Source organism: Salarias fasciatus, chromosome 1, assembly GCF_902148845.1.
Source record: "Salarias fasciatus chromosome 1, fSalaFa1.1, whole genome shotgun sequence".
Classification (NCBI taxonomy): domain Eukaryota; kingdom Metazoa; phylum Chordata; class Actinopteri; order Blenniiformes; family Blenniidae; genus Salarias; species Salarias fasciatus.
This window is the reverse complement of record NC_043745.1, coordinates 15,531,363-15,653,258: the sequence shown is the minus strand read 5'-3', so window position 1 is coordinate 15,653,258 and position 121,896 is coordinate 15,531,363. Positions and strand designations below refer to the sequence as shown.

Below are 121,896 nucleotides of genomic sequence, written 5' to 3'. Positions count from 1 at the left end.
GAAGGGAGATTCGAGTCCGTTAACTGCTTTATTGAGTGTTACAAATTCACTGAAATTTTACGTTTGGGCTTCCCCCCCCCCCCTTGTGCTTTTAGAGTATTAAAGATAACATTTGGATATATTGGTCACCAAAAAGATATTGTGGCACATTTCAATGCTGTGGAGTAATTGAAGTGTTCTGTATGTTTGTGTTTTATTTTTCCTTGCCTCAACCTAAATAAAATAAAAAGTCACTACAATAAGGACAAGTGATACCATATGATATAAAAGATATTTATCTGGCCTCAATAAAACTATTTTTTGTATTCACTGAAAATAAAGCATTTCAATGTAAAGAACATTTCTTTCTTGTGGTTATTACTGATGTTCCTAATTCACTTATAAAGTCATCACACGCCTGTTCTCCATGCACTCACTTTCAAAAGTATTTGGATATTGTGCTAAATTAATGAGACAAAAGATGTAGTGACCCATCCGTGTTTCTAGGGAACAAAAGCACGTGAACATGTGACTGGCAGGTGTGTCATGTTACCTCGCTTATTCAAATAATACAAAGTGCTGAATGTTGAGGACCAGAGTCAGATTCAGGTTTCGCATGAGCAAACTGTGCATTTAGTTACAGTGCAACCAACATGAACACCAGAGAGCTACATGGGTGAACAATCCATGTGCAAACACTGACCAAGACAATACAACTTTTTCAAAAGTCCAGAAGAAAGAAGATCACTGGTGTGCTAAAGTAATCGATCAAGGAAAGCATCATCAGCGTCTGCTGTTTTGAAAAGCTTTTAGATCGTCCTTTGTTTCAAATTGGCACCTGAAAATGAAAATACAGTGAAAGCAGAACACTATGTGCATCTGTAAAGAAAATGTTTAAAATGGAGCATAATATACAAATACTTTCTATGAAATGCAAGTTCTTCTCTTGCTTCATCTATAAATCCATCTGTTCAGATTCTGTACCTCTCCAGCCAAGTGTCGTGTGACTCCAGAGCAAATCCCAGCTGACCTTCGCTGAGGACAGAGAACCCCCGACAGCTCACCAATCATCGCATGGCAAGCACAGACTGACAATCTGACATCTGCGGGTGATTTAGGGCACACCATGTCTTTGAACTGTGGGAGGAAACTGGAGTACCCGAAAAAAAAGCCTCATATGCACAGGGAGAACATGCAAACTCTACACAGATACGTCCCTCAACTCAAAGTGATGACCCTCTCTATCAGCTGACAAAACTAACCACTATACAACCAGAACATTATTTAAACAGCATGTTTTAGATGACTAGGAGCATTTAGTGTAAACAAATACAAATGTAAATAGACTGATCACACAAGTGATTAAAAACAAGCTAAATTGACCACATGAATTATGAACAACTGGATTCGAAAAGCTATTTGCATCCACAGGCTGAGCTCAACTACAGCAGAGGATGTTCAAGTCATGTCCTTTTCATGCAAACGTAAATGAATAATGAAATATACAATGCTGAGTTTCTACTGGTATTTGGCCATGTTGTCCTCCAGACATCCATTCACATAAATCCTTAAGATTTGTATTATTTCTTGAAACTGGACATTGAGCTCAGCATAACGTTTGAACACTTTTCTGACGAAATAAATATGAAATACAGTATTGTCTGTGTCAGTCAGTCACATCGGTGATGTGTGAGCAGCAGCAGCACTGACAGGATGGAGTATTCCTACCTGCTCTCTGCTCCCATTCAACAACAGGAGAGGTGGGCTCTGGTTGCTAAGTGCCTCTGTCAGTTTACTGTTGGGACAAGGTGGTATTTCTGAGTCAGCACTAAACCTGAAGCTATATTGAGTCCAAGCAATGAACTGAGACCTGTGCTAAATCTGTCTGACACTAAAATTTGAGGAGGCAACGTCAATTACTGTGGCGCAGCTGCTCCCGCACTGCTTTTAAACCTCAAATCCGTTTTCTCACATTTTCTCATAAATTTTGCTTTTAATCATTCAACTGAATACTCTTAATCAAGCAACAGACATTTTGATTTTGGAAATGTATTATTAGTAGTTTTAATGTTGTAGTTTTTTGTTTTCTTTCTTTCTTTTTTTTGGTTTTCTGTTTTTGCTTGTACAGTGGACCTGACTTGTAATGAGAAACTTGGCTGCACTTGGCTGCGGAGACCACTGCATCAACCCTGACTAAAAGGACGAGGGCATTGAATTTAATGTGAACAAGCAGCTGATAGGGGACAGCTCATCCATTATTTTTATGTCCTAAATCTAATTATAATAAAAGTCAGAAAGCAGCTTCAGTTACTGGCGATGGCAGCATGATACATGGCAAGTCTACAGGTTTCATCCCCTAAGACAGTTGTAATCAATATACAGTTACCCTCACTGACTTTGTGGCGCCACAGTTACAAACAGTGTCCTGATTTTTTTTTGTTCCATTTACATTTTAAATTTTCACTCTTTCTGTTTAACAAAAGGTCATCCTCAGGTTTTCTGTTTAACTCTACAGATGGAAAATGACACACCAATGTCAGACTCACGTGTACACAGCAGCTACACACACTCATCACACTGATATTTTTTGCATGACCTCACATAGGAAGCCATTACCATTAGCTTGAGAGCCAGAGATAAAAGATTACAAGGGGGGGAATCACCTTCATTATTCCTCCCAAATACTTTCAATCACTGAGTAGGAAGTGAAAAATCCCAGTCTAGACATTAGCAGTGAAATCATCCCTGTGCTCCCATTTATGTCTGCGATCTCCTCTCTCAGCTGTCTCAACACATGGAGGGTGAGCTGCTCAAACAGCGACGTCTGGTATTCATGCTCCGAACTGACTGAACTGCAGAAACAATCTGGATTATCAGAAACTAACCGTATCGTGCAGCAAGAATGAAGACTTATGGCAATTTATGATATCCTCTGACAGTACATCACGGATACATACATGGCCATCAATGAAATCAGTGAAATGAACATTCAGAGTTCTTTCAACTTCCCATGTGTCTGTGGGATGATTGTTACTGGGGCACATTCTTCCCTTTATGATGGGAACTGAGAATACTGGTGGTTATTTTGGTTTTTGCTTATTTTTCTGCCGTCTCTCCTCATGTTTGAACTTTTTCCCAACACAAAGACAAAAATTCAGCATTATACGTAATAAAATATAACCATTGTGGCTAACGATGAAGAGAAAGGCGATACAGTAATTATAAATAATTGATCAGTCACATAAACACAAAAATAAGATTGAAGGGTTTTTGACGCTTTATGAGGCACTCAACAAAATACTTGAAAGTGAAACATTTGAAACAGTTTTAAATAAAAAAAAAGTAAAAAATTAACACGATGATGTAACATTATGAATACACAAGCTATGTGTACAACAGTTTCAGACTTACAGAGAGTGCTAAAGTTGCATGATTTATATATTTAAAATGTGTCTCAATGTGATATATTTCGCACTGGATTTCTATAAAAACCTTTTTGACACATTTTACACACCATTTAGAACTACTCCAATATATTTCCTCTCCTGTCACTTGTTTTGTGGTTGTGATTAGGTGCCACAGTTTTTCAAATGCTGTGACTTGGAGCAAGGGTGTTTTTCTCTTTCCAAGGCAACAGGGCAAAACAGAACCTCCTGTCAATTTATGGAGTTTAAAGCAGAAGTGTTTTACTTTTAATACTTACACAGATCCAAATAATCCTACATAAGCAGAACATATGTCCATTTATTAATAGAGTGTTCATTACTTGATTTTGTCTTGTTTTGTATGATTAAATCAAAACAACCCAACTTAGTCAGTGTTTTGGGGGAAAAAAATCATAATTCAGAGTCAAATTTATAGACTCAATCAAGAAAATCATTCATTGTTGGACAGGTACAGTGTGGTGATGTATGCCACTCTGTCCGTACGGGGTGCTAGGGTGACACGGATTGCGCCATGAGCCTCTCTGATCCCTGTATATGACAGGCATGCCTGGCTGGCTGCTGAACAGTCCACACAACACATGGCAGGATGACAACACAGTGACAGCTGACGGCCCTAAAAAAAAGCTTCACAGGAAGGATGTCAGGCCAGACCACCAAAGAAATAACACACAGGGGAGAGAAATAACTACGCATGGGACAGTTTATTGCAACGAGCCGCTTCATGAAATCTAACCCTTGCAAAGTCTTACCACCAACACTTGGAATATTTTGTTGGATTATCCGCAGCGTCTGCACCAAATGAACAAGTCTTCCATCCATCAAGCTCAACTGCTCATCAAGGCTTGCAGCATTAGATGAAATGAAGTGGTCTTTATAAGCTTGCTCATTTTGGTTGTTTGCTTTAATTGTGTGGATGTTGAAAGGATCCACACGACTGAGATCCTTTTTTATTAATCTTACAATGGAAGGAATGGCGGGTCATCTTAATGGAAACAAGGCAAGCGTTTCTTTGCCAAGTCAGAAGCCGGAGCAAAGGATCGAATCCAGCAGGTGCTGTTTTATTGCAGTCAGGCAGGGCCTTAAACATGCGCTGGAGAAACCTCAAGGAACTCTGGATGGACTAAAGAAAGATAAAAAGTCATCTTCTTTAGAGAGGAAGAGAAAAGAACTGCATGTATTTTCAGACAGCCTGAAAACAGTGCCCTTACAGAGTTTCACTCAAAAGCTGCACACTCAGTAACTTATTACTAGTCTTTAATTCAAGCAATCATCTTCACTGAATTCACTGATGTGTGGTTTATTCTGGTATGTTGCAGAAGAATGGATTACTGTGGTCAACAGTAAAGTATTATTACCCAACCATGACCCATTCTTGACTACATGTTGTGTGTGACAGCTGCGACTGAGCCTGCGGCCCTGTGAACTGTCACAGAGGAGCAATGAGGGGGCTGTTGAAATGCCAAAGCTTCTGTATCTTGCACAGCTCACACCACTGAATCCACGGTCACCCATCTGAGATACAACACTCTGGCATGTATTAGCTGAGAGAGGAGCTGGACAAGCTTGATGATATAACTCCACAGAGAGCAAAGCCTATCTGATTGCTGCTCGGATGTACAACTATGCTGTGAGGGAGCCGCTGAAATGATCCCTGGAAGACAAACAAGCCATGCTGGCTAATGTGACACCACTCAGAGGGGAAAAAAACTTTCACACTGGCTTATCCTGTCACATATATGTATTATGTGTGAATAGTTTTAATGCACAAGATGGTGTAATGATTATTAATTACCAAATGTGACAATCAATGGTCTCAATAAAGTTGAAAAGAACAATTGTATGACTGAAATCCATTGAAAAAGTGCTGAAAGATGCAAACAGAACAGGCCAACTGTGGCTCGAAAGCTCAACGGATGCCTTGTTTACCATTCGGTCAAAATAAGCCTGATTTTACGGATTATCTGATAAGTGGGTCATTACTATAACATGCTTGTCCCAAATAACCCCCCTCAAAGAGCTACTACAACTGAGTCTTGACACTTTACATCCACTTGGAGGGTGTCAGAAATAGGAGTGGACCTCTTGGTGAGAGGTGGGAGTGTCGCCCACACCCCACACTGACGCCCACACCCCATGTATAGTCATAGAAACTGTCAAATGTCTCAGAGCAACGAATCAGTGAAGAGACTCATAAAAAATGAGGTCCCACGTTGGCAAACAGCTGCATTTGTTTCCAAAAAAGTATTGGGTATCCAGTAACTGCTCTGCCAAAATACATATTTGACTCACTACGCAGTGAGCGAGCTCGCACTCCAGCTTGGCGCCCCGTGTGGTTCAGACGCTCCGGTCCTTTCATCCAGTTTCTTTTGTTTTTGGTTTGCGTGGAGACCCCCCGACACTAAGCAGCCATGGATGCCATCAAGAAGAAGATGCAGATGCTTAAGCTCGACAAGGAGAACGCCTTGGACAGAGCTGAGCAGGCCGAGTCAGACAAGAAAGCAGCCGAAGACAGAAGCAAACAGGTCGGCTTTTACTGTGAGGCGCGCTCCGGTGCTTTTACGCACAGGCGCCGCTGGCACGGTGCGCACGGTGCGCACAGCGCCCGGCCACTGAGGATCAATATGTAGGATGTTATATGATTCAATCAGCTTTAGAATACCTTGTAATTTTAAAATGAAGATGTTTATATTTTGGTCATATCTAGACCGCACTGAGTGATGACATTTTGCTTGATTGGACTTTTATGTTTAGCGTTAAATAACGCACTGTACATTAGTTAAAATATGATATTAAGAATAATACTGCATTTAAAGAAAAATGGCCAAACAGTAAATGTGGTTTATAAAGAGGCAAAGTAAACGGTCATTAAAATGTGATTTCTCCGTTTTCCCTAATAGAATGAAATGCTGATTGATGCGGATGAGTTATTGATCATTATTTCCAAACCAATGACTTTGTTCTCATTTGTCTGTGCGCCAGCTTGAGGATGACCTGGTAGCACTGCAGAAGAAACTGAAGGCAACTGAGGATGAGTTGGACAAGTACTCTGAAGCCCTGAAGGATGCCCAGGAGAAACTGGAGCTCGCTGAGAAGAAAGCCACAGACGTGAGTTGGGGCTGAGAGAGAGCTGAAGCCAAGCACTCACTGTCCTAATGATTTGACCTTGAAACACCCCTTTGCCCTCTCAGGAAACTAAGGCCTTGGCAGGCCTCATGGGTTCACTCTTATGCTCAGGTTATAGAATAAATCAAAGTCTTAGTCTGTCTAAAACGAACATATAGATAAGTTAATAATAGCTCATGTGCTCTATATGGCCATGTCACTGCTTACTGGCTTACCGGTACATTCCAAGGCCGTTTGGACGAAACTTCAGGGCAAGTGTCTGGTTTCACTCGGACGTTTTACAGGCATATTTTGGCCTGTAAAATTCTTGACAGATTTGCAGTCATGCTGGTTTCAGTTGGCGCTTGGTTGTTATGCCCATCTGTGATGAAATGACCAGTTTATTGGCGTGGTTTCAAGTTACAGCAATTAGGACTAATTGATTACGTCACGATTGAAACAACGACGTCAGCAGCGTCAACAAGTAACAAGTGAAGCAACACTGGAACAAAGTTCGTTTCTGACAATATTTCATTGGGTTGAACTTGAACTGACCTTAACTTAAATACGTTGACTGATGAGGTCAACTCCTAGATGTGTTTAATATGTATACAATGACAGATTTAAATTTAAAAACAATGCATTAAAACATAGTGTTCAACAGTGTAAAAATTAACAAGCAAGTATATTAATTAGTAACACTCAATTCAATCACTTTCAAATGCAAGCATTTAAACACATGATTCCTTTGTAAAAAAAAAAAAAATTCTTGCTTCAAGTACTACTTTACTATTCTCAAATATTTGTATTGTAAATTTGAGCTTAAGACAATAGATGTATAGAGTACTAAAACTTGGTAGACAAAATGTCTGTCACAATTGTTCTCAATTACAAATAAATAAGTACCTTTTTTTAAAAATTAAAAAAACACTACATTAACAGCACAATCTACACTTCATTGTCATTATTCATACTATTTGTCACTTATGAACTCAATTTATTTGTTTTGTTAAAAATAGACATTTTATTCAATGTACATACTGTAGCTATATAAAATCAGCACAACTCATTGCACAATCTCGAGGCAAACAATAGAGCAACTGTGGATAAAAATTCTTTTGTCTTGAAAAAATAAACAAAGTTACTGGCCACAAAAATGCAGGCCAAATGATTTGAATGTGGTTTTTGGTGTACTTGTACAGCAATTTATGATTTTTACAAAGGAGATTGTCTGGTGTAACTTGTACACATTATATGAGGAAAGTATACATGCTTAAAAAAATACACCTGCAAGTACATATAAAAGGACAAGTACAAGAGTTACCATTTATTTACCTTAATGTATTTGCAGTTATTTTCACAAATAAGCTTGTTGCAAAGAAGACAGTTGCATTACCGTCAGTCACCACACTTCAGGTTAGATGGCTTTCATAAGTTGCTTTAGTAACACTCACTGATGATAATGTGTAAATGATGTCGATATAAATCATTCGTGAATCCGTGTTTGATGCTTTGAGATGTGATTTTGATAGGATTGGCTCAAGTTAACCGAAGGGGATGCGCCTCAAATATCTCAACCGAGATTTAGCAATACGGTGGCCAGAAAGTCCGAACAATGGGCGTGAAAACAATGTTAAAGAGCATAATAAAGAATCACGATTTACGTATATACTTTAGTGGGTATATTAGAGGCTAATAGTTTAAAATGAGTTACTTCCGGGGTTGGTGGCACGTCCCAATCCTCATCGGGCTTGATTAAAGGCGGAGGGGGGCAGGGATCAAACGAGCCGCATCCTCCAGAGTGTGAGTCCGCGCGGAGGTGTACTGCTCGGGGCGAAGAGGAAACTAGCTCAGCTCGGGCAAACAGCGCAACAATGGCCGGTGGGAGCTCCTTGGAAGCAGTCAAAAAGAAAATCAAGTCGCTGCAGGAGCAGGCCGACGCGGCGGAGGACCGGGCAGCGTTACTACAGCGGGAACTGAACCAGGAGAGGAGCGCGAGAGAAACAGTAAGCCGCTAATGACTTAAGGCAATTAGTGCCAAGGCTGCCGACGGCATTAGGCGTAAATCTGGTCAAAAAGCGTGGCCGCTAGGCCCAGACAGCGAGGGGTTATTACGCCCATATGCAGCCGGCTGTCGGTCTGAAGTCAGCGTCCTGTAGGATGTGAGGGGAAGATGGGTGGATAAACGGCCACCACCCGGTTCGTCCTGAATAAACTGCCCTGTTAGTAGCCCAACACTACAGCAGCACAAGTCGTCTCCGAGAAAAACCTGCACCATCTGCCTCCGTCTGGGCTCCTCCATGCTACACTGTAGCCGCATCTCACAGCTAATTCTGTCTTGGGACAGTATAACTTCATCAAAATGTGGCGGGGGTTTGTAGTTTTAATTGGAAGCGGGGGATGGGAGGACATTCATTTCTGTATCACTTCTTGCCAGTGCATTGCTAACATGTGTCAACACAAGAGGAAACGCCATCGCAGTGCACAATGCATCCTGCATTTCCCCTCCCAGACTGGCTCCTGACCCAGCCCAAGATCTCCCCTGGGAGCAGGGGCTGCTGGGTGGGGAGCTCCACTCAGCAGCACACGTTGTCTCTGTCCTCACTGAGGGGCTTGGTCTGACCCAGTCTGTGGTGTTGTGTTCTCCTAGGCCGAGGGTGATGTCGCTTCCCTGAACAGACGCATCCAGCTGGTTGAGGAGGAGTTGGACCGTGCTCAGGAGCGTCTGGCCACAGCTCTGACCAAGCTGGAGGAGGCTGAGAAGGCTGCTGATGAGAGTGAGAGGTGGGCATCTTGTGATCCCGAGAAGCTTTGTGGGACACAGAGGGGAGACCAGCTCGAACCCTCACAGATGATGTGGTTGTGTTCAAGCTCCACATCATCCATCTCATCTGCACAGTCATATAAACATACACTCGGAGTAGATCAGGTTTTCCACACCTTCACCGCCACATTCTTCCCAGTAACATTGTATTATTCAGGCAAATACGATTCTTTTTTTTAATGGCTCCACCTGCTTTTTGTGTAAGTTTGGTTTTCCAGCTTGTTAAACAGATTAGATTTTTATGACACATGCACGTGGTCAACCATTAACATCCTGTAGCTCAGTGCTGCCCCCAATGGTTGGAAGTTATGTTTCACCACTTTTACAGAAGTGCACTGAGTCGTTTTTCTTCAAATTCAAAGGATACCTGTGAACCACTCATACGTTTTTAAGTTTAGGAGGTGAAGCGTGACAACTTACTGGGTATATGCCACACTTTTGTGGCTTTAGTAAATTGCTTTATGAAGCCCCCAGTGGGAAAATGAAAACTAATTCTAAAGTTCAGATTTTTTTAATACATTCAGTGAATGCACAGTGAAGGCACAATGAAAACACATGTATAATCACAATAGCAAAACAGAATCTGATCTGTGCACTAGCTAAATGTTAGTGGATAATTATAATGGAATGTAATGCTTTTTCCCATGTCATCAATGTTATTTCTGAGAATTTTCACTTTAGCTAATGGAGATTTGTAAAACAATGATTCAGCCCGTTCTGCATATGTCCCAAAGTCAATCAATCCCAACCCTTCCATTGTTTTTGGAGTGATGCATTAACCTTAAACACATGGTTAATCTGGTGGCTGAACAGATCTCAATACTTCCTTTTGCTGTTTTGTAGTGTACAGTAACTTTTGAGGAGGTGAGGCTGAAGTGAAAAGGAGACACAGGATCAGATGGGAAGGGGACCATCTATTTTTTTTTTTTTTTTTGCATGCTAAATTAAGGCAAATCTGTAAAGTTGCAACAAAAAAAATTTTTTTTTAATAATTTTTGACAAAAAAATCTTCCCAAGTATCTTTTTTTGATCAGTTATGAGTTTTGGGGGTTATTTTTGCTAATAGTGGAAAATGAACCAGCATAAAGTCATCTTGACTGGAACATTTCACTCCCAGAAGACCCCTGTTTGTAAACTTCCCAGTCATCTGGTGCTGTCCCTGAATTTCAAAGTGTAGCCGTCAACATGATACATCTGCAGGAAGTGTGAGCTTTGTGTCGGTAATCTTTTAATCAGGGTTTAATTTTCAGAGCTGACAAGAAACCTGCTGCCGAGGTCTTGTCGGTCATACCCGCGGGAATGATTCAGACTTTACTTACACCTACCTGGCGTGCTGTTCTCCTTCCTCAGAGGCATGAAGGTCATTGAGAACAGGGCGATGAAGGACGAGGAGAAGATGGAGCTGCAGGAGATCCAGTTGAAGGAGGCCAAACACATTGCAGAGGAGGCCGACCGCAAATACGAGGAGGCGAGTTTCTCAGCTGTTCTCTGAACTTTGAGCGGAGCATTTTTCCCATTCTTTCACTTGACGCATGGAGCAGCTGGCATCTCCGGCTATTTTCTGAGTGATGTATATTTTTGTACCAAGTCGTAAATTATGACTTCAATTGCAGTAGGTGAACCTCAGGGCAGAGTCTGAATGGTTACGGCGCTGCTGAACGTCTGTGTTGTGACTTCAGGTGGCCCGTAAGCTGGTGATCATTGAGAGTGATTTGGAACGTACAGAGGAGCGTGCTGAGCTGTCTGAGAGGTAGGAACTCCTCTCTTTTCAGAGTTTACTTCAGTGGCTCTTTGTTCTTTCAACCAATTCGATTTTCTTTTTTTTTTTTTACCTGTTCAACATTTAAAATAACTCAACAGCAAATGCTCTGAGCTTGAGGAGGAGCTGAAAACCGTTCAGAACAACCTGAAGTCTCTGGAGGCTCAGGCAGAGAAGGTAGGATGGCTAACGAAGAATTGTATTTAACTCTGACATGCTTGACCCTTTGTGCTGTCCTGAGTCTAACTGTGACCTTTGAATGTGACCACAGTACTCACAGAAGGAGGACAAGTACGAGGAGGAGATCAAGGTCCTGACAGACAAGCTGAAGGAGGTGAGATGTCTTGACTGGCAGCCTGCATTAAATTTTTATTGATTGTTTTGTAAAGCCTCTCTTGGAACTCATTAGTTGAAGTAAATGTGCTGACTTTAGTTGATTGTTGCACTTTGGTTTGCATCTAAACCTCTTAATAACATTTGCTAATGTCTGATCACGTTTTCCCTCTCAGGCTGAGACCCGTGCTGAGTTCGCTGAGAGATCAGTCGCCAAGCTTGAGAAGACGATTGACGATCTTGAGGGTAAGAATCCTTTTCTTGATTTTCCACAAAATAGAATTTTTTTTTGTTTTTCCATTTAATGAACGATTCAGTGTGAAATCTCTTCCTTGGATACCCGGAGTCTCTGGATTGTTCAGTTTTCTCACCGGTGCAATCGTCAAGGACGAAAGAAATGCTGCAGTGTAGCCATGAGTGCAGCGTGTGGCCATTGAAATGGTCAGCAGGTTCTTAATCGTGCTCAAGCCAAATATTTGCACTGTCAGTCGTCTACCAGGGAGATAAAAACAAAGCAGTGAAGTACAGGGGGCCGGCGTGATATTATTCATGTTGGCAGCAGCACTTCTCACCACGGTGCAGTTTGGCATTCTGTTGTAGTGACTGTTGAAGGCCAGCAGCCCCTCACGGAGTCACGCAACATGTGAAGCAGTTTCTCGGTGACTCCTCAGGAATCTGACACAATATCAGCAGCTGTTCATGCACCTCCCTCCTATTTCTGTCCTGCCTTTTATTTCATCCCCTCTTTGTGTTATTCATTGTGACTTTTCATTCTGACTTTTTTTTTTCTTTTCTCATTTTCAAATCCTTCGCTGCACCTTGATAATAATTCACACACAATAGATGAGCTGTATGCCCAGAAACTGAAGTACAAGGCCATCAGCGAGGAGCTGGACCACGCCCTCAACGACATGACTTCCATGTAATTCACCACAGGCTTGTTTTTGCTGTGTGCTTTTCTCCCCTAACCGCTGTGACAATCAGTCGTAGCTCCCTCTGCTGGCATGTCTGAGTGCCGTGATTGTAACTTTATACTTGATTTTTAGATCTTAAAGGCTTGGCTAGCATGGATTTAACTGCAGTTGTTTGTCTGAAAGCTAAATTCAAATCTCAGATTGATAACCGAGTGGTAGTTACAGCTTCTCCTACTTTTCCCCATCACCCTCCTAGTGTTTCCAGTTCCGCATCCCTTTGCCTCTGCTTGTCATTCATCTTTCCTTCTTTCATTTGTTTCTTCCTCCAACACCCTTCTTCTTCTTTCATTCACAGCTAAGTTTGTACGCCCTTCACTCCAGAAGCTGGTTGAGCGCCATCATTTCTCTCCTGTGCAGCGTGGCCCGACTTTCTGTCTCCTATGTTTCTGCGTTTCTTTACTGCCCCTGCCTCTGGGCCACCACTGCCAGTACCCATATGTTCATCTCTCGCACAGATCATTGAGCCATATTGCTTTGTGTAAAATAAACATTCTTCCATCTGTGTCAGCCCTTTCCCTCTTTTCTGTTGCAATGTTTCTTTGCTTCCATTGTCCATCTTTTTTTCTTTTTTTTTTTGGTATTTGTCTTTATGTTTTAATTTATTGTTAAGTAGCTTTTGAATAAACTATAAATCTCCCCTAGTGTTCCTTTTTCTGTTTGAGAGGACTGGTATTTTTAGATCATAGGTAGTCCTCTCAGGTTTTTACTTGAGTGACCGATGGCAGTCGCCATGACAGGTTGCCTGCAGGATTTTTTTTTTCCCCCGGTTAAAGCTTCCAAATTGAGCAGGACTGAATGTCAGCAGTTGAATAAATCTGGTTTTAGTTAAAACACTGTAGCCACAGTTTTTTGAAAGTATCCGTACAGAGATGAACAAGTGAATCAGTTAAAGGTGCAAACAGACTTCATGTAGAGTTTCACATTGCAAAGCAACTTTGTTTCAAAGCCCAACTCTTGTACCAGCAGTTTATTAAAAAACAAGTTTGAGTAACTGTTACAGAAGAAGTGCAGTTAAAATGTTGATTTCAGCTTGAAAATAGAAACCTTTCAAGCCTGGACCATGAAAGGAACATCATGGTAAGAGAGGTCTTTGGGATATAGGTGTAGTCATTTCTGTCAACAGGCTTTGCTCTCTCAATAATCTATTGGATTCATTATCAAGTCCAGACTCAACATTTTGGTAGACTTGACTGACCAGGAAAGAAGATCAAGACTGTTTGAGATGTTTTGGAAATGTGAAATTGTTTCTTCTTCTAAAACGCATCCAAACTCCTGTTGTAAATTCAAAGTGTCACTAACTCTTTTGTCTTCTGTACTAACCTGCCTTCTGTCTCTCTTCTCTTTTTTTCCTCTGACCTGCTTTCTGATTGTCAAGACCATCTATACAAGCAGCTTGAGAAAAACCGGCTTCTGACCAATGAGCTGAGAGTAGCCTTAAACGAGGCGTAAACTGGAATGAGTTCTCATATGCTTTACTTTCCCTGAAAGTCAAATGTCTTTAAAAAAAAAAAAGTTAAAACAAGTGTCTGCAACAGCTACATAAGACAACAGTGCTTTTAACAGAAGGACACACAAATGATTTTGATGATATGCATGCTCCGACAAATTGTTAAAGGTGGGTGTTCAGACAAACTCAGGTTTAAAGGATGGATTTGGTATTTTCTGTTATCTTCAGGGCTGTAGCACATGAATCCAGCTGTAGTCTTCATTGCGCCGCTGGTCATGATTCTTGAAGCCCTCAGTTTTAGGTATGGGAGAAAATCAATTGTCCAAATTTACTTCATATTCCTTGAACTTGGTTCAGGTTTTCAATTATTTTTTAGAAAATGGAAAATCATACAAACAGCAGTTTTGATCGTGGTGCAGATTTGTATTCAGAATCAGTTTCTGTCCGTAGCATTTTCATATGTTGTCAGATTTGTGCTGCACTGAAGTTTGACTTGTTTAATCGTCTCAGTCTCCACCTCTTAACCCTCATGGATCCTGCAAGCCTTAGACACAGAACACTGAAATCACTCGAGTCGTATTAGTAGCACCGGAGAGCAGTTCATCATGCGGCGTCCTGCAGCAGGGACGCGGTGCTGAGCGCTGGAGGTATTTTAACACGTGCCTGTAGAGGGACACGCTGTCTGGAACCTGTCTGTGCTGCATGACGTGTCAAAATTAAACAGATGGTTTTCATGTTGTAGACCAAATACTGGATGTATTTATGGAGGAATATAATTGTAATGAAGTCATTTATATGCATACACACAACCTAAAACTTTTTGCAGAGCTACAAAAGGTGCTGGAATTTGAAAAAAATTGTGAGCTTCATTCAAATTCATTGTAAACGCTACGAGCCTTTCTTTGCTCCTCGACTCAGCTTGTGCAGTTCTGACTACAGCCCTGTTTATAGCTTGAGTGTGACATTTGCAATGTACTCTCAAATATGTATCATAGTGGGATTGGGTTGGATGGAATTGGGACAATATATTCTATAACTTGGGGATTTTTGTTTAAGGCTTTTTACTAACGGAACCTATTTAACTCGTGTGGTTTGTAACATTCAGCGCTTGTCTCACTGTTCTGCACTAAAGCTCTGTCTGTTTATACTCTGTACACTTCAGCGCTGCTCGTTGTTTTTGGGTTTCTAACTGACGCAATGCTGTGTCAACAGATAAATTCACGCGTGCAAAAGAAGAGAGCCTGAGAGTAAAGCAGCTGTTGGATCAAACTCTAATGGAGATGGTTAACATTTGATCCGCCCCTGCTCCCATCCCGTCCATTCCTCAAACACCTTGTTGTCTGGAAGACTTGAGCTCCGCCTCAGATGGAAGGAGAACGAGCTTCTGTGAGCCACAGCTCCACTGCACTGTTCATGTTCAACGGTTACTGTACATCTTCAATAGTTGGTTTGGGAATTTGCACATTTTGGGGTAAAATTACTGCACATGTTCCATCATGAAAGAAGCCATAATTTAAGCCAAGGTTCTGTATAAGGGACTTTTATCGTGTGTATTTTTGTAAAGTCGTTTGTCAGTTTCTCTGCATTGTAAGCATTTATCCAGTGTCGGTGTTCAATCTCTTCCCGTTAAGCAAGGAAGGGATTCTTAGCACAGTTGTGAATGTACTTTGAGCTGAGAAATGCTTCTGCGCTGTTCTCGTGTTTCCAACCTTCATGTAAACGTTTTTTTGAATTTTTTTTTTTCTCCTCACATTTTATCTTGGAACTGTAAAACTCAAAAATAAATAGTTGAATCAAAACAGTTGTTTTTGAAAATGTTTCAAGTGTTGTTCGTGGTGAGGGAGAAATGTGGAGAGATGTTCAGCTATAGACAGAAGAAACTGTTCTTGTGGTTGAGAATAGAGATGGTCACCACAGCAGTGAGTTGCTGCTATGCAGCGACTTCTGTTGAAAGCATCATATAGATTTGACCCACGCCAAGAAGTCTCCCAATTTGTTTTGTATGCAAACTATTTAACATTATTCTCTGTTTGATGTATTATAGTTCATTCCGCACACCCTGGCCTGCAAATGGTGCAATAGCTCAATTCCTGGCCATTTTTTAAGGCAGTAGCATTAAATTATACATAACTTATGGTCTCTTAATCATAAGGTGGAGCTGCATTTTGAACATAAATTTTAGAGGTTCCAATAATAATGCAATTTTTTTCCTTCATCTCAAACTTTCAGGGCGACTATGCAGTAAAAGTTGAGACAAATATAAAGGTGGTGTTGCTTTTGCAGTTTGCAGTCGAACTTAAAAAAAAAAAATCACTAAAGCTGTCTGATGGTTATTGGCTTTCAGATCACTTCGTCTTTTGGCTACGAACTTCAGGGGTGACTGCAGTAAATGTGTCTCCATCACACCCGTCCTCCTCTACTGTTAACCAGCTCCATGTCCATGACTTGTGTCTGACCACTTCTTTATATTAAATGTGTGTGTCATTGCTCTGTGATTTTAAAATCACAGGGGTTTTAAACCATCTGTATAAAAGTACAGCTGCAACTCCTCCACCAGAGTACGTAGATGGTGTGGGCATATGATTGGCCTGACTCCAGACCATCTTTGATTCGAGGTCTGCCACTCACATCCAACTCATATATTTACATCCCTGTCTGGTGTTATTTCCTGCCTCTGCAGCACCATGACTCCATGTGGACTAAGTGGTAGTTTATAGCAATAATTCTCATTATTGATAGTTACATTGTCTTTACTAATTTCAGATCAACATGTTTATACAATTTTAATCCCATCTCCTAGTGGATGGCATATGTGTGATTATGGCTGTAAAATTGATACAAATGCGCACACATTGACACTTCAGATATTCATATCAGACTTTGAGATGTGCTCAGATGATGATTGCTATGACAAATAAGACTATTGTTTGCAGTTTTATCATTTTAATGTCTATAGTTAGGGGAATAAAAAGATTTACTTTTCTCTGATTACATACATGGTGATAAGGGGTTAGTAACATTGTCACTGATACCAGCTATGGTTTCTCAAAGCATCTTCCCAATCCACCTCCTTGTTTATTTTTGTGTCTTTTAATAAAATCTGAATTTACTGACAATGCTCTTTCTGAACAAGAAGGGAGATATTTACTAAATGTACCCAGAATCAGAAGCAGCGTTTAGTTATTGCACTTGTCACCTGTGGAACAAACTCCCTGAACACCTAAGGACTGCTGACACACACTTCTCTCAAATCAGACCTTAAAACACTATAATTTGCTCACCCCTTCCATTAAACAGGTCGGTACAGACAGGCGGTGCTTGTGTTTGCAGTGAGTCCTCCGCTCCGCAGGGGGCAGTGTGGCGCTCCGCCCGGTCTGACGCAGAGGTGAAGGTTCGTGGCTGTGCAGCAGTGTTGAAGCGTCCCGGATACAGGGAGACAAATATGAGTGAAAATGAAGATATTCCGGTTCTTGATCAGGACAGCAAAGCAGCGTATGTACTCAGTAATGTCGCAGAAGTGGTTGAGCGGATTTTGACCTTCATCCCGACCAAGTCACTTCTCCGGATCGCGAGGTAAGCAGAAGTGTGCGTGTCTGTGTGTGTGTATGTGAAGTTGGCTAACATTCATGGCCGCTGTCCAGTGGAAGTGAAACTGTTTCAGAGACTTCTTTCTGGTCACGGGACGGATAGAAACCGGCATAGAAACTCCCAGCATGTCAGCTTCCGTACAGATCTAAGGCGTGTTGCTTTCCAGTGTTCGTATTTCAGATAAACTTCCACCCTGAGAAGCTAGCTGCTGCTCAGGTTTGCATTATGTTCTGCGGAAACTGAGTGTGCGTGTGTGTGTGTGTGTGTGCGCGCGCGGTGTTTCTCCGCAGTGTGTGCAGACTATGGAGGAACTGCGCCCGCAGGGTGCTCCGGACCCAGCAGCAGCTGACCTGGGCCTCGGCCAGTGGTCCGTCCAGCGGTTCGTCCAGCTCAGATGTCCATGTCCTCTGCGATGCCCTGGTGGAGGAAGTGGAGGTAAAACTAGCAACCCCACGCTCAGGCTTCAGCGGCGTGTTGGAAGTGTGTCAGGGTAAAGAGTCTTGGCACACATTAAAGGATGAGGTCATAACAATATAAGCGCAGCTGGGAATATTTAGTCCTTTAAGTGCAGTCTTGGATAGAACACCAACATTTATTTACATATTTAAGCCTAATTCCTTGTGTGTTTTTTTGACAGGGTGTTTGTTCCAGACATGTCAAAACCAGGATATGAAATACAACCCCCCCCCCAAAAAAAAACCCAAAATAAAATGGTATAAAAGCCTAATATGTTGTTATAAAATGTCAAATGGCGTTTGTGTTAACAACTGTTAACACCAGCAATTCTAAATAGTTTTAGGGTTTATGTGAGACTGTTGCTCCCTGGACACTGTTGAAGGCGGACGCCTGATCATCACCATGTCTCATATGTGTATAAACTCATGTCTTCCTCGCCCTGGCGTTTGATAAGTTGCGTTCCAGTGTACCTCACCCCTCTCTTCGCTCTCACTGTCTTTGTGAGAATAAAATGTGTTAATGTGTTCTCATGTGGGCGCATTTTCTGCAGACGGCAAGCCCCTCTGTTCAGTTTGTGATTTGAAGCTTCAGTAGAATGACAAAGACCATTGGTGTTAAAGCTTTCTTTATTTTTCCAAAGTTGTAAGCAGTATTTTCATTTCAGTGCTCACTATCTAGATATAATACTTAATCCCACAGATGTTCCATTTTCAAGGCCATAATCTAACACAGACCTTTTTTACCACAACTATTTATGAGAATAACTTTGTCAGTCAATTGAGTTTCTTGAAATAAATATGCATGTAATTCATATTTTCCATCTTAATAGTAAGTTATACATACTAATGTCATATTCAGTAATTGATATTGGGTTTAAATGTGGTTAAGTTTTCCTTGGATCCTCATTTGTGATCTGGGAAACTGTTTCATTCCTGTCATGTCACGTGGTTTAATTGACAATCAGAGGAGTGTGAGTCTTTTGCAACATGTGCCTCATGAGCCTCTCTTTGCCTGACCAAGAAAACATAAGTCACCTGCCTGAGGAATGATTCCAAAATACAAGAAAGTATCCAAAGAGGACACGCTATTGTTGAGAAGACTTATTTTTAACTATATTACCATTATTATAACTATGTACTGTGCTTTTGTTTAAAAACTTGGGTTAACATGTTCGCTCTGCCTCTGATTCATTACAGAAAGTGTTTCTCCTGCCGAAGACCGTTTTGGCGATGGTAGACAGTGAGACCTTTAACGGACAAGCTTTTCACTACTTACAGAACAAAGGTTGGTATTACAGTACTTAAAGCAGCCAAGGGCACTTATTATTATTAGAGCACCATTAATCCTGTTGTTCTTTTTTGCTTAATTGTTACCTGCATGTTATCAGAAGCCTTGTGCTGCATGTATGCTTGTACGAGAAGCAGTGGGTCGCCTGCTGGGCTGAAGTGAATGTAATTGAATCCAATATTTATATTGCATGGAAATATCTTGGATAGGGTTTCCAAAATATGATTTGATTGCTGTTCCAGTTTATAGACTGATTATAAAGTCTCCTTTAGTTGGAGTTAAAGGGTAACATCACATGACATCCATGTTACCCATTTGATCAGTACCTGCCTGTTATTTTAAGTTATTTTTTTAAATTTGGCTTTAATACAGGAAGACCAGAAAAATAATGAACTTGTTGAAATGATAGACATGGGCTGAACTTTGGCAGTGTTAGGTTCTCTTATCTTTAATAATAACTGTCATAAACAGTTATTTTCCGTCTGGGGATTGTATCACACGTACAGTATACAGAAACTGTGTCAAGCTGATATTTATCAGAGTTACATTTGTGCCGATATTTCTAGTTACGTAGCCTATCAGTGGTTCCTGGTTTTATCAGCGATTGGGAGTCTGTTGCTGTTTTCTGCTGTGTCATGATGCACCAGACTGACTCCAAGATTATCAGTCTGTTGCTCTTTGCTCTTTTTGCTGCCAGAAATACTGATTTCAGACCCTTTAATTAATTTTTTCCAAATAGTTTTCAGAAAATAAAAAATAATTGTGAATGATGTCTGTTTGTATTGTTCAGTAAAAGAGAATCCTAACATTTGGAAAAGGTGAAAGCTGTTGACCGTAGTTGACTTAAATGACCTTTTTCAATAACATGTTCCTTTTTTTTCTCTGAAGCAAAAAGGAATCGCCACAGTTTCGACTCGGCTGAAAATCTGAACCGGCTTTTTCCCAAAGGATGTGACATCGTGGGCATCACCACCCCCGGCATAGTCTGTAAGTGCCTCTTTTTTTTAAAATGGTGCGCTATGGAAATTTTTCTCAAACGTTCTTTCAAGACACATGGGTACAAAGGCGTGGTCTTGTCCTGTTGACGTACTGCAGTGTTTTGAAAGTGAAAACTGGAAGAGAAATGGCTCACCTTTCAGCCGAGAGAGTCCTACATTAATCCCAGTTGCTGATTCCTCGCTGGAAAGCGCCGCTGGTGGCGGGCATCTCTCTGCCTCTCCTCTGATAGATTGCCCAGTCAGCCTGGTGCTGCGCTCCCAATTTCTCCATATAATCACAACCCTCAGGAGCAGCGACTCTCCATCAGCGATGTTCTCTCTCCTCCGGATGATGACTTATCAGGCTCCCATCGTCTGTCAGCCTTAATGGCAGCCTCGGCTGTTTGTGATAACACTCACAATTTGTGATATTGCAGCTGAAGGTCACCGCAAGGTCATCATATACATCTAATCCAGCTAAATTAAATCTTTAATAGGATCAGGTGGAGGCTGCAGTTATAGATTGTAATAGATTTTCTAAATAGCCTGGAGGGCCACCAGTCATTTAGGTAAGAAGGCATGGGGGCTGTAATTACATCATAAAGTATTTTTTTTTAATCTTCATATCATATCTGTAACACTAATTTATCGGGATGAACGTCATATTTTTCCTTTTTCAAACACAACAGCCACAGTTTTTCCCTGGTTATTTTATGGATTCTAATGTTACATGCAAATCAAACATTTGTAATTTTTATAGTTCGTAATTTAAAGTAACTTGTATTTATGGCTTCACGTCCATCTGGTAAAAGACCTCTGATGATGTGGATTCATTATTTAATTTGTGTCTGTCATTATTATTTTGCATCTTATTATTCATTTATGAATAATGTTATTGTATGGTTCAACAAATTAAAATCTGTCTTCAGAACAGTAAAAATCACCACATTGTTGTGGTGAGCCGTACAATAAACTTCTTTACTGGCCACTAGAGGGCGACTCTTCCAAACTTTATCTACTCATCCACTTCCTGTAGGGGGCTGGAGTCCATATCAGCTGGCAGGTAGACAGGCAGGGTGCTCCCTGGACAGGTTACCTCTCCAAACACTCAAATAGGAACAATTACACATTCAGGGACAGTTTAAAGTTAACCTAACAAGCTATGCATGCGCAGGGGGAAGAGGACCACTCTGAACTGAATACGCTGAATTTACCACAGAGTTGTAAATATTCTGATTGGAATTGCTGAGATAAGGTCTGATCTGGCCTGCAATGTGTTTGTTTCAGTGACAGGTGAACCCCTTCACTTGTAATCTGAGATGTTTTTGCATAACAACTGCTGTGTTATATATTGTGCTTCCAGTATAACATGCAGTTTTTAAAGAGGGTTTTATGATTGTCTTTTTTTTTTTGCACAGTGACCCCCAGTGGCTGCTGCTCCGGCGCTCCTCGGGAGTTCCAGGAGGGTGAGGCCGGCTTTGCAGTCATGTTCCCCAACACTGAGGGCGTCCACATCAAGCCCTTCCACTTCTGTAAGAGGACCATCTCCCCCTCGGCACTCAAAGAAGCAGGTCAGTAAAGCGCCACGGAAGTTCTTTTAACTCGTTCTCCAAAGTGTTTTTAGGCTTTTCATTCGATGTACTTTCATTACAGGACTGGTCGACAACCCCGAGCTGCGTGTGGTGCTTCTGTTTGTCTATGAGGCTTTTAAATCCGGAGGAGCAAACTTCCTCACGCAGGTTCTTGAACCGCTGGCCAAGAGCAAAGCTCTGATAGCTGGAGGACTGGTGGATGCGGTCTTCTCTCCTTCCAGACACTGGTAAGAGTTCACATCCTGCAGTAGAACAAAGACTGTTCATAGGCAGACTGTGGATGAACTGAAGGCTCCTTGGAGCAAACATTCTTGAAATAGTAAATCGGTTTGTTTGATATAAAAATTCTGTTTTCCATCGTCAGCCACTCTGTGCTCCACACACTCCTGCAAGCTGGGAAATGCACGGGAAAATTAAGCCAAACATTTTTAATTGGTTACAGAAGTGTGACTTTTATTGGCTTGGAAGACAGTTTTTTGGCACAGATCAATAAAGCCATAAACACAAGATACAAATTTGTGGAATTAAAAAAAAAGGAAATAATTTCCTTCCTACCATGTTGACTCATTTTCACATATTTTAGCATGCATATTCATAACTGCAACTCTTTGTGTTTGTATTTACAAATGACAGTGGCCTCAGTTCTGACCTGCTTCATGCTGTAATTGTCTATTTACACACAAGATCGACCAGCTTGTCTCACATCTGTTCAATGAGTGATTCAATACTGTCAAAACATTTAATATAGAGCTACCAGATATTTAAGTTTTCTAGGATAAGGGCTAAAAAACTATCTCACGCTGTAAAATTTGAATAAACGCCAGTGTTGTAGTCTCCTCTGTGGCTAAATTGCTCCCAAAATTCCCACCACGACCTCATGTGAACTAAGTTTGTTAAATAAATGGACGCACATCCAACTGATGGACTCTTAAAGGGATACTTCAACATTTTGGCAAATTGGCCCATTTAGCGCAATTCCTTAGTCATTTCAAACAGCATACTTACTTTTTTTGTGAGGGCGAGCTGTTGTTTATTCAGAGGCGAGTCAGGGAAGGATTTCGGGACGGACACAATGGAAGAGGATGGTATTTTTGTTCCCCCTCGTCAAACTCATCAAATACACAATCCAACAACCCCAAAACACTTTGGTGGACACGCTATAATCCACACATTCACTACGCTGTGGAACACCAACAAATAATATTGTAGCATTACGACACTGAAGCAAATACTGGGAACTACTTTTTCTTTTGAAATCACTACGCCCAGACGCCGTGTTTAGTAAGTTGTTCCGTCTTAGCAATCTTCGCATAAACAACTCAATCTCGTAATTTTGCATTAATATTTCACAGCGTAGTGAATGTGCGGACTATAACGTGTCCACCAAAGTGTTTTGGGGTTGTTGGATTGTGTATTTGATGAGTTTGATGAGGGGGAACAACAATACCGTTCACCTCCATTGTGTCCGTCCCGAAAACCTTCCTCAACTCACCTCTGGATAAACAACAGCTCCCCTCACAAAAAAAGTAAGTATGCTGTTTGAAATGACTAAGGAATTGCGCTAAATGGGCCAATTTGCCAAAATGTTGAAGTATCGCTTTAAGTATTAAGTGTTAAATATCATTGGTGATCATAGTTTCAGAGCTAAATTCTCAAAATAATCCAACGGTTCCAGATGCTCACTCTTTCCATCATCTCACTGTGCAGCTGTAGCCCCGGGGCGTACGGCGTGTTCGGCCTCGCCCTGAGCGGTCCGAAAGTGCAAGGGGCGTCCGTTCTCTTGGACCAAGACGTCAGCAATGCCACGGCAGCCGAGGCCGCCATCAGACGGCTGAAGGCTGCTAAGATTCCCGAGAAGAACACCCTGGGCTTCATGTTCGCCTGTGTGGGGAGAGGCCTGAACTACTACAACAACCAGCGCAACGTGGAGGCAGACGCCTTTCACAAGGTGTTCCCCAACACGCCGCTCCTCGGCCTGTTCGGCAACGGCGAGATCGGCTGCGACCGGATCATCAAGGACGACTACACGCTGTGCGACACTGACACGGACAGCCTGCAGCACGAGTACACCACCGTCATGACCCTGGTCCATCTAGGATGACTCTCCTGCAGGAACCAGCAGACGGCCCACCATGTCCTGGTTCACAGCAGAAACGGACTTCGTGAGAGTTACTGACTTTACAGCTCAGAATATTGCAGCATAGCAACGTTTCCACCTTTTGGAGCAGGAAAAATGATCCATTCCACCATCAGCGGAATGGCAATATTTGGGAAGTGGCATCCTTTGGAGAACACAGCTTCGTGGTTAACATTCAGGTTTAATGAGCCTCTCTTGTAACGTAAATCTGTATATATCTCTTTACCAAATGTGACAAACATTTACGGCATATCTTTCCCTCTGACACCAACCTCAAGGGTGAGTGAAAGTCAGCTATTGTTACAGGTGATCCAGTAGAGGCACTTTGTTTCATTTACGTCAAAGGAGCGTTTTTCTTCCACAGAATCAAGGACTTCTTGCTTTGGAATGCTCTTCCTTCCTATGTAGATTTTACTCTTTTACATATTTGTCTTACAATGGAAAACTTTAAACAATGTTTAGTCCTGCAAATTAAGGAGAGAAGTGTTCAGTGTGAGCTTATTATGTCTATTTCTTTATTGTTTTGGCTCAATGACACATATTTACTACCTATTTCCAGCTGGTAATGGCTCGTCTCCTCTTACCGTGAAAAAGAAGACCAAATGGCTGCCTCGTTGATCGCTGGTCATTGTTGAATTTCCTTTTCCGTAGTTTCATATCCAATGTTGTGCAAGTAACATATTACTTGCACAACATTGTACAAGTAATATATTACTTGTACAACACTGCTTATCTCGTCTGCGTTTTTACAACTTTAAGAAGCAGATTTGGTTTACAATATTTGGAAAAAACATCTAAAATTTCAGGAAAAAGTCATTTAAATTTGAAGTTTTCACTGTTGTTTGTTATAGAAGCTCTAGAATATTTGAAAATGTTCCTAGTTGCACGTTTGAAAAACCTTTCAGAATTTTAACCTCTGAAATGTCATTGAATGCAACACATTTCCCATTGAGATATGTTATTTCAAGTTCCCTGCCCTCTGATATCCTTATTCCTAGATATCCTGATGACACGATGGTGCAATTTCTGGTATATGTTTGTATGTGTGTGTCTGTTGTTCAGTTAATTGCAACTATATGTTGAAAAATGCTGATATTTTTTTCAGCTTTTCTGCAACAAAAATTTGTAGCAAGAATTGATATTTTTACGAATGCCTAGAAAATAGAATTCTTCTGCCAATAGTATTTCCTTCTTTGTATCGTAAAAAATAGTCTGCTCTGAATGGTTTTCTGAAGAAAACCATTCAATGTATTTTAAGTCGGTTGAGCTTTCTTTCTGAACAAATTTATTTTGGTGTCGATGCACTTTTCTACATGTGCCAAATCATATCTCTTCTGCTCATCTAAATAAATGACAAACATTCAATATTCATGTCTGATTTTTCATGTTCCGTTCATATCCTTTCTGTACCTTCTCCTGGAAGACCCAGACAAATGTTTCCAACATTGTGCAGCAGGAATACTAAAGATGGCCTTCCTGGACCCTGTCCATCAAGAGTCCAGCAGCAGAAACTGGCTCTTGAACGTGTGAAGCTCCCTCACTGGGATATGAAAGGCTGAGAGGTACAGATCGGATGTAGTTGGTTTCCTCTCCATGCTTTAAACTCTGGAGCTCCTTGATAAATGATGGTCTCTTCTCCGCTTGGGCTCTAAACAACCTACAGTGTAAATACTGTACAACAAGACTGTGGAATGCACTGGTCTGCCAATCCCATGATGCACTACGGTGTGATGCCAGGTGTTAACTTTAGATATTTTTCATTGGGTTGTTGTGAATATATTTGAAACGGTTACATTTTTCTTCAATAGAAACCATAGAAGGAATCACGGCTGCTGCTCTTATCTCATTTGCAAACATTGCACAGGTACCAAGTTTCATACACACTCTCAACTCAACTCAACTTTATAAAACACTTTCAAGCAACCATTATGGCAACAAAGTGTTGCACATGGGCAAGAAAACCTAAAAACATACATTCCAAACTGCTTATGCAAGAGAAAAAAAAAGTCCACACTCTGAAAATCCTTTGCATTTGTGCACATTTAATGCACATGCAATGTAGGAATGGACATGCACATGCAGGTAATGCTAAGCAGCACTAGTGAGTCTAGGTTCTGCAAAGGATTGCAAAGTGAATGTAATTGGAACATTATTGTGATGTTTATTGTGCGTGTATTCATGAAATTTTGTTGTAATTACTTTTTTGGGATTGTGAATAGACTTGAAATGTAAAAAATTGTGGAAACTGTGACATCGCTTCAGTTGTACGCAATAACAAGTAAAAGCACTGTTGCGAGAAATTTCTTCAATCAGAAGTACAACCTACTCTAAAATACCCAAATCTGTTTCCAATACAATTTATTTATCGAATTTTTACATTTCCTGGACAATTATGCATCTAAATTGAGAGTATGGCATTTTTTTTTAGCAAAAAAAAAAAAAAAAAAAGATCAAGAAATATATTCATACTACGAAAAAAAATGAATAGCAACAAACATACAGATAAAAAAAAGTTTGAATGTTTATTTAAACTGTGGATGTTTTCAGCATCACCTCATTAGAAGTTTGAAAAAAAATTACATGCTTGAAAATGTATTTTGTTATTAGTTTCTGGTATTGAAACACTGGGGAAGTCATGATATGATAGATTTGATATATGATATGATAATAATAAACTGACAGCTGACCCCATGTTGCCTGAACACGTGATTTCACGCAGCTTCTGTTTTGAAATGGACCGTGACACACCGTAGTGCGCAGTGTAAAGGCGCACCGTGAATCACTGCGGGGGGGGGCTAACCTGGCCGCCTTATCTTCCAGGTGGGAGATGCCCTGACCGCAGTACTTGAAGTTATTAGCGCACACCCTGAAATCTGCACCTCAGCCTATAGAATCTCCAGCAGCCCACGTACAGGCGTGTTTGAATAAAGGAAGACGCGTTTCACATTGATTGATGTGCGCTTTAACCATCGACTGGCTAATCCTGATGAATGACAATCGGTTAAGCCAATTGCTGCGGAGGCAATTTATATTCCCATAGAATCTTTATTTTGGGAAACCATAAAGAACGCTCATGACACGGAGAGGGACGACCAACCAGGCGTAAAGCTCATGAAATCATCTGTGGCGATAATCCGCTCTCAAATTGGCCTCAATCGGGAGCTGAGAAAATTTACGCGCAGGCTATCCATCCTTCTTTCTTTCTCACGCGCGCGCGTACACACACACACACACACACACACACACACACACACACACACACACACACACACACACACACACACACGCACACACACGCACGCACGCACGCACGCACGCACACACACACACGCGTCCTCCCCACTGCCAACATTTTTAGACTGCTATGTCGTGACCGGAGCGATGCAAATGTCACACGATTCATTGGCTACTGTCAGTCTCCGGTGCGAAAACGTCAATGTTTTGGTGGCCTTTGGATGAAATCCGCGTTGTGTTGTCCGGCTGCTGGCGCGCGCGGGGCTCGCGAGTAGAGACCCGCGACCGGAGGCTTCGTGTGGCTCGCTTCAGCACCTGGACAGCTCCCCTCGCAGGGTTCCCCGCTGCGCTCGACGGGGAAACCCTCAGCCGGAGAGCGCAACCTGGATCCGGATCCGGATCGGCCCTCCACGGTCTCATCCAGGAGCGGAGGTGGTGGCGGGGGGGGGGGAGGAGAGCTCTTGAAGGGCCGTTATTTCATCGCTCCGACAAGACTTGAGAGCTAACAATGATCTTGCCGGCTGACGATGCTTCTTGCATTTGAGCTCCAGCCCCTCTTTTGGTTTTGCACTGAAATCCGAAGCGCGCGGCTGGGAGCGGCAGAAGCTACAGGCTCAGCGGCAGCGGCAGCGGCGGCGGTGGTGGTGGTAGTGTTGGTGTTGGTGTTGGTGCTTATCCAACGCAAAAGTGCTAAGGATAGCTGCAGCCTACACACACTGCGAGCCCGCTGCTGCTTCACTCACTCTGATCACCGCCGAGGGAGACATCACTATCAGCGCCGGGGCAGCGGGACGCGCAATTACCCGTCAACGATGTAAATCTCGCACAGGTAGGTCCTCCGCTGCACATAAATAATTCACTTATGCACGGGAGCTTTCCGTGTCGTTGTGCACTCAGCTGTGATTCACTTTCAACTAAATCAGTGCATTTTTATTATCGCAGGTGCTATTATTACTCTCACGGCAGCAGCGTGGGAAGTCTGACAGGCGCTCCGCTCGGCGGAGTCTAAAATGTTAGGAGGCTGAAGGCAGATCGACCCTTTAGGGCCGAAGGAGAAGTTTTAGATGTGACAAAGTGAGGGCTGCAACAGTCTTTTGGTACATACACAGAGTTTAGGATTTAGAGCAATCTGACAAGTTTTTCAGGACGTCAATAAGGTTGATAAGCTACAGTAAAATCGTCACACTTAAATTAGTAAGTTGTTTATTTCTAAAGAAATGCCATTCTTTCTTTGCCCATCTTCACATTGTGGTGGGAGATATATTGATCATACACTTGAGACTTAAATTAACACATTCCTAAAACAGTATTTACATGCAGTTCATCTGGTGAATGTGTTTATTTCTGCTGCTGTAACACCGAGGCTACTTTCTAAGTTCTACACTGTGTTGTTGACAGGTCAGGCATGAACGCAGCTTCTCTCAGGTGGGAAGCTGAACTGCAGCACTAAAACAGACAGAAGTGAGTGGAAACCTTGTGACTGCCACATCTCTTCCCTCTCCATCATCCAGCACCATGGCTAATGCTGAGTAAGTACAGATTACAATACCTACTTATATTGCACATACACTGTAAAAAAAAAAACAAAAACCCTGAATATCTGTTTTCTTAAAAAAAAAAAATGGTGCTAAAGCTATATGTCTTGAATATCAGCATCATCTTTTTGGAGTCAACTTATTTTTCCTGCTTTTTCTCATCTCAACTTTTCTGTTTACCCAGTTTTCTCTCTGTCACCGTTTCCCCGATTTCTATGTTGCCATTTCCACAATAATGATCTTGATTCCCTGAGACACTGCTCCCGTTGAGGTGTCTCTGACCCTCATGGCTCTGAATGCACCGACACATGCAGAGATGCAGATTGGCGAAAACACACCTGCACAATGCTGATTATAGAACATTTATTGTACTGTGCAAACACACAGATCACTACATCCATCAGCATCCAATTACCACAAAAACAAAATCACTTTATTTTTTTACTGTTTCACATGGCTATTCAAATTAAGAGCTTTTTCAAAAAACATTTTTAAACAAACCAGCTCCACCTCCAGCTTTCCTTTTTTTAATCACCACTCTCCAATCTGTGTTCTGAGAACAGCTGATGCATTTCTGTGGGAACATGCTGCAGCCTGTGTGTGTGTGTGTACATTTGTGAGTGTGTGTGACACAGTAAGAGGTAAAGAGGAACACTGAAAATCTGTCAACTCGGGATCACGCTTGCGTAGAGTGACTCTGTAATTTGCCTCGGCTAAACTAGCTACCTCGATAAATGGCTCAGACTCAGCGCTCCATTTGTGCTTTAATGGAAGGAAACAGTTCTGTTTTTGGTCCCATTAAATCAAGTAGTGTATGAAGTGAAATGCACATTTAATTCAGATGGTTCATTTGAAAAGAGTCGTGAGCGGTGAGATAGATTTGGTTTCTGTGTTTCAGTTACAGAACTGTTTATTTGTTGGTCTTTAGGTAATGGGTAGAACTGACTGAGAACTTCAAGTAAGAATAGTCGTCACTAAAAGTAATCATTCTGCAGAACGTATAGATGTAACTCTGGGTCATTAGATTTGTCACGGCTGCATGTCACAATCAGAACAATTTCTCTAAAGTTCACGTCTGTTGTTTCCTTCAGGTGGTCCTGTGTCCCACTTCTAACAACAGAGAAAAATAATCCGAAGTGTAGCACGATTATTCATGACAGATGAAGAAAGAGAAACAGTTATTGTTTGGAACTTTTTGCTCATCTTTGCTTGAGATCCCATCTGGACATTGTTCTTTCATAAAAGGGTCCAAAAGGATTCAGATCACTTCTGTAACAATAAGTATTGCATTATGTTGAGACTGATCAGAAAAGCAGCTTAATATATAAATGTAACAAACAGATCCAGTTGCAAACAGCATCAATAAGCAGAAACAGAGCTGTACTCTAATAACATGTGCAGTATGTTTTTCTGAAAGGAGTCTTTTCATTCAGAGACTTTCTTCGACATATGAAAGCACAACAGACTCTGACATACTGCAACATACTCTGATCTATTTCACTCATGTTTTGGCTCCTACAATGTTATTTTTAATAGAATGTCAGTATTTCATCCCCTGCCTGATGCCCGCCTGATATTTTTGGATTAAAATAAAAATATACTCATTTTAAAAAAATTCAAGCAAAAAATAATTCAAAATGTTTTCAGATGTTGGGTCTGATATTTTCATATCACATTACGTATAAAGTTTAGTATCGCATGTTTTTAAATGTGGTGTAATGAGGAACAATTCATTTCAAAATTAAACAAGTTGTCTCAAAGATAAGTACTGAACAAAAAGAAAAAGCAAATGCTAACAAGGAGGACAACAGAAGTTATAAACATTATTTAAAAAATCAGTTAGTAGAGCATATTAAGAATGAGGTAGAATGTTCAAACAAGTTTCCATTATTTGCTACCTTGTGCCAACCAAAACAATGCTTTTTTTCTCCACTCGAGTGAAATTTTAATGTTACTCTGAAAAAATGCTCTGTGCAAAGTAAAACATCTTTCACATGTTGTTCACAAATGATTCAGAGGAAACAAGATGTAGCTGTTTAAAAGTCAATTTGTCAAGACTTCAGAAATCCTTATGTCATGTTAATTATGTCTTCCAGCACCCATTCTCCCTTTAGTCTCTGCACAAATTAAAATAACCTATTATTGGACTACAGACAATATGTGGAAGTGTCCATGCACCTCTTCATTATGAAGACGACGTCAGCTGTCTCAGTCCTGCCCCACAAGGGTCTCTGTGTCTCCTGTGTCTTCTGCTGCTTGTATCTGTAAAGGTCAGATAAAAGGCTGGTCACGCCAGGGCCAGAACAGTCCATTGTGCAGACTGCCAATTCATCATAGGTTAATCTGCAATTTTAGTAATGAGCTAATGTCTCCAGCAGACTTAATTAATATCCACCGGCTTGAAAATATGCAAGTTTCTCCAAAAGTTGAATTGACTTCTCATGAAAATTGCCTGAGACCGTTTCTGAATTCAGAAGGAGATGCCACAGCATCAACATTACGCCAAAAACTGGGCTTCCTGACACAAACCAAGCAGTGGATGCTGGTGTAGCTGCTTAACGTGGTCAACTGACAGGTTTCCTCTCTGTCTCTCTGCTTTTATATCTCAAATCCATAATATCTGGTGAATAAGTCATTAACTGGATTGAATTATGTGTGAATTGTGTGTTGTCCTCTTGACACATTTCTTACATATCGTGATTGCACGCTGGATCAAGCGTTATGTAATACTATGAAGTTTTGAACCAGTTAACACTCAGATGGGAGGATGGATCTCTAACTCTAATGCACGATGACGTCCAGCTCCTCCAAAGTCCTCCTCAGCAGCTGCAGGGAGCACTGAACATCTGCTTTGTCTTCAGTTTTCTGGCCAGGCTGGGGCGTGGTTTTGATCCTCGGGCTTCGTGCTCAGACAACACGTGTCTGTTGAACTCGCTGCCTGGTGGAGTCTTAAAAAGAGTGAAGTGTAGTCCTGGATGAGATGTGGATGGATGCAAATAACTTTTCAGAAAGCATCTTTATGAAGATTCTGAGGGGTGGTGAGGCAGTGTAACACAACAGATGCATATGTTCACACACACACTTTGTCAGATTGTTTTTTACTTATATTAATTATGTTCTCCTTCAGTTAGATTTAGTAGCTTTTAATTTGTAGAAGATCCTTTAAAGGTCAGAGTGAACTGAGGGTGAACTGCAGGCGGGGCGGCATGACAATGTAAACAGTGTTTTACTGGAGTTTTAAGGCGCCCCTCTTGTTTTTTTGCACCATTACGATGACTCATACATTTAGCTCTACTATATTGTTTCTTGTGTTTTTTGTGAATAAAATATAAAGCAAGCAGCTCAGAACGAAAAAAAAAACAATACTGTGTTCAACTGAAATACAGCAACGGTTCTGTATTAAATATGTGTATTTAAGGCATGTTTCTCAGACAATAGAATGAAATGAATGTACAGCAAACAAATGCAGATACAAAGCAGGGACAAATAAATTCAGTGGATACAAACATGCAGATCAAACCATTTAAATATTAGTTTTAATTGTCTGCTTACTTAATACTTTATAGATCACATTATTTGAATTTTACTTGAGTTGAAGGGAAATTAAACCCTCAACCATCTATTGTCATTATTATTATTATTATTATTATTATTATTATTATTATTATTATTATTATTATTATTATTATTATTATTGTTGTTGTTGTTGTTGTTGTTGTTGTTGCATGAGTGAGCCCAATCCCTGTAAACCCTGTATATCAACTTTAAAGTCTAATAACCAAACACTCTATCAGTGCTGTTACAATAGGCTTAATCATATCAAATGCAGAGTAGATCTTAATTTCATAATGTAAGTTACAATTATTGTTTGTGAGCAGTGTGAAATAAAACTTTAAACCAGATTTTTTAAACCAATTATTCCTTTCTAAGCTACTTTTACTTATCGAACCTCACAGGCAAGATTCATCCCTTTTTAAGTCTTGAAGTTGGGCTCTCTCTGGGTGAAGTTTGCATGTTCTCCCATTGGACTTCCTTAGGTTTTTTTTTTTTGTCATTATTATTATTTTCATGGCTCTGCTTTGGTCTGCGGGGTTTTGAGGCACCCGCAGAAGAGCTAGTGGAAGTTGCCGGGGACAGAGACACCTGTGCTTCTTTAGCCTTCATGCTGTGTCCAGCTGCCTCACATGGATTGAGTAGAGCAGAAGTTGGCTGGATGGAGGGAAGAACGTTTGCTTTGAGCTAAACTGTAACATCTGCATTCACACTCCGAGTGACACCAATATAGCACTAACTATGTCCATTAATATCCCAACTAACAAACACAAATTACTTCCAGTTTCTGTCTTTGCAGGAGGTCAGAAGGTTTTTTTCTGAAACTCTTTTGTCTGAGAAAAAAAAAAAAAGCCTCCTGGCCCGCAGTTACTTAACATGACCTTCCGTTTTGGTCAGACAACATCCCTTGAGCAACTTTTGTCACATAATGACCTTTCCTACCGTGCCCACAACACTACAGTCCACTATTTAATTTTATCTGCCACCCTGAGGGAAACCTGCTCTGCTGAATATCACTTCTTTTCTGAGGGTGCTCTTCTGCACTCACTCTCTAGTCAGTATTTCCACAAAATAAGGTTCTCAGAGTTGTGCAAGATCCACTTTTTGTATGGTAAGAATATCACCGGATGTTTACAAAAGGCTGTCATTTCTTGTACATAGTTTGGGTTAAAACAAAATTTCCTTTTGAATTATATTTCTAAATAAACAATGATGGGATGTTAAATAAAAAAAAAGTTTGTAATATTTAGCAGTGAGATTAAAGTTTATGAAATTCAACACAATGACTAACAGATCATTCTATTTGTATTTTTTTTTTTTATTTTTATGAGGTTTTTGGGGTTGAATTTCACCACATTGACTGTATTTTTACACTTCCATGTGCAATCATAGAAAACATGTTAAAATTTGACATACACTGTATTAGTTTGTACGTTTGCAGATGCTTTTGCATGTGTGTCTGAGTGTGCTTGTTTATGCACTCATTGGTTGATTGACTGATAGACTGATTGATTGATTGAGCTGAATATTTTGCCTCTCTGTTAGCGGGATGCACCGTAAAATACCACCGATGTTTGAAAATGCAGAATGAAGCCCTCTCAGCGTCAGATCAGGAAAAGCTGTGAGCAGGGTATAACTCCGCAGTCTGGGTCAGCACCTTCTCCTCCCTGATATCTTGACGGTCAGCCAGCCAGCCAGCCAGCGCACCAGGCACATCATTGCGAGCGGTGGGCCGGTGGGCCCCGGACAGCTTGAGCCTGTCATGAGCGGTTACGTGTTGGGTCCTGATTGTTTGGGAACGGAGCCAAACCTGCTGCTGTGCTGTGGATGAGAGGTGGTATGGACGAGATGGTGTCTGTAGGAGAAGTGTGAAGAAAACAGCCTCTATCAGGCCTACACACTCTGGCATAATGCTGCATTTCCAGCACCTCCGAGTGGGAAACACTTGGTTTCCAAGTGAGATAAGTCTGCACGCAATTGTTAGAGCCACACCGTGACGGTCTCCAGTACAACAGTGCGCCCCTCCATCCTGAGACACATTCGCTGGAGTGGGAGACGCTGCGCCACACGGCATCGTCAGTGTGAAATAAATCTGCAACAGTAATCAAACATTCTCTGTCTTTTTTGAAGAGTTGTTGAAGGAAACCATATGTGAGACTCATTCTAGGCTTTTTTCAGTTCAAACCCGACTAACAGACTTTCTTCCATTGCACATTCTTCGTTCATCATTATTTCATTCTATCCTGTTATATTTGCCCAAATGGTTGTGTTATACATCTTTTTTTATTGAACTCATAACATTTTCAACGGACAGGAAAAGAGTTTTTATGTAGCCTATCTAATATCCATGTCCTTCAGTCGTACTATATATATATTGCATTATTGTATATGAGTCAACAGCTTCTCTGCCTTTGTTGACTTCCTTTTTGACTCTGTAGAATATACCAAGGGAAATAATCCCATCAAATCTGGATGAAGGCTGCAGCTCTGAGGATACTGCAATAATAATAAAAATCATAAGGTTTTGTTTTTTTTCAATTTAATGAAAACTTTTTTCCTATACATGCTGACTGAAGAGATCACCGCAATAAACCGAGTGTTGATTTACTCATCAAGTCTGTGATTTGTAATTGATACTTTATTTTAATTTACATTTTATTTTGACCAATTTTCCAGCCACTGTAACCGTACTGTTTCATCTGATTCCCCTTAGGCTGGGAAATAACATGCAGATTTGTATTAATATGAAGTTTAATGGTTTGATCTGTGTGAGGAGAAAAAAAAAAATCATGTTTTAGTCCCAAAGGAAAACAGGGACATTCATCACTTTCACTTCATCTTAAGCAACTCATGCCCCGTCTCATAGCTTTTTTTCGAGTCACAGGTGGTTTGTGCTTTTTAAAATTGTCAGCTATTTTGTTCTGATCTTTCATTTTGATAATACATTTGTTTACAATATTTTTCTGAGTTGCTGCACATTATTCTTTTTTCAATCATTTACCAAATGGTTACAATAACATTGTGAAATAGTTCTATATATCATGTCTTCATCAGATTTCTATTGAACATTTGTGCAAATCGGAAACAGCTCGGCAATCCAAGGTATACATTACACTTTGTCTACATGTTACTAGTTCATCTCCACTGTTTTATAGCCGCATCTATTTTGTTTAAAAAAAAACCCCAACTTTTTTATGATGCTGCATCTTCCTCTCTGGAATGTAACTAAGCTGCTGTCAACAGCGAAACTGTTTGTGAATATATTTTATACATGGTTCCTTCGGGATTTAGTATCTATTGTGTTCCTGACCACTCCGGTTTAAGGTCACAAGGAGTGAGGTGAAGATCATCAGATCAACCTTGGTGGCCACACACACACACACACACACACACACACACACACACACACACACACACACACACACACACACACACACACACACACACACACACACACACACAGCTCTCATTCGGAGTGATGATGACGATGCCCTCCAACAGCTCAGGTCAGGTCACAAGATTACATCAAAGGTTTTTCAGCATTGACATTATCACTGTATATTTTAGAAAGCCAAGGTTGTGGGCTGCGAGGTCACACCGTGTGTGTGTGTGTGTGTGTGTGTGTGTGTGTGTGTGTGTGTGTGTGTGTTGTGTGTGTGTGTGTGTGTGTGTGTGTGTGTGTGTGTGTGCGTGCATGCATGTGTGGCGTTATCTGTAATCTCTGTGTGTCCTGTTTACCTGCCTGTCCTTTCCTTAAGGTAGGCTTGTGCCTCGTCTGTCAGATTGCGTGTCTCTCCTTTGTTTTTGTTTTAGGTCACTCCGCTCTGTCTGTCACGGCCGTTTGAAGATGACTGTAGCAAAAAAAAAAAAAGAAGGATCTTTATTTAGCAAATGGCTGCTGGGAATACCCTTGGTTTTCTTGCTCCACACCATCATTACGATAATCACTTGGGTTGGTTTTCTTTGGTAACTGAACCATCGATACATAACAGACACTCTCTGAAAAGACTGGTTTCTCCTCTGGCATGTTGTGTTTGATTATTTTGCCAAAATGTGAGCAAAGGGTCCCTGTACTTTATTATCACTTCTACTGTCTGATCAATAACTCTGATTTCCCTTTTTTTTAAAAAAAATTCTGTCCATTATCACCCCCTGCAACGCTTTTCCTTCTACCTTTCTTTATTTAAGTCTTTCCGTTTTTTTTGTTGATACGTCAGCTCTACTTTCCATTTTTAGTGCTTTTGTGTCTTTGTACTCTTCCGTTCCTCATTCTTTTGTCTTCTTGGGCTTCTCTCTCAAGCCCTCCCTCCCTGTCCGTCTTGTGTAACCCCTGACACTCGACCCCTCCCCGCTTCATCCCACCCTCCCGGTCCACCTTTCCCCGGCTTGGCTTGACGTTTGGAAGGAGAGTGGGGATCCGCTCAGCTGACAAAAGGAAAGGCAATGACGTCACAGCAGACATGATACACCAGCATCTGCTCTGGTCTAAAAATACACACCACAGGGCACACGCAGTCAGTCTGCAGCTGCACTCAGCATTTGTTTCCACCTCCGTGCTCGACTGAGATGGCCCAGCTTTTTACACAACTGGGGCTTGTGGGCACGCCGGGCTCCGTGCTGCTGGAATACAACTGAGTGGCCATGATGTGTCTGCAGCGGGGGACTCTAGGAGGGGAGAGGATGTGGGCTTTCTGAAGCAAACACAATCTCAATCAAAGTTTTTTTTTTTTTAATAATAAGACATAATATAGCCTTTCATAATGCCAGTACTGTGCAAACATTTCCCGATTGAGATGGTTTATTATTTATTTATTTCCTTGAAACATTCGGGGCAGTTTTCCGTAAATGGGTCAAACTCACCATTATATATCTCAGTGCACTGCTCTAATACCTGCTTTCCATAACATTTACCCCTCTGTTACAGTTTTCTGAGGTCATCGACGACAAATGTGTAAACTTTGAAACAACAGCAATAATCACAGTCCGTCAGAGGGCAAACTCAGACAGGCGACCACAAACACTCACATTCACACCCAGCAAACATTTACAACATAAAATAACTCAAATTGCATGTTTTTAGGAGAAAGTTGTGGTAACCGCAGCACAGGTTGAAGATGCAAACCCAAACTTGAGCTGTGGAGCCAATGATGTGAAGATGTGTTTGCGAAGTAGGTTGTTAGCTGTGGATTGCACATGGAGGCGTTAGTGAATGATTGATCGCCCCTCTGTTAGTCTCCTCATTTCATCCGCAGGAGGCTGGAGTTGACTCCATCTCCCCGCTCAATCTCATGTGAGTGAATGTGATCGTAAGCTTGCTTTGGTTTCAAAGACAGTGATGCAGAACTTTGCCCTGATTGTCAGAAAATATCTGAACCAGTCACACCGCTGGCAAAGTCCCTTTGAGCAAGGCAGCGTGCAGAATCCTCTGGTCCTCAGCAGCGAGTGCTGCGCCGCTCCCTGGTGCTGAGTGGGTGTTTGTGTGCGAGCCTCTCTGACCCTGTGTTTACTCCCCGAGGCCATCACTGTAAATAAGAATGTGTTCTTAGTGAAGTTGCTGGGCTGAATAATTAAAGTGTGTGTGTGTGTGTGTGTGTTTTTTTTATCTGCCTTTGTGCTACATGCTGTTTCACCAAACCTCTGTTCTTGTCTTCTGCTTGGTCCTGACACTACCCACCGATTTTATGTGATTGATTTCAGTTTGATTCTCTCATTAAAGTGTGTGTTTTCCATTGCTAAACCATAATAAAACATATTGGATGGCTTCCAGAGTGACAGGGATCATGGACGTTGCAAGCCAGACGTGTACTAATACATTTTTGTCGAGCAGTATAAATTTAACTGCATGTTTGCTGGATAATTTGTGATTTTAGGGGTGGGTGCTGGAAGACCAACTTAACCTTAAGATTGTTTTCCCATTTAAAGATATTTGTTTTTTTTTTTTTTTGTACTGTGTATTCGTAGAGTTTCACCTATCGCCAGTATATCAAGAACAGTAGATAAATTTGATCCTGTCAGTAGGAAAAACACATTTAACAGACGGTGCGATATGTAGACCTACGTGGGGGCATATCGCTCCGTCCTGGCAGCAAATCACTTCCTGTGTGTGTGATATTTTCCCTTACACATTCACACATTTTATTAATCAATGCCTCCTGTGTGTGCCTGTGTGTATGTTTTTGTCTCGGTGTTGGCGTACAACCAGGGAAGTGGAGCCGGCGGGCCTGTCGGACTTGGAGATCATCTCCCAGCCGGTGGAGGATGAGAACCAGTGCTTGGCTCCTCCGGTCCAGCTGGTGAGTTTTGGCTACAGGGATCTGCCCCTCGCGGCTCTGGACCTCTCGCTGGCCGGATCTCAGCTGCTCTCCAACGCCGACGAAGACGAAAACAGAGAAGGGTGAGCAAAAACTGTCGAGTAGTTAACTCGTGAATGACGTGTGGCTTTTGTTGTCTCTCTCTGGTGTGTGTGTGTGTGACTAAGTGTGTTTGAGTGACACATGTGGCTTGTGTATCGCTTTGAAACAGATTTGGCTTTTGATGAGTTCAGGGGGAGGTTTGTTGCTCTAATTAGTTTAGCAACAAGACGTGTGAGTGACATGATGGCGATGTTCTTTTTTGTTTGCAACATTTTTGAATTTTTTTTCAAAGTGGCACAAATACACAGTGACAGAGCGGTGGAGCAGATTCCTTCAGCCCATGAGCACAGACACCCACAACAACCAAACATGGCACTCTACTGAAAGCATTTCTGATTGGATGAAGGTAAAAACTTCCTTATATCCAAGATTACTCGCCAAAAGCAAATTTTAAATAAGACAAGTGATGTAGAATCCAATATACGCCTGAAAAGAATTAGTCTTCAGAGCTCATCATTCTTTCTGAAATAGTAGGCTTTAGAGTCAGTGACAAGAGTGAATTAGTTTTATGTTTTACCATGTTTTCTTCTTAGGATATGCTAGAAATAAATCTATTATGCTGTTCTCCCCTGGGTTCACTAGTAATCACAGCCTGTGTGACATCTACTGTATTTGAGATGCCGTATAGTAAAGCATCAGTCAGTCTCACATGAACTGGAGTCGTTATGTTTTTGTACACCACATGTATTACAGAATACATTTCTCCTGTGCATACTAAAATTGATTTTAATATGTTCAGGCATGAATTATATCTTAAAGATCGAGAGGACTGTCGAGCCAGACCCTGGAGCTGCTGTCTGCTTTCACAGCAGCTTTCAACATGCATTTCCACCCTGTATATCAAACAGTGAGACGAGTACTGACGTGTATACATATCCACGCCCCATCAGGTTTGCAGAAATGGCCCATAGTATGCAAGATTATCATCCATCATGTGTTAAGTCTGCCTCCCCAAGTCCTTGATGTGCTGCCCCTGTTGCTCAGTATTACATCCATTCATCATGAACTGACAACCTCTGCACTGTCCGGCATCCGTAAGTTAACTGAGATCAATTCATCATTTCAGACTAACTATCCACCCTCTTCCCTCAGCGCGCTGACAATGGGAAGCCTTATTGTAAGTGACACTTTACACAGTAGGGGCCAGAAAACATTTATATTACACCCTTATCAATATCTTATAAGTCTTTGGTGCTTTTCGACAATGCATATTTTGGAAAACCCACAATTGTGCAGTACTTCTCGTGACTTAATCTCTTATTGTTTTTCCTCTATGATTGTAGTTATGATACTTTACACAAAAAGAAAATAAAGAAGATTTTTGCCTCGACAGTTTCCACTCCATCGCTTAATTCAAACTCGCAAAATATATATTTAGGAACTGCTGATGACAGTTCTTGTTTTTTTTGCCTTGACGTGTGAAATGCGGCGGTGACATATGGATATGAAGTCACGCCACAGCTGTGCTTTTGATTAGTCACAACTTAATGGTATTTCAAAAAAAAAAAAAAAAAAAAAAAAAAAAACAAACCTGTTCCCCCTCCGGTCCTTTTCCATTGTATCCCACTGTGAGACAAACCTGGCTCTCCGTGTGAGATCTCACTGGGACGCACATAAACACCAGAAGTTGTAGTACAGGATCCAACACACACACACACACACACACACACACACACACACACACACACACACACACACACACACACACACACACATGCCAAACCCATAGCCACACACATACTATGTCCAAGTACTCTATTTGACACCAGATCAGGTCTCACTCCATTGGTTTCCTCCAGTTAGCCAGATTTGGGCAGAAACAGATGGATTTCAAAGACTCAGTGTCAACAGTAGGTAGAGCCAATCCTTGCGCCGTGCGTGTTTTTGAACCCGTATTGCTCTTGTGTGCCGTGTTTCATATCAGGGTCAGTGGTTGCAAGTGTTTCTATCCCCATGCATAATGGATAGACGTGTCAGTGTTTGCTGTGAAAGTGCTCTGATGCCATGCGCTCACTGTTTGCTGTTATTGGGAAACACGTTAGTGTACAGTCATGAATTATGAATGTGATGCTGCTTGTTGTAGTCGATCCTGAAACACCTGCGAGGGCTTTCCTGAAATAAAAGTTAATAATAACTAGGTCAAAATCATGTTGCTGTTGAGTAATCGCAAAGTGGGACCACCAATTTCGACAAATGAGTTTGGGTCTAAGGGCAGGAGACTGAATACCTCCGTGCGGTGCAGAGCCCAAATAGCTAAGAACCCCTGCTGTAAGAGGCTGTAGCAACAGCTTTAACCGACGCTGTGGTGAAGGTTATTTTACCACCGAGCCTAATTTTCTCAAAGTGTGCTGAGTGTGATGGGGTCACTATTTCATACTCAAGTCATTAGTGCAAAATGTCTGCGTGTAAAAATGCTGCCAGTGGGAGTTGTAAAAGTAATCATTCTTTCTTTTAGCTTTAATGAAATTCAATTTGAGTCCACCAGGCATGTGCTACGGTAATGTGCATGCTACATCTTTACTTTACCTGAACGCAACGCTAATCCCCCACATTAATCATCATTACCAGACCTCCTGTCCGGCTGTGTAAAGGGATGCTCCTGTGGAATAGAATAGAATACAATAGAATAGAATAGAATAGAATAGAATAGAATAGAATAGAATAGAATAGAATAGAATAGAATAGAGCATGTGTTAATTGGTGAGTGAAACTGAAATGATGAACATGAGCTCTATACACACTCGTCCATTCACCATGGTGTATGTAACACACTAAGAGGAGTGGCATCTCTATTTGTCTCCCGTTGCTTAGTAAATTGTTCTCCAAATCGTAACACAAAGCGTACAGCAGGGTGAGGCAGTTATAGCCGCCGCTGGAGGGGGAAAAATGGAAAACCGTTATTAAAAGAAACAACCAAAAAAAAAAAAAAAAAAAAAAAAAACAGCCCTCCTCTGACATTAAGACCACACCATTAGAATCCGGGGGATGATGTGTGTCTCGTGAATGTGTCACTCAGCACCCTGACCTTCAAGACCCAATTCTGTGAGTTTCAGCACCGCTGGGCTTTCGGTGACTGCACCTGTGCTTCTGCCTCCTCATTAAAGTATCGATCCACCGCTCAAACAGACAGCGGCCATTAGCTTCCTTAAATGACATTCACAGACGGCGCTCCTGTGCACCATCATCATGTTTTATGATGGACTCCTGCAAGCGGCGGGCATCATTCTTTAAATCAGCGCTAACACATCGCCAGCAAGTTGACTTTGTTGGGTCGTAACCGTGTGGAAGCGCCGTCGGGCCCATATACGAGCATCAGAATGCAAATGGGAGTAGCTGCGGCGCGTCGAGCCCGAGTGACCGATTGCTAAACTCACCTTTAGGGAAATGGGGCAGAGGAAATGAACCTTTTTTTTTATGGGCGTATGGAATGATGAAGTGAAGTCGAGAGGAGGCGAGACAGCAGCAGTGGGACGGCAATCCACAGCCATCAAAATGAAAATGTACACGGCAGAGAAATCTGTTGGCCGCTCCGCTGACTCTACCTGAAAAAGTAGATTGCCCCACCACTCCTGACAGCCCCCGCACCCCTCCCCTCCCCTCCCCGGCTCATCACTCTTCTCCCGGGCAGCGTTAGCTGGCTCATTGGCTTCCTGAGATAGTGAAGAAAAGCTGTGCATGGGAAATGTTTAGGCATGCTCTGCAGTGAAGTTTAGCAAAACGGGAGCGTGCGCTGCTGAAAGTGAGACTGTCACAACCGTAGTGGGGGTGTTTCATCAACACGGGGATGGTTCATTGGATGAGGGCTGAAAGTTATTTTCAATAGTAGTTAGGGAATGTCTCCCTGTCAAAAGAACTTTTCTCAGTGACTCTTATCCACCCTCCCCCCCCAAAAAAAGAAAAAAAACCAACACATTTTATGTACAGTTGAAAATGTGTGATATGGGCGACAGTGATTGCACTGATCAATTTTGTTAATGACACAGCATACATTGAAGTTTTCGGTGTAGATGACAGCAGCTCGCAGGCTGTTTGCTTCCGTCCAGATTTACAGGTTCATTGCTAGCTGAGCTCAGATTTCTGTTTGGCTACTTTTTTAATGATTTTCCTGAACTGCAAAGTTGCGGCGTGCTTCATAGCAGGAGGCGAGCAGAGGGGATTAATCAAGAGAAAAGGCTCCTGTGTCAAGCTGCCACCGCGTGATGAAGCACCTACTGTCAGGCATGTTCGCATATCATAGCCGGCAGCGTGGTGAAGGTGGAGCTGACCTTACTGCTGTCTCTCGTACAGTGGGCTGCCCTCGCTTCACGTAATGGCGAACAAGTCGCTCACACACCACCCCTGAGTGTTTTTGTTGACTTTGCATACATCACATACATGTACATATTTGCATGCATGAACACAAGCGCAAGTGCATGAAGGGTTTAATACACAGAAGAGGAGGAAGACAGAGAGGAAACAAGGCCAGGCCTGAGAAGCTTTCTCACTGCACTGCATACTGGCTGTTATCTAATCCTCAGTAATCATGGTTCACTTCATATTCCAGTTTATACTGGGCTGTCACACCTCATTAGGAACAATAGTGCTCCTTCATTGATGCTTCTGCACATTTAGATAGCCTATTATTTCCCCTTCTTTCACCATCTTTCTCCATATTTCTCTATTTCCATTGATTTTTCTATTTCTCCTTCCTTCTACTTCTATTCCTGTTTCACACTTGCTGTTTCTCTCACTCGCTGTCTCATCTTTTCCCATCTTCTCTGCCCTCGCTTTCACAAAAAAAAAAGGCCTTCTTTTACCAAATGATGACCTGCACTGTAACTAAACGCCAAACGGCAACATTTGTTTTTACTATTCTCAACCTCAGGTTGACCAAAAACCACCAGCGGTGCCTCCTCCCGGCCTTTGGCAGCCATCAGGTCTGTGCTTTGTGAAGAAAGGTGGTCAGGTTGGAGATTTCCAGCACCCGTTCACTCTATTGTTGCCTAACAGAATGTTCCTATCAGGAGAGAAGTGGGCGACATTGTGGGAGGTGGTTGTTCTAGCTAGCATCAGGGGGCAGTTGCAGTGTTAGCAGTTTTGGCGCCATGGTAAGTGGAGTGTAGTTATTATTAGAGTTGGGCCCATCCATCTTCCTGTCTAGGAAAAACGCTGGGAGGACCAAGGTGGCGTGGGCTTGTGTTCAGCACTTTCATGGCCGCCCACTCCCCCCCTCGTCATCAGGCTGCTGTTTGTTTGCTCGCTTCTTTTTCATAGGTTGAAGGGTTCTTTTTGGTGCTTTTCGGCTGGTATTTTCGTAGCTCGCTGCTGGTGTGAGGTTTTGAAAAACAACAACAAAAAAAAATTAATTAATCAATAAAAAAAAATGGGGGAGCAGCACATCGTAAAGGAGGAGGGTCTAGATTCTAGAAGTAAGAAATTAATCTAGAAATCACATTCATCGGTTAAAATGTAATAGTCACATTTTTTTTTTATTTTCAATATTGAAAAGTATCCTTTTTTTACATTTCAAATGCTTTTTTTTAGATACTTAACATAGAATCAAACACGTGTACAACACTGAGTCATCTGAGGACAGAAAAAAAACAATACATTTCAAATTTGCCATGTATGCACATCTATGCATTTATTCATATTTCATAAATAAATGACATGATCTAAATTAAGATTAAAGGACAGAAAAGTACTATAATAACCCACTTAGAAAACAGTGATTAATGAAAACCAATAGAATAACCTACAGACATACAAAACAAATATATAAGAATGATAAACAGTTTAAAATGCACATTTAAAATGCATATAAAACACTGTCACTGAAAAAAGCTTGTTGCAGGATCTAGTTTGTGAATAAATCAGACAGGCTCTTTGTTTACTATCTGCTTCTCATATCACTCATCCTCAGTGCCGACTGCAGCGACATACTGGAAAAATTAAGATAGTGAGTGAAATAAAACTACTGGGTCTGTAAATTCCTGGAATTTCCAAATGTTAGAGTATAAATAATCACATATAATGAGTCTGATAAGAAATACAATAAAATCATGAAATAAATGTCCCAGGTTATCCCTTCAGAGCACTTCGGTCCCTGACAACACCTGAGCGGTGGGGCGAAGCCACCGCCCGTCCCAGTGATGGGCGTGCGTTTGCCAGACGCTGAGACAGAAGCATATGTTGCTGATACGGCTGGTCCAAATGTGCAAGGAGTCCAGGGTTAGGTACCAACAGCAGATGGTTCGTCTAAATATGTAGCGGACAAGAGGGGAAAGGAGGAAAAAAACAAGCACTTCTGCCTTTTGCCACCCACCAGCTTAAGGCCAAGAGTCCAAATGTGCTATTTTGGAGGAAAAAAAAAACAAAAAAAAACTTGTGGCCCATTTGCAAGTTCTAGAAAGTGCTTGATGACACAAAATCAACATTGCTCTCTTTACACAATCATAAATAATCCTGTGAAGAATATCATGACTGAAAACATAAAATTATACTTTTTTCACCTCAAAGTGCACTGAGCTTTAATTTACACTTTTATGAAGAATTACAATTCATATACAGAAAAGTATCAAGTGAAGTAGAAGTTGGAAGCATTTTCTTTTCACATCTGTATCCAGAGGACTGCAGGGAGAATCAGTCATGTTCAGGATAGGTTGGGATCTTTTATAATACAGCTTGACCTTCTTGTGGAGTCGTTCAGTGTAAATCTGCTGCACATGTTTTGTCCTTCGACTGTGCAACTGAAATTGCATTCTACTACACTTTTTGCTTAAGATATTTTAACATAGAGCAGGAAAAAAAAAAAGGCAAAAGTTAAAGTTTTGCCTTTTTGGAATAATGCATTCTCAGAAGGCTTTCGAACCAATTTGGCCTGATTTAATTAATGAGCAGTCGACTAGGGAAGGACCGGTGCTCCTGTTATCTACCAGGTCCAACGATTTCTCGACCACAGGGATGGCTGCAGGCTCAGTCTGAATCTCCAGTCTAAATGTTTGTATGGCCGGCTCTTCTCTGCATTGAGGACAAATGGACGTGATGAACCTTGCTGTCTGAAGCTCCCAATATATAAAAAATTATTTTGCATATAACCATAAAGTGAGTTTATCACCCAAATACTTACTCTTCTAAATGTGTACCGTTTAGCAGTTTTGAAACCAAATATTAGTTTTAAGATTTCTGTCAATCATGCTTGGAGGCATAACTCCACACACAGGCTCCAAATCAAATTACATATCACAAAAGAAAAGAAAATGGATAAAAAGGCAGTGGCTCACATGTGATTGTTCCCGTTCTTTCCAGGTCATCTATTTTGTATTTGGCCTGTCACATTAGCTTTACCAGCCTTTTCCCCCCGTTGCCCATATGCTACACAGCTACATTATTGATACACTAATGGTCACAAACAAACACATGGGCAGCCCATGTGTGGCATGTAACATATATGCACACAGTCCGCATACAATATTACTCCTATAGAGAAGTAATGGTAAAACGTCACAGACCAAAAACAAATTATAATGTGGGACATTTCACTATAGTGTGGTTTTAGCAAAATGGGTTTTTATTGTATTTCATCATTTAACGTTGTGGTTCTTTTTTCTCTGCTCTCCTGTACTGCTCTCACAGAAGGCACAAAAAAGCCTACAGTTACAGGCTTTACTGCACAGTCCCATCAACCCTTCATATCTATACATCTTCCATAAGGATCAGAGCAGTTCAGATCCAAACTATCTGCAGTCTGTTCCAACGCTACACCGATCCTCAGGGCTTGCTCTGATTGGCTGGACCCATCCGGTATACACCAACAGAATACAGAAATCACACACACACACACACACACACACACACACACACACACACACACACACACACATGCGCGCGCACACACACTAACCTTCTTGTCCCCTTGTAACATACAAATGAGTGTTTCCCCAGTGCTCCCACAGGACACGAGGGGAAGCTGAACACCAGTTGCCCTTGTTTGTTGTGTTGCGTTCACAAGGAGCTCCTCACAGAAAACTTCACACCAAGCTGCAGTTCAATCATATCGTTTTATTTCTTAATGACTGCGGAAGATGGTAAACCCAAACGGAGGTATTATTTAATACTTTAATAGTATATATATGTTGGTAAATAAAAAACAAACATAAAAAATTAGTCATATTTATTTTATTTTTTTCTATTGCCAGAGTCAAATGTAAGCTATCTTAAAACGAAGAAAAGCAGCTCCAGCTGTGTGCAGAGGTCAGCCATCTACCTGTGACGTCTGTGTTTTGACTCCATGGTCGCTCATTTATTCCTCTGTTTTCAGTAAAGTGCTGCAGGAGCTCTGGGATTTACCACTTTCTCGCTGATGTGTTGTGATCACTGGTGCAGAGGCATTGGTAATGGGGAACCTTTCAAATGTAAAATTAATTACCTGCAATCTGACAGCATCAGGGAAACTCAGCATGTATTTTATGCTTAGTTGGTAGTCCCCCTTCTCCACGCTTGCTTAGCGTCAAGCATTGTGTATGTGTGTGTGTGTGTGTGCAGCAGGATAAAGCCTGCTGTCGACACATTGGAGAGAATTGGATGCTGTCTCACTGCTTTTCCGTATCAGGTGAGACTGAATTTACCATCAGCTGATAGTGACTGTGCTTAGCAGGGCATTCAGTTCTTCTCTCTGGTTGAACGCGGTTCTTCTCACATTTATCCCGTTTTTTAAATTCCTGTTGAGGTCAAAATCCAGAAGAGCCGAAGAAGTTCTTGACAGAACATTGTTCGAGCACAGTTTAGTGCTCTGTTGCTCTGTCCACTGCTGTGGTGCAAACGTAAACAAATATAAAGACTCTTTGTTTCCAGAGGACGAAACATAAAATCTTTTTCATCTTTTGTAGACTGACTAATGACTGTCCTGATTATCTTGTGAACTTTGCTCTTCATAAACACAAAAATATGTCTTTTTTTTTTTCACCTATAAGTGTGCTAAATGACTTTTACCATATTCAATTACATAAAGAGGCATTGGATTCTCCTGCTGGATACAAGCCCATCTAGTTGTATTCAGTAAGACTCAGTCAGGGAGGTTCACTCCAGGACTTCCAGACCTAGGACCAGTCCATTTTATCTACTGTGGAGGAAATCAAATAAAAAACACAGCATTTAAGCTTACACTATCACATAATTTGTTTAATAAAAGGATTTTTCAACAAAAGTCTTAAATAACATTTCACTTGTGTTTATAAATTGAAAAAAAAAGAAGGAAAAAAGATCCCTAAAGACTATATTCACAACAAATATTAGTCTTTTTCACTTTAAACCAATTGTTGATATAAAACTGAAATAAAAAAATGGACATGATAAATAGTCTTTCACGATCTTCTTTACAGAGATGCACAATGCAACGTTCTCCGAGTCGTCAATTATATTGAGTACTGTAAAATGATTAAGCTTGTCTACAGCTGTATAACTAACGTTACAGAGGATTTCCTTTCCTGTCTGCGTTAACATGAAAGCATTGGAGTGCTGCTGTGTCACTGAGCTTCATAGCTGCAATGAACAGAAGCAGAAGCTTCTCTCACAGCGGCTGAAATTGTCAACGGAAACATGTCTGGCGGCTCCGTTCCAGGGTGAGCAGTGGCGAGCAGGTTGTACAGTACTGAACTGACAGTTTATTCAACAACAAATTCTACTATTTTGACACATTTGGCAGCGTCCTCCCCCACAGCCTTCTTGTTTTAACTGGCTTCTCTGCTTCTCCTGGTTTCCTCTTCATGGTGTATTTGGACCAAGCCGGATCCTACAGATGTGGGAGGTGTGGGGAAGCGTCAGTGGAACAATCCACCTGATCAACTCCTACTGTGCATGCGGACTTCTGAAGTGCGTCAAACACAGCAGAATGCAAAACGTGATCTTTAGGAGAACACAAATCCATGAAACAACGTTTATATTTATCCATTCAAGGCCAACTTTCTGTCAAAGTGATGTATCGGCGGGACCGCCGTCACACACACCCTGTAATCAGCCTGATCCTCGAAACTTGAATGTGCTAATGTACAATATATCATAAACTGAGGGATTAATCCTGAATGAAATCGCTTCAATTTGCTCTTTGATTTCTTGTTTTTAAGAAGACTACTTGTCAACAGTTGCACAGAGGAACTTTCAAAAAACAAAAGCGAACTGCAGACTCTCATACACTCAGCATGAGAATGAACCTGTGAAACTAATCAGTGAAATTTGGATTCTTTTTCTCCTTTCTTTCTCTGTCTCTCAGTATGAGTGTAAAACTGCTTTATCTACTGGGGTCACATTGCTCGCTCAAAGGCGCAACAGAAAAAAAACTGCGTTGAGATGGTCTCACGCAGCTACAACGTTCGCAGTCACACTTCTCATCCAGGAATAGTCGCCATCACCAGATTCAAAGCCGCTCAGGTGATCGGCCAATAATAGAACTGAAGTGAAGGGGAGTGGAGAAAAACCATCAGTCGTGAGCAAAAATAAAAATGAAGACAGATGCTGTCTCAATAAATTATACAAAATAACAGTGATGAGTATGAATAAGATCGGTAGCATTTTTGTTGAATGAAATTTGCTCTTTTAGAGAAAAATTACACAAAGTCGAAGCCGGTCATCACACGACTCAGACCTCAATGTCACCAACTTCGCTTTCTGTCCAGTAATTTGCACCCATAGCCTCTATAATATTAATGCAAGAAGATGCATTTTTGTTGCTGTTTTTTAAAGAAACCTCAGCCAAGCATATTTCAATGTAACTCTCCATAATATTGTGTTTTGGCATCAAACTCATTTTAATACAGATACTATTTAAGCACATACTCCTATGACTCTGTGAGCGTTACTCTGTGAAGAGGTATGAATGCAAAGGTAAATATATTTTCACTATATATGAACAATTTTTAATTTTCATTCAAAAACAATTGTAATTTTAATTTTATGCCATTTCTAATGATGGCTTCTGGTAAGAAAATGCAGCAAAATGTAAAAAAAAAAAAAAAAAAAAACATGTCTATTAATTGACACCCATATCTTATCTTTACAATTTGTTTCAAATAAAAGTGCAACAAATATCTTCATTTGACTGACAGAGATTTTCTTTTGGCTAATGTTGGCAATAACCCAGTTCCTCTGAAAACATGATTAATCCTCACAGGTCTGCCTTCACTTACATTCAGCCTTCTAAGGCTTCTAGCTTGAACTGTTGTGTCACTGACCTCTCAGGTCTGTTTGTTGTGCTATGTTCATTACTTTTACCGAAAATATCTGATCCTGTTAATAAATTAGATGCAGTAGTTACTTTTAGTGAAAAATGAGAACCAATTAGAAATATTATACCTTTCAAGGTCATATTTGAAATCTGTCTTGTAAAGTGTCACAAACCCGTACGAGTCCTTCAGTATGAGCAGGTTCTTTAAAAAAAATGTGAACTAATTTCAACACCTCAGAATAACAAATCTCTACTTTAAAAGGAATTCATTTTTAGTTTGATGAAATTTCCCGTCTTGTAAGTTTAAATCATGTATCGGCTGACCACCATCTGACCTTTCCTTAGCTTAATGAAACTCCTGACATAAAATATAGCATGCCATAAATCTGTGCACCGTGCATATGTTGTACAGTGACTTACAGCTTCCACTGATGAATCAGCACATAAGCAGTAATAAGAGTTTTGGGGAAAAAAGAACAGTGAGAGGAAGAAATAAAGGCTTCATTGTGTGACACTGTAGTTTGAACTGAAGTGTGAATGAATGTTGAAGCAATCTCCCCACTGCAAAGGAGTACTTTATCTGATTTATCTGAGAGCATCAGGCGCTGTGAGTCTTGACAGTCCCGGTGTTTGGTGGCCCACTCGACATGCTGGTATTGATCACTTTGCCCGACTTAATCTCCCTCCTCTGTTTCCCTGTCCAGCTCCGCTCAGTCTCACCGGCGGTGAGAGTTACTGACAGCTAAATCAGCCTGCCAAACACAAGCCAGCACCCCAATGTGGAAAAATAAAGGGAAAGGATGTAGAAAACAGGAAAATAAAGGCATAGAGAAAATTAAAAGCACAGGCCTCCATATCTGTGCTCGTATGTCTTACTGTGCAACTTTATTGAAACGACTCTGGCACCGGGACTGTTGGTAAATCCATATAAGGTTGTGGAAATTCACAAAGCCAAATCCAGTTTGAAAACAACCAGTTTGAGGGGTGACCTTGTCCACTGAATGCACTTGTCTACCAGCGACTGGAGCCAGGTGGTTCTGTCAGACTGTCAGGGCCGACTGGGTCGGGGAAACAGCATTTGCTACTGTTCTGGTGCTTTAATAAGACTCATTAATATACTGCATGTGTCACTAGGAGCGTCTGACTGCGTCCCCTCTGGGCCGGGCTAGTTCTGGCATGACAAGAAGTGAGGACACACACACACACACACACACACACACACACACACACACACACACACACAGGCTGAATGAAGCTTTGATAGGTATGACAAATGGGCATAATTTTGTGTGTGTGTGTGTGTGTGTGTGTGTGTGTGCGCGTGAGCCTGTGAAAAAAGTAAGTTATTGCATGGATTGTAACTCTGGCTTATTGTTCCGTTGACGTGTTTTAATGCTCTAAGTTGACAGATTTGATCTTTATCTGTATTTTGATGCTGACCAGGAGGGTGCGTCATACTGGATTTTGTGTTTTGAGGTCTAGTTTTTGGGGCAGATTTATATTATTTGCGAAGTCAGGAACACATTTTCCTGGTCTAGGCTGACTTTAGACATGCCTTGGGGAGTTTATTGGATCGGAAGGTCTCACAGTGGAGTAGTCGTTAGCACTCTTGCTTAGTAATGAGACTATCCCTGGTTTGAATGCAGGCTGGGCTGTCTGCGTGGACGGATGTGGATTTTCTCTCATGCACGGGTTTGTCTGGGTACTTCAGTTTCCTCCTACAGTTCAGAAATGTGTTTGTGGCTAATTGGTGACTCTAAATTGGTATGCATGTAATATGTGCTTGTCTGACTGTGTGTTTGACAGACTGGTGATCTGTACAGGATATATTCTATTTAACACACAGTCAGCTTGGATCAGCTCCTGCAATTCTAAGTTGGATGAAGCTTGTATGAATGGATTCATCTCCACACTGTAGAGTATCGGGCACATGGGATCCAGTTTAGTAAAATGTTGTATAAAAAGTCTTAAATTATGCCAGTTGATTGCATTTTCACTTTGTGTGCATTTTGTGAATGATCAGATCAGAATGATACAGTCAAGTGATCAAACATATCTGAGTGTTATAACAAGTACGTCTTGATTTTCCAAATGAAAGGAAAAAAAAAATCCATGAGAGATGAGCTGTCACAAAGTGAACCCAGAAAAACCAAGTGCAACAGACGAGTAGGAGTATGACACAGGAAGTCTCTCATAATTACCGTAAGTCTGCAGTAAAAGTCATTTACGGGAAGCTGAGTTAAATTCCTCTCATCACAATAACAGCAGCACCTCTGCTAAAGGCTGAACTGATTTCTATCCCCTTTTCAAACGTGTTACAGAAACACAATCATGAAAAATGCAACAGTTTTCAAATGTTGTTACAACTTTGTAAATGAATCTGTTAACATGTTTTCCTACCAGGAAGTTGTGCAGAATCCTTGGTTTGATTCCAGGCATGGAGTCTCTCTGTGTGAGGATTGCATGTTCTGCTTGAGTGTGTTAGTTTTCTTTGGGTAACCTGACTTCCTTCAACAAAATAAAACATTTCAGTGGTAATTCAGAGCTGGTTATAAATGTGTGTGCTCAGTTGTGTCTCTCTGGTAGACCGACCTCAGATGGACCTGCGACTGTTTGGTTGTTGTCAGCTGAAATAAGGGCGAGCTTCCCACCAGCTTCTACAAAAGACGAATGGAACAATGGGTGGCTACATATAGTCTCTTCAGTCTTTTTAGTATAACTTAGGAGAAGGAGTGGACTGAGGATGGAGCACACTGGGTGGGACTGTGGGTGAGGATTAACAAGTCTGCCAATAATCCCCCCTCCCCCACCCGTCCAAACACACACACCAGAAAAATTCCCTGAACTTCCACATTAAAATAATACTGTCTGATTTAGTTTGATTCTGAGATACTGAGAAGACATAAATTGACTCTAAAGAGTCTCTTCCTCAGTCGAATGGCTTCGCTGTGACTCAAGTTTGGGATTTTTTTTTTTTTTTCAAAGCCCAGAGAGAAGTGAATAATATTTGCAAACTTTGTCAGGGATGTGTTTCACTTTCAGCACGTTCACAAGCTGAAAGTCTTTATGCTGTGTTTTAATTTTGTTTTCTTCAAGCCATTTAATGAAGTGTGAAATCAAACACGTGCGTAACGCGTGTAGTGCAGGTTCACTGAACCACCTACACATTTGAGGTTGTTTGAATAATTAAAACGCTAAAGAAATACATATTCCAAAGTGATTTTTTTACTTATATTACCTGATACTGCAAGAAACATAAATCATGCATTTATTCAAAATACAACAACTTTGATTTCCTGTAAAAAAAATGCTGATATTTGTGGAACTTTATTTTGAAATCAACCCATTTGAGCTCAGATGTTTGAAGGATTTGATTGTGCCCAGGGCTATTTCTATTACCTCAGAGGTGCTCACACCATCTGCAAATGCATAAATAAAACTAATTCTACTATATTTAAGTCGTCCATGTATTACCTCTGACATGTGAGACGCCCAGGTGTTCTGGCAAAGTGAGTCTGTAAATGTAACGGCGAGATAGCTGGCGCCCGCAGAGTCTCACTGAGACCCTGCCGAAGCAGATTCAGCACCATCTGGAGCCCACACACTCATGGCACCCCACCCAAAGCCAAGAAGATGATTGCTATCAGCATGATTACGCCTTTATCAGATTAGTCGGGCATTGTTTACAGACTTGTGGCTCCGCCATGCCAGGCCGGAGCGAGCGCTTCTTCCAGAGAAACCAGTGGGAGGGTGGAGCGATCGTACTCAACGGCTGCTAAACACGTTTCCCTTATTGCTACCTAAATGTGCTTTATGTGGGAGGAAATCATAAAGCGAACACCTCAGGAAAAAAAAAAAAAAAGAAGTTTTCATTCATGATTTCTCTTTCAGTGTTAGCCTTGACGAGACTGTGAGCGGCAGTTTTGCTACTTGTGTGAATTTTCAACATTTTTACAGAATCAAATGACAAAAAAAATCTCTCATCTACAGCGGAAAAAAAAAATGGGATAGATGGAAAGACACACGTGTGGCCTCTTCCGCTAGCTGAGCAGGAATAAATATGAATTAAATGACACGTGAAAAAAAAAAAGGTTCTTCTCTGGGGATATTTGTGGCACGGCGTCCATTCAGCTGCAGAAAATGCCCCAAGATCAGAGGTCATTTGCTTTTACTGAAAGATTATCATCTCATTTCATGCGCCTACATTCGTTCCTTAATGGTCTGCAGTAGGAAGAGATGAAGGCAGGACTTTATGGATATCATTACATTCAAATCCAGTTTTCCAAGGATGAGTTCAAGGGTATGCCATAACTTATTCCAGCTTTTAAAATAGTGAAAGTAAAGACTTTTATTAGACAACAGTGTAAAAACTGGTTACCATATCAGCCTGTCAGAGAATCTTTGGACACGAATCCCCATGCTGGTGTTGGAGCTTCTCATTAGCCAGTCACCGGTGTGTAAAAGTGTGTGTACATGTGCATGAACGAAAAATTTAAAGCATGTTGAAACAGTTGAAGTGGTTAAAGAAGAGTTATAGGGTTACTATTTACCAAAACCTTGAAACGACTCCATGGCGAGTAAAGCAAGCTCGTTTTGAAGCCACTGTGACAATGGAGTCGTTTTGCCACCGTTGCAGCTCATATTAGCGCCATGCCAAGGAATGAAGACATGATCAGAGGAGGGAGACGCTCTGCCAATGTCTGTCTCTCCCATGCCAGAGCATGTGGAGAAGGGAAAGGTAGCTGAATGAGCCAACTTTCCATTCCAGCGGGAGAGCTGGTGAGAGGCATTGTTTCCTCTCAGCTCCTACTGTCTGTCCTTGTAGCTGCTGATCTATGTGACTATCTCACTATTTCAAAATAGCACTGAGCCAAGCTGCCAGACTTTTGAATGGCCTAAATGTTTGACTCCCCAGAGCCATCAAAAATACAGTGTAGGCTTATTATCGTTAAAAACGTTTTTCCGTCAGATTTTAAAAGATCTTAATATTGTGACTGCTGTGCTGAACAGGGTTGCCAGTCCTTCATTTTCCCTAAAAATCCATCTCAGGTCACTACTTTTCAAACATGTAAATCCCTTCCTCTGGAGCAGCAGCAGCCTCTACAGTGACTCCCTTCATCGTCACACAAAAAGGAGTCCATTAGTATTCGGGGCACACTGCTGATGGCCCAGTCACCAGTTCACAGAGCCTCACTGTCCCTTTCTGTGTCAGTGCTGTCTCTGACTCCAGCTGTTATCACCAAACTTTAAACACACATCACCTTTCATGAGTGTAAACTCACACCCTCTGTTGGCCGTGTCAGGGAGTTCAACCATCCACAATGAGCACTGTTCAATGCTGGAGCACAGCGATAAATCTGTAGCCTGCTGTGCCACTTAACAATAAACTGTAAAGCTTGAGTAAATTTCATAATCTTATTATGTCTTCTTTTTAACTTCGTTTTCACTTCATATATTTAGAAAATACATTTAACTCACATTAACATTTAGGAGCATGTGGTTGGTTAAATCAGGTGTGCTCTGGTTTGATCCATTATTAACTCCATTTTTGTAAATGTTATTTGGGAAAACACAAGTATGCTTCATAACTCAAAGCTACAGGATTTTTTTTATAGCCTGAGCTAATTTTGTATGTCCGTGCCTTGCTCGGCTTTGACAAAAAACAAAAAAACAAAACACAAGTAACGGTTCAGAAAAAGTACAAACAATTAAATATGTTATGTAGATCATATCTTCTGTTCTGTATAACATGAAACCTAAATTATTCATGAAAATAAGACTGATCTCTCTTGAAAAACGGCTCCAGTTTGAGCTGGAAATGATCTAAATCAGGACCAAGTTTGATTTGTGCAGGGAGGTGATTCCATGTTTTCATTCTACGGACAGAAAAAGGTGTTTGTCCAAAGAAGTGTTTACTACGGGGCACCGTCCAAAGCCTTTTGGATGCTCCATGCGTTGCAGAGCCTGCAGCTGCAGATGAATCCACACACTCGCCGAGTGCCTGAGAATGTTGATCATGGAGGCACTGATGGATGAGTTAGTTTCAGATCAGTTTTTGACTGTGTGTCTTCCTTCCTTTGCTTGTTAAAGTGTTCAAGTAAAAGTCAAATAACTAATTGAGATGTAATCTCCTTGTCCTTCAGGTCCAACTGGCTGAAGCCGTGCTGCGGGCGCCGGGTGGCCCTGTGGCAGGTCTGTCTGCTCAGCGCGGGATTCAACTGTATCCTGGTGGCCTGCGTCATTCTAGTGGTGCTTTTTCTGTCCTTGGAGCTGCTGATAGACACCAAACTCTTGCAGTGTAAGTCACGCGCGTTTACTTTTCCTGTATGAACCTGTACTTTAATTAGGAAGGCGCTTGCTGAGCACACATATTCTTCTGTAATAATACACGGTGTGACATTCATGAAACACCTGGGATGCGCCCAGCGCAGCACACAGCAGCAGATTCACAGACCGGAGGAGCTAAACTACTTTTCTTTTTGTCATTGACTATAAACCAGAATCTTTATTGACTCCTCTGATCTTCTGTTACTGAGCCTGACCTGTTGGCAGAATGAATTAGGAAATTTTACATTCTGAGATTATGAATATCTATCATGCTTCCATTTTCTTCTTTAATACTCCTGTATTTCATGCACCTCTTCTTTTGTAATTTAAAGTGCATTATAAATATTTAAATTGTATCCATTGGCAGGGTCTTACAAAAGTCAAACAGCATTTAAGTCAGGTGGTGTAGTTCTGTAGGACGAGTACTTTACTATAAATACTTCAAAAGCAAAATGAACATTCACTTAAACTAACTTTTAGATAAAATACTTTTAGTTGTTGTGTTTTTTTCCACAAATTATTTTGTTTCATTCTATATTTGAATTTGCTTTTTCAGTACCAATTTCTTTACTGTGTCAGTACGAGAGGATTTTGATAACTTTATTGTTCATAAGTATATATATAAATGCCTAATACTATGACAACAAATAATGGTGCTGTAACTCATATATTAGCGCGTGTGTGTGTGTGTGTGTGTGTGTGTGTGTGTGTGTGTGTGTGTGTGTGTGAGAGTATGAATTTTGTCCTCTGGTATCACCAGTGACGTACTAATAAAGAAAGATGATGTGTGGGAGTGAGTGGAAATCATACTATTTATTTTAAGCCAAACTGTTCTGATATTGCTGTGCCTGAGATGACGCCATGTGTTTGCACAGCTGCTTTGTGTGTGTGTGTGTGTTGCTTCACCGGTCACAGAGGAGCTGCTGGAGCTGGATGGTAAACGGTCGTGATGGAGAGTGATGGAGAGAGGTGATAATGAACCGAGTCTCTTGTCAGTGGCAGCAGGCACACATCCCCATCGATCACTGGCGTGCGTCCAGCTCTGATGATACCCGAGTCTCACTGCGGGGACGACGGAACTCGAGTCACTTTAGATCTATTGTAATCTAGTTCTTCTCCCTGACAGTAGCCCTGTGAGATAAACAGAGGAGTGGGCGATCCGGCGGGTTTCAGGCAGCATGCTGATTGGTGGTGCAGGACCTGGAAACATACAAGTTTTATGTTTATGGATGAGCTCGTAGCTTAATCTAAATGATTCTAAATTGTTTTGGTCAAAGTGTAACCTGCCTCAGTCTATAGTCAGCTGGGATCAGCTGCAGCCCCCCAGGTCCCTGGGTTGGCTGATAAAACAGAATAGCAAACAAATGGATTTGATTGTTTTCTCTCATTAAACCATTTCATTTGATTCTTCTTTCTACAGTTTCCAATGCGTTCCAATTCGCCAGCATCATCCACTGGATCAGCCTTATCATCCTGTCACTCTTCTTTTCAGAGGTATGTTCCTCCTGATGAACAGACTGACGTCACATCACTACTACAGCCTCTTCTTATATACGTCTCACTCTGCTGTATTTTACTTTAGTGCTCTTGGATGGTCACAGGAAACTATTCAAGGGCAAGCCGGCACTCACACGTCTCATTTCACTTTAATTCATGAATTAATTGAAATATTCAAATTTTCTTCAACTGCATATTCCGTCCTCTCTACAGCATTGCTATCCAGGCTTGTACCTTGCGGCGCCAGAGGAGGTGGCTGCTGCCGTTCTAATTTCCATAAATGTCTGGTCAGGTTAAAACTTTAGGTCCAGAAATGTCAATCACTTCTCGCGTAATTGTATTTAAGCTTAATATAATTCCGGCCCATCGTTTGATAAAATTGTGTCTTATCACTACTCCGGAATTGTGAAAAACCAAATGGAAAGGGGAGAATTTGGCCCACGGGCCTTCACTCCAGTGCAAACCAATTATCCTGACAGCCTCGGCCCCAACGCCCTACGCCAAACATTAATTACCAGCGAGGCAACTGGAGCAATAATTAAAGCTGAGCCTAATGAGCAGTGGGGATGAGGTTACTGCGATGTGATCCATCCAAACACCTCACCCACTGACTTCACACACACACAGGCGGAGGACCCGGGAGAGGTGCTGGACGTGTGTGACATTGCTCCTTCTGGCGCCTCTGCACCAATCAGAAAGAGGCATCCTTGAACATGTGGGCGGAGCAGCCGCGCTTCTCGCTTGACACCTGCATCGTTGTGCAGCATGTGCTCAACATGATAGATGAGCTGAAGCGCTCGTCCACAGCGTGTCGCCTTAATTAGAGTGTGAGTCAACGACTTTGATCAGCAACGTGTCCCACAGTCAACTTCCTAACGCATGTGATCAGACCGCATGAAGTGTACTTTTCCTCTTCCAAACATCAGCATCGGGGAACAAATCTACAGCAGATGTGGCTTTATGAAGGAGGACCATCATATAGAAATCAATTAGTGAAATACTGAGATCAAAGGTTGTTCATTGTTTCATATTTAGCTTCCTCCACTGAGCCTGTTATCAGACGTAACACCGAGCACAGTTAGTATTCCACAGGATTCAAAAACAAAGGAGCAGAAAAAAAACCCAACACACACACACACACACACACACACACACACACACACACACACACACACACACACACACACACACAGGCTTTCTTTCATGGCGACAAAGGTTTTTGGATGTGATGGCATCTAAAAAAAAAGGAGAAAAATCACAAGAGTGTTTGATATGTATTAGCTCATTCCCTCAGTCATCTATTTAAAGTATTCATTTCTTTCTCTCTCTCTCTCTCTCTTTGCCTCAGACTGTTTTCAGAATTGTAGTTCTCGGGATCTGGGACTACATAGAAAACAAAGTTGAGGTCAGTACTGGTTTACACGCAAACATTTTATAAGATATAACTTTAAATCGGCCTCCGGTTGAGAAATGATCTCTCTGCATTAAAGTTTTCAGTGTTTGCACTTACGTGGTTCGGCATTTTGATTTATATCTAATGTGCTTCCTTGTTAAGAGTCGGTAAAGTTACCTTCCATCAGTAAAATGAATATGAATCGGCAAATGCAAAGTTTTGGCTTGACAGAATCATTTGAGACAGGGGGAGCAGCTGACTGTGTTCACAGGCAACAAATCCTACATATTTATGAGGAATCAGTGAATTGGCCACATTTATAATGGCTTATGGTCATTTTTTTCTTTACTTTTGTAAATTATCCCATCACAGAGCCTTGATGACTTCAATTAAAACCCATTAGCAATAAATCATGTTTCAATAAAAATAATAAATAGTTTCACTATCCACTTATTTGTCTGTATCATAAATTCCCTGGAAAATTTGAAAAGAGAAAAACTGAACTCTCAGCAACAGCTGCTGATGTTTGAACGTTTTGTGTGTGTGTGTGTGTGTGTGTGTGTGTGTGTGTGTGTGCGTGTGCTCTCCTCAGGTGTTTGATGGCGCTGTAATCGTGCTGTCCCTGGCCCCCATGGTGGCCTCCACGGTAGCCAACGGGCCCAGCAGCCCCTGGGACGCCATCAGCCTCATCATCACCCTACGCATCTGGAGGGTCAAGAGGATAATTGACGGTAAGACGTCCCAACCAACCAACCAACCAACCAACCAACCAACCAAACAACCAACCAACCAACCAACCAAACCAACCCTGTGATTCAGTCCAAATGCCAGCCTTATTTTTTTTGTTTTTAAGCCGGCCATAAAAAAAATAAAAAAACTCAACCTAGAAAGATGGCGCAGATGCACTACAATCAGCTGGCCTCGGACCAGCTAAATGACCCCATTCTTTCCTTGATTATACAAATTATTTGCTATTCAGAGCAATATACGTATTGATCACCCCTCACAGTAAATTGCTGCCGTGCCGCCACTCTAACTTGTATTGATTTTAAGTGTCTGGTTAAGTAGATTCAGAGAAGCCATAATGAATATAGCGGTTGTTCTCCTCTATGCTAATGCAGGCCGGTTCGATCGCTGTTCAGAGGTCACCCCCATGACGGCTGCCTGACTGCATGCAGGATAAGCTACACACCGAAGCCCAGTTTAAAGTTCATTTCATGTGTTTTTGTCTTTATTTCTCCTTTAAACCTGTTGTTTATCATAACGTAACTCAAGATGTTGCATTAACTAGATTGGTAACGAGAATAAAACGAATCTCATCGACATGACAGATAATCTTCTGATGCACATTTTCCCCCCTGAAAATAACTTGAGACCCTTTCAGTCGGGGTGGCTTTTTGCTTCTTAATATGCTGCTACAGCTTTGTGCGAGGGGAATGAACCCTTGATTATTCTGCTGCTCATCTTGACCTGTTAGATCTGATATTTGTGAGTGATTGAGTTTCGTTGTTAGGCAAGTGGCGGCGCACCTCGGAATGAAAAAGAAAAGAAAGAAAAGAGAAGTGAATGATATCTAACTGGTAAATGAACAACAGAGAGACTGGCTCAGTTATCAACAAAGATTGACTTGGTTTCTCGCTGAATAGGCTTCTTGGCATACCAAGTGAAGTTTTGTTTGTGTCATTGTGACTGAGGTGGTAATCACAGTGGAGAGGACTGTCGCGCAATTTATAAAAAACTATAAATATCAAGTGGGCTTTATCAGCACAGGGAGTATCCCAATTGAAGTACCGGCCTTGCTCTTGTTATGAATTTTCTGTATGTCTATAGGAGGTTGAGGAGAAAGAGGATTTAGGGGGTGAGACACTCACGTCACATCACTTGACGAGGTGTGTGGACAGAGAGCAGCAGGGCATCGTGTGTTAGCCTCTGAGGCTCTGTGGGAGCAGTTGTGGTGTGAATTACACTGTTATGTATGTGCTGCCAAACACTGTCAGTAGTGCCTGGACTTGGGTGCACACACAGACACACAGACACACAGACACACACACACAGACACACACACACACACACACACACACACACACACACACACACACACACACACACACACACACACACACTTCTCACATTGTGTGACTGAGTAATGAACTTCTGATTGAGCTTTTCATGCGTGTTTGGATTGTGACTGGAGTGACCCCATCTGATGCCTCTTCCTTTTGTGATGAGTGTGCGCCAGCAGGACTATAAAAAGGTACATGAAGCATGTGGCGATGGCCGTGCGCTTTGCTCCATCCATCCATCTCTGGAACAACAAGCGTTGTTCCGATCTCCTTGTAGTTCAAGCACACAATCACAACACATAGAGAGCAATTAAACTTCACAAATACTGCGTTGCCTGTCGGTACACCCCCGGTCAGTTTTCACAGCGTTCGCATGTGTGATATTATATGGCCGACTTACAAATGTGATGACAGGGAGGCGCGAAAGACTGATTGTCTGCCAACTGTGATGACAACAGGTATCCAAATATACTCTCATGATTCTTTTTTTAGGCACACCTTCCCATCCTGCTCCCGAAAGTGTGTCATGTATAAATAAAATGTGCTGTCAGATTGGCGGGGATGGAGTTCGTGATTGACTATGATGTGACTTTAGCATTTGGCGCATCAACTCCAGTATGGCTGCTGCTCTGATATATCTTTCAATTATGTATTTTCCTTTTTTTTTCTGATCAAGAGGTATAGTAAATACATTGGAATAAAGAAGCAATCGCTGAGATCAAAAAGGGTGAAAAAAGCATGTTAAGACTCAAGTAGGGAACATTTCATTACCTAGTGGATCAGGTCACATTAGATCTGACACAAACTAACACATGATGACTATAAAGGAAAACATAATGAACGCATCTTTTCCTCCAGGTCAGTGCATCAGTGAACCTGATGGGTGCTTTTAACTCATAGAAACAAAGATAGGAAAGACTGTGACTCCATCTATGATCAAAGTATAGTGCACATCAAACTACTGACATTTTACAATATGTGCTTAGTGTGTCCAAAAAAATCTAATTTAAATTAAAATTTTAATTGATCTACATATTGAGTACATCTAGAGACTAAACTGGTACAAATGTGGATCAGAATGTGAGCTGAAAATACACAACTGTGACACATTAAAGAGTTCATGAACCTTCTCAGCGCCCTGTTCAGTTCCGTCAGTACATGTATAGTGTTACCAGTTAGCAGTGTTTAATGAGGGTTGACAGACACCTTTGGGGTAGCAAACCGACTGTGTACCAAAGTTGGCCTCTGACCTTGATGTACGTCAAATATTTCACCACTCGCCAGTGGCGAAAAACTCCTTTCAGTAAGCCTTGATATATTTTATGCACAGCAGTCATTTTGATGCTCATTATAATAATGTGGTGTTTTGTGTTTAGTTTATCGTCTCTCTCTTCCATCTCTTGTGTTTTAGCGTATGTGCTCCAAGTCAAAGTGGAGATGGAACTGGAGATCCAGCAGTGTGAGAAAACAAAGGCGGTGAGGGAGGAGCAGCTGGAACGTCTCACTCAGATCTGTCAGGAACAGGCCGTGAGTACCACTACTTCACACGATGCATTTCCCATACATGTTCTCTAACACTGTTATGAGATTACAAAGTGACACAACACAAAAAATGAAGTCCGTTCTTTCTAATCCACGATACACTTACATATCAACAAGCCTGCTGAGGTTTTGAAGCAGGTGGGAATTTTTTTTTTGTATAAAATTATGTTTTATTATGATGTGTATACTGAGTGTAGTTCATAACCTGAAGTTACCAAATAATGCGTAACGTTAAAGTCTTCACTTCAGTTGCACACTTTATTAATCTCACTTATGTAAATTCTGATGATCTGACCAATGACTGTGTCTAAGAAGTAAACACTTTGTTGCACTAATAGTGTGTTTAAGGTGAGAGGGAACATTTTTTGAGTTTTTTACATCAGGACTTGTCAGTCACCTTATTACCAGCAGAGGGCAGCAGCACCTCAAAAACAAGCACATTCCATGACTACCTCAGGAAACGCAGCCAGTGCTGCACAGGAAAATTGTAGGTTATAGTTAATATTGATGGAGACCCACTGATTCAGAGCAGAGGCAAGATTTCCATAATGATTTAAATATTTACTTTATTTAAAGTGGTCAAACTTGGAAATAAATGTAGGTTTCTCATTTACTATCAGATGTGAGAAAGTTTTACACTCTGTATGTTACCTTTTAAATTTCCATCTAAAGCTCAATGCTTGGAAATGTATGCTGGCTGTGTCCCCTCCCACTCTCCATTTCCTTATTTTCTGACCACCGTTTCACCTCCTTGTCTATTTTCCACATAGTCCTTCCTGTTCCCTCAATATTTTCCCCTTTTCTCTGACTTTTCGTCTTTCTTCTCTTTTGCCTTCTCCATCCTCTTGTATTTATGTGAATCACCCGCCAAATCCCTTTTGTCTTTCTATATTTATTCTCACTGCTCGACTTCTCTCTTCTTCATGTCTGCGTGTCTTCAGTTTGAGATCAGGCAGCTGAGGGCACATCTGGCCCAGCAGGACCTGGACCTCGCGGCAGAGCGAGAAGCAGCCATGCAGATCCATCACGTCTGGGGCAAACAGGGCAGGAGTTTTCAGGTCGTGGAGGGTTTGACTCCGGGGGAGTCCGACGACGAGGGCGGTCAGAGAAACCCCAGGGAGCCACACACCACGACAGGTATGGTACCGGCTCCTGAAGCCGCGCTAGATATAAATATATTCATATTGTGCAATCTAACACAAAAACCAGTAATATTAAAGGGAAATGCTAATCTGAACAGATAGCGTCCCAGATGTGTTTGCTCGCTTGAGAAAGCAGCGAGACAAACAGGGAGAGAAGTGCCACATAAAGTATGTACATAATTATGTGGAACAAAAAGTCTGTAACGTGGTAACATCAGGTGAACTGGATGCTGGAGCAGTGTACAGTTAATCTGGAGCAGTAGCCCTGGAGCATCTTTGAGGCCAGCTCTTAGCCCCTCCGTGCTCACACACAACACCCATCTGACCGCAGGCGCTCTGGGATCAATGCGAGGGCAAAAAAGCTTTTAGGATCTGGTGAATCCTGGAGAAAACATGCATGTTCTCTGACACCACCTAAAGGCTGCATAGGCTCCTGTCATGCCCCAGCTACCTCTCCAGCTGCCCCCCCTCTTGCGGCCGGGCGGGCCGGGCCAGCCCTGGCCACTCGGGCTATTTCAGGTACAGAGTGCTCTGTGCTTTGAGCCTTGTTAGGAGAGAGTGGGCTTCTGTCAACATCTGTTCCCCTTCACCTGCAAACCACAATAGGTTACCGGGAGGCTCCACCGCAGCCACAATATTACCCCAAGGGCATGGTGGGAAATCTGGCAAACAGAAACAAGTGGGGCTTTTTACAGAAACATGGTCACCGGGATGAGCACTTAGACCACAGGGTGAGAGTGAAATCAGGTGAACTCAGGTCAGGTGTGTGTTGCTCAGTATTGCACACAAGGCTCCGGGTGGGTCTTCTGCCTCACCTGCAGGGCGCCATCAGTCTGCCAATCACTCGTAAAGGGACTGAAGTCTGTATACGAAAGACTATATCATCAGTTTACAGGTTCTTGGCACCTCAGAGAACCATGTCATACAAATTTAGAGGACGTCAAATCAGCATTATTCAAAATAGCTTAACGATTATCCATCAGAAGCAAGTATGAAGAAGAACTATGAAAATTTAAAGCAACAGTAAAAGCAATAGTGGCCACTGCATTGAAATGATGCCACCAGAACACGGTTTGCTGACAGTGGATCTCTTCACTGATGCCACTAATGTCACTGAAACCATGAAGCTACTCTTTGTTTCCGTTGGAAAGGTTACTGACTTTCGGTCGGCTTGCTCCAACACTTTACCTGTGAATAAGAACCAACATGAAAATTTAAGGCTAGATTTGAACTAAGGTGACCTGTACATGTCACCTCTTCTTTTCCACAGCCAGATGACAGCCCAGTGAGCTGACAGTCACTGAATGAAGAGAAGAGCATTTTATGTGTGCTGGACAGCCTATTCTTTTTTTTTTTCTCCTTCTTAAAACTCATGTGTTATTAATTGTGGGGTGATTGTCTCGGTCTTGTTTTAGTGAGTGCAATGCTTCCTCTCCAGGGGTGGCTCAGGGATTAATATTTTAGACTGAAAAATAAATGAAATTACCCATCAGAGTCTGCAGCGTGTCCCACGGGACAGGGGCTAGCACTCAGGGTACTCTGGATTCGCACTCAGCCAGCGGACAGTGAGCTCAAGACCAATCAAGCGAACAGAAGAGCATCGCAGATCGCAGCCATTCACCATACACACTGAAGCCTCCGAGACTGGAGGGATCCCAGCCCGAACAAAGAGCTCCCAGTCGCTCTCGCTCTCCCCCATTTCTCTCAGCCCTGGAACCAACCCCACCCTGTCCCTGTCCCAGTTTATTCCTGGCACACAGAAGGTGCAGTAAATGCACACCATACCGGTGCATGATCAAGACCACTTGCCTACAAAGCACCTGTGGCCCGGGGCACAGGTCCCCTCTGTCAGCACTGGCTTATAAATAGAAGAGGTATTGTCCATTTGCACCAGTTTAAAAAATGGCATTGAAGCAAAAAGGTGCCGAATCCAATTGAAAGTCACAACCCTCAATGACTATCAGTATGTGAACTGAAATTTATTCAACACAAATCTGGCTCATTCTGTATTCCTAATGTAATATGGACAGAGCTCAACATAACACACGACCCACCGAGTGTTGGTGGGAAACACAATGTTTTTTTTTTCAGATCTCATACCAAATAGAACCAAATCTGCTTCAGAAGATTACCAAAATCATTACATTAATGGTGAGCATTACGTTATTGGTAATTACAGTGAGTGTCGTACAGTTTTGAGCACTGACAGGACCCTGAAGTGGAGTTGGCCAATATGAAGATACTGAGGTTTTCCCAGGCAGTGAGCAGAGTGGACAGAAGGAGTAGATCAGATCAGGTGACGGGTGTGAAGAGGAAGGATGCAGGAGACGAGACTGACACACTCTGACAGTCATAGATGGTAAAATGTCAAAAATAGGTGGTGCTGAAAAAAAATACAGTAACAGCTAATAGTGGTAAAGAGGTTATAAATGATAACACGTACTCAGAATGATTAACGGTTTTCCTAGAATAATGTGAATGATTTCAAACCTGGACATAACGCAATGTTTATATCATCTTCTCTTCAGGTACAATTAATCATCAATATGTAATTATTTTGTATCTTTGAATCTATATCTTTTATCTCAGATCCAGTGGTGCGAGATGACATGAACAATTACATCAGCCAATATTACAGCGAAGCAAGCAGTGGTAAGTAAGTTATATAACAACACAACTTCAGCAGAATTAAAAATATATGTATTTGGTGGTTGATAAACAGGTTTTTGGTTATAAAAAAAAAACCTTCAAACATTCACATGGATAACTTTATTACAACCATCTAACAGATGATTTAATGAAAGCTTGTAAATATTAAAATATTTGCTTAAACCTCACTTTTATCAGAGTGGAATTTGCCAGTGAAAAGATTCCAACATTATCATGTCTTTCCTTCAGATAATGGGGGATGATTCATTTTCTCACGGGGGCCACGTGAAGAATTAAGATTATTTAGAGGAGTTTAGGGATATAAGTTGAATTTCATTGTAGTAATGGCTGTGAACTCTGTAAAGTAAAACACAGGCAAGAACTACATCCTTTGATAAAACTAAAGAAAAAACAAAGTGTTTGTATTACATGTATCATGTGCATTCATTTTCATTTGATTTAAAAGTTCCCATTGATCTTCCATTGTTCAGGGACAGACGCCACACGTGGTCCAGGTTTGATCTGTGACGAATGCCATCCAGTTACATTCATTTCTCGTTGTCTGATCCTTTCTTGTCTACATTTGTAAAGATCCTGGAGCTTCTGGCATGGGTCCCCGGGTCATCACCACAGCGGCCATCGACGTCCACCTCCCCACCAGTACGAACCCCATCCAGTCTAACCCAATGCTCGCCATGGAGCGGGTGGGCAGCGCCGTGAGTGACGCCTCCACAAGCATATCCCGCTCCAGCGGCAGCCTGACGGCCCGCCCTCTCAGCCTGAGTAGCCACACCCCGGGGTCCTCCATGACGGACTGCAGCAGCAGTGCAGCTCAGGAGCTCAGCCTGAGCTACAGCTCCCATCGCTGCTGCCCCCCTTCTTTCTCAGGACAGGAGCCCTGCAGGGACCCCAGCATGGTGGTGCAGGAGCTGCTCTCCTCCCTCTCCGAGGACTCCTGCCTTGCCCAAAAGGGTCTGTCGGTGGACCCCGTCAACCTTAAGCTTCCAAGTCCCACTGGTTCAGAAAACGCCAGCCCTGAGCTGGACAACAGAATAAACATCTTTAACCGCAGGAACCAGGAGGAGCGGCGAGGCCGGGGCCGGGGCTGCGTGCTGCTGCAGACCAAGCCGCTCATCCACCTGCAGGGCAGCGCGACGGAGCCGTCACTGGAGGAGAAGTACCGGCTACTCGGACCCTCTGACTCACCGCTGGGTCACATGTCTGATACATAAGCTACATTTACACAGGAACAGCAGCTTTTAGTCTGTTTCTGTCGGCATTTTCTGAACTCCTGTTGAGCCTCATAAGAGGAAACAATTAAGACTAAAAGTTGGGATTTTGAAATTTTTTTTTTCTTTGCTGTGTAAATCCAATCTTAGCCAATTCAGAGTGAGCTTGAGCCTTAGCTTCCAGCTAACATTAACGCTTCGCCACTTGATGAATTCGAACGCCAACATCTCAAATGACAATGAGGACTTTTAGGCCCTTGCCACAATTGTTCACACTCCCCTGTTGTCCCCAACTGGATTTTTGGGATCAGAAAATCCCGGATATAGCACAACAAAGACAATACCATCCCAGCAAGGATGCGTCTCCAATGTGTTCTTGGACACATTCTTTATCAGGAATTTTCACTTTGGATGGGTCCTAAATGCACTGAACTTTACAAGAATCAAAACCAGCAACGGACCATTCAAGCCTATACTGAACAAACAGAAACGCTGAACAGTGCTGCAATCCTCGACACTGTTCTCGCCAATGTCAAGCAGTTTAAGGAGTGTTTTCTATTGCATTTTGTTGTTAATTTTTGTTTTCATTTGTATTTTCAATTTTAAACCTTAACCATGCTGTTCTTTGTTCAGACAGCCACAGGGTACAGAAGACTGGCTTAACTATTACAACAGCCAATTTTTTTACCTTTGCCTTTTTTGTCACCAATTTGATTTGAATCTGTCATCGAAAACTGATTGAATAGCATTTTTTTTGTTTTTGGAATTCTATTCGTAGGGTATATTTGTGTGGTTTAAATGAAAAGGCAAATGACTGGACTCTTCACGTGAATACCGGAGTGGAGTGCTTGTAGCATGAACCTTTAAAAGAAATGTGCCATAAATGGCGAGCAAATTCTTTGCACTTTAATGTTTACAGACACTTTTGTAAACTTGATATTGGAGGAAGTTATTGCCAAATGCAGGTGTTGTCATTTGAATGAAAATAGCAAAAATAAAAGTTAGTATTTCCTTAACTGCTTTTAGATGACTGCCTCTTGTTGCTGTGTCCTGCTGAATGACTGGAAGCTGGAACAGAGTCACTGGACTCCTATCAGAATCATTCCCCCTCACAGAGTCAACGCGCCACGTTATTTCCTCAGAATCAGCGCATTATTTGCACGTGATGGCAAAAAGCCTAAATTATTCAAGGTCATTAACATTGGAGCTGTCACAACAGCAGCTAATTGGCGGAGTCGCTGTAAGCTCACCAGAAGAACTACTCCCCTAATTACCAGCTCGTATCATTAATTCAAAAGATAAACTGCTGTACCATTTTGTTGCTTGTCAAATGTTTACACGTATCCCGAGAATGTTTTAATTGTTAATAGCTATTACAGTTCCAATTAAGATATCAATGTTAATATAATGAAATAGAAAAACAGGCTTTGAAGATTGTGTAGGATGACTTCTGATTTAATTTGTGGGTGGCTGCGCATATGGTGGACTATAGAAATGAATATAAGTATAACCATAGGAAATTGAAAACTGCATCTCTGTTTGGAAACACAGCAAAAACAACAAGGTAACATTTTTTTTTGTTGAGTTCTGAAACTGACCTCAAAAGTCACTTTTTAATAATAGTGTTGATTAAAAGCCTTTCACTGTGTTATTTTATTTTCTATAAAGCACATGCATTATGTGTGTTCCTGCTGCAGATGGCCTCGTTGCTTATTCATGGGTATGGGAAGAAGAAATGTGTCCATCTGAAGACAAATTAGTCTTGACATAAAGTGAATTTATTTAGTGTATAATATACGGTGGTCCCACAAGGAGATTATTTCAAGAGGCAATGAAACACGCTGCATTTCTGTGTAAAACCATTTAAACACATGCAGATATTTAGCTTGTTGTTGCACTTATCCCATATTTCTAGATGAAAAGATACTGAAAGAAGAAAAGAAAGACAGAAAGAAGCCAGTCACGCTGTATTTTTTTTTTTTTTTTTTTTGCATGTAAGTTGATAACCTGGATCTGCAGGCTATTACCAGACACATCACATCCATCCAGTTTACAAAAACAACAATGTCTATTTCATGACGAGGAACAAGTAAATAAATAATGATCTGTTTGGCTCTCGACACACAAAGGAATCCTGTTGAATCTGAATGCCAGAGCCAGGCTGGGTTTCTACCTGCCACAGCTGCATTGGCATTAATATCTCAGGTGGAGGAGCTGTGCCTCTAATGTAAATCCCTACCAGCAGCGCCGGCCTTGGAAAAGAGGACAATCTCAGACGGTTCGGTTTCCAGCTTCACCCTGAGCAGCAGTGCTTAGTGAGGGAGCTAACATATCTGCACGGGAATCTGTGAGGATGTAGCTTTATTTTAATGACCGCACAGCGTTTACCCTGTTAAAAAGGGAAGGAAAAGAGTGTCTCAATGATTCATAAGAGCCCAGTTTGCCAATACATATCACAGCAGGCTGCTAAGCGTTGGATTTTGACAGGTAAGGACACGGACCAGGCCTTTATGAGACATGCTAAGAAGTAAATTGCTTTTGGGACCTCTCCAATGCAACCAGAGGAAGAGTCCCTGTCACACTCACAGGAAGCTGAGTGAATTAACAGTGACCATTAGACACTTAATAATTGAAATGTCTTAATAACGCCACAAAGGGAATCACTTTAACTGCATTAACATTACATGATCATTGTTTTCTTTTTCATTAGCACGGAGAACGGCTTGTGAGATTGGATTATATTAATTCAAATTAATAAATTGGCACTATAATACCGCTTAATTATAGAATAAGTGAGTAGAAAAAGTGAAAATACGTCAATTTAGTTGCATTATTGTTGTATATAACCATGTATTTACTGCACTCAATGGAGTCAGAGGGCATTCAAGCTGGTTTTACATATATATGTGTGTGTGTGTGTGTGTGTGTGTGTGTGTGTGTGTGTGTGTGTGTGTGTGTGTGTGTGTGTGTGTGTGTGTTATTCTGATGCAGGAGATAAAGGAAGATAAAAACCCTCATGCTAGCTGTTGCCAAAGCTGTCCGTCCCTGGGAGAGGGATCCCTCCATACTGTGGTTCTCCCCAAGATTTCTTCTTTTCCCACTGGGTTTTTGGAGTTTTTTTCTTGCCGGATGTGAGGGTCTAAGGCGGTGGTTGCTTCGTTTTGTCTCGTTACTGTGAATTTGACATATTAATAGTATGCTTATTCACTGTTTTTATTTTTACCAACCAATGTAACATCTTGAAGCCCTCTGGGCACAACTGTTGTTGTGATACTGGGCTATACAAAAATTAATTAACTGATTGATTGATTGAACCCCGTAGAGGGCAGGATGATACCCAGGAACAAATTACTTAAATCTCACATACTGCACCTTTAAGAAGAAATTGTAGATATTTATGTTGTGTTTATGGCTTATGGAATCAGTATGGGTTTAGAGTACAGAAACTGCCAACAGGAAACACTTGACTATATTTGATTTCTGTTGCTCCACACTGTGATCCAAACAGAGCAGAGGACTGTGGTCTGAAAGAGGGCTGCGGAGCTCAGGTTCATCTGAGCTACAGCACTGGCAAACAAGTCAAACTCGCACTGTAAATGATCTGCACAGTCAAACTGGGATCAGGAGCTGGTGGAGAAACTGCCATACCGCTTTTACGATCACTTCTATAAGACATTCAGCTTTTGTCTGACAAAATGATTCCCCTTGATGCCTATATGAAGCTGCTGCTAAATATCAATGCAGCCAACAATAGATTAAAAGTGGAACATCAAACAGTGAATCTAAAAAAAAAAACGCGTATCAGTGGAAGCCCCTCTGTTTAATGTCCGTCTGCTCACTGGCCTGGATAAGGAGAGAGAGCAACAGGTCATTCATCAAAGTCAGATGTCGGAGTGAAGATAAGGGAGAGGAAGTGCCCCTGTGTCTTTGTGGTGGTCGCACACAGCTGATGGTCGGATGATTCCCGGAGACACTCCAAGAACACACAGATATAGATGTGTATTGTGAATCTCATGCTTTGACTCTTATAAGTAGACACTTATGTGTTGTATTAAACAAAATGAAGGCCGATTTTTGTTGTAAATCTTATAGAGTTTAGAGTATAGGGTTTGAATGTTTTAAAAAAAATTAATTTCTATACTTCTATGCCACTGTATTAACCGGTGGTGTCGCAGGGCGCTGCAGCTGAGTCCAGGTGATGGGTGAAAGCAGATCCATCACAGAGAAGGAGAAACAACCACTCACACATTCACAATCCAATCATCTGGCTGAGGGACTCGACCACAGGAAAGCCACAAACAAGGAGAACATCCAAACCCCACACAGACAAGCTCCCCAGCCCGGAGTTGAACCGGGGACAAGACGGAGAGATGCAAATCGGAAGAAGAGATGAAAAAAGTGTTGATATAGAAAGTACAGGACATAAACAATTTCATCAAAACACAGAAAAGGACAAAACACAAAGACTGAATCTATATGATTGATGACGAATGTGATTTTCAGTGATTTTAAAAGAAGCAATCGGGCTTTCTGAGCTGGTAAAGAGGGGAGGATGTTTTCAGGAGCCGTTTGCTGAGTCAAGTCAGCAACACAAAGGAGGTCGTGTTTATAACCGAGATTTGTTTTTGTGAACATGCAGGAGGACTGGAGCGCCGCCCCGTGACACCGAGCAGCTGGCCATATGTTGGGGAGGCTAAACCTCATTGAGAACAAATAAATGTGGAGGGAATACGGCTGCATCGCCGCGCCGCCGTCTGACAGATTCAGAGCACGTCTCACGCAGGACGCCGCCGAGCAGGAGAAAAATACAAATAAATTATACATTGTTCTTTAAAAAGCTTCTCAGGTTCTCTTTTTGAAACATACTTCTTAAGTGCACACGATCCAGAGGCTGGCGTGGTGGAAGGCACCGACTCAGGAGACTGTTGTCATGGCGACAAAGGAGTTTTTGAACATTTACATACAGTTTTCTTCTTTGAATAAAATTGGGTCAACAAGACGGGGGAAAAAAAGACAAGAAGTAAAAACAAGACCTACTGGGTGACCAAACTCAATCACTTCAGTCCTCTGGAGGCACAACATGAATTATTTAATTGGTTTGGTATAAACTGCTCCCAAAAATACAGATTAGTGAGGTTTGGTACATTAAAGTACTTTTTTTGTCGGAAACATAATTTATTCTCATAAAGTGAATCAAAATTAGTGAAACTAATGGGCCAAAGTCAATTATCAAGTGCATCAAAAAAACAAAACAAAAAAAACATAAATAGAATATTTGCTCAAATTATTATTTAAGCTATTGTACACTGGGTGGTGAGCTCTATCAAGCTACAGCATGGATAAATAAAGTGAAAACTTACTGATAGGCCAATAGTTCAGAAATGGGTTAAAAGATAAATCTATCCCACAATAATCTGAGATATTTCAAATCTTTTTTTGCCATGTTATGAAAATAAAACATGCAGAATGTCAAAAATATTCAAATATTTTGTAAGATCAGGTGTTTTTTTTCCTTTTTAACCTAAGGCCCTAATTACCACAAAAAAACTTTTCAATTGCTTGAATTGGTTCTGTTTAATTCTTACAAGTGTAAAAGTAACTGACAAACCAGTTTACTTGGAACTTCAAGAGAATATTAATATTGTATTACACCCGTATATATTGTATTGTTCTTGATTTTATTATAAGGACCAGAATAAAATCTGAGAACTTCTTTCATGTGTAAATAAAAGGAGGACGCATGTGATCTGAGCTCTCTGGGACACAGACAACATGCTGTGCTGAGCTACAGAACAAAATAATCTGAAATTAATTCAGTGATTCAATATGTGGGTGTGTATGCATGACCGGAGACATGGAGGGTTCATTAGCAAACATTCATGACTAGTCAGAACTACTCTCCAGGGAAATGTGCACAACAGATAAAACATTTTTTTTCAAAATCTTGTTGAAGTCATATTCATGTCAAATGTGCTCCCTCTGCAACACCAACACAACCATCAACTCAAACGTTTACACAGAAAAGCATTCTCGTTATGAATGAGCGTTCACTGATGACCCCTGAGCTGCTGCATTACAGGAGTTGTTTGGGCATTAAATTGACAAAAAAAAAAAAAGACCTGTCAGAAATCTTTTATAAAAGCTTCCTAAAAAATCTCACTAGTTATTGGGAATTTCCCCCCAAAAATGTAAACCATTAAAATGCAGTTTAACATAGGTATGTAAAAAAGGCAAGAAGACAAAACAAAACAAAACAAAACAAAACAAATGCATTAAACTATTAAAAAGCAGCAGTTATCTCCATGAAAGATTCACCCAGTTTTCCTGTGGCTGCTACTGTGTTCGTCTCTGTTCTTTGACGAGTGTTGCCTCTTCAGAAAAACCACAGCTGAACTGAAAATGGATCTGAATGTCGACTGCAGTGTGTGGTTTACTGGTCCAGTGTTTGTCAACATGTTTTCAGACTCAACTTCCTACTTTCACATATACCATTTCAGTTTCTGTCTTAATGACACTGTTGTTCACAGTTTCTTCCGTGTGCAGATGTAAGCAAAAACTGGTGCGTTTAACACAAAATGCTGCTTTTTTTTCTTGCTCTTTTTCAGTTTCTCCATTTTCGCCTCTCTTTAAAACCCAAGCAATGTTGCCAGCTAGCGCGTGGTCCACCGGATTAGTTGCAGTATCTCTGACCACCGGGGCACACACTGACATCCTGAAGCCTCCAACTTTAGTCTGCTGCAGTAACCTCGGCTAAATCACAACCGGCGTCCGGGCCGGGGCTCAGGGTGTCTGCCAGCGCGTGCTGGGGCCCTGCAACATTTCCACGTGGCCCCTGGGGAGTCGCACATCAATTGCTCTCAGCTAAATGCACTCACATATGAATATTTCAGTACAATTTAATGTTTCAGCTACAGCCCCAAAGGAGCAGAGCATCAATTTGTGAACACAGTTCTCCTGGAGTTAAAAGCCAGGCCGGATAATACAGTATGAAAGGCTCCGTCGATCCAGTGGGCCTTTTTTCAGTGGAGAGCAGGAAAAAAACAAAAAGAAAAAAAAAAGAAGAAAGAAAGGATAAGCATGCCTCTTTGCATTTAGAGTAAAGCTGCATACCAACAGCTTTCAAAGTTTCCACTAAATTAAAAAAAAAAAAAAAAAAAAAAAAGCAGCAGCAGGCAGTATTTTGGTTCACCAGCGTCGCCAGTCGATTTGGCAAGCTGGGTCAGTTTTCCCAGAGCTCTGGCTGCCTGCCATTTGGTCTCAACATGCTCTCACACACTCACCGAACACGCACACACACACAGCTGGTGGAGGCAGCGGGTCAGAGAGCTGTGCACCTGCTGTCCTGTTAATAAAATACCCCAAAGTGATGCTGAAACCTCTTCCTTCACACAGAACAGCTTCCCTCAGGTGTGAGAACATGAGTGCTTTACAAAACAGGCAGATTGTGACACAGCTAAGTTTATCAGCTGTCCTGTAAGTAGAGAACGACAAACACCAAAAGCCTGTATAACCGTGCACGTCGTGCTCGGTTACCCGGCCTGCACACTCAAAGAGCACATCTTCAGGTTACATCCATCAGATCACAAAACTGACTTTTTGAAATGGTTAACAATATTTTATGATGTGGAAAACATTGAAAGTTGGGAATAAAACAACTTCCGAAGACATGAACAAAGTTTTTCTATTCTATTCTATTCATCCTTAAATTACTACTTGTCACGTAACATTTGAACTGCAGACTAATTATATTGAATGGCTAAATGAAAACTTTTCAAAAATCTTAAAATGTAGTAAAAAAAAAAAAGTAAAAATTAAAATAAGTGCTACATTTTGCACTCCCATCAAAAATTATTCAGTAAGATAAACCCTATACTGATAAATGTCTGTACAGTAAAACATAATCAACCCTTGTCGTCAGTTCTGCAGCATGCTCTTTGCAGCATGTTATCTCAGTGTGCTGAGGCATCACACATTAAGCCATAGCATTGTTTTGACTGGTATAAACAGAGCTGCCTCTTCCCTCGTTTCAGTGACGCAGCCTCTTGTTGAAGCTGCTGATCAGCAACAAGGTTGCTGCTTTGTGCTGATGAGCGCGGCTGATAATAAAATACAAGATGTGCATTTGTAAAATAAAAGAGGCGGCTGACAGTTACACTAATAAGGTAATAATGGGACAGGTTCTTCAGCCCAACAATGCAGAGCTGCCCTGCGGCACCAATCAAAAATTAATACTAATTATCATGTGAATACTGCATTAACTCTGAAGAATTATGAATTATAAATCTGCAACATGGTTCCCCTCTCAGAATGGCCTCGCTTGCATGCGGATGTGATTTTTTTTTTCTTTTTTTTTTTTCCCCAAGCGGAGACATTTCAGAGGGGCCTGTCAAAAAATAAATAACTGTGCAGTCAGACATAACATCACTGCTTGTGACACAAACAACTATTTATGGTGAGATACAATGTGATTCGATGTCTAAAATACATCTTTTTTCAGATCTTTCTGCAGGTCTTTTACTGAATGATTTGTAAATTGTTACACATTTTTTTAATATCTCATAGCTTGAGTGCTTGTATTAATTTCACTTTGGGCTGACTCTGGACACAAGAGTGGACTGAAAGCACTTAAATACAACTTGCTACCAGTTCTATTAAATCATTCAGAGTCTCTAAACTAGCCATTAACTACATTTCAGGACGCTGAAATGTTGCTTGAACGTGTGGAGGAGTAAACAGGTACGTTTGAGTGGACTAATTTAAACATGGAGAAATTAGAAGTAATGAATGTTGCAGCACTGCAGACACTTTTGTCTATTTAACTACTCTTATATGAAGCTCCTGAATGAAATATGTTGATATCTCCTGAGCACAGCAGCAGCCTTCAATGTAAATGTTTTATTCAATAATAGCACTCATAACCAATTTGGTTTTAGTTTAATTTTATTTATAATATACACTTATATATAATACACTTTATAAGTGTAAAGTGTAACCATCCTAACAATGGATTTCTTTTAAAAGAAAACACTTATTTAGTTTCATTTGTGTTTCTCTATGTAATTGTTATTTATCTTGATCTTTGGAACACCTTGTCTGGTCTCATTGTTCCTGGGTCATTGCAAAGTGAAGCATTTTGAATTTCACAAAACTCCATGAAAAAAATACTCTGATTAATTTGCAATCATTAGCAGTATTAAAGCCACTTTAGAAATAAACTAATGCACCAAACATCTTGAAACCTGAGAAGTGATGGGACACAAACTTGACCTCAAAAACATAAATATAGGGTTCAAATTCTTAAAATTTCACAAACATTATGTAGTTCATCCAAAATGGAGCATGGTTTTCACATTATTTAATATATTTACGGTAATAAAAATGTCTGATGTGAAAAAAATTGAGACGCTTCAATAGATATACACAAACTGGCACAACTTCAAGTGAATCCAGCTCCGGGAGTTGGACGGGATGGCCATAGTAAATTACTTATAGCTCTGACAATAGAGGCATCGCGCCACATAACCCTGAAGCATCCCGGAGAAAACTAGTCACTGTGAAAACTTCAGTAATGTGGCCTGGGAAGGCCCCTTTGAATTCCAAACAAGAACATTTGGCTCTTGCCAAAGTTTAAGTGGATGAGTTCAGTCACACATATATATTTCATGAGGTTAATGGGCCCCATCAAACTGTGATTAGAGATTCTTCTGGGAGGCTTTTATGCCAGAGTGACAACCAGGATGGCTGCCCCAGATCTAGCAGTCATTAACAGGTCACAAACAATGATGCCATGTGTGATAGCTGCTGTCTCCGTGTTATGAATACATAAATGAAAAACTCATAAACGTAACCCTTGACCTGCGGCAGCGGCCAAACAGCGAGGGCACCAATCACTTTCAGGCTGCATCATGTAGCACAGGCTTATCACATCACATTGTGAATTACACTGTGTACAAAACATGCATAAATAAGCCACAGCGCCATGACCAAACTTTAGTTAAAAGACATAGAAAGATTTATAGAAATAGGCACAATATACGCCCCAATGAAGTGAATCAGGCTCGATTTACATTTCAATATTATGGTTAATTTCCATGATGTTTTTATTTTCACCAGCTGACATGGGTTTTCTGGGTTTTTGACAGCACACATTTTTTGATTTACACTCTTTGACTTTTTGTTAGTTTCAGTTCCATTAGAAATCACAGGATAATCAAGTGTTTGGGCCATTAGAGGGAGGATATAAATACACAGAAGCCACTAAACTGGCATCATGTTTCCTCCAAATTCACTATTGTTCAGAACACTCACGACACACGACTCGCCCACATGAGCAGCGCTCACCAAAGAGTCTCAGGCACTGAACTTCAGTCATGTCTGGTGAACTCTAAAAGGGGGAGATTATGTGAAGACAAACACAAGTTTCAGTTGAATTCTTGCAGGACTGCACAGTGGTATTGAAGTGCAAAAAAACTCCCATGTTGGGCTTTGAGGCATTTCTTGTGGGAGTTTGCACATTCTCCCTGTGCAAATGTGGATTTTCTCCAACAGTTCAACAGATGTCAATGTGATTCCAGTTTCTTCGAAACTATAAACAATGGAGGTTTGAAGAGGATGCTGCTCTCTCTGAGACACATCACATCTATAGCGCTATTTAAAGTGACTGACGCTGGCGAGTCAGTCAGATTGAGTTAATCACATACGACACCTCGTGTTTAATACTAAACAGAGTAAAGTGGAGCCCAGGAATAAGAATCAATACAGGGGGTATTAAAATATCTAAGATTTAGTTTGATGCAACCTAATTTAATTGAAATGCCATTAGATCTGAGAGCTGCAGCTCTATCGAACAGTCTCCAATTGCACTCATTAAAAGGAAGAAAAACACATTTTAGATGCATGACAACAATGAGATGCATAACAAAATTTAATATTTGACTTTGCACAATGATTTAAGTGTATCAGAAGTATTAAAAGCTTTTATATTACACATTCATGTGATTAAATTGAGTGGATTTTTAATGTAAAAGTAAATATTAATATAACGATACCAAAAAAGTATTTTGAGTGGGATTGCTAAGAATATTTAGCACACTGACAGCACTGTTCTGATTTTCAAAGTTGTAAAAAAAATAACCAAAAATAGTGAAAAACTTTAGGTCCTAAAAAACTATCACAAAAATGTTCAACAGTCTACAGCAGCCAACTGCTTAAACTTTAATCTACACACTGGTAATATAGAAGAAATGTGCTGCTAAGCAGCAGGTAATCACACACAGCCATGTCTGAATATGTTTTCTATAAGTTTTACTGAAGTCCTGTTTCTAAACCACAGTCTTAATATATTCACTAAGCAAGTGTGTGACAAGCCAAGCCTCTTCTGAGCTGATGTGAGTGACTTTTGAAACAACAAAACTTGATTTGAATTTAGAGGGAGAAAATAATTTTGGTAATCATGTAGGATTTTGTGAATTTCATGACTAAGTGGTGAACAAAAAACTCAAAAGATTACATCAATAGCAGCAGATTCCCTGGATTTTCTGGATTTCTAGGAACAACCACTTTACTTTCTCTCTCTAAACAACGCAGGTCTTAGATTATACCAGTAGATGGCGTTGTTTTCGAAAAGATGGGGAGGCCGGACAGAGAAGTGCATCGCACTGACGGTCCAGGATTTATATCCACAAACAATTACAAATAAGAATTATTTTAAGCACATATTTCAGAAAATAACCTAGCCTACATGAAGTGTTTTTCTAGCTGGAATATTCCCAATACTCCAAGAAATTTATTATTTCTTTCGTTTATTTGAAAATAATCATTAAAGAAACTGCTGGTGTAACAGATTGATTAAGGAGGATCTAAAAGAAAATAATTCCACCTCATCTGAGAATAAAAAGCAGCATCAGAGGAGGATTCCTCTTTCTTGTGTGAATCTATGAGGGAGTGATGCACAGTACATGTGCTGAATGGAATGATAGTCATATGATGTCTTATTGTAAATTAATTCTTTAAGTGGTCATATTCTTTATCCTCACAGAAAACTAAAAGGAATAACGATGAAAACAGTATGATAAAAAAAAAACAGCAAACTACTCACCATTACAATACTGTCGATAAAGTGGCAACAGTTCAATTTTTACTTTTAACTTAAAAATGTCATGAATTTTATTTGAAAATAATCCTAATATTTTGATAGATTTTTCAGACTGAATTTCATGGGATGTTTTCCTAGGTAGGGGTGGTGTTCGAGTGTGTGTGTCTGGGGGGGGGGGGGGGGGGGGGGGGGGGGGGCGTTAGGGCGATTGGAGAGTCCAATGATGACGTGATGACGTCACGGGCACTGCGCGTGGGACCCCGCAGCCTCTCCGGCCCCCTCCAGTCCGGAGAGACACAACTTATGAGGGAGGCAGCCGAAGGGCCAGTCGTCTCCTCACATCTTTTCTGCTGCTGCCGCGCTGCCCTCCATCCGTCCTGTATGGTGGATATTATTTTCAGCTCTTCTTTCTTGGGTGATATGGGGGATCATTCCAAAAGTAAGTCGGCCCGGCTGCTCGCCGCAGTTTGAGGGGGCAGGTTGGGATTTCGCCGCAGCGAGCTTCAGGATACACTCGGCTGCGCAGCGATCACTAGAGCACATTTATTTATCGTGCAGTATTGGATAAAATTCATTTGTGCAGGCCCTGCATTTGGAAATAGCTGTTTTAAAAGGAACGAGACAACGACGCGCGTTGCTTTATCAATATTGGCAAAATCCTGCAGTTGTTACATAAGGGTTGTCTAGTCTGCAAAAATTCTCTGAAAAAGATTAGAAACTAAAAAAAGAAAGAAAAAAGCAGCAGTTTTTTAGTGTTGTTCTCTCGGCTGCGTTTGTGGTTAAAAGACTGTGGGCTCTTTGCAGAGAAGCCAGGATTCGCGATGTGTGTCGGATGTGGAAGTCAGATCCATGACCAGTACATACTGAGAGTGTCTCCCGACCTGGAGTGGCACGCAGCCTGCCTCAAGTGTGCGGAGTGCCGGGAGTACCTGGATGAGACCTGCACTTGTTTCGTCCGGGACGGAAAAACCTACTGCAAAAGAGATTATGTAAGGTAGGAATTTGGAAATATCCCCATATTCTGGTAGATCAGCTTTTTTTTTTCTTCCAATTTTCTCTTTATACGTTATTCTAAAATGAGTTTATTTTCATAGCTGTATTATTGGGAAGACAGTTTTGGAAAAGCCTAAATTCTAGTAACGTACTTAAAAAAATACAAAAAAAGCAAAAAAAAAACAAAACACCATCCTAACACAAAAATATATTTAATTCAAAAAGACAAGAATTAAAAAAGAGAAACAAAATCTCCTTTTTCTTGTTAATAATCCCACAACATAACATGAGGATAAATAACTAATTTGAAGTTATTATTTTCAGTGTTTTCATTTTCCCTCCTTGCAATTAAAAAAAATATATATTTTTTCTGTAACTTTCATTTGAAACAGGTTGTTTGGAATAAAATGCGCAAAATGCAACCTGGGCTTCAGCAGCAGCGACCTGGTGATGAGAGCCCGGGATAACGTTTACCACATCGAGTGCTTCCGGTGCTCGGTGTGCAGCAGACAGCTGCTGCCGGGAGACGAGTTCTCCCTGCGGGAAGAGGAGCTGCTGTGCCGGGCGGACCACAGCCTGCTGCTGGAGAGGAGCTCGGCAGGAAGCCCCATCAGCCCCGGACACATCCACTCCAACAGACCGCTGCACCTGGCAGGTCAGCTCCTCTCCTTCATCACCATTATTATTATTATTATTTTTTTTTTTTTGTATGTTATTATTAGTTTATATTGATGCGATAATTTAAACGCAGTTTTTCAAAAAATATTGCTTGCCTGAAAATAAGACGCATTAACGATCACGCTTTATTCTGAAATTAAAAAAAAAAAATTCTTATAAACTGTTGGAAGGCTTTCAAGCCTGAACACCTTTTCTTTGCCCGGCCTCATAATCCAGATGATTTGTTTGTGGTCCGTCTCGGTGTGCGCGCCTCCACCTGATTTTATAATTGATCCCATTAGCGGCAACCTGCTCTGGAGCCATTATCTGAATAATCTGGTATTTGGCCGCGGCGGTGCGTGTGCGCGCGCCGAGCAGCTGACTGCCAGCAGAAAGAAAGCAAGGAATGGAAAGTGGCAGGAGAAACGAATTCAACAACTTTAAACTTTAAAATAATAAAAAATATAGCTGGATCCTTATAATCAGACTACACTTTCAAATTGTGCGTAAAAAGATATACTTTTAATACGTCGTGCGGGCATTGATTCAAGAGTCACACCTTAACGTATCTTTATGCAAAACTATCAATTTTTGGAAGAGCATGTAAGAGTTGAGATAAAATCAAAACCACTTCACGAAAGTGTTTTCGTTGTTTTTTCTTCTTTTTAAATTTCTTGTCTAAAACATTGCTGAGATTTAATCAGTAAATGAAATAAATTGGAGCAGTAATAATGGGCTGACTTGGGGGATTTCTGTGGGCCTTGTCGTTTACCGTGTCACCCCGGGACTAACCGGCCCTGTGCGCCCCAGCAGACCCGGTGGCGGTGCGGCAGGCCCCGCATCGAAACCACGTCCACAAGCCGTCCGAGAAGACGACGCGGGTCCGGACGGTGCTGAACGAGAAGCAGCTGCACACGCTGCGGACCTGCTACAACGCCAACCCGAGGCCGGACGCCCTGATGAAGGAGCAGCTGGTGGAGATGACCGGCCTCAGTCCCCGGGTCATCCGGGTCTGGTTCCAGAACAAGCGCTGCAAAGACAAGAAGAAGTCCATCCTGATGAAGCAGCTCCAGCAGCAGCAGCACAGTGATAAGACTGTAAGCATCTTCGTAAGTTTGACCGCTTGATTACTCTCTACAATTCTTACAAAACACCATGTCAACTCAACTTCAACCTGGATGAATGTTGTTTGTTTTCATTAATCACAGTTTGTAAAAAAAAAAAAAAAAAAAAAAAAAGAAAAAAATATTCCACTTCATTCTATTTTTTTAAACAGAAGTATCTTTTTTAATATGGGGAAAAAGGCATGTTTTTAAAATATATTACTTTGTTGGCCAGAAGTAATTATTCCTGTGAATTTGCCATTTTTATATGATTATATACCTTTTACTTACTTTACTCCTCCAGTCAGATCCAGTGCTGTGCTGTATTTAAACTTTAACTCAATGAATAATGAATCAAGTGCTTTGGCTTCACTTGCTTGACCTCAGTTATAAACATCCTCTGCAAACATGCTAGATCTGCATTATGACTTTATCCTACAAGATCCTTAGTTGATCTTGGCTTTGGCCGGAGAAGGCTTTGAATGAAAAACAGCTCCTTATCAACATATGAATTTCTATTACCATGAAAGCAAACAGAGCACTTTCTCAACCATTAATTCAACAGTATCACTTGATAGACAGTTCTTCAGGCATGCTTCATGCACTGTGGTTTTGTTGATAATTTCAGAACCTGCAGGGCCTCACGGGGACACCTCTTGTGGCTGGGAGTCCCATCCGGCATGAGAGCACTGTGCAGGGAAACCCAGTGGAGGTTCAGACCTACCAGCCTCCGTGGAAAGCCCTGAGTGAATTTGCCCTGCAGAGCGACCTGGACCAGCCGGCCTTCCAACAACTGGTGTGTGTGTGTGTGTGTGTGTGTGTGTGTGTGTGTGTGTGTGTGTGTGCTTAGCAAAAACAATGTGCTTCATTCATAGAGCAAAATTCTTGACACATATTGCAGACAGTCCAAGTGCATCACATAAAAAAAAAACATACACACATGCATACAAATCTATTCAATGTGCAGAAGACAGCTGATCTGATATTTCATGCAGCTTGAGGCTCAGCTGAACTGAGGACTGTCCTGGAGGTCTCTTCTCCTGACCAGGCATTGAAGAGAACTTGAGCAAGACACCCCATAATGCTCCTGAATGAACTGAGCGCCACAGTGCAGAACACTTTGTGCTGCTGAGTCAGTTAAAAAGTGCTATTTAAGTAAAATCCATTTGATACATGCATTTAAATATGTGCACACATAGAGCATTTTGATTTTTTTTTTATTATAGAATACAGTACATGCGTGCACATACAGGAGAATGTATTTCATCTGACGCCATGCGCGCTCAGGGTGTGAGTTACAGCAGAGATCCACTTTAACACCTTGTTTTCCGGTCTTCAGGTGTCTTTCTCCGAGTCGGGCTCTCTCGGGAACTCCTCCGGCAGCGACGTGACTTCTTTGTCCTCTCAGTTACCAGACACCCCGAACAGTATGGTCCCCAGCCCGGTGGAGACGTGAAACGGGGCCCCTCCAGGACCTCGCGCTCCCCCACCTTGTCCTCCCCTCCACTCCTGCAAGGACAGTTGCAGCATGATCCCCCCCACGACCCCCCCTCGCATGTGACCAGCTCATCACATCGCCCAAACTACAGCGGAAACTTTCTTTATTTTCTGACCTGGATGACTGGGAGAAAAAAACAAAAACAAAAACAAAAGACTGACTCCGATTTTTTTTTTTCCTTTTTTTGAGAACACGTGGACAAAAAAAACTAAACAATTGTTGCATGACTTGATGCGGAGAAAGAAGCTGTACAGAAGACCTCCGGTTGGATATACAACAAGCCTCCCCTCAGAAACCATGGGAAACGAGCAGACGGACACTCTGCAGTTTCATTGTGATCATATTGTGTCTAATTGTTTCTTCAACATGAGAATTTTTTGATACATTTATTGCGTTGTAGAGTCCAGTTGACTCTTTTGTCTTAAAGGTCAGAGCATGATAATCTGCAAAGTATTCGTGTTGTAAAAAACAAACAAACAAACAAAAAAAACTTTATCTTAAGGGCAGGATACAGGTTGTTTGAGCTTCTCGAACAAAAAGTAAATTATTGTTATATTATTTATTGTTAGGAAAGCGATTCGTTAAGGGAATATTAACTGATAAAAAAAATAAAAAAAATGAATACATAAATTGCGTGACCGATCTTTCTGCCATTATTGAACTTGCAATACAATATTATTTATTTTTAAAAATCCATCTTGTAAATAAGCAACATTGTCTTTAGGGTTTTAATGCAAAAATAACGCGACTCAAATCTGGTCGTTTCTCCTGTGACATTTCTGATTTGTGAAACGTGCAAAAAAAAAAAAACCCCACCAAGCTCACTTTTGGTTGGCGTTTGAGGGATGGCTGCACAGTTTGGAGAGGGGAACAAAGCAGTTTTCATTTGAGTGGCACTGAATATGTTGTTTGTCCCGTCCGACCTAAACCAAGTTGGCCTGAAGCCTGAAGGGTCGCGCGCTTATCGCTCCTCTCCATCTCGCGGTGTTTCCCTCTGGGTTAGGCAGCAAAAAACAGAAAGAAGAAGAAGAAGGAAAAAAAAAAAAAAGACCAGTGGTCATTTACTATCTCGGGGGCAAAAATGTGCTGTAAATTGTCCTCAGTCAGTCCAGTTCCTCTGGTTGAGTCAGAAGCTGGTCTAGACAGCGGCAGGGATCGGCGACCTCTTATCTAGTCCTGGCATCACCTGCAAGCGATACACTGACTGAAGCCACAACAAACTAAACACACACACACACACACACACACACACACACACACACACACACACACACACACACACACCACACACACACACACACACACACACACACACACACACACACACACACACACACACCAGCTCGTAAAGGGTCACTTCTCCTCCTCGGTTTATTTTCCTTCTCCGAATTGCGTTATTGCGCACGGGGTCAACCGAGATGACAGCTCGGACTAAATGCGCTGACCTCTTTTACACCGCCCTGCAGGATTAAACCAAACTGCGGGGAAAGGAGAAAGCTCCTTCCTAGTCCTAATTTATATATTTATTACAAAGAAGATATGTGAGGGAGTTTCTGTCCGCCTATATTAAACGACGGATTTATTATGATGATTTTTGTTGCAAAATTTCACATTTAAAAAGACAAAAAAAGAGCGAGGTTATTTTTTTCTTTTCTTTCTCTCTTTTCTTTTTACATTTATTTATTCTTTTTGCACAATTTTAATAGTCCAGTTATGCAGCACTTTATTTTCTCATGTTAAGGTCACATCGTTGTAATCGTGATTTTGTGCATATTTTCGGTGCAATGTCAGCGTGTAAATTGATATTCCTAACAACAAAAGTCCGATTTCTTTTTGTAATTGAGCTTTTTCAAATACAATGGGTAAACAATGCGAGGCAGATTAAGATAACACAGATAAGAGAAGAACAACAATGGCGTTTCCAGGGAAGAATGTAATGCTTATTAACCCTCCTGCAGCAGAAAATCATTACTGGGCCGTACATGTTTTCAAAACAGCACATTTTCACTATCAATAAATGTCTTCCTGTAAGTGACAAGGACTAGATCTCCAATAAAATCATAACAGCATTTTTTTTTTTTTGGCCAAAGTTACATATGTGTGTAATGCAAGATACACTTTTTTCAGAATTTAATGGATTATGTTACAAAATATAATTCATGATTAAAAAGAATAATCTGCGATTAAAAACGCAAAATTCAGACCTATTTCTATTAGAAAAAAAGGAGATCAAGGCAAAAAAAAAAAAAAAAAAGATCGCTGATCATTTAAATGCGGCAAAAAACGAGCAGGCGAAGTGGAAGGTGAGGTTTATTGTGCTTTAAAGGTTTTTCGCTTCACTCCTAATATTACATAAAGTGATGCTTGAGTCGCCAACCTGCTCCCATCGTGATCTTTAATGGAGTGAATCGATGGGCGTTTCCTCCCTAAGTAAGAACCAAAATACACATCAGCGATCCATGGCCACACACACATACGCACACGCACACACACGCAGCTCCGGTTGCATTATAAGCGGCTCTCATCGGGGTCACCCTTCAACAGGATCCAACTGAACCTGTTTTCCTTGCTTTTATTGTGACACTCAAAGCATAATAGCCACACTGACCTGTGATAAGTGTACCCCCCCCCCCCCCCCCCCCCCCCCCCCCCCCCCCCCCTCCTTGGAAACAATGCGCTCCCCGCCACGTTATTTGTGATGAACTCGGAGCTGCGCCGAAAACGAGTGCGCACGTTTCATGTTGCCAGCGTGCAACAGGACGCTGTCAGATGCAATGACACCGTATCATTAATGATTAAGAGGACGAGTCCATTTAAAGGTGTGATGTAATTCTCTAATTGGCAGAAGGGTGGGCGTAATTAGATCACCCTGCCTGATGCGGAGCAGCACCGCCCACCCGGACTGAACCAGCGGAACTGCGTCTTTACGCACACCTTTTTGTTTTTTTTTTCTTTTCTTGGGGATATTTGAAGTCTATTTCCTGTACATCAAATGGAAAACATTTCTGGCATACATTTCGGCCTCTGGCACACTGCAGCATGCATTTAGAAAATTCCAGGTGAGATTTTCCATCATTTCCGAATTCAAACAGTTTAGATTCCCATTGCTGTGGTGTTAATCAACGACATAGAGCCAAAGCTCAGTGTAGCCTGAAGAGGTTTCTTTTCTTTCTTCATTTAGTTTTCATCTTTTCTCCAAAGGTGCATATTTTCAAATGTGCAGGCCAGATAGAGGCTACGACCAGGCCTCCAATCCTCTGGAAAAGAGAAGTGACTCAGGTCATACCTACTGTGATTCAGTACAGACAGCTTAGAAGATGTGCTGTAAAATACCCTTCTTCTATAAGGCTTTAAAAAAAGAGGGTAACTAAATATCAAAACCTATAGATCCAACTCCTTCTAAGGAAAATATGTTTTTAGCAGTGTGTCACCAATCTGTGACAAACAAATAATGCTTGAGGATTTTTAATGCAGCACCAAATCACTTTTAGTTTCATCCTTTCTTCTTTTTATGCTTGTAGCAGTAATAGCATGAGGAATCATCCACTGCAATAAGCTCTTCAACATAGATATAGATGAAATTAGATGCTTGGTCGTTCTTGAATTTTCAATGAACAGAGCGAAGAAACATTTCATGATTCAAAGCAGAAGGAAGAAAATGTAATTATGTTCTTGTCAATTTTGGAGATGACTGAAGTTGATTCTGCCATTCAGACAGATGTAAAAGTTGCTGCCTCAAAAGAAGGGACGGATAAATAAAATATATACAAGATTACAGTTATAACAATTATACTACCTCTCACAATATAATATAATATAATTAAAAATGTTTATTTTTATTATTATTATTATTATTATTATTACTGGCAGTGGATATTGAATAACTGAGGTGAGGTTGACAGAGATCTTAAATTGTGCATAAGACGTAGAGATTTTCCTCAAAAGCATAAAAAGATGAAAACAAAAAAAGAATAATGACATCAGAAAAAAAAAATGTTCTGAGACTAGTCCAGCAGAATTCCCAATGACAGAAAGAAAAACAGATAATGTGTAAAAAAGCGAGGGAGCTCTGCGGAGGCTCTGTGAAAGTTTGGACACTGGGCTCCGCCGTGACCTTGCTCCTTCAGAGGGGGCCACCAGCAGAGGAACGGCCAGGACCAACTTCAAGTGCGAAACTCTCGAGGGAAGCATTCTGACAAGCTGACTTAATGCAGAGACTGAGCTGGGAGATTTTTTTTTTCTTTTTCCAAAGCAGAAAAAAAAGAAAAAGGTCTCAGTGAAGTGGGGTGGGAGAAAGCATTGTGAAACAGTGAGTTGTCCAAGCCACCTCATTAGTTTGTGCAAATTTCTATTATTCACTATGACAGCAATGTGAAAAGGATGCAAGGTTTTGGATTTAGTGTGTTCCTGACTCCCACATATGTAAGGATGAGAGAAATTATTGTCTCACTTATAAAATGATGAAGTCATAACAGAATAAGACAACAGCGATCTGTTCTTTCTATTTTGTCTGATTTTCACACAACACAGAGCTTCACCTCCGAGGTGCTTTATAAACTAGATGAGCTGTGTTTCCTTCACCTTTTGTCAGGTGTTCTTAATAGAAAATTTAAAAGCCAGTTTATCTTGGGTGGGTAACAGCCAATTTAACATCTGGTGACAAGAATTTAATCATCTCTACTCCGAGGTGGCACTGATAATGAAAGGGCAATGTCAACATCTGTGTGTACTACCTTTCTGCTTGTGCATTATTGATCCCTGGGAATGAATGCTGCTTTTATGGGACACTGACACAATGAGTAAATATCCACAAAGTACGCTTTAAACTTTTAAAAGCACCAAGGCCAACAGAGGAGTTTTTTTTCTTACCTCTAAAAAAAAGATGCATTAAGAAAACTAATTTCGATTGCAACGTCATATTTTAAACATCATGTCGTATTTTCGAAAGCTGCAGTTTCCTCTTAGTTTTAACAGGTCAAAGCAGCACAAAGAAGACTCCAGACACACCTGCAGGATGGCAAAACATGTCCTCATTTCCTACTGTACTTTGGGTGAACCTCAGGGAGGAAATTGCAACAGTAGCAGCTTTTGCCTGCAAGTATTACACAATTAAAAAAAAAAAAAAACCCCATGCATGTGCATGAATATTGGAACAAGTGTGTTCCCATCGAGCAGACCTCGAGCTCACCTGGAACACACACAGAGAGCGGCGATCAGCCTCCGCGGTGCTGCTGCTGAGACAGTGTCAGAGCTCCGTAAATCACCGCGCCCCACCCACACATAAATCTGCTGCAAAAACAACACACCAGCGCCCATTAGGAGGAGAGAGGAAGGTTGGAGCCGCCCCGCTTTACAATGACTCGCTATAAAACACAACGAGGGTTCACCTGTACCGGCTGCCCCCCTCCTCGTTTCCCCGCTCCTGACAAACTGTCATTAGCCGAACGGGCAAGACAAACACGTGCCACTGGAAGCAAACAGCGAGGCGGCGAGTATGAGTCACTGAAGATGAGGAACGGCATCAAAAGGTTTCGGAGAGACTCTCTGGCGTTCATCAGGGTCAAATCAGTGTCAGTTCAGGAGTTCAAGAATGTTTTGAGGAAGTCTTTGTGTTTTAGATTTACTACTAAAGTTCAATTAACCTCCTGACTCATGAGTTTGGATGGAACAGTGACAAGCTGTAATTATAGCATACAGAGCAGAGACTGAAACGCAAAAGAGACTGAAATACAGTTTCTGACAGGTCAAATCACTGTGCGTCATCGTTTCTCACGGACTGGGAAACAAAGCTCCAAACTCAGATGACTCGGACTATTATAACCTGAATAGGACAATGAAACGTGTGTGACACGGACACACACACACACACACACACACACACATATAATACATCTGATTACATATGACGCATTATTCAGTTTGAAATAGGACATTTCTTGTGGAACAGAGATCAGACAAATCCATGTCAAGGTTCTAATGTAGTTGAAACACATTCACAGAGGATACAGCCTGAAAACACACACACACACACACACACACACACACACACACACACACACACACTCAAAACACAGAGTGACACAAATGGGGGTCAGAGAGAGATATAAAGAGTAAAGTTAAAAAAAAAAAAGAATATGGGATGAAGGTAAAAAAATAATAAATAAAAAAATAAAAAGTGAGGGGAGGGCCGTGTCTGCCAACTGCAGTGATCCCCTCATCCCCAGGCGGTCCTGCCACTTTAAGAAATGAAGCAATATCATTAATGGAGGCCTCGGAGGGCTGACATCTTGCTCCAATTCACCAGTCCCCCGTCCATCACACCATTACGGTGGGCCCAGCAGTATTAAAATCCAATCACTCCTCTGGCTAGTTTGATTAAGGAGGGCAACTGCACAAAGAAGGGGCTCTGACCATTGTTGCCTCTGCCAGGGAGTCCCCAGAGGCTGGAGCAGGCTTTTGGCCCCAGACAGGGCCTGGTCACCAGCTTCACAGCCCTGTTCTGATACCTTTTCTACTTTTCTCTGATGGTTTCTGCTAAAGCAACAAGTTCCTGTCCAGCAGCGGTCGTAGAGAATCCTGTAAGATCAGTCTCATGATGGGTGATGACAAGTTGTCCCACTTTTACTGATACAACTTATATACTGACAGAAATGTGTGCCTGCTGAACACAGCTCATCAGTGTTACACATTAAAATATGTGCAATCAACATATTGTGAGTACAATCATGGACATGTTTTAAATGTATTTGTGAAAACTTTCATACTAACAGTGATGCAAGTACAAATAAAGGTGTAGAAATGATCTGTAGCTTATTGTAGAGAGAAATTATATTATACAATAATGAATCCCAAACATTTAATTAGAGCCTAAGCTGTTACTCTTGCATCAACAGGCCATCAACATGGCTAAAACAAAGAGAGAACAGGTGACGAAAAAGTCCTGAAAAAGAAATTCGAATGTAGCAGATACGTTAACTTGTCTCATTTCTTTCAAAAATATTGAACCAAAAAGCCAAAAATAACAAAGCCACAGTGATACTTGTGCTTTGTGTTCAGTACTAATTGAAAACTACAAACACAGACAAAAATTCACTGTCAATGAAACAAAGAGAGGAAATGCATATTGCTATTTAACTTCAAATTAAGGTTCAGAGCAATAAAGTGTTTAAATCTCATTTGTCCATTGTCAAATGTCACATTGAAAGTTACTTTTTCAAAATCCATGATAGAAACGAGTCACCTGAAGACAAACTGATGGTATTTTTATGCAAACACAAACCCAGTTAAAAAAGAAAATCGCTTTGTTCAAGTGACGATGGAGACAGTATGAACATTTCTCCTTTTTTTAAAATTCCAAAGCAGGCCACTGTACCATTTTGAAATTAAATCAGCGGCGGCTGCTGTCTCCCCTCCGGGGGTCACATCGGTCAGATAGTGTCTGGGAAAAAGTCAGCGTCACAGGTACAGACCCCGGAGCCTAAACCAAATTAAAACCAGAAGGCCGGGGTGAGCCTCCTCGACCACAGTGACATAAATTACCGGGATTTACAAGATTTTTAAAACACTTTTAACAATACTCCCCTTTTAATGTGCTCTCTGTTTAATAATGCACTTTGGGTTTTAAGAGCATGATAAACAAACCAATAATTCACTTTTTTATCATCTGAGGGTGAAGCCCTTCAGGACCGGGTTCTACAGCAGCGTTCAAAGGGCTCGCACACAGATGAAATGAAAGGCTGTCGCAAGATGTTTTGGAAAACAGTTGAGATGTAACTGGTGATCTCTTTGCTTGGTTGGGGATTAAGGCGCACGGAGGGCCAACTTCCCAAGAACTCGGTAACATTTAAAAGGGACACTGATATTCAAATGAATGAACAGAAGGTTTTGTAACAGAGGTTATTGGCTTGTGTCACGAGATGGGACGAAAAGTCTTGGATCAGGGGGATGACGGTACATCGGCTCTCTGGCATTAAATGATTTGGCGATAAACTGTTGCTATAAATCAGTTTGGATGTAAAGTACACGACTGAAAAAAATCACAGGAGGAAATACAAAACATCATGACCAAACTGTTTTCTTCTGGAAACGAAGCTGGTCCCGTTGCTGGTGTTATTACAGTCAACATGCCTCCAGTGCGCCGCACGCTCATTTGTGTGTGTCAGTAAGCATGTGAGATCTGGGAAAGCTCACAGTAGCATTTGGCTGGAGTTTTTAGTGTGTGAAGCTTCACAGGATAAGTCAATGATTCTCTTGGCTGCCAAGACATATAAAGAGGACTCTGCGAGGCTTTCATAAATCTTGAAACAATGAAATTCAAAGATTGGTAATCTTTCAGCGGGCGAAGAATGTTATAGGACAAAGATGGAACAAATGTCTTCCAGCAGGAACTGAGGCTCTATTGTCATAAATGTAGGAGCTCAAAGAGGGAACGGCACAAGACAAGTAACGTCTGTGTTAGAGCGAGGACCTGGAACTGAACGCGTGCACACACATGTACACGCACGCGCACGTACACACTCACACAATCTGTCTTCATTACCTTCAGGGGACATTGGATTAACTAACAATCATTTTCGGAAAATTTGAATCAACATCTCTCATAAAACTATAAAGAATGATAAGAATGTTAGAATAAATGTAGCATCAAAGCAAATCTTCACAAAGGTGCACACACATTATGTTTTTATGCCAAAGAGGATGATACAGTGACTGACTCATTCATTTTGTGTTAGATTCACTTAACGCAATTAATCCGAACACCAAACTTTTTCTTAACCTTAAAACAAAGCCAGAGTTTAAAACATTTCAGTGAGTAAAAATGTTTTGATGTCCATCATGAAATCCTCCATGGCGACATTAGTGTCCATAGGTTAGTGGGCAATCAAGGCTCAAGTTCCCACACTATAAAAGAACACACACACACACACACACACACACACACACACACACACACACACACACACACACACACACACACACACACACACACACACACACACACACACACACACACACCCACTACTAACGTGCATGAACACGGCATGCACCCATGCTCTCGCTCACACTCGCGAAACCACAGCCAGCCACCACAAATCACTGGGCCATCTCATATAATCCTCCGCCAGTCAGTGCCACGGCATTAAACATCCAAACAAATTGTCCTTCGTCAAGTGCTCGCTGCAGGAAAACACATAAAGCAAAAGCAGATAGCTGGGCAGGGCCAAGAGGTTGGATCTGCTGGACGCGGAGCTGCAGCAGACTCACTGCAGCCTCAAGAAACAGGAAGATAAAGTCTTGGCGGCTCTCAGCCTGTCAGGCTACATTAAACCCCTCCTTGCAACTTTTTTGTGAAAGAGATGTCAGGGATAGCGGAGGCTCTGAAGAGCCACTCGATAAGACAAATGGGCATCTTTGGTTTCTCCTGCATGTTTTTCTCTCTCATCTTATTTCTACATTAGGTTCTTGGAGTTGAATGAAGTAAACTCATGAAGTTGTTTAAGAGTCGGCAGAGGAGAGATTCACAAACAGTTCTGGTTTTGGGTGGATAGATGATAAAAAGTAGCCATGCAGACGTACGGCATGTGCCAACTCTTGCATTGATCTTTATGGCTCTGGGAATGAGAGTGTCGCTAAAAGATGAAGTAACACACAGCCCTCTGGGAAAAACACTATGATGGTGACATTTGTTCCTTAAGACTTGAGTCAACGTTAGCGGGCATTCTCTATAATTATTACTTTTAGAGTTTAATGCAATTAGATTTAACCTTTTCCTGCAATTCACAAAGAGTAAACACTGTATGTACTACTCAAAGACCGAGAGGATTGGATTGCCGCTACAAAGCTGCTGTACTGACACATAATATCTAGGAGATACGGTTGGGATTTAGTGAATTTTTACTCTTGGATAAATAGCCATGGTGGTGTCCACAGGGCTCTCAGGATGAGCTGTAACATCTGTAGCTGTCAGCAGCATCATTATTGGTGCAAAACATGATTTTCTTTCATAAAAATGCCAAATAGGAATTATAAAACATATTAAGCACATGTTGCAGCTCTGATTACATTTACAATATGAAAACAGTGGATGATGTGTGGCAATCCTGTTAACTGTGTGACCACAAAGACAACAAGGTTGAATATAAAAAGACATTTTTTGACAAATAAAATCTATTTCAAATATCTAATATTTCCTCTTACTTTTTCTGATGGTGCTACGAAAAGCTTTCCTTAAAAAAAAAAAAAAACAATACTAAGTTCTATTCTTTTCCAGTAATCTGTTAAAGAGTGACATGAAACTGAGCTAATAAGCTACAGGTGCTTGTGTGGACCGACACCTTGAACATCCTCTCCTCTGAGATCTGAGATGCGTATCGCCCAAAGAGGCGCTGGAAGTGGACATCCTCAGGTTTTAAGAGTGAAGGCAAATCTGTATCTGGGAGATCTGAGAGATGCCGATGGCTCTCGTGAAAAGGAAGCCAGACTTAAGCTGCCGTAGAGACTTATCTTTACAGTTTCCTATACCACCTACTGACCGACCTCAAGACTGTGTAAATTCCTCTGCCCCCTGAAATGACTGTGACCAGACAATGTGACGACGCTCTGTGTACTGATGTGCTCTATAACACAGAGAACAGAGGAGATTTTACAAGGTATGCGGGAGACGAAGACAAACACAAGTTACACGTGTTGCGAATTGTGTTTGAAAACGGGCGATCCTTGAAGTAAACCAATGGAGCGTGCTTTATATGCCCTCGCTGTGCGAGCCTGCTCTGTGATTCGGCACAACAATCTCTCCATCCATGTGTCCTTTATTTGGTGACAGCGCCACTCTGATTTTATCTCGGTGACGTGTGATAGATCTTCCTTGAAAACTTCCCAAATAAACAGCGAAAAGAGTTTGTGTCCAAAATCTTGCCTGACAAAACTCTCAGAGGATGATTCAGTATGTGAAGTACACCAGGGGTGGAAACATGGCCCAGTGTTATTGTAGAAATGACTGTGTATAAGTCACTCCTGAGATGGCTTTTGTACTATTGGGAAGAGTTATTTACATCCGCGGAGCAGGAGGCATTTATCATCCGGGGATAGTGGTTCCCCTTCAAAGTTCTCCTTTTTATGACGTGCATTATTTCTCGTGCACACACATAAACAAAGCCTGGGCTGCCGGCACTGAATCAGCAGACTGTGTCACCGTGTGGCCCCTGGGTCAGGCCCGCTTTCTTGTGCCGCCAGTGCTTACATTAGCATGTGAAAGGCTAAAGCTGTTCCAAATATTCCCTCTAAACATTTATCCTGCCCGAAGCCGCCGTGGAAAAATTCCAGGGAATGGGATGGATCGAGGAAGCAATTGCTAATAACATTTTGTCACAACGAATCAATTAACAAGGTGATAAAACATATTAAGCCAATAGGCAGAGAGAGTGAACTCTCATCTCAAGAAAACTGAATCCTTTAGGATCAGCGCAGATGAACAAAAGAGGCGTGCATTCCTTATTTTTCATCTCTTTTTCCTCTCTCCGGGCTTTAAATTAGGCCCCACATGTCTTTAGCCTGGACGCCCTTCATCAGCGGAGTCAAGCCTGTCCATAACATGGCAGGCAGGCAGGCACCAGGAGTCTGTGTTTACATTGGAAGCGCCTGGAAATGAATTTCCCCACACTAGTCTCATTTGTCTTATCAGTCTGTAAATGTGCTGCCTCGATGATGGAGGAACACATTTAAAACATTCAGAGAGAGGAAAAAAAAAAAGTCTTTCTCTTGTGCCCTTTAGTAGTCAGTGAGGTGGAGAAATAGCATCCTGTGATCTGGATGCGCCTAACTGTAGCTGCTGCACATTTTTTTAAATTAGCAGAGTGCGTCTGCTGGGGGAGGACCTAGGTACAACGTATAAATATTCAAAAGGTACACGTCGTATTCCCAGTCTGCTCATTCTGTTAACTTTTCCACACTGCGAGCTGAATCATCTGTCATTCACCCTAATTTAATCATCAGCCACTCTCATTCAATTATCCAATATAATATGCAAATGAGGTGAACAATGGTCCGCTCATGCTAATTATGTACATCAGAATAATTAAATTGGATAGAAGTGGTGGAGGGGAACTGAACTATCATAAAATGGGGAGCAGATTCTTTAATTAAGGCTGCAAAAATTTTATTAGAATCTGTAATCTGCCCGTAAATTGTTGAATGGTGGCCATGCACAGGGGGGACATTACTCTTATTGGAAAGCGCTCCCAGAAGACTTGTTCAGGGAAGCACAGAGGGACGGGGCTCATATCAAGGGCAAAACCATCCAGAAACAGGATTCCCATTTATTATATCAATGATCTTGGAATGCGAACATGAAAAACCTTCCTGAAAAAGCAGCGAACCATAAAACTGTTTGTATACTAAATAAAAATACTGACGGAAGCCTGTTTTTCTTCTGCGTGACTGCTGGAAGCAAGACTGGAAAAAAGTAAATTAAATGTCAATAAACAGACGGACAAATGCAGCTTTTTTTCATTTCTTTCTGCAACTGCAGCGGAGAATCTGAACTCTATTTAAACTGGATTTTCACTCGGCAGCAAACAGAACTAAATGATGTAAATTGTGGCTGCGCTGCCAGGGCGGCAGAGCATGCCCGGCAGTCTGTTACACACAGAGAAACATCGACCTTAATCCTCTGCTCTGCTCCTGCATGCATGCAGGCACCACTGCCTCCTCACAACGGAACAGCCGTGTCCAGCAGCACCGCACAAAACCGTGTGCCACGGCGCACACAATGAGGCCCTCTGAGGACCAGCAGACAGCGAGCAGCAGGACCCTGGACGAGGTGCTGAAGCCACTGAAATATTTACAGAGGCGTGTTTTGTTGCTTTGTGCCGAGTGATTGAAGGGTGCTGTTCGGTCCGTCTGGCACTGCTGCAACAGAGGCAGCACAGGAAATGTCTACGCAAATAAATCAAGTTATATCTTTTAAAGTAACTGTTGCCATTGTTTAAAGGGAAGTTTCTTAAAGAGATGAAATGTCCGGGGGCGCTGAAGAAGCCTGAAGAAGGTTGAATCCTTTGTAATCCATCACAATCGGTGTGGACAGACAACAACACCTCCGTAAGGCCGGTGTGTATCCCGCCCGGGCCAGACAGTATTTGTTAAACATGTCAGGGTGACAGAACAGCAGCGGGTCAGGAGCACGCTAGATTAAAGGGGGAGGACGTCTGAGTGAAGATGTAGAGACATGTAAACGGACGAGTGGCACAATACACAGCAGCGATAGCCTGTCCACTATCTCTTCCTGTTCCAATACATCTACAGTAAATGTGTGCACGGGAGAAAGCCTGCTGTTTACACTGCACATCCTCTTTGCAGTGCATTATCTGGAGATAATCTGCATGTGGAGATCCACTGAAAGACAAAATAAACACATTCAAAGCCGATGCGTGTATTTCATGTATCCCTGTGAGTTAGCTTATACCACATGTTAGGGGTACTTTTTTCTGCTTTGGTAAAGGACACTGTGTGTAAATAGTCACATCTTTTTAATGAATGACCGCTTCTGGCCCTACAATTAGTAAAAAAAAAATTTACTAACACCGCTCATGCATAGACACAATACTGGCCAAGAATTAACTGAAAAACTACATTTTAAAAGCTTAAAGCACAAACTGAAAAAAGGTGTTTCAGTTGTGTGGAAAGAATCTCGAAGCAGTGCAGTAGAAGCTCCAGATCAAGAAATCTGAGCCTGGAGTTTTGAAAAGTTTTGACTTTGTGCACCACACAGAAAATGTTCCCTGTGGTATCTTTGTTTTCAGCACAACTCTACCTGTGTGATCTGCCATTTATACTGGCCGATCAGTGTAGCAGGAAGTGTTCATTCCGCACATGATCCAGTGTTTTATCTACATTTCCAATGATTACTGACTGCAAGTAAAAAATAAGCTTCAATATTTCACAAATTTTCCTCAAAGTTGAGTTCATAAAGAAGGGCAACAACACCAGTGAGAGTTAAATCAGTGGATTCAATGAATTACCGTAGACCATCTTCACTTTATTGGTGCTAAAAATTAATCATAGTTGTTCTTATCCAGACAACATAACATTTGGTCTTGTTTTATGATTTTGTCTGTGAATAAATATCAGTCAGTTCACTGTCGGGTCCTCTGTGATTACTTTCTCAATATGATGAACTGTGTAGTCATCATTATTTGGAGATTTTGCAGATTTTGACTAATCCAGTTGATGTATGAATCTAACCTGAATCACAGTTATACCCCTTTGTGTCACTCACTAACAATCCAGACAGATTTGCACTTTGACAAGAAAGAATGAGTTCAGGTTCATGAGAGGAAATCACAGCAGATTAACTCAAATCGCAGACATCCGAGCTACTTCTCCACCTTTGTTCCCCCTCTTTGTTTGTGTATGTTTAGGTGCAAATGTTTCAAATCCAGTTCGTCGATTATCTTAAAAAGGGGAACTTGTGAAGTTAGCTTCTCCCAAAGCCTGAAGCGGAGGAGACAAACGCACACTTTAACCTCTCACATCACTTCGATTCATGCTTGAAAAACAGCAGGTTTGCTGAGTTTGGCCAATGCTCTAACAGCACTATCTCTTGGCTGTGTCTTATCTGTCCCTGTGATGGATGTGCAGTGGTCAAAGGTCACACTCGTTCATTCCCACAGAGGAAACATCTTTTTCTTAATGACAGCGAAGAAGTAAACAATGCTTCTTCAGATATTCTGCATGTAAAGTAGGACTTACGACAAGCCATCCTCATACCTTTTCATTTATTGAACCTGTAGAAAACAGTGACAACACTTGAGAAATACACCCAAAGGTGTTCAAGTATAATTTATATTTTCTAAGAATCTTAATCATGTTATAAAATCAGTTCAGTCTGTCCCAGTTTAACTTGAGAAGGTGGAACCAGTTAAACAGAAGCAGAATGACCTTCAGATATAAATCTGACAATTCATATGTTTCTTTGTTTTTATTATCCATCTATTTAGTAATTATTATTTACACATTTCTATCCAAATAAATATTCTTCAACAGAACTTTGACAAATTGTGCATTTAAAAAAAAAAGAAGTGCCTTATCCATTTTTCACAATGCTTTCCCACATCTTCCATTTCTGTGAGATTTTGCAGCATTCAGAGTGCATGTTGATAAAAACCTCGGTCTCACTGAACGGCCTGACTGCCTCTTCAATAAGAGAGAGATTGGTTGACGGCTTCACTCACACAGTTTGAGTTTCAGTATTGTGATGCTGTTGAAACACTGTGATCCCCATTAGCTAATTTAGAAGCAACAGCTGCTGTTATGGATTTGTTACTTGGAACAAATTTGACTAAATGTCAGCGATCATGAACAAAATTAATTCTCGTAGTGGTTCTCAACTCGAGGTAGTCTCTTCAAATTATATTCATATATGTCAAAGAGAAAACCAGAATCTAGTGCAGACCAGAGAAACTGCTCCTTTACTATCACTTTGAAAGTTGAGCAAAAGTGAGATTGAGCATCTTTGGCTTCACTGTAATATTCTGCTGAATCAGAGACCAAAGATGGGAGGAAGAAGTCACTCTTATCTGCGTTCTTGAGGGGCTCTAGTTTAAAAAAGGGATGTGAACTCCAGCTAAGTGACCGCCTTTGTAAAAGAGTGCTAAAGTAAATGGCCTCTGCCAAAATGACTGTCAGCTTGTCGGTCTGGACGACACCGATCAACGCTGAGCTCCGGCTGTCAGTTCATGGCCTGAAGAGAGATCTCTGTGCTCTGATCAAAGGATGGAAGCAACATGTTGGAAAAGTGGTGATTTGCTTTAACCAAATTATCTGTAATAAACTAATTATGTAATTAACCTCCAAGTTCAAGCTAATAAATGTTTGACTTGTTCACAGCAGGTACACAAACATACCCAAACATGTCTGATCTGGCAGAGCGCTGCAATTTAAACCCTTTGCAGGATTCATAATGAGTCAGCAAACATTTTCATTGCACATTTGCACCACTTTCAACCCTAAATTAGAGAGCCGCACTTCCTCCCATAAATACCATAAGCGCGTATCTCTTACTCAGCGGCATGCTTAGGACAGGATGGAGGCCTGTATGCCAATACCTCCACAGTGTGAGGGCCTGATTGTGTGTGGGGTTGCCCGGTCACGCTTAATGCTGCACTGAGACATCTGAGCATGGAGCATGTCTATTGTACGTCCGCCAAACGCTGCTCCATGGCACTCCTGTGCTCTGAAAACCAGCGGTGGAAAGAAAGAAAAGGTTAGGAGGAAGGCTTGTTTCCACCTCCTTCCACTAAAATCAATGCATCTCTTGGACACCGGCAGGTCAGCGCTGTCAAATGGCACTAAAGAGACACCATTAGGTCTCCTGGAGGCCACAGGCTACTTCTTGATGGACTCCTCTGAGACGGCACTAAAGACAAGTGTGCCTCTGTGCAGAAGGTAGTGTTTTAAGGATGGATACACATAAGGCCGAGAAGACTAAATCTTGAGCAAATGCACAGCGAAGTGAGGACTCTCCTCCCCTCTCCTTCATCACTGTTCGAGCGGCCGCAGCTAAACAATTCCCAGACATGAAAGTCACTCATATCATCCGCCACTATGGGTTACGTTTACAGGCTACTGTGCAAACTGCGGTTATGGTGCAACTGTGGTATGACGGGCTGGAAACGCAGCGGCAGGTTTCTCACACATATTCAGTGACAAGCGTGCAGGCGACCAAACAGCTGGCTGTCATTAGAGCGCAGCAGCTGGGGTTGACATGTTAGCGAGCAGTAGCATGCGGAGGGAGCCGACACTGACAGAAACAAGAATCGCTCACATATATGACGAAGAAATGAAACTGCTGATATGGTTTTACTGGAGTGAAAAATAATGTGTTATTATTGTATGTTATTAGTAACATGAAGTGATTTGTGCCAATCCGGAGCTTGAGAGAGAAAGAGCGCGGATTATGGGTTGGCCGATTAACGCTCACCTATCTAATTACATATTTTATTACCGCAACAGGTGCATGATTTCGTCTCATTTCTCTGAAAACACGGATATTAGTAATTCTTTGAGGTATTTGCACTAGATTAAGTAGCAAATCTGTATATTATCTTACTGCTAATGCAAAGTTTTTTTTCCACCTGAAATGTCATGTCGGCTGTCAGCTGTTTTAATAGAACTCTTTCAGTGTGGTATGATTTCATAAGTCCTTCAGGAAGCATGTGATCAACAGCTCCTGTTTCACAAAGATGAACTTCGATTACAAGAATATTTTTCTAAAACTAAAAAACAAACACAGATAAGGTGATTGTATCAAATTAAACCTGCAAACTCTCTGAGACGGATCAACAGCCTCCAGTCAATGACACCCTGAGTCAAGGACCGATTCTGACGATTTGTGCCCTGAGATCATAAGACCTGCTACAAGTGCCCCAATGTGTTGATGTTGAAAAAAACCTGAAATGAACACAAAAAAGTACTCCAATATTCCAATACTTCATTTCCTTTAGTGTATTTGGCAAAGCTTTAATGACTAACTGAAACACTGACGATGAGCACTTAAAAATGTTTCCATTGCATGGCTAAAAACCGGAATAAGTCATTTTCTGTTTGTGACACACACTGGGTGCAGGTGGAGATCTTTTACACCCAGAATGATGCCGTTAAAAACTCCCTGAGCGAAGTGGCTCGAGCTCGCTCCTGAAACTGCACAATTAAACTAAACATTAAGTGAGTCATTGAGAATGAGGAGGAGAACTTGACATTCCAAGATGAAGCTTACGGAGTGTGTGGCTGTGTAGGAGAGAGCACATACGACAGAAAAGTAAACATGCTTTGGATGGATTTGTTAAGGTTAGATGTTATTATTAATTTCCATTAAGATGTTATTTTAGAGATTAAATTGGCTTTCTCTAAAAATCATAATCCAACAACATCGAACAAGCTGAAACGTGATACTCTGGGCTTTAAGGCGTGACAATGCACACAATGTATTATTGTGATATCACAAATTTGTCTGCCGGTGACAGGCCCCACAGGACATTCCCTCCGCCCACCGCAGTACAAATCACTGGTAATTGGCCCATTACCCTGTCGCCGGGTCTGCTCCGAGCTCTCTGAGCCCCATGAGGAGTGGACGGAGGCATCCGTCTCACCTTGGAGTGGCTCAGGTATGCCTGCCCCTGAGGGACAGCGGTCCACTTCTCTTAAAGGGATACCCTGCAGAGAAAGCTGTCCATCAGGAGACCTCCCAGCGTGCCGGAGTCCTCCAGTTCAGCTCTGAGGGCCGACCAGCGTTCGATCTCCGCCGCTAAGAGCATTTAAAACGGCCTTTTCCTTGAGCTTTCCCTCTTCTGTGGGACAATCCCACTCTTTCAAGTCTTTGTTAAAGCTGTCAGTCACTGCAGACTTTACATATACCGGTAATTACAATTTCAGAGCGCTCACAGTCGTCCTACTCAGTGTGTCACATGTCACTGGTACCTAAGCTTGTTGTTATGACATTCTTCCCCTAAATGGCTTCACTAAGGCATCTATTGTCACTTTGTCAGTCTCTGGGCTTAACAGACCACATTTACCTGCAGCTACACGAGACCCGAAGAACAAGACAGAGAAGAACATTTTATTGTATAAACGTCCGGATTAAACAGAAATCCTGAAAGGAACAGGTCACAAGAGGTTTTTGGATGTGTCAACACTTTCACATTTTCAAAACTGAGTAGTATCTTTACAGTGTGTAAAGCTCAGCATTTCAGTCTGCCATCATGTCTGTTCATGAAGTTATGAAAAGAAACAGATACTGCTATTCTAACAATTCTAAATATATTATTTATTGTAATTTCAGTGCCTTTTTCAGTTGCTAAAAATCATGTGATTTTCTTTGAATAAGGAAAAAAACTCAGCATTGTGATTATTTTGCTTTAGAATTTAGCAGTTTGCTGTGAAATATTAATGCAAAATTATGAGATTGAGTTGTTTTTGTGAAAATTGCTAAGACGGAACTACTTACTAAATATGGCGTCTGGGCGTAGTGATCTCAAAAGAAAAAGTAGTTCCCAGTATTTGCTTCAGTGTCGTAACGCTACAATATTATTTGTTGGTGTTCCACAGCGCAGTGAATGTGCAGATTATAACGTGTCCACCAAAGTGTTTGGGGTTGTTGGATTTTGTATTTGATGAGTTTGACGAGGGGAACCAAAAATACCACCCACTTCCATTATGTCCGCTACGAAGCCCTCCTCGACTCAACACAGAATAAACAAGAGCTCACCATCACAAAAAACAGTAAGTATGCTGTTCGAAATGACTAAGGAATTGCGCTAAATGGGTCAATTTGCCAAAATGTTGAAGTATCCCTTTAAAGGTGCTGTAGGCAGGATTCTGCATCTCCGCCATCTTGCTTAGGCTTACCTAAGCAAGATGGCGATTTGACCAATCTAATATGGCGATTTGAAACCCAGCACAGCCAATCCTGTGTTTTCTGTGACATCGTGCCCTTACGCAAGTTAAGTCCCTCCCACAAGAACGTGCGACGAACGCCCCTCGACCAATCACGGTTAGAGCCTCATGGGCTCTTCTGATTGGTCAAAGATACCTGGAGCTGTCGAGACTCCTTTTCAGCTCAGAACAGAGACAGATGGAAACGCTGCGCCTTCGCGGTAGTGCAATTATGCTACACTCCTGAAGGATTATCAATGGATACTCTAACATTTAATCCAAAGAAAACACAGAAAAATTAGCATTGACTGGCAAAATCCTGCCTACAGCACCTTTAAGTAATTATCATAAATATGGAAAAAAGTAAAAAGAAACAAATTTGAAAAAAGGAAAAGTCTTTTTTAAACAGAAGCTGAGATTATTTGAAAGAACACAAGCTGATGTATTTCCAGACAGGAATAAAAGTGTTCAGTATTGTTTTTCATGACTTATTTATCAAGTTGACAATGGTTCACACCAAGTCGGAATGTAAATTGTTAGTATTTTGCTTTCTGTGCATTAAACAAAATTTAAAATGTTCTTATTTGGAAAGCGCTGAATGATTCACACAAACTCCATACTTGGCTTATTAACCGGAACATATTTTATTGATCAATTATCATTACCAAAACATAAGAGCCAATAGTTTCCTCTTCATTTTACCTGATAGTAATGACTTGCTTTGTTCATTTAAACCACAAGACACACCCAGAAGTCTCTGGCGCCGCCAACACCCAGTGAAAAGTGGGTTCAATTAAAAGCCTTTCATAAATATTAAACACTACCTATCAGCAAGTTATTCGTATAAATGATGTATCCACTTGTAAGCATAGACTATCAACATCTAAACGTCCTGTGTAAATACAGCTCGGTCATTGAATCCTCTGCTCCGATTCCTCCCAGGCCGTGGCGAACGGGCACGGGGCCAGTGCAGCACTCCGCCATGCTCGCTAACGCCGGGACGGCAGCACTGTTTGGCTCTCGCTCGTACGGTAAGTGATCGGCTTCGTGAAAGCAGGGGAGAACCCTGCACAGGGCCGATTCATCCGTCAGCACGGTGAGGGAGGCCCGCTGACAGACACAGAGCGCTCGGAGGGGGAAATAAGATGAGTGGAGCTGTTCATAGATGTGTGGTCGTATTTGATAATTCACAGTCAAGAGTTGGTGATGTTCCACCATCATGTCATGACGAAGCCTTTCTTCATCAGAACATCAGAGCGTGATCATTTCTCCTCCTGACAGATGATGTGTGAAACGCAGACGGACAACACTTTCTGAGCGGAGTTCAAAAGTGTCACAAAAACCTTTTGTCATATTTATTTACAGAATCCAGCAAAAATCTTGTTAAACTCAACTTCCCGTCAGATAAAGATTTCAACTGCATTCATCTTAATGAAATTAAAATTCAAAAGTGTTTTATACCTCCTCTAAGCTGATTAGTCTCAGAGAGAATCCCACAGCGTTGTACCATGAATAATAGCTCATGTCTCTATATTATTAATCAGCTCAGGGCTAAAGTTGGTCACTAGAAGTCACAGTGACAGATGCTTTCTGGTCGGGTGCCAACTGCCGGCAAGTGAGAAGTCTCGGAAGTGTTTGCAGCAGGGTGTAAAGGAGCCCTGCAGGTCATGTTAGCCCTGTTCAGATAACCACGGCTAAACACTGGGGCTAACCAGGGAAGCTTCTCAACATGAAACCACCAGGTCTCAGAATTAACCCCTAAGTGACGACAGTACAGGGTGTGCTCCACGAGAAGGGGACACAGGCAAGAAGGACGGCTATGCACATAAAGAAGCAGACAAATAAAGCAATGATTATGGATTATAATCTGTAAAAATAACCTTAGCTGCTTCACTGCCAGTGAGAGTAAAAAACAGACACCACAGTCAACTTCATCGCACTGACGCAGCTGTAAAACGACACATAAATTGTTCTAAACTACTCTCACAGAATGACTCAAGTCTCCATCAGAGTTTGATTGATTGGGTCAGATAACATTTGGAAAGTCAGGAAGAGCTGCATGATTGGATAATTTTATCCCCAGAGGGATAAACTTGGAGTTAGCAGAGTGGGCAGGCTGAAGTCTCCCATCGAGCCACTGCTGAAATGTTAAATAAATACATAAATGAAAGACCGGCCATCACAGAAATTCATCTGCACGGTGAGAATTACATTTTGTGTTGTTTAAGCTTTTGTGGCAATGACAAATGTTTGAAAATGTGCACAAAGTCCCTCAATGATAATAATAATGGTAGTATTATGAAGATTCTCTATAAAGCCCTAATCAAACCAGTTACAGTGAAGTCAAACAACATTTAAAACAAGGAGGAATACTACAAACTGAAGTCAAAAACAATGTGCAAAAATACCGTACAGCTGTACATTTAGAATGCTGGGAGAACTTCAACACACACACAGCTCCTCATCTCTCCTCATGACCTTACATTCATGTTTCACCACGTCTTTTAAAATGTTTTATAACCATTCGGATTTACTTCACGTGCTAATACGCCATCCTCTGGACCACTGGAAGGAGTATTTTATCCACTTTCATCAGTACGGCTCTGTCTCCTATTCACCTCCAGCAATTGAGCTAAGCTAACTACGATGCCAACAGCTGGGATCCAGCCACTGGATGCACAGACACTAAAAAGGTATTTATGAGCTTGTCTCACTTTGTCAATTATCAGGAAAGGGCTTGGGTCCAAAATCTTCGGAGTATTCCTTTAATGTCTGCCATCAAATTGTTTGCTTGTTGCTCTCTGTCCTTTGCTTTTCTCTTCTACTGTCCTTGCACGACACCACCTTTGAATCTGGATCTTCTGAAGGTTTCTTCCTGGTTAGAGAGTTTTTCCTCCCTGCTCTTTGTTTTTTCCTTATTTTATTTAAGTGTGAAGAAAAATGACCTGGCTGTGTTGTTATTGGAGCCATGTAAAGATTTCTTTGCCTGTCTATTTCTAAAAATATACATAAGCAACAGGAAAACAATATGTCTGAAAGGTCTGAAGTCTTGTCATATATATATGGTACACTGCATTTCTAAATAGAAATATTAAACAATCGTTTTTTGTTTTTTTAATCAATCAGCATCACTCCATACGTTAAGCTAAATAGTTTTAAGGTATTTGCTCACGTTCCAATCGGCCTGCAGTAGGAGTCCTGACTCGATGGCTGCACGAGCTGGAATGTAACAGTCCGAGCCGTCTGATTTGGGTTTTTCCTAATAAGAACCACATGTCTTGCCTGCTTGTGAATGAACCTGACAAGTATACATTGTTTAGTCTGCACGGTTCCGTTTACATGAAAATGTGACAAATTCAACATCGCCGCTGTCTTTCGATCTTGAGATATGCTCTAAAAATAACACATTATTGCATCGTGCAACAAATTAGATTATCATCGAAAACAGAAAATGTCTTAAGTTACCATCGACATGTGTTCTTTTGAAAAGCTATGCAGGTGAAAGCTCTTCTCTTCAGGTACTAATGAGTGTTTTTACCAAAGAAAATGTGCAAATAAACGTGCGACGGTGTTGTTACAACCTCCATCCATGTAGAAAATTCTAGTATTTTCTTAGGGAATTTCAAATAGGACTACCAAAGCTTAAGACATCAGCAAGAAGAAAAAAGGACCTTCATCTTGTGTTCATACGACTCTGAAGGATTCATTTGTGCGTCTAAACACGGTGCTAATTCTAGAGACCCTGTATTCAATTATTCATACCAGCTACATAACTTTTCAATTAACTAATTGCCAGGGTCTGGAGATTTCTCCAAACACGGTCACCAGCACCCACTGAGGGAACTCTTCACCTGTGTCCTTAATACACTGTGACTTAGACAGAAAATAATTGAATGAATATTTAAGAGAACAAAACGAGCTTTTAAAGCTACACACATGAAGTACAACACGGCTGTGGTCACACATCAATTCAAAAATACATAAAATACTAAGCTGCGTTTGATTATGATGAAAGAAAAGGTAAAGACAGCTAAAACTAAAATTAAGATGCAGCTATAAAGAAGTCAAGAGAGAGAAAACAACAATTCCTGCATTAAAATCCCGTGCTCTTATTAAACAATACATTTATGTTCAGCTTTATAGAGTTATAACCAGTTCTGGTATAAAGTTGTTTTCTTCGAAATTTTACAAAAACATAAAACAAATGCTTTTTTTCAGGCCAAACTAAATTATTTAAGCGACACCTTTATAACACACACCTTTAAATGAGGGTTAGAGTTAAAAGAGTAAAACATACCGCAACTTCATTTATTAAAGATAAATTGCTTCTATTCTTCAGACTGTTCTGCAAACACATCCCTCAGCTTTTCATGACAAACAAAACAAAATATTCAAATTCTCAGGTTTTAAAAACAAGACATTAAAACATGACTATATGATGACAAGTAATTCCAAAGGTAACATTAAAACACAAACAGCAAAAGTCAACATTAAAACAGAGCATCAATTTACAATGAAGCGGCAGAACCAGTTAAGTTCAAGCTTCCTCTTCCTCATTGTCAGGAATGTGGAAACACATGGAGAAACCAAATTACTTTTCTTTGCTCGGTTTTGGGTGTGTTTCTTCCTTTTCATTTTTTTTTAATGAGCATGTGTTTTGTGATTCATGCATATGTGAAGGAACATTTTTTTTAATCTATAAATGAAAAAAAAAAAAAAACCTAAACAAAAAAAAATGTCATTTGGAAGCACATATCAAAATTCTGCTAAAATCAAGCAGAAGACAGCCATACAATCACTTAAAATCACATAAACTCCAAATTAAATAAGTAAGGAGGACAATTCCTGCATGAAAGTTTGTGCTCATCACGGCTCGAGGATGTAAAACGAGCCGGGTGAGATGGAAGCAGGAGCCAGCTTTAAGAAACCTGTTTCCTTCACTTGCCAAATTCTGCCGTGTTCCTGACAATCTAATCTGTCTGACCTGATGACCTGTCTGCAGAGATAAGACGGCGGGACAAAGGCGAGCTCCCCTGACCAGCGAGCACGTCCGACCACACCGAGCTGACGATGCACAACATCCAGTAGATCATCACCGAGGGACAGATGATGTTAAAATAATTCTCATTATTACAGAAAGAAAAATTGCAACAAGCCATGGTATACAAGCAACACTCATATTTTCAAACTGTAAAGGAAGTTTTATTTGATGTGTTTTCATGGCAACGAGCACATGCTGGATTTGAAGACTTTTCAATGAACTGTAAAAACCAGTTTCATCTGTCTTTCTGGAACAATCTCGAGTCCTAAGATCCGAGAAGAAAAACCTCACTTTTCAACCAGGAATTGAATTCCACGGGAGAGGCTCAGATCTATGATATTTCTAAAGCGAGTCCCTGTTTATTCCTTGTCATAAACATCTCAACATCCATGATAACTTTCTCCATCTGGTCCTCATTCTCAAACCAATCCTCACTGGAATAACAGTAGACATTATAAACCACACAAGGTACCGGCACAGTGAAGCGGCGCATGGAGCTGCGGTCACTCCGGATCGAGCGGATCTGAATATGGTTAAAGTACGGCTGCTTCCTCCTTCGGGCAGGTAAACAATGTAATAGGAAACTGTCACAACTGATTTGAGGGGCGCGCTGCCAGTGCCAGGAGACGATATGACATGTCTCCTCAGATCACAGCCCGCTGATGGCAATCTGTTGCATTGGAGAGTGTGTAAGGAGTAGCAGAGCATGAGAGGAGAAGAGGGGAGTGTAGCCGGGAGGAGGGAAAAGTGGACGGCTGATGGCTGAGTCAGTGAACATGACTGGGATGATGGAGGGAGAAAGATCAGGAGGACGCAAAAAAAAAAAAAAAAAAAGAAGAAGAAGAAGGAGGTGAGAGGGTGAGTGCTGGACAGTGATAATACTGGCTCCTTTCAGCCTGTGTACAGGAGTAAGGTGAGACTCCCTCCAAACTGTGTTTTCTGGGCAGTGGCCCAAGCCCGGGGCTGCCTGATTGATTTGCCCAGTAAAAGGCTCACTTGTGCAGCTGTGCCAGAGCTGATTTCTCCCAACCAGCACGACGCAGCTCCCAGCAAGGAGAAACCACAGCAACCAACATGCAGACACCCCCGCCGCGAGCAAAAGAGGGTGGCAGCAACCTTCATGTACAGGTAATCTGTCTGTTAGGTTTTGCATATAGTGGACTTCAACAAAAAGATTGTGCCTGTTTTGTATGGATTATTCCCAATCTGGATGCAAAATTAGATTAGCATCAACAAACTGACGATTCCATCCATTGCTGCAATTGAATTGTTTAATTTCTGTCGTTTAGTCTTCTGTCTCACGCACTCAGTGTGCTTTCGTCAGCTGAGGCCATATCAGGTCAAGAGTCGGAGGCCGTCACAACTTTCACCTGAGAAACAGCTGTCTGTGTTTCGGTAACCAGGAGACGCAACTTAAATAAGACAAATAACTTGTTTAAATTAACTTACCTAAGTGATTTAGTCACTTTAACCTTAATCTTAATCTTCTGTACATTAAAAAAAAAAAAAGTAGTTTTATTGCCTAAACCACTTTCACTGAAACACCAGCAGATTGGATCAAACATCATTACTCTGGCTTTTTTTTTTTTTTTCTCTAATCAGAATATCTGCCACAGATGTTTTGGATCAGCGGCAGGTATATTATAGAAGACGGTAGGAACGCTTCTGTGATGGATGAAGGGTGGGCCGGTCGGCTGCAGCTCCGATGTCTGTCCACCGCAGCAATGCTGCTGATGTGAACCCACTGACTGTAATTACACATTTTCTACCTCAGTGTAGCCGCTTCAGGTTGTTACTGGAACAAGAAGTGACAATACGAATGAGGGAACTACAGTTTTTATCATTACAGACATCATTTTAAAGATCATCTAAAGATAGCACAAAAAGTAAGGTCATTTGATGGATATTTTTTGGATGTTTTTTATATATGCATTTGAAAAAGCATTTTTTAAACAACAAAATAGTTTCCTAACAACATACTTGATATAACAATGTCTAAATTTTCCACTGTACTCAGTGGTTTCTTGTGACCAGGAGATTTTCCGTTTGTCAGCTTGTGGAGGTGCAGGTTCTCCGTGCCGGGGAGCGCCGCGCTCATCCCTGTGTGAATCAAACCTGCTCTGATTAGCCATTCAGAGTAGATGGGATAAGGCAGGCCCCAGGTGGCCCCCTCTGTTAAATGGCAGATTAAAGAGTGCACAACTAATTTCTTTAGCCTAATCTTATTAAAAGAAAAACAGCTGTCAACTGTCACCATGTGAATACAAACGGTCTGCGACGAGTGCACAAGTGCGTCTGCGCCACGTTGGTGGGATGCACAGTGACACCGCCGGCACACACACGGCTTCATACATATTCAAGCCTCCACATTTAAATATTACACATGTCATGAATTCACACAGGGACAACACAGCGCTAAGGAAAGATGGCTTAAGGCATTCAGCGGATGTTCATCCTTTTGTTGTTTGTCTCTTGTTTCATTCAGCCCCGTGATGATAGTAGGTGAAATTGTGACATTCATGACAAGAAAAAAAATGCATCTTATTTTAGCTGGAAGGACAGAAGTATCTCTTAGTAAAGAAATCATCATCATAAATCCTTGATACTGTAAATGTTATGCACCCGTCTGCAGGGCTTTTCTTCTGGTGCGATTTTCAGTCCATCCCAAAAACACACTGAGGGGCAAACAAATGCATTTATGCACACTTTTCACATCCGTCTGCAGCTTTTCATCGTCATCGCTCGCTCACACTCACAGCTCCACTTGGAATTTTTGGCCATGTGCCCTCTGACATGAGCTGACACCAGGTGCTCCGGACCCCGGGGTATTTAGGGGACCCCTCCAGTTAAAGCCTCATCACCTCCGAATCCCCACCCATGTAATCCAAGCACGCACACGCACACGCACACGCACACACACACACACACACACACACACACACACACACAAAATCAGTGGGTCTTCATTGCTTCATCTCTTTAAACATCTAATTCCAACTTTAAGCAGAAGCCTGCAGGGCTGCGCTTCTCAACTGACTTCTGACTGAAACAGACTCTTTTTCAGCATTTGAGGAATGTCTAGTTTGAGCTGCAGCGGCTTATGACACCCGAGCGCCGCGGCCCACACACTTCAGCGCAGCACCATCACGGCCTTTTGATTGCTCCTCCTCTTTGTAATTGCCAGTGATTAACCCTGGCATGAGACGAGGCCAGAAAGGGTCCCTCTCCCTCCTTTGCTGACAGTTCTTGTCAGTGGGTTTGAGGAGCAATTTGGCTGCTGACATGCCTTCTCCAGTCTCTTGTTACTGGGGAACTATGCTGGGCTTCACCCAGAGCTGCCACGCTATCAGCTGAATTCCTTCCCTTTCCGTCTTTTGCGTCTTGTCGCCGTTTCTCCGTCCCCCTCCTTCATTTATCCACGTCCCCTCTCTCATTGTGTCTCCTCTGCTGAAAGTCTTCTTCCTTCTGTTTTGGCTTTCGTTCTCCATGGAGCTCTTTCTTTCTGCTGAGGTTCACGTCGGACAACCCGACTCCCCGGCTTCAGTACCTGGACTCCCTGCTCGCAGCACTGCACGGGGGCAGCCAACAATGGGCATATTGTTAATCTGTCCGTAAGAAAGCCTTATCTTGTTGTAGACATGGTATTAAATTTCGGAGCGGCCCCATGCGGCCAGCCAGAGGGAGGAGGGGAGAGAGAGAGAGAGAGAGAGAGAGAGAGAGAGAGAGAAGGAGAGAGAGAGAGAGAGAGAGATGTGGATAATAAGCTGTGTAATCTCTTCACCTACTCTAAACAGCTTAACCTTGTCAGTGGCTGCTAGCCCAGTGGCACCCCGGCAGGGGATAACGGGAGGTTAATATTTACTGTATGGAGCCGAGGCTCAATAAGTCAGACTGCTCCAGGTTCTTCATGTACATATGACAATGTTGGAGTAAAGAGTAAACGTTGTAGCCAGTCACTGTGTCTTTGCAGATATTCACACACCGCCGGTCACTTTTCGAATGTGAAAAAACACTGCACACGTATCTTCACACACAAAGACTTTTGTTGCATATAATACTGTAAATGATCTTAAGATTCTGGGAAATTGTGTACTTCATTGATCTTACTTAAATCCGTATGAGATCCAAACTGAATTACTGAACAGATGGTTTATCTTGGTGAGGGAAAAGAGGATTAGAGGAGCTATGGACAACATTTATTTGGCTTTATGGTGTCCTTACGTCCCTGAAAACTCTTGACGCTTAAAGCTGACATTTGAAATTGCTGCAATTAATGTGAAAACGGACATTCACATCTGTAACAAAAAAAAAAAAAAAAAAGGAGTAAAATTCAAGTAAAAAACAAAAGATCCAATAAGTGTGGAGGGATCACTGAGGATCAGCTTACACAGAGTTAAGCCTTAAAGTTTGGATCCCAGAGTTGGAAGCAGACCTCCGGTGACAACAGGAAATTGGAAGGTGAATCAGGAAATCAGAAGTCCTCAGATAATGATTTTATCTTTAGAAACATCTTAAATCGTTCTTTTGTGTTTTCATTGGACTGGATCTACTGTTACTTTCTGCAAAAGCAGAGCAAATTATTAAATATGATTTGCTTTTCTATCTGAGCTGAGACCAAACTAACCTGGTAGAGGGAATGCAGTGAAATGACAGCCTCCTTTTCTAGATCCACAAATGTATTTGAGTTTGACATCTGTAGACCCTCGACTGTGGTTCATAAAAAGGACAATAAAAGATATTTTCTTTCCAGCACACAGGTGTAATTATATTTCAATTTATTTCTAGTTGAACTGCTCTGCTGGAAGAAAAGTGCAGCGCTGTATTTGGTAATAAAGGCCAGTTTAACTGCATTTTGCAAATGCTGTCTCAGGTGTGAAGTGGCACTTAGTGCTGCTGCGGCTTTTTTTTCTGTCAGTGTTTCCCTGGAGTCCCGGTGAGTCGTGGTCTTGTCTGCTGACAGGAGGTTGGTGGGGAGCCCAGAGTGCGGGGACACACACACACACACACACACAGACACACACACACACACACACACACACACACACTGACTCACCTCTGCTGCTCTCCAGCAGCACCTACTGGAGTGTGTATGCACCTACAGACAACACACAGCCAGAGCAAAACCAATCACTGTTTGCGATGCAGCATAGATTTTACACTTCTTCTCTCAATACAAAAACACCCGAAGAAACCCGTCCGCCTCGATTGACATGAGGTGGGTTTCAAATTTTGAATGATCAAGGAAAAGAGGAGTTGGGTTGAGTTTTCAGGAGTGAGAGGAGGAGCAGAGACAGGAAGAGAAAGGCGATGCTGCAGCAGGTTGAATGGATGGGGATTATTGTAAAGAGTGGATACTTGAGCTGTATAAACTCTGCTTCAGCATGTTTTAACATTCACATGAATGATCGCCACAGAGCACACAATAAGCCTTCGATAGACAACAGAACAAACCATCAACCCAATTAGGTACACGTCCATGCATTTTCGAAGTTTAAACCAAAAACGTCATTTTTTTGTTTCACGTGCTTTGAATACATTCAACAGCCATGAAACACTGAAAGGTGTTGTTGCAGTGTGAAGGCCTGTTCTCATTAGTTTCCTGCAGCCAAATAGATGTATATTCAGTGTATAAATATGGGATTTATTCAGTCTCTCCTCCCACACCACATGATTTACAGCAATCCTTAAAAGTCCACTCTGCTGGGTCAGTTCAAGGAAAACCTGCGGGGGAACAACATTACCAAAACAAAAATCAATCATTATCCATTTGAGGGTTATGGAGAGAAAATATCATGCATATGGGTGTAGAGCGAGCGCAGGAGGTAAGTGAGGATGAATGGGGAGCATCCTGAGAGATGGCAAACGCTACTAATGTGTTGTGTGTAAGCTGGTCTTTATTTATTAGGGACGTTTAGGGTCAACGTCTTGGAGACTGTCCATGCACATTACATGCATATTCCGGCCGTGCGTTGGGGAGCTGGTTATTTATGTAGACGCGGAAAGCTGCTTCTCCCTTTGAGGACTGCAGCCAGTCTGAGCAGAGAGGGAGAGAGGGGTGTGTTGGTTTGCAGAGTTGGTCATAAAACTGGAAAGACTGACTGGCAGGGTGACCACTGCAAAGTAATGTGGAGTAGTGTCTGAAGACAAGAAATATTCAGATCGATAGATCGACAGATAGACAGATTTGTCATTATATGTTCATATAAAGACATTACGATTAAATGCAATTAAATGCAAAAATAAAACAGTTGCCATCACACACAACAAACAATTTGCTATCATGTGTTTATCTTTAGTCTTTGATTGTGTCCATCTCACATCGTCAGTCATCTTCTAAACATTTTGAAAGCAATATCCTTAAAAAAAAAAAAAAGTAGTTCATTTTTATGAAGAATGTAAATTTTCACATTTGATTAAGTCTATGTCCAGTCATGGGGAAAGCTTTCACTTATTTTAGGAAAGTAATATAATGTGGTAACTTAAGATAAGACAGCCTTTTTGTGATTGTACAGATAAATACACATTTAACTGATGGGCGACATCTGAAGGTGCATCAGCCTACAGGAAAAAAAACAAAACAAAAAAAACAGAATATCAACTGCAAGGTAAGCATGAGGTTTTAAAAATATTGCCACTAAATAAAAAAAAAACTGTTAAATTACAGGTGACATTAACATTAAGTTTAAAAATTTATGAGCCACATTGAAGAAACTTGTGACATTACAACTGACGCTTCATCCTGAAAGGATCGTAGCTAACAGCGAATGAGAAGCTTGACTGAAATCAGCAAACAACAGAGGAGCTGCCGTGAAAGCGGAGCGTTGTTGACAGGTGTAGCAGCAGGAACACCGGGGGACGGAGTTTAGCGAACAGTCAATTACGTGCGTCATTCTACCATCAGCCTCTCGTTTATGAAAAATCCTCCAGGTTGCATCTTCAGAGAATAAACGGATTAGGATGCCCCAGAGATTCCCTGAAAGGCGGCTGTTTTCCTCCAGGTATCTTTTTTTGCCTTCGTAGTCTTTTCGGTTAATGACTTCACTTACTTAAGCGTTGCTAATCAATATGATCCGGAGGTAAACTTGCTGAAGTTACGGTCTTGACTGGTATCAGCGCACCTCACACCAGCAGGAAGTAAAGCCTGAAGACTGGCAGGGGAGGATGGGGGTGATCCATATTCATCACATATCATAAAGAATGTGACCCCTGTGATGGAGGACAGGCTTTCATGTCAGGCAGTGCGTTTAGGAAAACTTATGGTCGTTTCAAAACGGGGGAAAACGTGAGGTGAAGAAAAAGGCAAGAACAACACCAAAGAAAAAAGGAGGAGATTTAAAAGAGATCAAAACAAGATTAAATAAGAGCAGTAAAAAAGAATAACACCAAAAAATAAATAACAAGTGAATCTCGTATGATTAATTCTAAACTAATGGTGAATTCCAGTTGAAGTCAAGAATTTCTGTGTTCCCAAAGTAATAAATGTTGTTAATGGTTCATCAATAGGCAATAAATGACATTTGTTGAAAGGTGCTAGGTAGAGGCTTTCAAAGCTATTAAAGGCTTCTTTAGCCGACGTACATGAATCATTTATTTGCTTTGTCGGTTTATTTTTTACAACGCCTTCACTGCTACTTGATCGGATGTCTAGCACCCGACTCCTGCTGTCAGTAGACGTCCCACAAAACAATATTTTGAGCCGGGAAAGTTGAGAAAACGTTGCCGTCTGTTGTGTCCTCGCTTTGGTCTGTTCCTGTGAAGCCAGGCCCTGCATGAGGGAAGACCACCATGCCTGCGGTGGGATTTTACAGCTTCCTGGTTTTTCTCAATATGTGCATGTGTGCATTCTAATACTTGTAAATACTAATGTAAACTGGTCAAAATGCAAGAGCAGTTTTTAAGTCACATGCCAAACAGCACAGGCCCTGTGCGTGTGTGTGTGTGTGTGTGTGTGTGTGTGTGTGTGTGTGTGTGTGTGTGTGTGTGTGTGTGTGTGTGTGTGTGTGTGTGTGTGTGTGTGTGTGTGTCCCGGTTGCACTATTGCAGCTTTAACTCTAAGTCTGTATGAATGATCTGCAGGCGTACGGTCCTCCCTGCGGGCTCACGCTTCTCAACACCAGCGATAACACAAGAGCCTGAGTCTCTCACACACCATCCGAGCACACACCGACACTTTCACACGCATGGGAAGCAAAGGTGCTGGAGAAGCCCCCTTCAGATGAAAACAGTGCCCACTCACTTATCTTCTGCATGCTCTTCACAGGCGATTGCTCTGCACAGATCCCCAAAGCAAGCCAGCTGACCTCCGTGACACTGCACAGACAGCGGTTTTTGCTCACAGTGCATTGACCGACGTGAACGTATTTATTTCATCTTGTTTAAAGTGTTTTTAACCCAGACTTTGGGGCAGCATGAATTTTTTTACTTCACAGTAAAAATCATTTGAAGCAGTGAGTTGAGCTCTGAAGTTTCGAAAATTCAATAGAGAAAAGTTTTTGAGTCGATAATATTTCTTTCCATTGCCCAAATAGATTCTTTTTACTGCTCTACCTATTGCATTATGATTCACATATCCCCTCTAAGCAGCAACCACACCCTGACCAAAGTGTTTTCTTGTTTTGCAACTCAAACCAATACTTTCTCCCTAATGCGCACAAAAAAAAACCTTACTTCATATTCCACAATCGTGTAGATTATGATATTGATCGTCCCGCTCTGTAAAAGCATTATAAATATAAAGAGCGTTTCTCCATTAACGGAGAGTAGGAAGCTGGCTAATGCTAATGAGCCTCAGAGTGGCCATTCCAGTCCATTAAGGGCTCTTAGCGCTGGGAAATGATTGTGTTTTTGCAGAGAGAAAAACTAACACAGCCACATGGGCTCACAACTTACACACAGGGAGGTTAATGATAAATGGTACTAATGGACCTTCTGTACATTTGAAGGGGAGAAAAAATAGGAGATTGGAAAATGGGAAAATGTATTTGTTGCTGTAAACCTGAAAGACTCAATTCATTTGAAGACTTAATTTCATTTCCAATGCATGACATGAAAGGAAAGGAGTTTTATGAAGTTGTGCTCATGTTACGTCATGCATTTAAAAAAAAAGTTGTAGTGAGATTCAATTTATACAAGTACACCGCTTGACTTTGTGTTGTGAAAGGTTTTCTATTGATGCTGCACTTACATGTTGTCCAACAAAAACAAGACGTCTGAGTGAAGTCAGCTTCAAATGACTGACAGCACAGTGACAGTTTAGGTAAATCAAACTCACTGAAGTTATTGTTTAATTCCAGTTGTTTGATAATGACGACATAGTCCGTCGTCCTCTGGTGGGACTAAAACTAAGACGGACAGGGTCGTTTCAGTCCTGGTCTCACTGATTGAGAATGATCTCCCAGCAACCTTTTGAAACAGGCTTTATAACATGAACGTCCTCTTATTTTAATAGTACTATGTTGTTTGACGCTGCATTTTGTGTGTTGTAATGCGGTGGACCGCTGTTTAACATCGTTTCAAAAAGATCTATGAAAACCAAGTTACAAACCGTTTGTACACCAGAGCAAATAGGAATAAAAAAACTAAGTTGCACTTAGGATTACCTGTTGGTTGAGGGTTTTTTGAATGGCTAACCCTAGCCCTACCCTAACCAGACAGTGTGTTATGGATAGTTTTTTTGGTGCTCATGTTCAATACTGAAGCCCTGCAGAGGTGTGTGTGTAAAAAAAGAAGAGATGGCGGAGGGGGAGGTGGGCTCAGGGCAAACTACCTGTCTACTGAATCAACTGGAGGACTGAAGAGGGGAGAAAGGGCGAGATACACAATGAGTACACATGAACCGGGGGGGGGGAGAATGGCAAGAGAGGCCGTCGAAGGGCGAGAGCCAGCGTGTGAGAAAAAGAGATGGAGCCAGTGTGTTAATATGTCTGTGAGAGAGTGAAAGAAAGGGAGGAATAAATGGGGGGACGCGAGGAGGACGGGGAGGAGGGAGGGGCTGCGACTACCTGTCTGGAGAATCAGTGTTCCCCTCCGACCGGTAACGTTACTCCAGCTGCATTGTTCAGTGACGGACAGAACAAGACACAGTCAAGAACAGCCAGCCAACCCGGGGGATCGAATTATTCTCAGGGAGGAAAGATTTACCCTGAACACACCCCCTGCCCCATCCCGCCACACTCACCCTCATCCTCCCTCATTCTCCTCCCTTCGTTTCCCTTCCCAGTCTCTCTCTCTCTCTCTCTCTCTCTCCTTCTCCCCTTCTCAATCCCCCTTTCTTCCTCTGTGCAACACAGTGATCCCCAAACCATTCCTGCTTAATCTCAAAAGCCAACGCATGCGCCTCGCCCCCACCGCCACACATCTACAGGCTCACAGCGCGCACCACACACACACATACACATTCAAACGTGCTCGCACACAACCGTGCGTCTGTGCACGAGCGCAGGCACACAAAGGGGTGAGAACTGAGACTGAGAAGTTGAGAAGAAGCAGGTCTGTGTGTGAGCGGCAGCAGGGAGGTCTGCTCTAATCCAGGGTGTCCAGAGGGAGGAGGAGGAGGAGGAGGAGGAGGAGGAGGAGGAGGAGGAGGAAGGGGAAAGCTAACATCCAAAAAAGAAAAAAAAGAAAAAAGAAAAGACATCAGTCATCCACTTACGTGACAAGAATTTAGGTAGGTAATTTTCGCTAATAAAATGTAAACACAGAGAAATGAATGGAAAGTGTTGAATTATGAACAGACATGCATTTTAAAAGCCATGTGACTCTACTTTAACCTGTGTCTTTTGGTTCTTTGAGATCATCTTCCAGCAATTTTATCTATTTATTACATTTTTGTTTGATTCCTTATTTCTGAGTTTTGTGGGGTTTTTTGCTCTCAAAATAAACTACAGTTGTTTCTCCTCACTGACTTCTGAGAGTTGTATCAAAATGTACTCAGCAGCACTGACTGCTCGATAAAGTGTCTGTTTATGAATCAGGATAGTTATCAACTAAAAACTGGAACCTGACAATATTGAAAGTGATTTAATTTCTACAATATTCCTGCTGCTGACACCTGATCAAATCACATTTCAACATATTGAAAAGTTTCCTTCAAAAGTTTCCTACAACCATTTTCTGCATTTTTATCTCTCTCATTTTCATGATGGATATGTTATTAAATTACATTTCATAATATTGATGTATGCCAAATTGTCTGTTTCTTTGAAAATATACAAAAATGATAAAGTTTGCTATGGATTAATAGTAACTTTACTAATACGAACTGTTCCAAATAAAGGTTACAAACTGATTTATAATGAAAAAATATATATTTTGAAAGAGTATAAACATTAAAATAAACAGACATATGGGAATAAAGGCTCTCAATCAATGAAATCCATGTGACAGAAGCCGTTGTGGTCAAATTCAATCTGTACAATAAATCAAGTGATAGATTCCTGACACCGCGAGAAAGTGAAAAAGCTATCCTGACAAGGATTTATCCTGCAGTCCTTTCAGATGACCTAAGTAATCTTGGGAATTATCGGACTGCCAGAACTGGCAAACAGACCTGAATGTGTGATGTTTGAGGAAAGCACTCACTACTTTAAAGAGCTAAGCTACGTTTAAGCCTACATGATGTGTTTGCATTGCTGACATATTTACCTGCTTAATGGATATTTTACCATGAAAACTCTGTCTAGCTGCTGAGATCAGGTTTAGAGAGCAGGTGTTTCAATAGTTAGCTCAGCGTTTTCAACCAGTGCAAGGATATGGCACTATCTGTAGTGTATCACATTTAGATTTTGGTCCACATCAAATGCACAACCTGGTCCAGTCTAACAGGTGTACACACATCCGATCGAGACAAAAGGAACATTGATGATGGATTTATTACTCTAACATCAAGGCCAAAATCTAAAACGTCACCTCAAGTTTTACTGTTTTGCTTCACAACACCTGGTCTCCAGGGATGTTGGTGATGATGAACAAGCTTTGACTAAAAATGATCTGAAACTTCAAAGATTTCCACTACAATTCAAAGCTGCCTGACCAGCTTCAGACAGACAGTATGACTTACAGTGTGGGTGCTTTGTTCCAACATCTTGCAAGTCTCAACACATTTCAGATGGTTACATGGCAAACTTTCCCCTCAATTGCAACCAAGCAGCTTCCTGTCAGTCAGTTTAGCCGCGATGGGGTTTCATCGCGCTGCAGTAGCCGGAGGAATGACATGTTGGCATGCGGCAAAGCGCTTGGGTTTCACCTGGCTGGATTCCACCTTCGGAATCGACCACTGATTGAACCGTGAGCCTGTGACTTCCTGACCAGACATGTCTCTTTGAGTCTGAGGATAATCAAATGAGGGTTTATTCAAAACGGTGTATGTGTGTTTCTGTGGATGATGGGCCTCAACAGGAAGTTCATCTCAGGACTGGTGAGATCCTTCACTACGACTATCAGGTCTCAGGGATCAATCAGTACCATTAAAACAGTGATTCCTCTGTAAAGGTGACCTCAGGATGAATCTGTTAGGTCAGGGTATTTTTTAAAGTATATATATTATGATTTCAGCAGACTGAAAGCTATGAAGGCAACAAAAAAGCTCCATGTCAGGACATTTTTTTTGCAGGACTACCACACATGTTCTGACCAGAAGAGGGAAAAACTACCGGACTGATACCATATTAAAAAATAAAGATAAATATTAAAATAAACTGAAGTAACTTTAAAAAGCTAAAAAAAAAGAAAACCCAACAACTAATGTTTATTAATCTTCTGCAAGAAGCATTTGTATAAACTACAAGAATGATCTGACAGGAAACTAAATAATTGTATAAAGTACAGACTGACTGGAAACGTTTCCTGATGGCCGGCTCCTGTTTTAATTATCAAGCCTGAAATCTGTCTCTAGACTACCTGGGGACAACTCAGAGATGATAGAAAAAGACTTATAGAATTTATGTAGGTTTCTTTTATTTGCCAATGACGGCAGAACAAAACTGGAAACTATTGAATCAGTATGCTCGGCCACAATAGATGGGCAAAGTAATTTGCAACCGTGCAGATGAAGACATATAATCAGCGGAAACATGAAGGAAAAGAATATCTCTTTCAGTGCCAGACAAAGGAGAGAAACAGGGAAAGACTGCTTGCTTCACTGAGCAGTGATGAGATTAGAGGCTCAGTTCTTGAGCAGCAGACCAAAGATAAACAAGGGAGAGGTGGGCCGGGCGGGACGGGAAGGGCGCTGTCCCAAAGGTGAGTGACAGAGCGCCGGCCGCTGCACCCTATCATTAGCCTTGTGTGTCCAGCGTTCTTGGCCTTAATCAAAAGACCACGACTGGGCTAATAGTTAGAAATGATACCTCACAAAAGGGTGGAGTGGGGTCAGTGGGTGGGCCAGACAGGGTCTTTGTACCGCTTCTTTTTT

At 41.5% G+C, this 121,896-nt stretch overlaps 4 protein-coding genes across 13 annotated transcripts; all 4 read left to right on the top strand.

Moving 5' to 3' along the window:
- Window positions 1-5,738: 5,738 nt before the first annotated feature.
- LOC115387393 (tropomyosin alpha-1 chain-like) lies at window positions 5,739-15,636 on the top strand. Of its 8 annotated transcripts, XM_030090113.1 has the most exons (10): window positions 5,739-5,947; window positions 6,405-6,530; window positions 9,178-9,311; window positions 10,702-10,819; window positions 11,031-11,101; window positions 11,212-11,287; window positions 11,382-11,444; window positions 11,620-11,689; window positions 12,287-12,365; window positions 12,713-12,822. In XM_030090113.1, the coding sequence occupies exons 1-10, from the start codon at window positions 5,834-5,836 to the stop codon at window positions 12,714-12,716; spliced, it is 855 nt and encodes a 284-aa protein (XP_029945973.1). In that variant the 5' UTR covers window positions 5,739-5,833; the 3' UTR covers window positions 12,717-12,822. The 8 variants fall into 8 exon arrangements, with proteins under 8 accessions (XP_029945973.1, XP_029945981.1, XP_029945986.1 ...); XM_030090121.1 differs by lacking the exons at window positions 12,287-12,365; window positions 12,713-12,822 and adding an exon at window positions 15,077-15,636; XM_030090126.1 differs by lacking the exons at window positions 12,287-12,365; window positions 12,713-12,822 and adding an exon at window positions 13,793-14,207.
- Window positions 15,637-17,256: 1,620 nt separating this feature from the next.
- fbxo22 (F-box protein 22) lies at window positions 17,257-25,266 on the top strand. Its single transcript, XM_030098450.1, has 7 exons — window positions 17,257-17,437; window positions 17,743-17,887; window positions 19,105-19,192; window positions 20,084-20,182; window positions 21,591-21,743; window positions 21,826-21,991; window positions 23,472-25,266. The coding sequence occupies exons 1-7, from the start codon at window positions 17,307-17,309 to the stop codon at window positions 23,863-23,865; spliced, it is 1,176 nt and encodes a 391-aa protein (XP_029954310.1). The 5' UTR covers window positions 17,257-17,306; the 3' UTR covers window positions 23,866-25,266.
- Window positions 25,267-27,591: 2,325 nt separating this feature from the next.
- On the top strand, window positions 27,592-68,690 carry LOC115386215 (transmembrane protein 266-like). Its single transcript, XM_030088442.1, has 11 exons — window positions 27,592-27,964; window positions 28,534-28,664; window positions 38,425-38,616; window positions 55,976-56,130; window positions 57,580-57,653; window positions 59,005-59,061; window positions 59,642-59,780; window positions 62,524-62,639; window positions 63,596-63,791; window positions 66,386-66,448; window positions 67,037-68,690. Exons 2-11 carry the CDS (start codon window positions 28,651-28,653, stop codon window positions 67,675-67,677), a joined length of 1,647 nt encoding a protein of 548 aa, XP_029944302.1. The 5' UTR covers window positions 27,592-27,964; window positions 28,534-28,650; the 3' UTR covers window positions 67,678-68,690.
- Window positions 68,691-80,075: 11,385 nt separating this feature from the next.
- On the top strand, window positions 80,076-84,616 carry isl2b (ISL LIM homeobox 2b). Of its 3 annotated transcripts, none has more exons than XM_030090732.1 (6): window positions 80,076-80,207; window positions 80,573-80,762; window positions 81,154-81,416; window positions 82,232-82,515; window positions 83,150-83,317; window positions 83,861-84,616. In XM_030090732.1, exons 1-6 carry the CDS (start codon window positions 80,150-80,152, stop codon window positions 83,975-83,977), a joined length of 1,080 nt encoding a protein of 359 aa, XP_029946592.1. In that variant the 5' UTR covers window positions 80,076-80,149; the 3' UTR covers window positions 83,978-84,616. The 3 variants fall into 3 exon arrangements, with proteins under 3 accessions (XP_029946592.1, XP_029946600.1, XP_029946581.1); XM_030090740.1 differs by having other exon boundaries at window positions 82,232-82,527; window positions 83,930-84,616; XM_030090721.1 differs by having other exon boundaries at window positions 82,232-82,527.
- The last annotated feature ends 37,280 nt before the right edge of the window (window positions 84,617-121,896 follow it).

Excerpts from the sequence above, each read along its gene's own strand:
- LOC115387393 (XM_030090096.1), top strand. The coding sequence starts at position 5,834 with ATGGATGCCATCAAGAAGAAGATGCAGATGCTTAAGCTCGACAAGGAG. Across the intron at positions 5,948-6,404 it reads CCGAAGACAGAAGCAAACAG|CTTGAGGATGACCTGGTAGC; the intron begins GTCGGCTTTTAC and ends TCTGTGCGCCAG. Across the intron at positions 9,312-10,701 it reads GCTGCTGATGAGAGTGAGAG|AGGCATGAAGGTCATTGAGA; the intron begins GTGGGCATCTTG and ends CTCCTTCCTCAG.
- isl2b (XM_030090721.1), top strand. The coding sequence starts at position 80,150 with ATGGTGGATATTATTTTCAGCTCTTCTTTCTTGGGTGATATGGGGGAT. Across the intron at positions 80,763-81,153 it reads TGCAAAAGAGATTATGTAAG|GTTGTTTGGAATAAAATGCG; the intron begins GTAGGAATTTGG and ends CATTTGAAACAG. Across the intron at positions 82,528-83,149 it reads ATAAGACTGTAAGCATCTTC|AACCTGCAGGGCCTCACGGG; the intron begins GTAAGTTTGACC and ends TGATAATTTCAG.
- fbxo22 (XM_030098450.1), top strand. The coding sequence starts at position 17,307 with ATGAGTGAAAATGAAGATATTCCGGTTCTTGATCAGGACAGCAAAGCA. Across the intron at positions 17,888-19,104 it reads CCCTGGTGGAGGAAGTGGAG|AAAGTGTTTCTCCTGCCGAA; the intron begins GTAAAACTAGCA and ends GATTCATTACAG. Across the intron at positions 19,193-20,083 it reads TCACTACTTACAGAACAAAG|CAAAAAGGAATCGCCACAGT; the intron begins GTTGGTATTACA and ends TTTTCTCTGAAG.
- LOC115386215 (XM_030088442.1), top strand. Across the intron at positions 38,617-55,975 it reads GAAGACGAAAACAGAGAAGG|GTCCAACTGGCTGAAGCCGT; the intron begins GTGAGCAAAAAC and ends CTTGTCCTTCAG. Across the intron at positions 56,131-57,579 it reads AGACACCAAACTCTTGCAGT|TTTCCAATGCGTTCCAATTC; the intron begins GTAAGTCACGCG and ends TTCTTTCTACAG.